The following is a 144,179-nucleotide window of genomic DNA, read 5'->3' on the forward strand; positions in this document are numbered from 1 at the left end:
TCAAACCCTGTGCCTTTTTGTAGCCACACATAGTGAGATTGTTACCTTAGCTTCCAGCTTGCGCCCTTTCCCTCATATTCCCTCCTCTTTAGATCACAGACACAAACACACATACCACTGCCCCCCCCCCCCCTTTACATGCCTAAAGGAGTGTTTTATGTTGCATCATAACTACGTAGCTTTGTGAAAGTGGAGTTGGATTCCCTAAACACTACAGGTGTCATTCCTAACTCCTCATGAATTCTCATAACCGTCTTTCCTTGACCCTGTGGCTTTTTCCACAGAGGTCAAGGAATAGTGGTCAGGATAGACGTTAGGGGGTCATATTTTGACAATTCAAATCCAGCCCCTGCCTGGTTTGATGGGTCTGGTGGGATTCCGTTTACCTGAACATGGCCATCACCCAAGTGTTTCACCACCAGCGCAGTGCCACTAGGTGGCAGTCTTAAATCATCTATATGCTTTTGGTCTCAAAAGTGATAATTATAACTTGATGATTTGTGATGAGATATTATTGCAACGTACAATTAAGGACGTTGAGTTTAACAGTTTCTGGTCTGCCTATGGCATGAAATGTGTTTGTCTTGACAACCCCCTATGTTTGTTAATCCCATACATATCTTCTTTGGCACATGAATTGAGTGCTGAAATCATCTTTTTTGATAACCTCTGAACACTTCTGGAAGATGACGTCATTGTCCACCCTACTACTTTTTCACAAAGTGTAATTTTCAAATTTTCCCCCTCGAAAATGTAAGTTTTTTTTATTGAATTCTATTCATTATAGGCCAAGTAAATGCTGGAAAAAGTTCTCACATATGTCTTTGTCTTTTTTATATGTAGGAAATATATATCTATATATATATATATATAAATATATATAAATAAATATATATATATCCTCATCATAACTAATACCAGCCATCAGCCGCAGTAAGCCATGTGTGTCTGAGAATGGCAGCCTCTGGACTGAATCCACTGTCACTGATGCTGGTCACTGTTTCCTAACACCCCATAATCCATAATCCATGGAGGGATGACCCCACCGCCCCCTCTCACACACTGAAAGAATCAAGCAGAAGATAGATGCATGCTCACACATACTGTAAAAAACTGACAGACAATGTCAACCGGGCCAACGGACAAATGGACACTAATATACACAAAGACACACTTTTTCTAGACAAGATGACCAACATATCCAACGGCTGGATTTAGTAGTCAGTGCTACTAAAACACACACACACACACACACACATACACACCCCCTCACCAAGAATGCTGCAACCAGCCTCGTTCCGAGCACTCGAAAGGAAAATGTGTTTTGTTGCTTAGGAACAGTTTGCCTTGCATCTCAGCAGGGGGTCTCCTTTTGAATATCATTATGTCCCTCGATTGGGGAGGACGACACATTTTTCTTTTCTGCCAATATTTATCTTGGGATGCACTCTGTCTCCCGAGGCCCACAGAAACGTTTCTGTTGATTAAAGGCAGTGGAAAGTAGATTTTGCCACCACACGCCTCACCTCTTTTAATGTAAATGTATCGAAAGGGCTGCACGGCGCCGTGGCAGGTGTCAAGGTTGCTTTGTTTAGGGTGGATGGCTGAGGACAAGAAAAGGATGGTTATTAGGATAAAATAAATGTTCGGTTTGCATGAGGGTCTTCACGTATAAATATGGAGCTGGAGGGGTTAAAAAAACTAAAATCATATATTCAAACTCATTCTACCATTATATAAGAGGCCAATACTTAATTGGAAAAATCCCCGTCATTTACATTTCATATTATTTCCTAAAAGTTATGTATTAATATAAGAAAACACAAGTAAAGAACATATTTAAAAAATGGTAAAGTTAACCTGGCCAGGTGCATTAAACTGAAAAGGCCTCACGTTGGGTGCACATCCTCAAGCCTCATTTCCACAAAAATCCCAACCGTCATCATTATAATCAAACAGAAAGAAAATCAAGGATTCATTCACAGCCTTCTGTTGAAACTAAAAGTGATTAAAATCCAAGACAATTGCTACATGGCTCAAATTTAAATAAAAGTAATAATGACTTCTTAGTAAAACTATTATCCACAATCCCAATCTTACAGGATGCAGCAACGGTACCGTTGCAAAATGGATTCCTTTGTGAAAGGGAGGAGTCAAACATGGCCAATGGAAGATCTCATCTACATCCATTGCGTCCGACTACCTGGCTCTTTGCTCACACTCACTCACTCAGCCAAGACTGTTACATCTTCACCTCACGTTCTTCCCCTTTAGATATCAGTTTATCTGTGCGAAAAGCATTTATGCATCTGGACCCTGAAGTCGCATTGGGGGCGCTGGCATTTCCTCACAGCTCCACATCCAGCGGCAGTTCCACAGCCTTTGTGACCCAGCCAAGTTAGGATTCACTGGGAGAATACATGGCGTCTCCACTCCTGTTGTCTGTTGGCACAACCACAAGAGCTCCGCAGAAGCCTCCTCCTCCTCCTCCTCTTCCTCACTTTATATTTGCTCACTAATGAATGGGCATGTGTCATTCCTAGAAGCAGGCAAACTTGAGAGAGGAATTGGAGCAGTCTGTTTCCTCCTCTCCAATAGTGAGTACCAGCAGCTTCTTGGCTTTCATCAAGGGGAAATGTCTTCAGCTCACTTGTGCATTGCTGTCTATTCAGCATGATGTTGGTACAGTATGCCCTTGAGACATAAGAGCTATACACTCTTATGTTTATGGGTCCCAGAGGAATACAAATTAATTTGTCAACAAGGAGTGGAACTGGACACACGGGTTTCACAATGTGTGTCAATGGGAACCAGTCTTAATGTGCCAATGACATGTGACCCGATGCCACACCCAAACGTGGCCACTGTGCTGTGTCACTTCAGTGCTCCGCCTGGTCTGGATCACGGGAGTTTATGATTTCAGTGATAATCAATGCATCCATCTGCTGATTGTAATATGTGTAAAAAAAGAAAATGTGTGGGTTGTCCTATGTGTAGTTTTTTTTGGTTCTGGGTGAAAAACTTAAAAGAAGCCGACATTCGCCGTGCATCTCATGCTGGCGAGGGGAGTAGCTTTCCTACCACCAGCACCTTCAGGACCAACATATAGGGCTCCACTCCCGTCAAAGCTGAAGCACCCCGTGAAGGCAACAAAGTCAAAGAAAGACCGGAAGCATCCGCAGTTCATCATCAAGTGTAAAGTTCGACGGAAACACCTCTGGTTGCAACGTTCATCACTTGCTTGATGCGTCACATGTTACTAAATCACTAACTCTGACCAAATAAAAAGAATTCAACGTAGGGGGGAGGCGGGGGTTAAAAAGAATTTAGGTGTTAAATGAAAAGATCTCACTGGTGTCCAACGCCAAAAGTGTGTGTGTATGTCTGTGTGTGTGCAGTTGGAGAGGGACCAGAGGAGTAGCAGAAAGCACCCGGAGGACACTGCGAGGGGTGGATTGGCCCCCGCCGGGCCCAGGCCTCAGGACGGATAGATGGAGGGATTGTGTTGACAAGGGGGAAAGACGAAGAGGAGGAGGAGGAGAGGCAGCCACACGTTCAGCAGGGAGGCTTAGAGCATCAGCCAGAAACTCATCAAAACGGTGGAAACACCTCCAACAACCCAACAACAGCAGGACCGGTGTGTGTGTGTGTGTGTATGTGTGTGTATACGTGGATGCTCATGCTTTTAGGCAGCCAGCAGTGTGTGTGTTTGGGTTTGGGAGAGTCGGGGATGTTTTGGGGTGATGGATGGGAGGGTTGAGGGAGGCTTGGTTCCACCATTGTTCATTAGTAAACTACACAGTTGTCCTTCCTAATTGCTCAGCCTTCATGTCAGACTGCGATGAATGATTACCACCAGCGCTGACCTATTCCTTCCATCATCCAAGCCTCACCTCATCATCTCCCAGAGGGACCACTATGCATACTTCAACAGACTACTTTGTGTCTTTATGAGAAGAACTGGAAACACATTCTCCTTCAAAAAATGTGAATGACGATGTTTTCATTTGTGGCTACACAGGATGTCATATATCATCTGATGTATGAATGACAAGAAGGAGATTTGCTGTCCAGCAAACAGCTTCCAGGCAGCTGAGCATGGTCCTTGGTATGGACATTCATGGTTTTGGTGTCCATCAGGCCAAGCATTCTCTCTCCAAACACCAGACCATGATGCTCTGGGTTCCCCTCTCAGGTGTGAGACTTCACCCTGTCAGGGCCAACACTCGTGTTCACAGTTCATGCTTCTTATATATATTTAGTGTCTTAAAAATAAATCTCGACAGAGGTTGATCTGATTGGGTTAGCCTTTCTCTATCTGGCCTCTTGGACAATGGTCTAAGTCCTTTCGATCCTACGGGTTCAATCCAGCGGATCATCAATGAACGTTGTCGCTGTCTAATGTAGATCCAAGCACGCTTTGTGTACTTTCTGATATACAGTCGTATCAACTTATTCATTATAAAAAATATATATTGTAACAGCAACACATAGAAGCAGAGGCCGTTCATATTGTTTCATTGTCTTTAATTAAATCAACACAATACAACACAAAGCCAAGCTCATTCCTCTCACAAAACTATAAAATGGTGGTTGAACTGGGCCAGTTCAGTGGGGCAGAGAGTTTCTGACCATCATTTCTTATTGCCTCTTTACTTCCATCAGAAAGGGAAGTGGGTACAAATGAGTCTCATTTTCTGCTCAAACGAGCCATGATCGGGGAGGTCACCAGACAGGTGTGTGTCATTATTAATACCCTCATTGATCAATTTGTAGGACAAGAGATCAGAAACACCTGTATGAATGAAGCTACATAGTTAACAGCACAGTAAAATGAATCAGAAACCCTCTGCCCAGGGGTAAAGTGTGGTACACGTATCCTACAGAGTACTAGAGCATACACTTTAGCTTCATCTGTCTCCTGCCAGTGGAAACATGTACAGTAAGATGACATGTTATGAGACCTCACAGGACACTTTGACTGCATTGCTGACTGTGCTATGACCTCCGTCTCATCTTCTCTTATTTGCATTCTCTTAGTAGAAACTATTCAACATTAGTTCCTTAAACGGAGGATTGATCGTCACTGTCACTCACTGAATACTAGTTTTGGGGGTTAGAAAGAAAAACAAAGGCTGCAGCATATCTGAGGATGCAGCTTACTTTGTACTGCACATTGCATCTGTGTGTATGTGTGTGTGTGTGTGTGTTTGCTGATATTCATGCCTTGCCCTCACTCCTTCCTAACAATGATAAAGTAGGCCCGGTCCCGTCATGGGCACTGCCCTACCCCCACAGCCCAGGCATCTGCCTCCCCTGCCTCTGCCATCAAGACTGGATCAGGTTCAGATCTCCCAGGCTTCAGGGGGGGGGTTTGGGGGCGGAAGGGTCCAATGAGTGGGTTTGGGTTTAGGCTTGAAACCAGTATCGGGGCCACGTTGGCTAGAGGGAAGTGAGGTTGGGAGGCAGCCATGCCCACATGGGTCATGATGGAGGAGGTGGAGAAGGAGGTGGATGAAGGCGAGGAGGTGAGACATAAGGTGACGTTGGGGTTGAGTCACGTTGGCGGCCACATGCTGCCGTCAGTCTGCTTCCACACAGAACACATGAAAATCACATCCACAGCTGGAGTGTGTGTTGGGGGGTGGTTGGTGGGTGGGGGGGGGGGTCTCACATCCCACATGGGGAAGGCAGCTATCTCCCCTGCTAAATCTCCCCTTCTGATCTCATCTGTCAATCACTGGATCTTTCACAAGTGAAGACGTCCATATCCACGGGGGCTGCAGTAACATCCCAGCCCACTGCATGTCTGTCACTGTTATTACCAGTGACACCGAGTCGCATTGCATCATAATGCATGGAAATGAAAGAATAACTTTTGTTTCAATCTAGACCTAAAGTCAAATTATCCAGTATAAAAAACATACAGCAAACCCAAGAAAACCGTACCATCCTACCACGGGAAGCTCTTTAGCACTACATGACATCATTCACCCATTCACACCCTGAGGACAGGAGCTACCCTACACAGTGACACCTGCCCATCAGTAACTAACATTCACACTGAGTGTGAGGACACTGCGCCATAGTTTCCCACTATCTGGTTCAGCATGAGGTGGAATAAGTCATCGTTCTTTGTCCTATCCTGTGTCACCTTAAGACGACTTACATGTGGCAGATGTTTCTTGGTTACAAGTGTTCACCATGCCACTGGCTCCCACAACTGTTACAAATATCATTCCATTATGATGGTTAGGACTGGACTGTTCAACTCTAATAGACATTTGACTTGTTGTTAGACCTCCAAACCATCCAAGGGGAAGAGCTCCATCCATTCAGCTGAATTATTTAATAAATACTTAAAGACGTTTCATAGTTTTCACTTCATTCTCATTTCTCACAGGATTTCCCAGCACAAACACTTGTGTTGATCTCTACTCTCTCCTCCCTCTGATTTGTGTTGAGAAAAAGGCCCATACTGTCATCAAATGGACAACAATGTATAGCAGGCCCCTGATGATAAGCGAAGATAGCCCATAATGCTCCACACCTCTGTGTTTACTGTGCACCGGGCTCACTGCTTTCACTTTGTGTTGCTGCTGAACGTCTTCCTGCCACCGCTTCTCAGCTCATTAATTCAGATGGAACTTGGCTGAGTTCATGGCTGCTACCTCTGTCAGGGTAATGACGCTACATCCCGACACACACACACACACACACCTCCGAGGAATGTCCCACCATGCATCACTTTGAACATTAAGTGATGATGGAACACAGGCAAACAGGGATTTGCAACGCAGATGCACAGGCACACACACACACACACACACACACAGGAGTCCAGTGTGAGTCTTGTAGGGAGAGGAGGGGGTTATGGTGGGGGGGGGGTTCAGGGGGTTGGGGGGCACTTCTCTTCATTTCTAGGTGATTCACGATTGAAGTGGGCTTGCAAAATTGCTTTATGGAAAGTGGCGAGCGGCTCGGCGGGAACATTAGGCGGGAAGCAGCGGGGAGGCCGGCGTTTCATTAGGGAGCTCCACTCTGCCTTTATTACCCGGATTTGGAGTTTTATGGTTATCATTATTTGGGATAGAATTATTATTCGCATATATCTGCTCGTCAGCTGTTTGGGTTAGGGACTCTGGGACTTTGCGTCTGTGTGACTGAATCCATGAGTGCCTTCTGAGCTGATCTGTACAAGCTTAGCCATTATCCCTCCTGTGTGTGTGTGTGTGTGAGCGCTCAGGTTGTTGTCGCGCTATCCGCTCAGAGAAGGCCCAGAGATGTCCGTGGCGAAAAGGGAGTGGGCTGCGTTGGCGAGGCAGTGCTGGGTGATCTCTGACTGGAACATCGTCTGAGTCTCCAGCAGAAATCCGTCCTGTTGATCACACACAAGCGTCACCATCGGCCACCATGCCAAAATAACAACTATACATATGAAATATAACCTGCTTCTCACTTTGTTTTGATAATAATACTTTCACAATGTTCACTCTCGGTCTCCTTGAAATGTGGTACGTGTCATGCAACACGTCGTGGAAGTCAAACTCAGGGGGAGACGGCCCAAAACGACGGGAGAACGTTGGAAGGGTTCTTTGTCCAAGAAAAGTGCAATAGTTAAAAGTGATGTAGCGTGTGCAAACTGGGATGGATGTTTAAGTGTCATAAATAGAGAACTCTACTATTCAATACACCTAATTAAATAAAACATCAAAATGATCCCAATCGGTTTTGTATACATGTTCTTTAGTTTGGAAAAATGTAGTGAGATATCAAACTAGGTATTGGCAGAGTAAACAGTCTCACAGTTGAAAACCACACGGATTGTTGGACTGTTTCTGGATCAGGTCACTGTTTATCCCCAAAAGGCTGTTCACCTTTAAGGGGATATTCACATGTTGTGTCTGATACCTTTGGGAAAATCCATCCGTACCACAATCCTTTCATCCTAGCTACTTTGTTTGAGTTGTCACTGTTACTAAGCAACCCGAAACTGCAACCTACGATAACAATGAAACAAACTGCCTTCTGAACTTCAACAATCTCAACTGCCCACTGGGAGCCAGCATTGACAACGATGGCAAAAAATCATGTGAATGGCCCCAGAGCACATCGGCTTCCTTTTGGGTACAAAAAACCTATAGGAGGACCTAATATCAGAATGTTAGATGTTGTTCAACACAATAAAGAAATGGAATACAAAAAAGCTGACCAAAAGTCAATTTGAAGGGGATTGGCTGCCAACCTTGAAGGTCAGCCCACCTTACGAGGTTGTTCTTGGCTGCGGCGCTGACCTCCTTCACTTTAATCATCAACTAGCTGGGAACTTGGCTTGAGTTGTGAAGAGTTTGAATAAAATAAATTCTCCTCATTCTTCATTGCTACGTTCGCAGCTTGAAACGCTAATTCTGACATCACACACCAGTTGACTGGCTGCTGTTTACATTAAATGATGGATTTGACCTGTTTGTGCAACTGACAAGAGGTCGACTCAACCCAACCCTAACCCTAACCCTAACCCTGCTATGAGTGGTTTAGGTGCAGTCTCATTGAATTGGAGTACAAGAACCGGAGCACAGGTAGTACTAGTATTGATATTGATTATATTAACACAAGGAAGCTTGGTCAGACAGAAACTGTCCCTTTACAGATGAATTAAGTCATGAACTGTTGTCTGTAGCTACTTGGTCGTGTTTGGTTATTTCTGTTTTCTTTAGGATGTTAGTTTGTAATAAAAACTGGGAGAGGGGTGGTCGCTTTTCACCGAACAATTGCTTGGGTGAAGCTTGGGAAATGTGTCCAGATGGAGAACGCAGGAAATTGGGAGAGAATCCAGTAATTTTTCAAAATAAAAAAATATGTATAATAATATATTTATTATTTAAAAAAACAAAAAGACACTTGGTGATGCCAGCGCTGAAGTGAAGATTTTTCAAATCATATGAACTAATCTTCTGGGAGTATAAATGTACTAAAACTCTGCCCTGAGATCTCATTAATCTGCAATGCCCATTTGAATCCAACAGTTCCGTGACTTTATGTTGTAATATACTTTATAGTTTATTGTTGCCTCAACCGGCTTTATCTGCTCATCTTTAGTTACTGATTTATACAGGTCCCTCGGGGTAAACTTACAATCGAGTTCACTCACTGACAAGAAGAAAATAACTAAATGACTTAGAAAGGCCGCTGAATAATTAAAAAACTAAATACTTTTGGGAGGACGAGAGGGTCAGTGCACGCAGTACAAGAAAAGAGGAGAAGTGACAGAAGGCACAACTGAAAGGGTGGGGAATGAAAGGAAGGAGAAGAGGACAGACAGTGCTCTGACTCCTGGCTCGCTGCTGGTCGCCAGATTCACTGATGCACTTTCTCGCCTCATAAATTATCACTACGGTAACGGGTGTGATGCTGTCAGGAAAGCCCAGCATCCCAAAAAGCAACAGCCAGCCAGCCTCTGTTACTGCTGTCATCACTCTCTGCTTTGTCTTTGTAAACACATGGAAATAGATTGCTACACCAAAAGCCAAAAGAAATGGAAAGTCCATTCATGACAATCAAAATTGCTTTTGGCGAAAGGAAAGAACCCTCTGTGGGACCAAAGAGTGAAAAACAAGTTCATCCATCATTGAAACAATCAATAAAGAAAGCCCCCTGAAACCTCTTTTCTCCATATTCTCATTAATAGAATATTTTTTATGTTTCCAAGATTATATTTAGAAAATAACTAAAGAATGTGAGAGGAGTCATACGTGGTCCACTGGAACATCCACAACTCCAACCTGTTTCCCAATAATGCCTGTTGACTTTTGGCAAACTACTTGGTGGGGTTAAGTTATTACATAACATACTTAAGCCTGCTGGGGGATGGTCCTGTGTTTGTTTGAACCGTCCATCAACCAATCCTCCTCCATGGACACACTCTATCACTATCACAAATAATACAAGTGACTGTGTCTGTTGATGGGATCAATGCAGCTGTCGGTTGACTTCAAGAAACCACAAATTGTACGTTTTACAATTTGTGGTTTCTTGAAGTTCCTTTTAATGTTGAGAAGGTTGCTCATCTCTCCACGATAGCGTTGCTCAAGTCATGTCCACAATGAACCAGAAGAATCTTCAGATTTAACCAAACTAACAGTCAACATCAACCAGTGACAGCGATACATTGTAAAAGCTTATTTAAGGAGGAGGTGATGTTGCTAATGACAATTAAACAAACAAACATTGACACCACATTCTAGTTGCTGGGGGCCTATTGGGCTGTTCTAACCACCACCTTGCGACGCATCGCATTTGTTGTGCGACCTCGGTGGGGGTCCCAACCCACATGTTGAAGAACACTGTCACATTTGCCTTTGTTTCATTAATGATGATTTACTGTTAATAGCTAGAATGAAACAAACCAACTTTGAAGCTGCCGCAAGAGCTTCTCTTTTCTCCCCCGTCCCTCCTCCCCGTTCTCCTCCCCCTCCCTCCTCCCCTCTGCAGCAGAGCAGTTAATAAAGAGATTGATTATCAGCCTGTCAGGAAGTGACAGTTGGACAGGGCTGCTCTGCGTGAATGACAGAGGGCACGCTCACCACGCAGCAGCCCGCCTCACACACGCACACACACGCACACACACACACACCTTTGCCAACACCGGGGGTAGATGAGGTGGAGGAGGAGGAGGAGGAGGTCGGGGGCTGGATGGGTGCGAGGCAGGCATGTGGAGAACAGCAATGCAACCTTCTGCTGGTGTACGTGTGTGTGTAGGAGTGTTTGTGGTGGTGCAGGGGGGAGGTCAGAGTTCATAGCCAATGCCTTCTGGAGAGACAGGAAGAGGGTTGCCAATGACGCCACACACAGGAGCCAAAGATGTCAAAAGAGAGTCAGGAACACACAGTCCCCCTTTGTCTCTTTCTCTCTCTCACACACACACACACACACACACACACACTCTTTGTGAGGACACTTTACAAATACAAGACAAACCCACGGCAGACTTGCATTCTGTGCCAGCACATAGCCAGTTAGGTTGGTAAATGACAGTGGCTTCAAACCCAAGCTAGAGTTAAGTGTGACTTTTTAAGATGGTCCTAAATGTTACAATAACTTTCATGAAAAAAAAATACATTTGGGGGGGTGGATGACTGTTGCCTGAAAATGTCGACAGGCTTGTCTGTTTGAGTAGCTGCTGAAAGCAAAGAAGAAATAGTAACTTACCTTTTATTGGTAACCTGTTACGGTTCATTGTTTCTGAAATAAAAGGCCTCACTGCTTTGTTCACAGGAAACGTGAAAAAAAGAAATTATTAAGCCATAGTTTAACTGCACTAAAGAATGAGTCCTTGTTCACCTGAAATGTGCACTTTATCATTTTATTTTGTACCACACTATTTGGCAATGTTGTTTTTCAGTCAAATAAAACATTTGCATAAAGCAAGCCAATCCACGTTTCCATGTTGATAAGAGCATTCAAATTAAATGAAAATAATGGAAAAAAATAAATGAAGGGACATTTAGAATCGATTTTCCATTAATAATTGATTAATTTGGAGTTAACTACGACATACAGTACATGCGATTAATGATATTGATTGAAATTATATTGAATGAATGATATTTTAATCTTTACTGTTGAAGTATGAAAGGAGGCCCTCCACCTCCTCCTTAAGCATTAAATGCTCCACTGTGTGAACAATATTTCCAAATACTTTATAAAAAAAGATTTTGTAAAATTGTAATTTAATGTGAATATTTTCTGGTCCTTCTAATCATTTTGAGAGTGCTCGTAGGTAATGCTCCTTGTTTCAAAATGCTGGTGTTGGGAAAGCTGGTGTCAGGTTCATGTGATAATACTAAAAAATATATAGCTTAGAAAATGGTTCAAATGAGAAAAATCTATATGATCATTTTATATATATTTTTTAGGACCAATTAAAAAAGTTATACATATAAATATTAATATATATGTATATCTAGCGATCGGCGATGGTGGCGCATGGAGTAGTGTGATGTGCTGGGGGCCGCCAGGTTGGCGGTTGGAATCCCAGCTGCCCCATGTGCCATGTCGAAGTGTCCCTGAGCAAGACAACCCCTAATTGCTCCCCAGGCAAAATGTAAGGCATGGGTTATGATGTAATGTAAGTTGCTTTGAATAGAAGCGTCAGCTAAATGACATGTAATATATATATATATATATATATTTTATATTGGACATATGATCAAATACGGCCATTGTGTATGTTTTCTAGCTATTAATGGTTCCTTGTTGTGCGTTTTGATGATTAGAATTGCTCCACATCTCATGGGAATGTCTTACTAAGAAAGAGGTGCTCCCACAAACACACACACACACACGCACACACACACACTGCGCTGTCTAATCCACACTACTGCTCTCTGTAGCACTTGATCGGCGGGTGGAACAATCAATACCTCGGGACTGAGGAGGTGGACTGCTGAGCCTCGTATCAAGATGTTTTTTCCCTCCCCATCTTTCACACCCAGCGAGAGGAAATACGAGTCTGGGGGGGAGGAGACGCAGATGGACAAGTGCTTTTACAGCTGAGTCTTCCTCTGGCTCGGTGCCACAGACACAGACTCTCTTTGTTTGCCCGGCTACTAAACTAATAGAGATAAAGGCAGGTTCCTGCTGGCCCCAAATTACAAAATCATTAAGGAATATAATCACACACACACACACACACACACACACACACACTGGCTGTCCATGCTGAAACTCCTAACAAACTCCCTTTTCCGAACAATAACTTCTCTATCCACGTTCTTTTCTGCATGTCAAAATGCTCATGTGTGTGGGACTGGCTGCTGTAACAGTGTGTGTGTGTGTGTGTGTGTGTGAGAGTTTTCTTTTATTGTATTACTATGTATTACTTTACTATACATGATAACTCATTTTCACTTCCAAGTTGCCAGGAGCAGTCGCTTGGTGTCATAGAACATATGTTTTAAAGCAACAATAATACTTTCAAAGTGATCCAACGGTGTAAACATAAACAATATTGCACTAATGTTAATATCATTGTTATCACTACAAAGAATATTATAATTATTACTTGATTTCGATTACTCATGCATTGTGATTAATGCATTCATTTATTAATGTAACTGGTTGTGCTGGAGCCAACCATTTTATACATAATTAATAACACATAATATTTATACATTTTATCATCTATTTGTATATTTATGTACATTTTTATTTATTTATTCTCAAATAAAGTAGCTAAAAGCTGTACTTGATTAAATGTCCTGCTTAACAGCTGATAGTGAACCACGATGCACAGTGAGCGAGGAGAAGGAGAAGAAAAGAAAATCCTCCTGACACACAACGAGATGGCAGCAGAAGACAGCGAGTGTCCTCATGTCCACATGTGTCCCAACTCGCCTGATGTCTCTGCCCTGTCACCCCCCCCCCCGCCCCCTGTCCCCGAGGTCACAGAGAGGTCACAGAGAGGTCACAGCGAGGTCACAGCGAGGTCACAACGAGGTCACAGTGAGGTCAAAGGGGGCGGGCCCTAGTCTGGACATCGGCGTGCCGATTACGCGATAGAGAGAGACAAGAAGGCGGTGTTTATCAAACATGTGGAGGTCCAGAGGAGGATCAGCACCTGAGGCCGACTCGCCGAGCATTCCAACGCGTACATGCAGAAAAAAATAGAGGAAAACAGCGAACGGAAGTCCCAGCAGAGGCATTCTTGTTTCTATCCATGGAGATTCATTACGTATTCAATGAGTGTGTGTGAGAAGTGTCCGTTTGTTCTCGGCTAAACAAAGGCACATGTGCTCATTTTCAGAGCGGGACCGTTTCAAAGGCACAACTTGAAAGACGACAGACAGCTATTTACAATATTTATACATTTAGGATGCTGATACTATGCATATTATATGTCTGTCTCCCAATGGCTGTGCCTGTGTGTGTGTGTGTGTGAGAGAGAGAGACAACAGTGGAGAAAAAGGTTACTTTGGATATTCTCTGATAATTGGTGCCTTAAAAGGAGCTTGTTTTTAACTATGTCACCACGACTGCTCGATGACAATTAATCTGTTTGCGGCTGCTTCCTTGGCATCTGTGCCAATTACTTTATATGCTAATATATGTAAATAGCGTCTCAGATGCCAGTTTCAAGTGTTATGCGAGTGGCGTATTATGTCTTTCCTTTTTTTTTAAGTCGTATTATTGAGGCGAGTGCTTTATTTTGGAGGTGTAAGTTATTGATTTCCTCCCCAACACATAAACATTTACCGACTCACATACGATACATTTCAAATGAATCTCATGGTTTGTTTTTTCTTCCTCTAAATTTGTCACTTGTCAGGGTGGAAAAGTCTTTCAATGAACTATTCATTTACACAATGGATAATTGCACAGTTTGCATTTATTAAATGTGTTTTGTAGAGCAGTTTTCGGCCTTTATCTTCTTAAGAAACGAGAAAACCTTTCGTTTTCCCAATGCACGCATGGTGTACAAAATAAGTCCTCCTGATATGATCCCACACATCAACACATCATGTGTTATAAAGCATTTATTAAAATATTAAATGAAATTAATAAATAATACTATATTAAAGTATGACGCAAAACATTTAAGTGTTTCATGAATGTTAAAAGAAGTCAGAAGTCACGTTTCAATTCCCTCACAACTCAAAGACCTTTTTCTGTGACCTTTAAGGAGAACACAATTATTGTGAAACACATGAGACTCTGTCAAAGGGAAACACTGCACGTCGGGCTTGTGTGTGATCTTCAGGAAGAACATTTAGCCGCTTGACCATTCATTCAACATCAGATATGTGCGTTGTTCCAAAGAGCAGCGTGTTTGAGTGCATGAGGCGTTCAAAGACCCTCCCAGCGTCGAGTCGGCCCCTCTCTGTCCCGAGAGCCCAGGGTTCACTTCATCCTTTGGCGCTGAGTAAATGTTAATGAAAGCACCCTGAGCGTTTGTTCTCTTTCTATAAATGGCAATAATTAACCGCTGACTGCTCTATTGTTCCTCCTCTTCCTCCTCGCGGCAGCCTTCTGTCACTCCGACTGAAGATGTCACTGTTGTATACCGAATGTCTACTGGCTTGAGTTGCGTGTGTGTGTGTGTGTGTGTGTGTGTGCAGCGGGGAGAAACAAAGCTATGGCGTATTTAAGGCGTTTGTCTGTGAAGTTTTGACAACGCCGGCAACAACAGACAAAGAAACAAACCCAGCACAAAGAAGCCGGCTGGCTGATCCTTAAATGAGACATAAACGCATCCGTGTAAACACTAATGCATTGAGATTACATTTCTGACTTGGATTGGTGGTTAAAAGTGCACGGCTAGGTTATGATGCTGTTGCCTTGTCGTGGTTGTGGTGTTCTTCGGCTCCGTAGGACGACTTGGACACACAGCGACCAGAAGACGGAACAGTGACTCCAGGAATAGTCCAGTGCTCAAGTGTTCATTAGAATAGTGATGAGAATGACACTGGGGGGGTTAAGGAGTGGAAGGTGGTGCCACGCTCTCCGGCTTTACTTTCTCTCTCTGGTGATTAAGGCATCAATGTGTTCTGTAAAGTTAGGATTTGAGAACTAGATTGAGCTTCAGCAGGAGGGAGAGACCATTCAAAAAAGAGTGGAATTAGAAATGGCAGGAATGAAAACAAGAGGCTGACGTGAATAAATGTAAAGTGTTCCTCTGACCCCGTGGTCCTGGACACACACACACACACACACTGAATTACTCTCAGCCCTGGCAGTGGATTTTCTATTTGAGGAAGCGATCTAACAGGCTTTTTATCACCTTCAGAGATGCGCTCTATTGTTGAACTGTTTGTGTTCTGCTGCATAAACTGTGAATGTTCAGGTGCTCGACTCCATCCACAGCCTCTTCGTCTTGTGGCGGGGTCCATATTGAGACAAATCTAAAAATACATTTAACAGGACAATTCTCAAAAGCTCACTGATGACCAAAACAATAATAATATCTGGAGGACACCATCATTGTTTTGGTTTGGAGTGATACGAAATTTGAATTTTCAAAAATGAAACATTCTTCCTGAACCCAATTTTATTTCAAATGATTTCATTTGGCTGCTGGGAAAAATAATCCGCTACATGTTTGTTTGATTAAATTACAGTGAGCAACCACATGTCTATAAATGTTGCAAAGAAGGGAGGGATTTGTTGATTTAAAATATATATAATAACAATAGTTGTATCCATTTGAACAAATTAAATGATTTCTATGAGAATAAACCAAATACATGATTATTTGATAGGGTAATTATGGAAAGTCCCTTTTCAGTTAATATTATAATTTAGTAGTGTGTATTCACAAACAACTTTTGCACTTAAATAACTCTTAAATAAGAGCCATCAACACATACTACCTGGCACTTTGGGTTCAATTTACATTTCTTCATTTGGACCAAATTTAAAAATTAATTCTGGAAAAACTTGCGGTGCGCATTAGTAATGATGTTTTAAAAACTGTGAACCAAAAACAACCGCACCCAGTACACACTGGACAACAAAAGGATTGAAAAAAAAATGCCTTTACGGCCCATCGGCCTACCAAAGATGAAACATGCGTTCATATGATGCTGATCCGGATGGACGACTCCATGTTACTTGATGCAGGTGTGTGAGGTTGTGGTAAAAGGAGCAATGAGGAGTCAGTAGCCTGAACCCAGCGGCCAGCATTGCTGGGGGGTAATCCAGGCTCGGTCCCACTTGCAGATCTTACTGAACAGGCAATTCATTGATACTAAATTTTCGATCTCTTTCAAGGGGACTTGACACATCCTGCCTTGCTATCGTTTAGCACAGCACGGGAATGCCCATTCCAGCTCCTGGAATCAAAGCGTTGCATACTACCTGTATTTTCAAAAGAGACCAGTGGTCCAGCAGCCCGCGGCTGACCTCAAAGAACACACAGCTCCCAGCTGCCTCCTGCCCGCGCTCCCGTCTCCTTGCTACCCTGTGTTTATCAGGCAGTGTGGCTTTCTAATCCCTCTCTTTAGCGGCGGTGTGTGAAAGCTAACACTCCTCCGTGTGATTACGCAGGGCCCTGGGCAGCTGATTATCGGGAGAGACCACCGCAGAGACCCCCGGCCATGTTCTTCCAAGCCAGCACCACTTTAATTCTGCCTAATTGATCTTTACACCGTTAACTTTTCCCTCCCTAACTCCTCACAAGTACAACTCTGTTTGATCATTGTGGCTGCAGGAGATTCTGATGTTCTTTTTTCCCTTCAACAGGATGTTGTTGATGCTTTCTCCCCCTTCCATCATTTAAATGTAGCTCTTAAAATGTGGACGAATATTTCTATGAAATTACCATTTGTCCATTACTTTGTTTTATGACCAAAAAACACCAAAACTAATTACAGCGTCGTCAGGCAACGAACCATAGTGTCTGTTTAGGGCTAATTAGCACATATTGTGTCCACAGGACACATTTCAGAGGTGGTGTGATTGGCAGAGCTAAGCGAAGACGTCTCCAGTTGAAATGTTTCATCATGATTGAAGGCTTTGTGAATCTGACTGAGAAATGTATTGTGATGTGTAGGCGAATCTGGAGGGACAAGACACAAAGAAGTGGAGTCCCTGAACACACACACACACACACACACACACACACACACACACACACACACACACACTGCGTCTGAGCCTTGTTAGCTTTCAGCTACTGTCTGTACACCTTCTCCATTGGCCTAAACATAAATTACACATCAGATGTGCAATAATGACGAAAGGGCGACTTTCAGTTGAAATTGGTACTAAACATCAGTCTTCGGGTCAAAGCACAGATGTTTGAGATGTTCTTCCAGTACTTGCGTTAAAAAAACAGTAAGACAAGATGAAGTGCACTGGTTTTCTTGCTAATTGAAGCATGCCAGAGGCTCGTCCATACGATCCTCCCCTTCAACTGTTTAGGCGTTAATCTGCTCTTCAGCGCTTCCCTCCGTGACACCGGTGTGAGGCACTTAATGACTTTGACTGCGGTTGGGTCTTTCTAAACATTTCCCAAACGGACTCCCTGAGAGCAAAAGCCTGCCGACCACCTCTCCATGACTTTATTCATACTTCTCACGCCAAACAGATCTCACACATTCGTACCTCCCATCTTGAATTGGAATACGGGAGGTCGAAACAAAAGGATGTCTTTTGTTCTTTTTGGATGGAGCCACGGGAGATGACATGTGAGGAATGTGCATCATCAGCTGATGGCAGCTGCTGTTCGACAGCACGCAGCATTTATGTGATGAAGTCATTAGTAAATAAATGCAAACAGTTTCTGAACATGTCTATGAGCAGTTTATGTGCATGTTGGTGCTACCGTATATAGAATATAAGAGTGTGTATGTATATTCGACCTGAGCTAAGCAGCCATATGTATGGAAATGTTTCAGGTGACAGCAGTGGCCCCCAACATGTTCTCTGAGGTCCCCCTGTTGGTGGATATAGGGCTCTTACACCTTAGCCATGCCAGGTCATCTGTCAGAGAGCAGCTTAATCACCGTGAATAACCACCAAGCCATCTGCTGTGATCTGTTTCCGTACCAACAGGCAGAACAAGCCTAGCACTAGCAAGGGCCACGCACACTCTAACTCAACTGTTTAACAATTTTATTTGTGAGACATGAGCGAGGATTTGTAAGTTGATACGTCTGGCGGTAGGATGGGTTGTGGGGAGCTAGGTCGGAGGATCCGCCGTTGCATCGGGGCATGGCGAACACCTTCGGGACCCTATGAAGAAAGGTAGAAAGAGAGGAGGCGGAAAAAAGAGAAAAAACAAAGAAAAAGGGTTCGGAGGGTGGTGTTTGGAATGCGTTAACGGGATACAAAGACGGTTGGGGAGGTATTTACGGAAACCGGAAGAGGCGTGATGGAGACCCGGTCCTGCTCCCGAAATTACACCAATTAGCTTCACTTAAAAAGACACTTGTGTTGTTTTTTCATGATTATATGGTTTATTCCACTTTCTAATTAATCCTTTTTAGGGCAGTTTTTCTTAACTGATGTGATGGTCTAACAACAGAAGACTTGCAACTTGCAAAGACCTCTGAGTAAAATGTGTGGTATTAGACAATGAGTAAATCCATGGAATGAGCTATGGTCATGTGGTACCTCAAGTCGAATGTCCTCCTTGACCACAGACTCCATGCAGATGACCTTTGACCTTCAGGGATTCTGTCTGGTGTTAACTGCCAGTAGATTCAATTCAATTCAATTAATTTTATTTTGTATAGCCCAAAATCGCAAACTACAAATTTGCCCCCAAGGGCTTTATAGTCTGTACACATGCAACCTCCTCTGTCCCAAAACCCTCACATCGGCACAGGAAAAACTCCCCAAAAAATGATAAAAATCTTCAATGGGGAAAAAAGGGATGAAACCTTAGTGAGAACGTCAGAGGAGGGATCCCTCTCCCATGTGTACAGAATCAATAATGTAAAAGATGTACAATGCATTCAATTCCTCTAACAGAAATGATACAAATAATTGCAAGTAGCAGAACAAGTGTACAGCAGGACCAATGTTGGCACTTGTCCAGTTTCCTTTCCACAAGGAAGAGTTCCCCGTAACTGTTGCATGTGAAGTTGTACACTACTCCATTTGAAAGCTCATTCAGAAACTGGATGGACATTTTCAAAACTTCCATTGCTGACGCTGCGAGTTGTGGCCTCAAGGTCTTGCATCAAAGAGCGATTATCGTCAAATCAGGGAAACTGTCCAGGATATAGTATCCAGTGGCAGTGTATCGACAAAAGAGCAGTAGCCTCTGCCATGATGGAGGCGAAGCAGCGAGTGTAGGAGGAGTTCAGGGTAGCTATGGAGAAGGACTTTCACGCTGCATCAAAGTGCTTCTGGAGGACCATCCAGCACCTCAGGAGGGGGAAACGGAGAACCATCCAAGCTTTGTACAGTAAGGATGGGACCTTGTTGACCGAAACTGAGGACGTTTCTTCACCTTCTTCAGTAGAGATCATCGTTAATTTGCCTGGTGGAGGTCACTGAGGTAGTCAAACAACTCAGCAGTGGCAAAGCACAGGGATTGATGAGATCTGTCCAGAGATGCTGAAAGCTGATGTTGGAAGACACGCCTTTTCTACAATGCATGGAAGTCTGGGACAGTGCCAAAAGAGTGGCAGACCAGGGTGGTGGTACCTCTCTTCAAAACGGGGGACCAGAGAGTGTGTGCCAATTAAAGGGGTATCACAATACTCTGAGGTGCTGGAAAGGAGGGTTCGGCTGATAGTCGAACCAAGGATTGAAGAGGAACAATGCTGTTTTCGACCTGGTTTCGTCCTCTTTACCCTTTCAAGGATCATGGATCCTTCTCACCAATCCTGATTGTGGTTTGCATGTACAGGATATCAAGGCGTAGTCGGGAGGGAGGAGGGTCTACAGTTGGGGGGTTGCATATCCATAACCCTATAATGTGATAATTGTCAATTCAAACTGCTATGCATAAACAATGACATGCATGTTGACATTTTGTACCTTAAATTCTTCATGATTCTTCCAAGATTATTTGTTTCCATTGTGACTTATTTTGTCAAGCTTCAAAAGTGAAAACAGTTACTGTCTATATTAGAGCCAATCAAACTCTCCAAACTGTCCTGTATCTCTAAGATAAACATAATCTTTAATTAGCACACTGTTTAAAGGCAACAGATTTTGCAGGACACGGAGGAAATAACTCAATGATCCCTGATGGGGTGAACCAGGGGACAACTGCACTGAAGCCTAAGCTACAGACCTTGACTTTGGCTGGCCTCCTGTCAGTGGTTTAATAAGATGTCTAGTGACACAGTACGTCACAGGGAATGCCAGGATACCGGGGCCATGTGCCAGCATTTCCTGCTAACACAGAGGAGTGTTTCTCTGACCTCTGGGGGGACTGGCATCTGCTTTAATAAGGCTGCCCACTCTTCATTCACCATGCCCCCTAAGCCATTGAATGGGCCTGGCCACTGGAGGAGAGGGGGCAGAGGTAACAGCTGGCTGCAGCCGTGGCCGTGGCATGACCACAGCTTTATTACTAGCGTCCAAAACACCAGCTGATCCTCTCCCAGGGTCCCTGTCACACTGATGTCTTCATCACTAAGCTGAGTAGACAGGCCAAGCCTGCCAGGCAGTGGAGGTGACAACAAATCCAATTACCTCCCCTCCATGGTACCCGGACCAGATTTGGTGGGGGGGGGGGCAATGGGACAGGGGAGGATAGAGAAAGAGGGAAAAGTGGTCGCTTGGACCCTGAATCGGGCTCACTCAATTTTTGATTCTGCAACACGGCATTTAGGAAAATGAAATGTCTAAGTTGACTAAGCGAGGGCCACAATGCTAAAAGAAGAATGACATCAACCGTCCAAACAGTTTTTCCTCTGAGCAGCATGAGTATGGTCAGCAATTAATGGCAATTGTGAAATGCTGACCCAATCATGCAGATTAAACAACAGTAGGGTTCATTTTCTAATAATGAAAATCCAGTCAGATTATATTGTTTACAAAGTTAATTTGGGTAAAACAAGACCACCTGGCCTTGAGCATGTAATTGCTTAATAAATTATATGACAATCCATCAAAACAAATCTAGTAATAGACTAATGTGTGTGAAGCCTGTAGAAGTTATAAACTGAGATCCGAACCTGGTGTGTTCCTACTTCTTAAAGATCTGATTTGACTGGATCTGATTTGGCCTGCCTAATATGATTACAACAAAACCCTAAACCTAAACCGAGCCCAAGCATTACCCAACTCAAACTTGACTGAAACTCTGTGAAAAAACTTCCATGTACGGGTCAGGTAGCAGAACTTGATGTCTGATAGACACATAAGAGTCTGATGCTTGGGCCTATTATTTCATACAGAAGTCCCTTCCTCATGGCTGCAGAAAAGTTTTAACATTTAAAAGAATAGAAATAGAAAAACAAATGAAAGGTCTTATTCAAACAAAATGTACTTACTCTGAGTCTGATTGACAAAGCTAGATTCTGGTAATAAAACTAATGAAGTACGATTTGAATATCCTGAAAGTCACTCAGAAAAGCATCCATTAGGTCAGGATGTTTCCCTGGAGCACAGACAGCGCAGCCTTGAACGTGCACAAACCTGTTTTATTTAGGTCCTCCTTATATTTCCATACCAAGCAGAGGGGATGTGGAGATTGACCCTTATGAGCAGACACGCAGAACACACTTTTGGACATTAACTCAATTAAATCTCCATAAACAAATTGGTTCCCGATGACGGTCTTGGATAGTACATGATAAGTGCTGATCATTGCGGGCCGGTATTGATCCGCGATTGGCACAGCTCTCCCCTTCATGAATTGAGGTGAAGGAGAGGGGAAACTTGTTAGGCAGGAATCAAAATTCCATTTCGAAATTCCAAAAAGCCATTATGTTTTCCTTAACTCCGTCAGTTGGCTCTTTCCACCAGAGGCCTCACCTTATCATCCACCGAGCTTTGGTGCCTGGAGTTTTGGTTTCAATCCGTGACTTTGGATCCCAACCGGGGAAGATCATTCACCACATCCTCTACTGACACCCCTCCAAACAGGGACGGGATGAACGGTCCACAAGTGCAAAAAAAGAGGTGTACTGGGAGGGTGAGCTTATGCTGAGAGGGTTGGAGGGGCTCTCACTCTTGAAGGTGGTTGAAGTCTTGCCAAGATATTTCATATTCATAGTTAAATATTCAGCGCGCATGGTGGACAGGGGCAATTTCTGCAGTCAGCCCGCCATTCAAAAGTGAAAGGGATATGGCTTGTGGATGAAGGGAGCGAGAGAGGTAGACACGCATGGGGCTTCATGGAAGTCAGATGAGAGGCTGCCAGCTGCTGGTGGGTGACTGTTTGAGCGTGGCGCTTCAGGACATGCCCGCTGAAAGGCGATTCGATCCGATACCCCCACTTATGCGGGGCTTATATACATATGCCCCCTTATGCAGAGGACGCCCATATCAATTGCAGAACTTTCACTGTTTTGGTCATTATGCCAAGTTGTTTGAGCGAGCATCTTGCATGTCTGAATAGGGAATGTGGACTTAGTGGGCTATGACCAGTGAGAAAAAATCTCCTCTGCATAAAACCACCTTGTAGCTCTAAAATATGTTTGTGTCGCAAAGCTTAAGTTTTGATAAAGGGAAGTAGTTTGCGGCCTGAATCTGTAAACTTCTCTACGGTGTCCAGGTTTAAAGATTTCTATGACATTTTTGGCTCAACTCCAATACCATGGAGGTGGGTGAAATTTACTGGCTCCTACTATGGGAACCGTTACTTCCGCTGATAATGGTTGCTGCGATACTGTTCAGAGCAAGATCTGTGGATGACTATAGCGGGGCGTTGTTTCTGAACAGAGTTGTTTCTGTTAACTTCTTGTCTTCTTCTTGATTTCATTCTTCATTGTGATTGGTTAATGCTGTGAGCATCACATATGACATTTTGTTGACCTTCATTGTATTGCGTTCAAGCAATACTGTAAAACGCAACTATCAGCATGGCTCGATACCATTCGTGTAATTTTTGTTTTTAGAAAAATGTCTTAATAAGGTGTTCACTTTGAACAGGCTACCTGTTTCCAACTACTTCCAGTCGTAATGCCAAGCTGGGCTTTTCACTTACTGACTATATCAATATTTGTATTACTCCTTGCTGCGATCCAAACAACAACACCATATTTAGATTCAGATCACAAGACATTTTGAGTATGTTATTTGATGTAAGGGTGCAGTTTTAGGTTCATAATGAATTCATCAGCAGGTAGTGCGGTTCATATTTAGTGAATGGCTGGAACGGCTATGAAATGTATCCGTGAGGTGTTTGAACAGTATCTCTCCGAAGAGGCACGCCAATGTTTCAGGAGATTTCCAATCAACACTTGTTAACACTGTGTGCTAAAAGTTGTGTTACAGTTTGCCAATGAGCCCTTAAAACAGAGTGTTGTGTTTCCTTGTTCCCACCTGCTCTCCTGGCTGCCAGTTCTCCATCACCTCCACTCACTGAGAGGATGAAAAACACATCCCTTCTCCTCGCGACAGTGCAGGTCACACCTCTCGGTTTGGAAGAGTGCGAGTGATTAAAAATGACAAGGAGACATGTTGAGTGTCGTTCTTCAAAGAGCTCCACCTTGCTGCACTTCAGCAGAACCAGCCGGTCCGCAGGGGGAACCGGGGCGGGAAGTGAATCCGCTCCCCTCCGGCCCAAATCCAGACCCCGAAATTTCGCTTCCCCTGACTACACGTCCAAGTGATTACATTACATCCCCCCACGCGCACACACCCCTCGCTCACACAGAAACACACACGGGCGCATGCACATGCACACACGCTCAGAGGGGCTAATTAAGGCTTTAATATGCAAATGAGAGCAGCAGTAAATTACACAGCTGGCAAATATGCCTGTTTTTGCCTGAAAATACATCAGGAGTGCAGCGAGGAGTGTGTTGCTGCTGTTGTTGTTGTGTTTGCAGAGAGACAGGGGATTGCCCCCCCCCACCGCCACCGCCACCGCCACACACACACAGCAAAAAACCCCTGAGCAGCCCATGCCCCCCTCATTTCATCTGCTGGAGTAACCCATCCAGCTACACCCCTGTTAGGGGTACCAGAAGGAAAAGTCAACTCTCTGCACAAGTAATGTAGCATTTGAGAGCGGGACACAAAAAGAAACACAACTTTCTGTTTTCTGACGGTATGACATCACATCAACTACCTGACGTCACTTTTTTCTTTACATTTCATTTACAAACATTCAACTGTTTTCAAAAATCGAGTTTGCTACTCTGGCTAGATAGATGGGTCACAGTATCGTTAATTCAAACAATTCAAACAAAAGGGTCAGGACCATGGGTGAAGCCTCATGCTTTAAACATTCAGGGGTGTTAAGGGCATCCTCCTAAGGAGAATTATTTCTCCATTGACGGCACCTACGTGGACTATTTTGATGACATTTATACATTTATCACAGCATTTTTAACTTCAAAGCTATTTTTAATAGTTCATAGAATGAAGGTTGAGCTAATACATTTTCTACATCTAAATCCAAAATGGCAAAATAATCTGGATTAGAAATCAAAGAGCATGGAGATTTCATTTTAAGTACAATATTGATTGTAATGTAGACTGAAAACTTAACATTTACATTTAACATTTACATTTACATCTAACATTCATATTATTTAACAACTTTGTGTTACTGACAAACATTATCCTTGGAAAAGTTATTTCATATATTTACATGAATTTCTCTCTAAATGTTTGAAAATGTGACAAATGAACATTGTCGTGCTTTTTTAAATATGCTAATACTAAATGTACTAAAACTGCGCAGAACTTTAGAACGTGCAACATTTTACAAAAGACGCCCCATAAATACCAACTACTATGGCTACCGTGTTTGAATGGAGTTTTAATAGCTCACTCAGTTTGGTTGATTTTATTTGATCACAACGTGCATTTTCCATCATAACGTTTTGGTGCAGATCGTGTAAGATTTGTATCTTTAACTATATGTCCACCTGTCATACAAACCAGAATTATGTTTCGGTCAGTGTTGAGGAGGGTCTGAAACAATGTTTTAATATTTTTTATGAGTTTCAATTATCAATTTAAATGTAAAAATTATTTGGAACAATGTCCAAATTGGCTGGGCAAGGTGGGACTGAAGAGGTCATGAGATATATGACCGCAATAGTTTTAATCCTTACTGGAGCCCTCAGTGTAATCCCTATAAGGGACTGTTGACAGTCAATTTAATGGATTACCCCAATTACAGGGAACATTTCTGGAAACTGTTGACACTTTTTAAAATATTAAAATGATTTTTCTCTCCCCTCAAACTAAATTTCATTCACCTTCATTCTTTTGGCTTGGTGGCCTCTCTGCACTGTGGTTCTGGTATTGATACTGCACACATCATGTCATACATTTTGCCTGCTGTTTGTCCAAAGTAGGGACCGTGCTGGGACATCATAGCATAATCAAATTTTCTCTTTCACCGATACTGCTCTCTAATGGTTCATTTGGTTAAATGGTCTTTCCTCTATGTTCTCTGAACATCATGGGCTGTATTGCATGCTGTGGTTCCAGCAGGTCACCCCTGCGCACCCCCTCTCGGAGCCGTTCCCCGCTGCCCTCTGAGGCGTTGCTGGGAGGATTGTTCTGCCTGGTTGCTGTTGTCTGCCTACCTACTCTGTTCCCCAGAGCACTGGTGTCATCATGATGCAACGGAAACCTGAGTGCCGACTACATGCATGGTCAGGCCGTCCTGTCACCCAGCCACCCTACTGGGACTGACCGTGACAGGAAGGGTGCCCAAAAACATACCCAGAGACCTCTTAGTTTCATGCTGTTTCCAAAATAAGACTCCTCACTCCTTCTAACGGTGCCTTCTGTGTCCTGCTTTTCCCCACAGCAGCCTCTCCACAGACTCATAGGAACACATGTAACTGTTCTCGCGTGTCACTGCCGAACCTCTCACATTCACAGTGATGGGATCTAAAGCTAGCAGACTACCCTTAGGCATCTGTCTCAGTCAAGGTTGTTGAATGAAATAAAGAATACCCACAGCAGATCGTTTTAATGGATATCAAAAAATGCCTGACATCTGATTTCTAAGGCCATGTTTCAGTGTGGCTTCAAATTCAACACTCACAACCCTTAAGTGGAAGGTCTATTATAGGAAATACATTAATGTAGAAAAGTCTAAAGGTGGTTGAATACTTAATAAAAGTAGTAAAGTTAGACACTTTTTTTGTTCCTCTGTCTTCCTTTAAAAACACAACTGCTCCTGTCTCCTTCTCCCCCCCCCCCTCCTGGACCACTGAAACAAGCTACTGAGCCTCCTTCCTGTCGCCTTTACTTACTACACACACACACAGACACACACACACACACACACTCATGCACACCCATGCTGCCATGCTGCTGTAATTATCAGTCAGCGAGACAGTGTCTCCACCTTACCGTAATGCGACTTTCAGGAGAGGACGCTCTCCAGTGTTATCGCTGAACCCCTCTGCCGGAGGACGCCTGACAGGGGGCTCACGATGGCTAAATCCAAAGCCAAATATTTAAGCATCAAGCAGGTAAACAGACTGCCGAGGCTGCTTCGTCCGACCTGCGACTAATAGAGCGCCGGGCGGGGGAAGTTCAGCGCATTAGCCGGGTTGACGGAGGGCCCTGATAAGGATGTACAAACAGCTCCACCTTGCAGGGGCTACAGAGAGAACTTGCCTGTCGGAAAAACTGCTTTCCACTAGGGCCAGGGTGCATGAATATTTTAGACGGGTAAATAATTAATAATTAATAGCAAACAGGCCAGTGATCAAATGGAGGAGCGTGGCAACAGACATGAAAAATCAGACTCATGTAAACAAAGACAAGAGGACCCAGATTTGCCTCTCGCCACCTTCTTTTTTACCTTTTAAATATGCGCATCTTCAATCGCCCCCCCCCCCCACATGGGCACACATCTGAACACACAAGCTCCACATCAGCGACTCTGTCAAACACACATAAAGTCCTGCCATAACCCCTCCATCACTCACTCACATTCATACCCACACTTATTTTCCTTCAGACGAATGAAATTTTCACGTATTCCTTGGCGACCCGGGGAATGTGACTGAGCGAGAACACTTGATCTGGCCACCCGCTGTTTTCTGATGGAAAGATTTGCTTTTTAATACAATCGTCACTCCTCCCACCTGGATATGCCACGCCAAGACAAATCCCAGCTGTGTGACTCCAAAACCTGACAGAGCTTAAAAATTCCCTTATTACCGTTCCCTTAAAATATCCAGCCACACTAACTCCCAACAATGGTTGAAATGCTAATCACGTCTCTCGGCGGCTTAGAGGAGCCTGGAAACAGAGCCGCCAATATGGAGGCTTTGGTGCGTGCGTAAAAGAGAGGAAGAAGAAGAAGAAGGAGGAGAAGAAAATGACAAAGACGACGGCCACAAAGTCCCAGTTTTAATGACACACATTCACATAAGCGCCATGGCTCTTAAAAACTGCTTCTCCAAAATCTGTCGCATCTTGCCACTTTACTTTAGCCAGAAGAGACATTTCATGAAATCGGACTCACTTGTGTAAACAACACCAGACAAACAGAAAACCACTGCAAATAAAAAAAACAACTTTAGAAGCTGTGCACGGATCGCCTTCAGAGTTAATTTTAAAGTAAGCATTCAGTTCCGTGGAGATTTTAATTAATGCTTTAATATGCAAATAAGTTAGCAGAGATAAAATCATGACAAACAGATGGCAAGTGTGGGTAATTATTTTGTGAATCCAGCAGGGGTATGTATTAAAGTTATGGCATCGTTTTCCTCAGGCCTCCACATCCATGGATCATGGAGAGGAAAAAAAGACACAAGCATCACAAATGACTTACTCGTGTCTCCAAAAGACAAATGAGACCACAATGAGTGTGAAAACATCACAAAAGACAAGACATTAAGGATAAAGAATCCTCAGTCAAGTCCCCCTTAATTCTAAATTAGCAAGGGAGTTTTAAATGAAAGCACCAAGAGTCGTTCAATTGCCTGCAGAGCTGAAAAGGACAGTGTTTTACGATGAGAGCACCATCAGTAGTCTGTTGTTCAACGTGCTCATACTATTACTTTATTATCTTTCTACATGTTAATGTGGGTGTCAGGCGTGTCTACCAACACTGGAGTTCTTGTAGGATTCCTGTAATAAAATAATAAAAACAACTTGTTTGGATGTTCTGGGGTTTCAGACCAAGCAGGAGTCTCCCTTACATGGCCCTGGTCCTCCCCCAATCACCCCCCACCAACGAAGCACTAAACTCTCAAAATGGGCTGTAGTCGGCTGAACAGTTCCGCACAATTCTCTACATGGCGTCCCAGGCTTCGAGGGCACGAGAACCCAATGGATTCATTTCAGATACGAAGACTATGTCCCGGGCAAGAATTGGGAAAAAGCTGTGAGTTTGTGCAAATCATTTTGAAATCGACTGTTTTCTCAACCTGGGCCAATGATGCGTTGGATATCGCGCTAGGATTGGTCTGGTTTGGAGGGAGTAGGGGATTAAAGAGACAGGCACTAAAACAAAGTGTTTCAGAAAGATGAAGATAAAGATGAATGCAGGGATATTACGACAATAGGAGAAAAACTGTGCTTTTTTAACATCAAGGCATGTGAACGGGTTAAGGTGGAACGCGTGGATATGAGTATGAGTCTTAAAATGATGACATGCATGACATGTCGCCTTTAAAGCAGAAAGGTGGAGGTCCATTCGCATGAGGCAAATCACTATTCATGACACCAGGTCATGTTTTTTATGCCTTTAATAATCCTGTTGACAAAACTATTTCCCCACAAGGTCTAATTAGTAGACACTCTCTAGTTGTATCACATGCAGCAGATGGCGTTGTTATGGATATCATAGATGGTAAATATATTTTATTTTTCTGAGAATTTCAAGGACTTCACCTCCAAGCTGGTTCAAAAGTTGAAATTAGAAGTTCATTACTTTTCACGACAGCTGCATTCTTGCAATACAACATAATATCATTTGATCAAGCATCAAGTAAAAGCCTTTACATTCCAGGGAAGTGACGAATGAATAACTCATAAACTACTGACTATAAGTATCCTTTTAGAAAAATGCTCTGAATGCACAGAGCACAGTGCATTTATATGTCATGGGCTTTTTCTGTGAAAGGGAAAAAGTAAAAAGATTAATAAAGTTTACTTGGCTTACTTGCCTTGGCTTAGACTACATATGAATGGGGGGTGGGAGAGGGTCACTACCACTTCTCATCGGCACAATGTGATTTGTTAACGTCTTAATTTGCTTAGCGGTAGTTTAGAGAAATCAACCTCAAAATACTGGGAAAAAAAATGACATGGCTGTTTGACTGTGTATTATTTCCATCCACTGGACCGGTTAAATTTAGACGTGATAGACGCAAGAACACAAGAGGTCAGCGTACAATCGGGTAAATGCCCCAATAGCATTAGGTACAGCTGTTTTTGCTCTTATTCTGAAGGGCTTCGGCAAGTGTTAGATTGACAGATGACTCATTCAACCATTTACAAAAGGTACAGAACAGCAGTAGCCCAAAGGTCATGTTCTCCTTAGTAGTGGCATATTTTCCACTGCCCTTGCCAAAAAGCTGCCCAAGGCATTCCCAAGTCCCGGACCATGGCGCTGATTGAAAGCTAACCCTAAAACAATGAAACAGCTCTATCGACACCACTGCAGAGGCTTCAGATGTGTAACTAGAATGATATCTGCACCTACCTCCTCCTGTGGGGGTATGTGGTCCACATTCAGGCAAGCAAGAGACCGGTTGATCCTCAGGGCCAGACACAAAGCCATCAGGCCGCCAAGCTTTACTTCATTCTGACGGAGGTCCAGCCGCAGAATCTGACGACTCTCTGCAAGAAACTCCGCCAATGCCACAGCACCTTTCACAGAGGAAACACAGGTCTTGTCAGAGGGGTTGACTTTGCTTGCAGAGGTGGTTGCAGGTTTAGATATGACCCTCGCCCAACAACATTTTCACTGTGCTCGCTTTAGTAGAAATGTTATGGCTTGTCTTCAGACATTGGCTTGAGTTCTGTATCCTTAGCTGCACTTCCTCTAGACACTTTTAGTAGTTGTTGGAAAATGATTAGCAGTTTTATTGATAATAGGTAACATAGATAGATAGATAGATAGATAGATAACATAAATTCAAAGTAATTGGGAAATCTCAAATCTGCTTACTCTTACACTCAATATGAGTTGTGTACTGTTGGTGGGACAAAACAAGCTTTTTAATTCATTTATTAATTTATTTTAGTGGTCACTTTCTTAGTAGGTTTTCTGCATTTACATCAATATTCAAAACAAATTCCAAAGATGTCCAAATCTGTACTTGTTATCTCCTTCAGTTGTAAATTCACATCCAATCACAAAAGTGTTGCTGCATGGAAAAGGCTTACTGCACATGTATTGTTGTACCTTCACACGTGACATTGGCCCGAGCCAGGCTGAGCTCCAGCAACGAGCAGTTCACCATCAGCGGTTCCCTGATTACCTGCATCCCCTCGTTCCCCAGGAGGTTTTCCCCCAAATCCAGGACTTGCAGGACCTTCAGCACGGGCTGAAAAACAGCATTTATCTCCAGGTTTACCTCGGACTAAACACTTTTCAGCACTTCTTTACTTCTTCTTTACTCACTTTACCACAACAATGAAGCTTGGCTTCAGACTCTATGTAGCAGATACTTTCATCCTTAATATTATTCAATGATTACTAATTCTTTTCAAACTGTTTCCTCTCATGTTAAATGCTCAGAACTTCTGTTTCCACTCTCCAGAGTCACATTAGCATTGAAGGTTGATTAGCTGGCGCACAAGCCGGGGGTGTCTGGGGCACAAGAGGCCCGCGTTGCCCAACAGCTTGACGAGGAAGGCGCCACCCACTCCTTCGGTTGCCCCCTCGCCTCGCCACCCTTGTTAAACTCCTCTGGTCAGCGTTCTGAAGAAAGAGGGAGCGCGGGGGCGGAAAGGGAGCCAAGAAAGCAACAGACAGACCCAGAGAGCCTCTTCTTTTTGGAGTTAATTTGCACCACGGTGACAACAAACACACTTGAGAGGGTCCCCCCCTTTATTTCCTCGGCACACAGAGGGGCACCGCCACATCCAACGCGTGGCGAAAAGCTTCTCCGGTGAAGGGGAGAGGAGGAAGAGCATCTCGGATGGATATGCACAAGGGATAATAGCAGACAATTAAAGAGGCGACTGCGTGGTTGAGGGTGTGTGAGAGTCGAGCATGGTTGAAGCCTGTCAAACGTAAACCACAGGAGGGTTTGGAGTGAGAAGTTTGAGGGGGGTACGAGTGTGAAACCACCAAAAACACAGTATGCTTTCACACATGACATGCTGGCTTCAAACAAAAAAACAACGGAACTCACAAAGTAGAAAAAAACACTAGCCCTGTGTGACATACTCACCTCAGAGTTGTTTCGTGTTTTTATAGAGTAAATTTTGAAATCATGATCCAAATTCTAGACCTGCAAGTGGATTTGGGCCCATTTCTGTACCCTTTTAAAACACCAGTCACAAGGACAAGGAGAAAAGGCACATAGACCAAGCAGAAAGGTTAATAACAGCTCTCCTCGTCATCATATTCAACACGACCATTCTACCACGTCTAATTATCATCATTACGGCCTGCAAGGACATCTACTTATCCCCGTGACTGGCAGTCCACACGAGCAGCCCTCCTCAACATGCATCTATTATTTAATCAAACGGCTCCTTCTTTTGGTAGCGATGGAGGAGACAGGGGAGTGTGTGTGTGTGTGTGTGTGTACGTGGCAGGCCTTTAAATTCTAGCCTTTTGACTTCCACAGTCGCCACTCATATGACAGTTAGGTAAAGTTTATGCTGCCAATCAGGCTAAAGGAATCCATCCCATTAGGAGTGTACAGTGAAACGTGTGGATGCGGGACATTTACTAGCAAGCCCCGCCCCCCCGTTCTTTGCTCCCTTATCAACAAAGAAATACTGTCCAGCTCGGATGGAACTGACGCTACTGCAGCAACCTTTACAGGAGCCTCCACAGTTGTTGGGAACACTTTCCTCTCTGTGTCATGTCAATGTTGTTTACGCCATTCCCCTTCCTGTCTGGAGCTCCTCGCACTCCTTAGTCTGTGTTCTGGAGTAGTTTTGCCTCCACTTATTTCAACTCATCAGGACTTTTCGCTGTGCATGGATTCTCAGTTCACCATGGAGGCATGAGAGGAAACAACGTTCTCCTCAAGAATTCAAGGTAACACACACAGAGTAATGTAGTACAAACGGGCCGTTTGTGGGAGAAGCAATCCTTTGAAGCTCCCTTGTGAAGAAGACTACAGTGGCTACAGATGAACTGCAATAACGTTTCAGATGTGCATGGAGAAAAGAAACTGTTCGTACTCTGCCCTTGGAATATACAGTATATACAGTATGTAACACTGACAGTTGGCATTCATGGGTTTTCTTCCAAACTATGAGCTTGTATTATCATCCTCACCAGAGCGCTGGCCAGATGGATCATTCCATTTGCAGTGATCTGGTTGTTCCTCAGCAGTAGAACCCTGAGACCTGCCGTTTGCAACCTCAGACCATCACACAACTCTTCCAAACCTGCACGATGAAGAACACAACCAAAGAACATTACATTGTGCTAGTTAGATAAACAGGACCAGCACTGACAGATGTTTAGTGGGAATGATGGCTAAACACTTTTCACATGTGAGATCGTCTTAAAGCCGGACTGTACATGTCTGCAAACAGTGTGTTGGCCTATCCTGCTACGAGTAATCTAACACGTTACTACGACCTAAGTTACTTGTCCAAGTCACTGCGTTACTATTTTGTCATTAATAGTAAAATATATATTTGATTTCTTGCATCCCATACACCCATCTGACTTCCTCTTTAGTTTTTAGTTGATATCATAATTGACAGCTGCTGTAAATGACGTAGCTGTGGACTCTGAGGCTCAATGAGCGAGAATATATCTAAGCATCCATAACCGTCCCAGCCCTGTGTATTAGCCTGGCTCAAACACCTCTTTTAATCTTTAAAAGCTGTTCTTTGTGACGATGTGTCCTTGTTTCATTGTTTGTTCGTCTATGAGCACTTACCAAACGAAACATGTCCTCCATCAAATGGATTTCAACAAAAGTATGAATCATCGGATTCTCAATTACACAAAAACGAATGCTGCAGAGTCGATCTTCTGCTCACGCACCGTGAGCAATTTTGACTACATATACTGAACACGTTTTTTTTCTGTAACAAAGATGGACATCCTACCAGCATCTGCTACAACATTACTGCTTAGGTCCAACGTGTGTAAAGTGGTGTTGTAGCGCAGCAGGTCTCCCAAATGCAGGGCATCGTTGTGGCCGTTCAGCCGGTTGTTGGTAAGATGGAGTTCTTTCAAAGCCTCGTTTGACTTCAGTGCACCAACTACAAGCAGCAGCAACAGAGAAGATCAACGAAAGGTAAGAAACAGCGTTCAGAATAGACATTATTGCCTTATATCACAGTTACGCTTCTGAAGGCTTTAGAATTGGTTTTACAGAAAGACACAAACTCTGACTGTCCACCCTGATGCTGAGATGTGCCATCGCGCTCTCACTCCAAACTTATCAAGTATAAACAGTATAAAACGGACATTGGAACCCTGCACGTGTCGGTCTCTTCACTTTCAGAGTGAATCCATCCACTTGACCTCTGCAAGGAGACTTCCTTCCTCCTAATGCATCAAAAACAGATGGATCAGTTGAAAGTCCAATGCGTCATGTTGGAGCCTTGGTCTTCTGGTATCAGCTGCGGAGGGTAACTGACCCAGCTTTGCTCACTTGACTCTTGGGCTACCAGTATATACTGCTAAGCACCATGTGTTTTGTTATTCCGAGCCGAGTGAGTTTCCTGAGTTGTTAGCTAAGCAGCAGCAGTGGTTGGAGATGAGAAGCCATTTGGGGACCAGGTCCTATCCAATGGGATAATGTAAAGCTGCCACATGTCACACACAGCTGTTAAAGCTCCTGTCTTGAAGGTAAAATGATCAGATGCATATGTCTATCTATAAACCCACAACAACCCAATAGTCAGTGGCGATAAGGACTGGCATCTAAGAATGTTTACTCCTCTAATTTTGAATAAAAACGGCTCCCCCCCACCCCTTAATTAAGATATGTCTTTTTAAACTGCTATTAGATATAATTCTTCATAGTGTGTCTTCTGGGAAGCCAAACACGGGGCTTTTCGGTTGTAACTATGATGGAGTGATTGATAGCGAGTGAATTTGAGCATGAAAACGAAGCACAGCAGGACTCACCGCCTGCTGCAATTACTGCGGTAAAGATCAAATGGCACTCTGACGCTTTCTAACAGAACATTGTTGGAGCCAGAGTTGTGACTCCTCAGCACAGTTCCCCCAAATCTCAGGGTGTATGTCAGTCATAAGGATCTTGTCACTTTGGTCACATACAATGGTGTTTTGGAGATTTATCTTTTATTTATATGTATTTGTGTAATGTGTACTGTACACATGTGTCCATGTTACTAGGCCTCCGCTGGCCCTGGCATCCAGATCGATGCACCAGATTTGATCAAGCCTGTTGGGCTGCATGTGGAATGCCAACATTGTCATCAGGCACAGTGGGACCCAAATGGTGGAATCGGTGGGATTGATCTTGTCGAGTCCGCCGCGAGCGCCCAATCCCGCAATCAGAGGCCCCACCGATCGAAGGCAATGATCCTCAGCCGGGCCCCCTGCTGGGAGGGAAAGAGTGGTAGGGGAGGTTGGGGGGGAGGGGGTGGAGCTCGGCTGAGGAAGCCTGGATGCAGTGGGATGAGGGATGAGCAGGGGGGGTTGTTGTGAGACCCTAAAAAATCAAAGGGATCCAGGAAATGGCAGAAAATGTTGGAGGAGCAAGTTGCTGTCGGGAAGAGTGGGCCGCATACTGCGTCCATTTGCTTCTCTGCCTGCTCCCAGCTGGGAGGAGATGACCGGCTGTGGTCACAGATTGTTTAGTCCCAGCAAAGACTCAAAAACAGGGATTGTATATTACCATGACGTCTGGTCGTAAGCGCAACATGTATTGTGATTTGATTTGATTATTTGAAAACCCCAAATGCATGTGACTGTCTGTGTATGTGTGTGTCCATCCATGTGCAGCCTCCCCTCTCTCAGTGATGTGTTCCCCACAGCTAGGGTACTTATATGCGTGTGTATGCATCCAGGAATTGGGCGTATGAACCTTCCAATATTCCACTCACTTTTCAAAATACAGAGCAGCAGCCAATCAATGACCGTCAGCGATGGATGAGTGTTGTTCATGTCAAATGATCCCCAACATTGATTGAGGTTTTGTAGGAAACAACAGTAAATGGTATTTCTTTCTACCACCTAAAGCTCTTCAACACTTCAGGTCATCATTCACCCATTCACACCCATTCATACTCATGAGAAGAGCTAACCACACACCTGCGCATCAGTGACTAACGTACACACCGTTCACACATCTACAGGAGCGATGCTGGGGGGAGTGTCTTTGCAAGGACACACGGACATGGACACTACAGGATTGACCCGTTGATCGTCTTAAAGGACGACCCGGCTCTCCCACCCTGCCGACCCACAGCCGCCCTACAATCTATGTATAAGGCTGTGGTAGAGTGAAGAATGTCTAGCGGTGTGTAGAAATCAGATACAATGAAAGATGAATCAAAGCATCCATCTATCTATTTCTGTCTTCTTTCGCAAAATTGTACATGGTTCCAAAAGTATACAGTGAGTATCTGTGACTGCGAGAGCCTTTATAAATGTGTGCAGTGGTGTGTAAAGTGACAGATAAGAGATTAAAACTGTAATCCGGGTCCGGACCTGTGGAGAGGCTAACAGGTCAAAATCTGGTCCTGCTGGCCACAGGACAAATACACACACACACACACACGCATAAACACACACAGTCCAGATTTTCATATGAAAAAATGAGACAACAGACAAAAGGTCAGGAATGTGCAGCGAGGGTGAGCTGTGTTTGTGTGTATGTGTGTGTGTGTTTGTGTACGTCATACCCAGTGTGTATAGGGGCAGGCCGCTGAGCTGGGCGTTGTGGAGGTGCAGCACTGTGAGGCTGCTGGTCAGCAAAGCTTTGGCGAGGGACCGTGCTGGGTAGTCGACCACGGGCACGTTACACACGTCCAGTCTGGACAGACGCACACTCTGGGACAGACAGCATTTAGCTCTCATTGTTACTGGTCAACTTGGTTTACAAGCTGATCACTAAATATCTGTAGGCTGCATCCAAAATACAACAGTCATGAGTTTACAGACTCTCACAGAAAGCGATGCTGTATGATTCAACTCTCATTTATCGGGTAGTATGCTCCCTACTTGTCAGGGTTTGGGTTCTTGTCCTGTTTTATTTTGTAGTTTCATGTGTCTTGTGTTCCTGGGTAACTTCACTTCCCGTATGCCGACCGTCGTGTCGTTGGCTGGACAGCTACATGCCGCCCTCGACCGAGTAGCAGGGTCGCAAAGGCCCACACCGGCTCCAAGACCCATGCCCCCAGTCCTGATCGTGACCCCGCCCTCTTGGGACCGCCTGGAATTCAGTCCTTGAAGGGGGGGTGGGGTCAGGGTTTGGGCCGGGGGACCAGGGGTGCTCCGTGGGTCTACCGGAGCCGCAGGCTCCCACGCCTGGCCGCCGCCCCGGCAGACCCACGGAGCACCCCTGGTAGTCGGTCCTTGAGGGGGGGGGGGGGGGGGGTTCTGTCACGGTTTGGGGTATTAAAGTCCTTTTATTTTTGCAACTCCGCGTCTGAGTCCTCCCTCCTTGCCCACGACCCGCCCCTGTTGACACTACTTCCTTATCACATGCACACCAATACCTGATAAGTCCAAACACTATGCACACGCTTGGATGATTGACAGGCCTGAGGGAGCATGAGGCATCAGAGACATTAAAGGACACATATCATGCTCATTTTAAGACTCCTACATGTATTTAGGTTTTCCACTTCTCATAAAAATTGTAGCGTGCAAAATGTTGATGATGATGATTTTGTTGAGAAATCTCCAATTGCTCCACCTTGTAAGGGGATCTTCATCCTACACCGAGTGTGTTTCCCTCCGAACGTCAGATTGAGCTCGCCAATTTGGACGAAGCCAATATCACATCTACACATAGCGCCCAAAACAGTGGAGAGAAAACTGTTTAAAAGTAAGTTGATTGCAGGAGTGAGAGAGCGAAAGCGAGTCCTCGCGTTTGTGAGGAAAATAATCTTAACCTGGGGGTCACGCTCAAAGTCCCGCATTGTGTTCGCTCATCCTGTCCCGCTTTGATCTTAACGTTGTTTCCCCCCCCACAGCTCATCAGTTATGCTGCTAAAGCTATCTGTGATGCCGCAGCGATGTTTTCATGTGTTTATGCTGTTGTTCGCAGTAGGAGAACTTCTCACGCTGTTTGCTCTGCCCTGTATCTTCAAACCATGTAATGTGCAACAAACTCACTTTCTAGGATGTACATTATCCCCCAGAGAAAGCCCACCAGAGAAGATTACTATTCCACTGTGTCAGCCAACCTGCTTTATCAAATGAGCAAGGGCCCTCCAACACCATGTTCCCATACAGCTGTTGTCAGAAATGTCAAGATGGGTTGTAGATTCATAGTACAGAATCATCTCCAGCAAGGACGATGCTCCCTGCAAGAGAAAAAAGAATGAAAAAAGCAAAGCGCCAAATTTGACAGGAATGTTATGAAGTTCTTTTGGAGGGAAAAAAAATAGCTTCTAATCTGATATATGGAAGGCCTGAATATGAAACTGTATTGGAAGAGTGAAGATGAGGAAAATAAGTTTTACTCATAAAACTCACATTTTCTTCCAGTTGGGCTGCCTGCAGATTGATGAAATCAAAGTGCAGCGATTTGAGAACGACTTCCAGAGCTTCACAGGAGCGCAGGTCTAATCGCTCACCTTGATGGAGGCAGGCAATCAAACGCAACATAATTGGGAGGCTGTTTGCTAACAGGCAAAATTGCACGGGTCTAAATGCGCTTTATCCTTTTTTTCTGAAAAGAACATTTGAACCGAAATCACGACAAAACAACTTCCTTTATGGGAAAAGTTGATCCGCGTGCGTGCGTGTGTGTGTTTTCTTTGAATAATGATCTGAGACTTTATGAGGAACAGAGAAAGAGAAATAATGACAGCTGCAAGAATACGACGCTGCTCGCCATGATTGGACTTGTACAATGCGAGCGCTCCAGTGCCTATTGATTACTGACTACTGGCAGCACATTGAAATCAATGAAGTACCTGGATACACAACTTTTAAAACATCCAAATGTATGCTGATTACTTTACGTACAATGATACATATATAAATATATAACATTGAACTGAGGTACATTTTTTATACTCAAAACATTTGATGCTCTTGCAAGATGTGAAGATTTATTATAGACTAAACAAGCCAGCAGGAGTTTTCATATATACAGTTGTAATAGAACATTGGGCAGAAGTGTATTATATTTCATTTCTATGGTTGGTGTGATTTGAATTTATATACAAAATAATGTTAAATGAAGGACATTAACCTTTACGGAATATAGTACTTTTTACTTTTTGATATGCTGGATCTTAAAAAGGTCCTAATACTTGTTGCTGGTTTCATCCAGGTACCGGAATGCGTCTTTGTGCACAGAATCGTGCACACAGAACTTTGGGTTGTTTGTGAACAGTTTACATTTACACCTTTCCATCATTGAAGCCTTTTGGTCCCTCCTTATTCTCTTCCACATTGTTGTTGCTACCTCCACGCCATTTCATTTTCTTAATCCTAGCACTAATCCTGTTGTTCTCCAGTTATTGTCGTGTCTTTAGGAGTACTCATCACGGATGCCATTACCACTCTGTAATCTGATTATCTAGTATCTGAATACTGCAGGTGCTCTTGCCACGCCTCTTTTTAAAGTCATCTCATGCGTGAGGTGTGTTTGTTAAAGCGTTGAAGGAAGAGCGGGGAAGATCTGGTAAACTGATTGCTCTTGCTCCCCGACCCTGATCAGGAGTCACACTCCAAATCTAACTGTGACTGATCAAACAAATCCCCCAGAAGTCTCTCTCTCTCTCTCTCTCCTGGCTTCATTCTTATCTCCCGAGCCAAGAAGGGGGAAATGATAATTACTATCATAATTATTTCCAAAATGATTTTTTAACAATAATCACTTAGCTGAGCGATGGCAGAGGGTGTGTGGGGTGGAAGGGAGAGCCATCAGAAATCCCATTTTTCTAATCCGCCCTGCGTCGGCAAGATAATAAGGCAGCGACACCCGCAGTCAGATATCATCAGTGCGTGACGACAGTGACGCCCATCACAAGTTTACCCGCTGCTGTGAGCGTGCACGTGTCTGCGGCTGCTCTTGTGTACGCGGGAAACCTTCAGAGCCGCGTTCTGTCCACTCCTCACTCCTCCGGATCCCAGCTGGGATCAGGGTCACTTTGATTCGAGGACTACAATCTAGATACAGATGTGAAGATTAGGTTGAGTTTGAGTTTAGGATGCACATTTAGATTTAGTTTGGGATTAGGGTTTAGGTTTAAGGGTAAAATGGTAGTCTACATTGACGTTAGGAGTAGAATTAAATTCAGTTTGATCGGAAAGAAATGTAGCATTTGAACAAGGTTTGAGTTTTAGTTCAATTTAGGGTTACATTAATGTTGAGTTTAGGATTAGAATTTCGATTTTAAAAATATGAGGCGCGTCAGGAAAGCGGAGAAACCTTCTCCCCACTGATGGGGACTTTTAAAATAACCCAGTAACTGCGGCTTTTGGGACACACCTGTGTGTTTTCGAAAGTAAATAAATAACAATTCATCTCATTTCAAATGAAACATCACAGGCTTTGTGTGTGAATTCACTACAAATACTGATTTAAATATGACAATGATAGCCTGTCAATTTGATCCTAATCTTTTGTGCGGAAATGGTCTCGTGTATTTTCTACATATCCTCTATAATTCCTTGTTGATTGAATATGTAAAAGATTACAAAATCAATCGGCGTATCCCAAACGTCCCGTAAAGTCCTCGATCATGTTTAATAATGACGGAGCGAGGCGCTGGGCTTACCTTGGAGATCCAGACATTTCACACCGCCACCTACACACACACCCTGCTGAGAGAGAGAGAGAGAGGGAGGGAGGGGGGTACAAGCAGGAGGTGTGAGGGAAAGGCGCGAACACACACACAGATATTTGGCAGGAACCATCCACCCCCCCAGTCTCTTTCCGCTCGGCCCCTCCATCCATGCCACGCTGTAGCGGTTTGATCAGGGAGGCTTATTGGACGCCAGTGCATGAATTATGAATTTCACACAGTTTACCGCCGCTGTTGATGGTGACACGGCGTCCTAATTAACCAGTGTATAATAATTAGAAACAGCTGGTCATCAGTTGATGTGTTCATTTGCCAGAGCCAGTGTTCCACATACATCTAATTTGACTGCATCCATCACTGGAGGTGGCAGATTTGTGCGCATGGTGGAAAACACAGAGCCCTCTTTTTCTACTGACGAGCAAAACAAGAGAAAGGGAAGAGGATTTATTCTTTTTTTAAGGCCTCGTACACATGGTAAGGTGAGATCCTGGGACGTACATGGAGGTGTGTGTAAGGATGTTAAACCTCTGACCTGATGGAGCTTTCTCTCTCACATCAGCTAAGATGTTATTCATGTGTGTTATTTATGTGGAGTTTTAGCATGTCAACTAGCATACTTGGGAAAAAAAACAACTTCATATTTATTTCAAATATCAAGTGTTAGCAGCATTAATTAGAGGCCGCCAACAACCACCAGGGGGCCCCAAAAGGGAACAAATTAAAAATACGAAGTCATACTTCACATAATGATGCTTTGTTCATTTGTTTTGATTTGAGTTTCATACATGAAGTCGATAGTTGTTTTTCACATTAACACACATTAACTATAGAGATGTAAAGTGAAATTCCAAGCATTTGATTGGGCAGCCTGACAAGTGGGCGGGCTCAGATGTATTTGCCTTTTGGACTCCAGGTGACTGTGGCTGCTGTTGCTAAAGGTTGCAGCTGGATGAATGAATGTATGTATTATGAACACATAGGAAATCATTTTATTTGTTCACAATTCTTTGTTGTACAAAGGAGATGATGGAAAGGGTTTGTGAGACATTTTATATATATTTGATTAATTTGACCTACAGAAGAAAAAGAGAGTCAAAAGAATTCTGTGCAAAATGAGGAATTAGGGACATTTAAATTAAAAAGCAGCTTGGAATCCAATCCCAGGAGGAGGAAGACAAGTGATGGTTTAGCTCCTAATACTAAAAAATGACATTATTAGAAAAATTAGAAAAAAGTTTTAAAGGCCTTAAATTGATTATCTCGTTTGAGGGTTTGTTGCTTTTTTCTCTCAGTATCACCTGACGATATGAAATGAGACTGATACACAGTCATTTGGTTTCCCTTTTATTGGGCCCACAGAGAGCGAGCCGGCTGTGGGACGCCCCGCCTTACCCCGTCCGGCTGGCTCAGCCTCCTCTGTGTTCCCCACCTCGACTGATCAGCCACCTTGTTGTTCGCGCGCGGCGCCTTGTTCCCTCCCTCCGTTCTAAGTACGGCGCCTTGTTCAAAGGGACACGGGGGGGCACAAAAGGACTCGGAAGGCTTCCCTCTCTCATGCCGCCGAGAGGAGAGCGAGGCGGGAGACAAAAAGACGGCGGCCATAATGTGCTCCAGTTGAAGGAATTAGACAGATCAATGGGACATAAACGGCACTGTTTATGTATACAAGAGGCTGGTGTGTAATTGGTAGAGGTGGCAAAATTCCCTGCGTAATCATCTTAACACACACACACACATGCTCATGCTTTAATGTGTCTACATGCACATTTACACAACTGTGCTACTGTGTGTAAGTAGAAATAGAGCCGGGTGTCTGTCACTGAGGGCTCAGATGGAAACGAGTGCTGATGGAATTTCACCTCATCGCTTAAATTTGTATTCTTTTGACAAATTACAATAATCTGTTTGACATTTTACTCTTATATTTTTATTTAATCTGTCTAAAGTAGTCTCCATTAATTTGAAGATGTATTAACCCAGAACACAGGAGTTATTATGCAACTTATGTAAAGGATGTTGTTACAGCCTGCAGAAAATATTAAAGTATTCCAGAAATGTATCAAAGAAAATTGAATCAAACAACAAATAGGATTTTTTTTAAAAAGCAACACCTGCATTAGGAAAATTGCTATCCTGTATGTAGTAGCATTCGTAAACAGTGAGTAATTCAAATCTAGAGATCAAGATGTTTTCCTACACTCTGCCTTTGCATTATTGTACTCATGTATAAACTGTACCCCTGATTGGTGGATCTCAAAGTGAGTTCAGGAGAATAAAGCGGTATCCTTAGAGACTGTTGCAGATGCTCGTATCAGTCACCCTGATTCAAGCTGCCCAGCACTCAAAAACGTACCGCAGGTCTTCTGCTCGTGTGCCACTTATTGGAGGCATCACAAACATCGGCAGATATTCCAGAACATGACTGATTTGAACACGACCGCACGGGAAAACCACACGCACCACCGCCGGGCTCCGTGGGACCCTGTAAAGCCCCCAGCATCACCTGTCTCGCTCTCTGTAGAACCAGGGGGCGGAGCCTCCCGGAACTACCCCGGGCAGGTTGGCTCCTGAGCAACAAGGCTGGAGTGGAGGCCTCGAGGAGTCCAGCCTCACCTCCTTCACTGATTTGCATACGCGAGACCGGTCGGCTTGTGGCACCGGGCCAATTAAGGACGCTCAGCAAGAATGTGCATGCACACACACACACACACACTCTGCACTGCCTCACTGCAAGAAATACAGTGATGGCAGTTTATCATCTTAATGAATTTGAGAAGTTGTTGGTTCCCTCCGCTCGCCGCGGCCTCGTGGAGGACGAGGGAAACCGGAGGCGGCGTCTGCCAAATCGACTGATGTGTCAGCAGGGACAGAGGACAAAATGGAGTGATGGAAAGAAAAGCGTCCCTCTCCTCGCACACACACGCAGGCAGCAGCAGAAGACGGAGGAGGTGGGGTGGAGATGGGGGGGGGGGTCTGGCTCCCAAACTTCTGTGGTGCAGCCATTCAGAGCTGCCGTGCCTCTCAAGGTGGCTTTGTATCAAAAACTGCACCATTTTTATCCTCTGCCCGTTTAATAAACTGACAAAATAAATACATCTATAAATAAATATATATACTGTATGTATTTTTAAAGTGCATTGCCAGAGCTCTCAGACGTTAAAAATCCCCCCACACATTTTCCTTTCAGCATCTTTTCTGCAATAAAGGATAAATTATTTAAAATAACACGACCTTTTATCTCACACCCTTTGAAGGCGGCAAATTAAAAATGTAAATTGGGAGCTAATTAATATGCAAATGTATTCGTTCACTGTTAACAATTAGCAATTAAAGCTGCAGTGTCTAGAAAGAGCACAGACGAAATTAGTAACTTCATTTATCATTTAAAAAAAAAGGGAGATCTAAAAACGTACATAAAATTGTAATTGACTTCCAGTATTTCCCACTGTTGCTGCCTTTGTTGTCTCCACTGCTTTTGAAATACATGATCGCCTTCCTTTAGCGACTTAATTAATGCCACTTTGTGTAAAATATACCGTCCTCTTAAATGCCTGGTGTCAAAAATAATGTACACATTCAAGGCTGAGTGTCGAGTGCTGGGTCGGAGCGATGAGTGTGTGTGTGTGTGTGTGTGTGTGTGTGTGTAGCCTTAAATGTGAGGCGTAGTTTCTCACTCGGTGATTCTACCAGCGCTAACACTGTCGGGAGGAGAGAGAAGAACACGCAGCACAGGATTTGAAAAGGACATTTGATTTATATTTAGGACTTGGCACAGGTTGCTCGTGGGAGATGTATCCAAAAGATCATTCTTAAAAAGAAGGAGTCCAAATAATAACTGAATGTAGGAAGCCTGTGCATGGGGCCCTGCTCTCGTTTGTTTTAATGGGATTTATGGTTTGTTTGTTTTTTCAGATCAAATGAATTAGGATGCCACTTAAAAAGACATGACCGCAGTGATGCAAACTGTGTAATGCCCTTTTCTCTCCCCACGCAGTGAGCAGCTCTGGACCTGCTGTGCCCACGTGTGTGTGGACGGACTGAACAGGGAACGGGCATTTCCACCTCTATATTCACATTTCCAGTGAAAAACAATTAGGACTTTTGCAGAGATCTGCTCAAATAAATTTAATCCAAAATGATACTTTGACACACATCACCCGCAACAAATATTGTGTCTCCTGTGATTGAAGAAAAATGCAGCAGGCCACTGGGATTTTGATAAATCTGTGATTATTCGCACAGTGCTATACAGAGGTCTTGATATAGTATCTATCATCGTATTAAGCCTTCCAAAAAACATGTATGTGAAACACGGCACGTAATATATATATATATATATAGATTTATAAATGCAAAAAAGCAGTCACAATTATTTCCCATGCAGTTTGCCATTTGATGCAGTAGAATAGAATAAGGAAAACCGCTCTTCCTTTTCTGTCTCCTGTACCTCAGTGGACAATATTCAGCACTGTGAATCTGAATACTGATCATTGAGACAGGTACATATTCCTATATGCTTTCTTTATGTGGTCACATTAAAAGATGTCACCTTGGACGATGAGGACAAAGAGGACAAAGAGGTCGTAGCCATGTGATCAACATTGGGACCAAACCATGGTAATATTTTTTTTATCTGTTATTCAATTCAATTGAATTCTTTCTGTTATTGCAGTACAGCTACAATCTTATTCTCCTCTGGTCCAATATTGGCTACGAATACAAATGTTTACAAAAACCAACACAATAACACTCTTCTAACACTTAACACAGACGCTGCATGGTTTTGTCCTGTGAAACATCCTGCTCTGCTGTACTGGGACTGGGGTTCGATCGCTCTGGGTGAGTTTCCACTGATGAATGGGAAGAGGCCCTTTAAACCCCTGATGACGCTACTCTGGATGAATGCAGTCGTTTGGGGGGGGGGGGGGGGGTTATGAAGTAAAGAGTGGCAATCTACAGCGACAACTAGTAATTCTAATGTGAGCAAAGATGCCATGATTGGCATATTGTGTCAGACACGTGTATTGTCGGTGACAGAGAGCCACCCCCCCCCCCCCCCCCTCGAGTGAACCCCCCCACCCCCCCGCCGAGTGTGGCCCCGCAATATTTCCCCTACTTACAAAAGCACTCATATTACTTGTGCAACCAGCCGACCATGCAAATTCAATTCAGCCTAATAGGGCACCACCAATAGTGCACATCACACGTGCCGTTCAGTTTAACGGCAACCGCTCCGGATTCAATTAGCGGCAAAGAATGTAAAATAGAGTCTTCCACACGAAGACCAGCTTTTATCCCCTTTCCCCCTCCCGCATGCTGTTTCCCAGACGGCTTTAAAGCAGAGCAGTGTAACAGCACAATGGAGAGGCTGCGGAGTCAGAGCCTTTTAAATAAAGCATGTTGTGTGTGTGTGTGTGTGTGTGTGTGCGCGCGCGTAGGCCCTCTGAATGACAGACTGGAGTGCGTCCCGTGGCGATCCTCAGCCCGACTCTGCTCCTCTTTTCTCCCCCCCCCCCCGTGTGAACGCCACCATGCCGCTGCACGCCGCTGCCCGCCCCGTTATTGCTGCTCTCGGGCCTGTAATGCGAGGAGCGACATATGTCCGGTGCCCCTGCTGTTCCCCGATAAGCACTCGCAGGAACACGCCTCCACCTCCTCTGTTCCCTTCCCCGGGATGGTTTGCATGCAAAAGCCTGCTAACCATCGACGGAAAAAAAAAAGCGTGGCACTTAGTGACATTTACCTAGCTGCAGACTTTTCCACGCGGGGAGGGGAGGGGGCAATAACAATCAGCATGCATTTAATTTAAAAGAAAAAAGTGTCCCTTTAGAATTGCCCAGGCAGGGGGAGATGTAGCTCTATCTCCGTGTGTGTGTGTGTGTGTGTGGAAGGAGCTGTGCCAGCGATGCCGGCAGACTTCCGCAGTGCAACATTAATGCTAATCAAAAGAGCTGAGAAAGCAGCGGTGGCCTGTAAAAACACATTTTCTCTTGTCTTTTCCTTTCAGAAGGGGCTGCCCCCCTCCCTGCCCGCCCCCAACCTCCAGGGATTCATCCCAGAAAGAAGAAACATTTCTGGGATTTGAATGTGGCCCTATGAATTTAGAAGCACATTGTCGTGTGAGGCCGTTTTTTTCCCACAGCTGTGGGATAAATAATGGAAGTTAAGTTGCAGTAATTGATTTCTCTTCAGTCCACTCAACTGAATAATCTGCAAGCGAAACAAGCACTAAGCCATTCATTAGAAGATTTGCCAACATGCAACTAATACCGAGCTTATTCTCCAAACATCACAGAGCCAATGCAAACTCCGAGGCAGAGCTGGCTTCATTTACAATGCTTTTGTGTAAGGAAAAGGCCCTTTTCTCTACCCGTGTAAACGTAATGAATCCATCAATAAATCACCCTGAGGACAATGGAAGTGATCGTTCTATGGATGGCTGTGAGTACACTGGGATATAAAACATATAATATGTCCGAGCAAAATTTCTCATGTTTATAAAATATAACTTTTGTTGGGATTTGAATGAAAATAAGAATGAGATTAAATATGCATATTTGAACCGTATTGTCCTTGATTCTAGAAAAATCTGGTTTGCTTTTTGTTTGTGGATTTTGGTCAATCCACTTTTCTTGGACTGTGCTCACTTCACGGCGAGAAAAGATGAAACCGTTCACATGGTTTTGAGCATCCCAAGCGGAGCGCTGAGTTGGGTAGTTGGGTTGGTCTGTTTGTATTGTGTTTTTTGTTTGTATCTCTTTGTAGTTTGTTAGTCTCTTGTAGTTGTTTTGAATCTCTTTGTGGCCGTGTTTGTGTCTTTGTATCTTGTTGTTGCCGAGTTTGTCTCTTTGTATCTCTTTGTAGTTGTTTTGATTGTCTTAGTAATTGTGTTAGTCTCTTTGTATCTCTTTGTAGTTGTTTTGATTGTCTTAGTAATTATGTTAGTCTCTTTGTATCTCTTTGTAGTTGTTTTGATTGTCTTAGTAATTATGTTAGTCTCTTTGTAGTTGTTTTGATTGTCTTAGTAATTGTGTTTGTCTCTTTGTATCTCTTTGTAGTTGTTTTGATTGTCTTAGTAATTGTGTTAGTCTCTTTGTATCTCTTTGTAGTTGTTTTGATTGTCTTAGTAATTATGTTAGTCTCTTTGTAGTTGTTTTGATTGTCTTAGTAATTGTGTTAGTCTCTTTGTAGTTGTTTTGATTGTCTTAGTAATTGTGTTAGTCTCTTTGTATCTCTTTGTAGATGTTTTGCTGTTTCTTGTAGCCCACGACTCTTTTCTCTTTTCATCTCTTTGTGGTTGTTTTGAGTAGTTTTGTGATTGACATGCGTTTCTTGCATGCGAAACATTTTATGGTGAGGGCCAGGGAGCCCCCCAACACTTTGGGCCGCTGAGCCGGGGCTTAGTAGGGCCGTTCAGTAATCGATCCATGACCTGATCTTCTCAGTTACCTTTGTGACCGCAGAGCGAAGCAAACCAAGGCGCAGAGTGCAGGGACACGCGGTGAAACCAGAGAGTCAAAGCATGGCGGCCTTGGCCCCCGCTGGCTCCAACCTATTATTGTTTACCACTTCTATGAAGATGTCACCGACAGCAATCCTGGTTTATCCACTTACACTATTTCAAAGGAGTGCAAAGGGGCCCAGGGGTGCAATGAAAAAAAGCTTTAAATAGTGTTCATCGCCGGTCCTCGGGGGAATCGCCCGTTGCCTAAAAAGACCTAATTTAATGAATTTGCTCTTTAGGCGTTCCTCTTCTCGTTTCGCATCATCTTATTATGGATTCATTTGCATGAGGCTCTTTTGGTCTAAATATTGCTCCTCTTAGCTAATACTTAACCATACATATTTTACTCTTTCAGTAAGACCTCCTACAACAGTTTCCAACGCATCTGGGTCCATTAGCACTTTAGAGATAATACAGCGGCTGTATGCTTAATGTAAGCACTGCTAAGTCTCTAATTTTCCACAAATAATTCCCCTTGATCTCAAGTCCAATTATGCAGTATGTGTGTGTGCGGGGGGGGGATGTAAAAAGCAGCATGCTTTTAACACGGCTGGTCCATATAATGCGATAAGAATGAAATGAATTATGAACGGCAGACTGTGTGTTTTGTTTATTTGTTGGAGAGTGTATGAGAGGAAGAGGTTTTGAGTACGCTTGGCAGTGTATGGACGTTTGATTATGATATATGTACATTTTTAGACCTTTTTACAGTTTGCATCCAACGATGACGCATTGACAGCTTGCTAGTGATGTACAAGCTACGTAAGGACAGTAACCACCAAAGATCCCAAAAACCACATAATCTACGTTCTATCAGTAAGTGGGTACAACAGTATTTGGGGCCAGATAGAAAGATGTAATGGGTGGAGAAACCAGTAGATGCTTCCAACGATGTTATCTGTGGTCATGAAGCATCCAACAAAATAGCAGCTGGAAACATGAAGGCTTCCTCTTTAATCAATTTAAAATATAGACTCATATGTCTTTAACAACAAACATGTTACTACAAGTGACCACGGACTGATGTAGCTGGTGATGCTTTTGATGGTGCTAACAGTTTAAAGCCAGTACTTAAAGCTTGATAACTCTTCTGGATGGCTGGAGCAAAACAACACTTCTATCGACAACATGCACACGCAGTTGTCTGTAAAAGTGGTGTATTGGTATCCACATATGGTGCGGTTTCTGATATTAATAACACTGTATAATTAACACTGTGAGAGCAACACCTTTGCTAGCACCGTAACGTGAAATCATAGCTTCTTCAAATTCATGCTACTTAATAACAATAATGAACACATTATGAAGCATTTTATTACAACTAAGGATTGTCAAGTCTCACAATAGTTCACAATTTATGGTCACTTACTTAACATCTAAAAGGTTTTTAAGCAGTGTGATATAATTTACGTAGTCTTATATCATAATCACTGGTAATATACAGTATATCATATTTGGAATATAAGTTATTCAAAGTGGTCAATGTAGGATTCAGTAATTTAAAAAATAAAGGCAAGAACAACAAACAAAATGTTGAATAACTAAAAACATCTCTTGTATAGACTGTCCATATATAAACCGAGACAGTTTAGGTAACGAGTAGAAACTGTCATGCCGTTGCTGACCCGTCCAGAAGGGACACAAGAGGGGGACACAGAGTGTCCTGTCCACTGTCCCGACTTCGGTATCTACTGAGAATGTGTTACATAAATACACACAGTAAATGTGTGGAAGTCAAAAATGAAAAAACCAAAAGGAGAGAAGTAAAATATCGGACTCATAGAGAGAAATGAAGTGAAATATTATCACTGAAACCAATCAATTATGGCCTCTAACTCAATATTAATTTGCGTGTGGTGCAGCATCCTGCTTGTGTTGTTTACAGCTGTGAGGTATTTACATTCCCACTAACTTTACACCGCTGCAGTTAACCTGCTCTTAGCCTCTTGTTCCGAGTGGAGATGTTGTAAGCGCTCTGCAGCATGAAGCCTGATTGAGACTGATGGAAGTAAAAACTATTTGAATTATCCAAGGGATTTTAATAAGGGTGTATGCATAGCATACGAATGCTCACTGTGAGTGTGTGTCTGTAAGTCTGAGCTCTTGCGTGTGTCGACCCATTTTTCTAGACTAGACTTCGCGAGCTCAATTGGTCGCGTGATTGGTCTGCTAACTACATTCTTTCAAGAGTCTCACATTTCCGGTTTCATAGCATAATTCCACCATTATTAAAACGAAGATTGTTCAAGAGAATGTTTGAAGAGTTTTTGTAGGATAAAATCTGTAAATATGACCACTGATACAACCTGTCATTGACGGACTATAAGGACGCGCGGATGGCGTCCTTATAGTGGACGCAGATCTCCGCAAACGTTGGTTTGCAGGTCGAGGGGTGAACAAAGTTGTGGAGGAAAATACGGGAGAAATATTTCCGCGCAAGAAGCAAGCTTTTTTGAACCATGAATTGAAACGAGTCCGTCGACATAAGACGCAGAAGCATGTTCCAGCCTTTACTCTAAAAGCATTCACAGGCGGCCCACTGCTCACGCAGCAGTCCCTCTCAGCTACAGTTGGAGCAGACAAACCCCTCCTTCCAGGCTGTAAATGAATCACGTAGGCCGAGACCCGCGACGCAGAGCCGCAACCAACCAAGAACAGTTCCGCGACCCACTTGTTGAGAACCACTGCTCTATATGACCTACATAAGCAAATGGGACCATCACAAATAGGGAGTCTTTTTCTTTAGTGTGACAAACCGCACAAAATTAGATGATTCCGTGCCGATTAACCCAAATCCACCTTTGGGCTGCAGTCAGACCTCTGGAGCTCCTGCCGGACTTGATACCACTGCTGCGCCGGTCCCCGGTGGTAGCCAACAGCGCCACGCTGCTGGAGGGCCAGGCTTTACTACCTGGCCTGCTGGAGGGAGGAAGGCAACGACAGAACCAGAGCCCGGGCCGCGTGGAGCGGACATCCAGAGCCTGCTGCATTCAACTTCTTTTCTAAGGGGATCCCTTTCGTCCGCAGCACTGAAATGAGTTTTCTCTAATAAGCTTAATTGGACCAGTTTGGTTTATTACTAATATGGTTGTGTTTTTGCCGATCGACCAGAAACATACCTACACTACGATCTGAACTGCCCCTCCCGGCTCGAGGTCTGTCAACCAATTAGGCCAAATAGATTGTTCAAATTGAAGGATTTTTATTCTTTAAAAAAAACGAGTGAAGTCACAAATTCTTTTCACATAAAATCATATTATAATAGAGTGCTATATTGTTTCACCCAACAGTCTGGTGTTCCCCAGTGGTCACACAAAAACCCGGTTTCCTGTTTTCTAACCGTCAGTACCTTACATGTAGGTTTTAGCGGCTGCCTGATGATTTCCACTTAAGCGCAACACCTGCTGAAAGGCAGTTTACGGCTAAGAGGAATGCTTTTAGGGTAACAATTTCTTCACGGACCTTTTGAAGCAGCAACCTCATTGAAAATGGGTCCAACAACACAACAAACAAGAATGGTCAGAGGATCAGAAAATAACAAGGCCCCTTCATTGTTCACCTTTGACGCTGTGGCCCTAATTGATTCCATTCATGAGGATCGTAAGCAACATTATGGATGTACAATAAAAGGTTCATGCTCATGGAATATCTCCAACCTTTTTGTGACCTATTATTCAGAATCTCCTAGAGCAACTACATGACAAGAAGTGGAACACTATAAATTGTAAGTGGTTCAATTGAAGCGTATTTTTCATTTTAATAATTTATTTTAGGTATGAACTGTCATCTCTGAGTGAATGTGCACCGTCTCGTTGAAGCCACGGTTCGAAGAAGTACTGTAAAGACTTGGAGAGGGTGGGAGGGCGAGAAGCAGCTGACACACACACCTTCTCTGGGATGAGTTATGTAAGTTCTGCACCCCCGTCATCGTGATAACAGTGTGAAATGTATTTTCATATGTGTAATATAGGTTCTATATGTCTCCTGGTCATTGCAGCCTCTTCATGTCAGATTATTAAAACATCCTCTGCCATCACTGTACTGCTTCAGATATACAAAGTTTACTGGGTAAGTTAAAAGACAAAAAATTAGTCAAAATTCTGAAAACTTGACGGTACTGTTTTCTTAATGTACCGCATAGAATTGTGAATAATAAATCTGTATTTGTTGGGAAATCTTAAATAATATTTTGCCTAGACGACAAAGTCTGCCTTCTCTTTTTAGCGAAATCCATGTGTTTTGGGTCAACTCATAGTCAAGAGGATTGTGCGTCAATGTCTTATTGAACTTGTGGTGCTTGAGGTGTAGAAGATGATCGTCTACATCCAAGCAGCACTTGTTTTTTCCCGAGAGCCCTTCCTGTTTCAGTATGTTTATCTTCAAACTATCCATCACAGCACCGGAGAAGAAAACCTCTGAGTAGCTTGGATGCATGATTTGTATGTGTGTCTATTTTGTCTCTTACTTGCAAGTGTTATTCAATAATTGCCCCGTTTAATGATTTTACACCGCCGTTGAGTACGAATCTTCCCAACAGTGTCTAACTGGAGGAGAGGTGGTCGACGGGAGCTGTTGGTGGGCAGCACAGACCTGCAGGCCTTACACCATTAACGGAGTTTGTGTTCCAGCTCTATTTGGTAAGAGGGAGTATCAGGCAATAGGCCATATCATAGATGTGTAGATAATCATTGTGACGTCACCCACTAGTTTGTTGACCGCCATTTCAAGCGGTCGCCATCGCAGCCGCCGCCACCAATGTGTTCATAGGTAAAAGATGAAAGGTACCATATCTGGAATGCAGAGGAGTGACATGGAGGCCGAAACCCTTATCAACCTCATGTCACAGAAGCCTCACTAGAAAGCACCGTGCTTTATGGTCTATTTTACTCTAAATGGAGCGTTGTGTTGTATTGAAGACATGAAGCTCAAGATTGAGGCTGTTAACTCATGTTTACAATGTTTACTGAGGGAATAAATCAAGAGGGAAGTAGAGTCAGTTACTCATAGACTATAGCAGCGGTCCCCAACATATTTTGCATAGTGGTTTCATGTTAGACAATATTTCGTGGACCGGTTGGAAAGACACGTCAAAATAACCTGCCGAGGGTGGGGTAGTTGTTGCGGATGGGCCATCTATAGGACCAGAGGAGTCGCCCCCTGCTGGTCAGTAGGTAGAATGCAGCATTTAGGACAATTTAGCTTTGGCTTAACTCAGCAGAACATGAGCAGGCCGCCTATTTAATATTATCCTGCTGTGTTCAAATCCAGACGTGTAAAATAGATGTTGTGTGTATACAGAAATATGAAATAGACATTAAAGAAAGTGTTATGACCGGTTGCTTTTCCCGACACTTGTCTCTAAGTGTGGTTTCGAACGGGCGAATGATGGAACTACGCTGGTATTGTCATTGTGACATTAATACAGTTTGACATAAATATACAATAACTTAGCATAGCAGTAAGAGTCACTGAAGACTTGCTTCATGGTGCTTGACTGACGTTGGTACAAAGGCCAACGGTGAGATTTGTAGCTGTGTACCTGGAGCTGCTGAAGGATGTGAGCTCTGGGTTGGACCTGGTGTCTGGTGCAACTCTGCTGGTAAGCCACCATTACCTCCGTCAAGGTGAGGCAGCTGTCAACTAAAACAAAAGAATACACACATTCACTGCTTTGATGCCTCTGCATCCCAGGGAGACACCAGCAGCCATTCAGACGCGCTTAAGGGGCTAAGAAATGCCATACGGCAGTGTGTGTGTGTGTGTGCGCGGCTATGCTACGAGGAAGATGGCAGTCGACGAGAAGTGAGAAGGACATGAATGTCTGTCTGAGCAATAAATCAACCAATCGGGCATCCCAGTTTATCATCCACAGCCTTATGGGATAGGAAGTTCCAGATGTGAGAGACTACAGAGGGTTTTATGATGGAAACACAAACATCCGTGTGTACCCTTCAAAAAGTGGATGCAATTTGAAAGGATTTTTACCCAAATACATAAGTAAAGACTTAGACTGTGTATCGAGGTAAGAAAAAACTAGATATGGACATTAAAGTTGAAAGGATTAAATGACCACTAGATCAGTATTTATTTATGTGAAAATTGAAAAAAGAATCTGTTGAATCAATGAAGCTGGAGTAATTTAAGAAGTGCTAAGCTTAGCTACGCGTAGCTTAGCATACAGGGTGGAATGGGAAACAGCTAGCTTGGCCAAGGGTGAACTACAGAAACAACTCTGATGAGCACATTGGTTTTCGGCTTTGGAGGGAGCCATGTTGTGTAACTTTTCTTTGAAACGTTTTTGTTGCCTCGCAATGAATCTAAACGATGTCAGCTTTCAATTATGCAAAAAGTGACTTTGGATAACAACCTCAGTTTTTATCTATGTTTAAGAAAAGATGGACAAATCTCATTTCTGATCTTCAGACCTTTCAAAGCTCTGCATGTCATCATTCACCCATTAACACCCATTCATTCACTGAACTGAACATTTAACTTAAACTGCATAGATGGTTGAACTTTAGGTTATATGGTAATAGGGCTGTACTCACTAGCTATTCACACCCGTGGATACACTGTAGATGACCTGACTCCAGATGAGCGGAGGAGAATGAGGACGGATGGATTCTTTCATTTTGTGTTTAGTTAGGATACTAATATCACATTGAATTGAGACATTGATCTTGAACAAGCTACATCTTGGTGAGTGAGCTGGGTGTCCTGTGTGAAATTCACTGAATGCTTAATTTTCATTTTAATTCAATATAATTAGATACCATTTATTTTGAAAAGCCGAAGACAAAAAATACTAACTTGCCTCAGAGGGCTTTACAGTCTGTACTCATGCACACAGGAAAAACTCCCCCAAAAAAACACTTCAACAGGAAGAAAGACGAAGAAAATATCAAGGAGAAGGACGCAGTAAGACCTCTACCGGGCTGGACAGAAGATCATGTCATGTGACTGCAAACGTTTTTAAAATGAATGGTGGCTTTGATGCAGACAACCAAAGGTCACCAAATGGACGTTGTGATATCACAGTGATATTAAAGCAGACTTGCATTCAACTTGACACAAAGTTAAACTGCAGCTTACCCTTTCTGCTGGTGTCCTTGGGCTCTGCAAAGCCAGAGACTATCTGCTCATCGGGGGGAAAAGACACGTGCTTTTCACCTTTACTCCTCTTTTTGAGGCCCTCGTTGGGTCTTTCTGCTCCGTCAGCACTCTGCTCATCTTTGTGACTGCAGTGGGTCATGCCTCCTCTTCAGGGCTCCACCATGGAGCTTCCAATGCGGATTAGAGAGCAGTTCTCAACGAGTCCACCACCACCGCATCTCCTTCAGCAACCACATAACACGGATGTACAGAAAATGTTGCCTTGTACCATCTGCTGCTCTCTCCACTCTGTGATCACCTGGAAAACCAGATACCAATGAGCTAATATCTTATTCATGAGCTGAGCACAGGCTGGCAAGAGAAACACAATATGTTTGAATCAAGTGACACGTTAACAATATGTAGGGTTGTGTACATTGACATATACAAATGGTTTGGTCAAACTTCAAAAGGGGCTTTTCCTGTTTCAACCTGAGGCTGCTCCCTATGGCCAAGAAAAGTAAATTACATTTAGTGATGAACGTGATGATTTCATACTTAAAGATGCACTCATTTTATTTCATATCAACAATAGTTCAAATGGTGACGAATTCAGAGATAATAATGAGATTTAACCTATTCGGTAATGTTTCTCATCCCTACTGAGCTTTTTATCCTATTTTTGCTCATTGTTTTGGTATTCTGGACCTCTCACCACGTTTGGAGACTGGTCACTGAATGTATTTCTGCATTTAGCAGTAGAAAAGACCTAAGTGACCGTCAGGAGTTGGTAAAGGCCAAAAAGTTAAAAGGAGAGTGAATGATGAAACTATTTCATCTAGTTGACAAATAACATTCATTTATTTTTTACATTTCAATTCATGTTTTTTCTTTAGCTAATGTTTTTATCTAAAGTTTTATAACTTTACATTTGTATATTTATCACACACATTTAAAATAATAGGATGGGCAGCACTTCTATTTAGTGCATGTTATTGAATGTTTCAAAATGCATTACAACAACAACCGTATTTATAAATTAAAGTATCAGGGGAGTAATGTAAAAAAAGAATGATTACCTAGGGTCCAGGATTTGTATTAGAACGATTCAGTCCTCTTGTTTTTGATTCCATATTTTACCATGTTAGTAACATAGTGTTTACCACAATACCATGTGTTAGAATCAAGAGGGATGAAGTCATACATGAGGCTATAGCTGCACCCAGAGTGACTGATTAAGATCAGCTGTTGACAACCAAACAAAAGAACCTGGGGCTTCAATCACTTGTCCAACTCTTGAAGCACAGTCCAAGTCAACAGCAAAAAGCAGTTTGAACAAAACACCCAAAGCAACTGTTTATCACATGGGCATGTATATTAGCAGTAATCAAAACAAATGCAGTTTCATCATTTGAGCGTACTGGCTCCACCACTGACTTTGAAATGTATTGTGTATTATGTAATGTAACCGAGGAATTAGACCAAAAACCTGTGAACCCGAGCGACTGTCAAGAAGATAACCCCGTCGCTTCTCTTCTGCCCGCCACATTATCAGACAGCCAATCAGCCGTGAGACCCGCAGCGTGCTCTCAACCAATCGGAGAGCAGAGGGTTGTGACGCCATTTCCTGACCGGTAGTTTTGAGGGAAGTTTGGAGCTCATACGACACAGGACTTAACGCACAATAAATAGCGAGTCAAGGTGCGTATTCCTTTTATCATCTAATAAAATATGTAAGGATTACTTAGCTCAACCAACAACATCGCGCATATGAATGAGCTTTTATCCTCACGTAGCAATTCACGTGAGATTGTGATGCTAACTAGACAGCGCGGTTAGCATTACAGCTAACTGTAAACGACATTCATAAAGACGTCACGTTACTCTGTCCTCCACCCGGCTACGCTTTTTAGAAACCGAGGCTACCAAAGTTGTACGAACTGGCAAATGGTGTTAAAACCGTGTCAATGGTAGGGGAAATGACAGATAACGATACTACTCGGTAACGTGCGGAGCTAGTTATAGTTAACGTCAGCAAAGTTAGCGCTAGTAAGTTCACTGTTAGTAAACAGAAGAACAACAATGTGACATTAGCCCTGAAGGTTGCTTACAGTTAACCGTAGCATGCATCTTTGCAGATGCCTCCTAAAGCCAAGGCGCCAGGCAAAGGCAGAGCTCCAGCTAAGAGGAAGCTGGCCGAGGAGTTCCCCCCCGGTGAGATCCTGACAGACACCGGGAAGAAGACCTGGAAGCTCGGGGCTCCAATCGGCCAGGGCGGCTTCGGTCTCATATATTTGGGTAATAATAAAGATGAATCCGTTCAAAATGTCCGACAACAAACAACAGTTGCCAATGAGTTGTTGACATTAATAATGTTGAATAATGCAATGTAAATAAATGCGACTTTGTGCTGTGCAAAGCCTGTCATTGCATCAATGTATTTAACCCTCCTCTAACTTGTACAATTATTACTTTCCGGTCACCAGCTGATGAGAATTCTGCCAAACCCGTTGGTGCTGATGCTCCTTATGTCATCAAAGTGGTAAGATGCTAAACCACCCTCAAAATGTGTTGTGTGTATGTTTTTATTCCATCTAAGTCACATGTGCACTCTGCTAAAGAAGAATACACTATAGGGCTCTCAAAATTGCTCAAAAATGACTTTCAAATATTTGCTTTAAAAAACACATATATTCAAACAAATTCCAATATGTGGTTGTGCATCAGGCACGTCAATAACAGGACACATGAATATGAGACATAACTACTTGTATAGGTCATTTCAAGTTCAAACATATTTAACAACTTATTACCTACACAAAAAGAAGTAAATGAACTAATTGCTAAGACTGCGGACCTTGGCTATTACTTCTCTCTCTCTCTCTCTGTGCATAGCAATTTAAGGTTGCGATTCTTCTCCCAAATATGGCAGGCTTCATTCAGTGAATGAAACAAATATGAATTCATTCATTATTAGTTCATAAAATATAGAACCCAGATTTAACGCTCCGCGCGAGCTGTGGTAAAAAAACTTTTCCTTGGCATGAAACGGCAAATAATCAAACCAGTGCATGAAGTCTATCTATTCGATTTTATTTATGCAATATAAAGTCAGTACAGCAGCGCGCCACCCGCAAAGCAGACAGTCCCGCTGCTGCTGCCGCTGTTGTTTCTTTTTTTTAATATTCATTTTTACATTCCAATATTTACAACTATTCAAATATATTCGAATATAGAATATTCGTTGACAGTCCTAATACACTACATACTTGATATGATTACAGCCAACTACAACTCAATTTCGGAATTAGTTTGTCTCTTTAGAACAACTCTGTTCAATTCCTTTTGTATGGTCCATAGTTACAAATTAGATGGTTTTACAGGTAAGGTGGGGGAAGGGAGGAGGGGGCATCTTTCTGCTGGTGGCAGCGGGCTCACGGTTCTGTTTTTGCCCATCGGGACGGAACTCGCCTGTGTGCAGAGATCAGTGGATACTTGTAAATGTAAAAGACCTACGCTATTGAACGGTAGGGTAAACACTGGAGGTGATGGTGTACTTTTGTGTGCACATACACACATCCTACACTCACTGCTGTAAAACGTTAGCCTACTGTATAAAAATAAACTTGGTATTAAAATGAACATGGCTTCAGAAACAACACAACATTTCCTGTTTATGTTTCTGACGTTTCTCAACTACATTCAAGTTCCCTGTTATATGCTATTGCAAAAAAACTTTAGCAACAAAAAAATTCAAAATTCCAGAACTTAACTTCCCTCAGTTTCAGGAAATTGACCTAAAGCCTTCCGCCTCTTTTCAACCCCAGACGGAAAGGACTCAAATAGAGAGCTGTAAGCCAGGTGTAAAGCAGGACCACTGCAGAGACAACCAGCATCAGACCATCTGTCTCCACACACACACACACACACACACACACACACACAGAAGGTGGACACCAACAGGTGACTTGAACCCACTGTGTTATGAGGTGTTATTTTTGTTGACATCTAAAGCCAGTTAGGATGAACAAGTCCAAATGGACAATCTTCAGCTCTGGTGTGGGAACATTTTGGCTTTAAGCCAAAGAGAACAAATCTCGCTTTGTTCAACAGAACTAATCTGAAAGCTCACCTAAAACACAAGCATCCACCCAGTCTTTTAACGTGAACCACTGTCTCCTGACTGCTCGCCTGCCTCCGACCCCGATGCTTTGCCCCGCTCCGTCTCTTGAAGTTATTATTTCTTGTTTAATTTATTTAATTAGGTTATCTTCACATTTCGATTCTAATGTCTACATGTTCTGAAGAATTAGACGTTCTTTGTTCTCTGAAAGAGCATACTTTATTTTCATATTTTCGTCGCGATGAATGTTGGTGTGATGATAGCACAACAGAATGTAGTTATCGTGACAGCCTGCTCTGAACCAGGTCTGGGACGACTTGCAGAGGTCTGTAACTGTCGCGAGTCAGACACAGGATTTATTGAATAATATTTCATCACTGTAACATCTGGTATTGCAGCAGTGTCCTGTCATTGTGTCCACAGGAGCCCAGTGACAATGGGCCGCTGTTCTCTGAGCTCAAGTTTTACATGAGAGCTGCTAAGCCTGACCTGAGTAAGTCCACTGCTCATTCCTTCCTTAACGCACACCGACACCTAGCAGTGTGACACAAAGCTAAAGGCAGCCATGTGATCATAACACAAAACGTGGTCTCTCACCACCGGGGCAAACAAATAAAAGAAACTTTCTTAATTAAAAAAGACAATCTTGTAGCTAAGGCACGGAGGGGCTCTGCAGAGGAAGGGAAGCTTTTGGTGGCAGCTCCATTGGCCCCCAGGCCACAGCTTTGCATTTTATATAATAACAATCCAAATGTCAATCTCCCCTGACAATTAACTATTATATTACTAAGGAACCAAAGGCTCATATTTTATTCATGCAGGAATCTCACGTTGTTGGTAAATATTTGTCCCAGCAGCAGATTAGCTTGCGGCTGTGCTGCCCCCCCCCCCCTCCAAACAGAATTCTACTCTTATTACTCCGAGCAGCACGGCCGGCACCCACGTACACCCGCCGCAGTGCGCCGTGTCTTGTATAGGAAGCAAGCTACATTTCAGAAATGTCCATCTTTGAACATTTGGAGAGAAAAGTACCTCAAACAGTTCTGATAAGTGTCTCCTTGTCCTGCAGTTCAGAGCTGGATGAAGTCTCACAAGTTGAAAGCGCTGGGCGTTCCCAGGTACTGGGGCTCGGGCCTGCATGAGCGCGGAGGGAAAAGGTAAGGCTTTGGGAGGGACCATGTATCATCTGTTCCTTCTAGCACTTAATTCAAAAAAAGACTGATATCACAGCATGTGGAAGTGGCATTACAATGCTTTCTATTGAACTCCCCCTAAGATGCAGGAGCCCTGTTGTACCTGTGCACGGTCCTGTCTGGTGATGTTACTGCATATAACACGGTGCCAGCGACCTTGTGTTCTAAAGGAGGCTTGTTTGTATGGTCCAGGTACAGGTTCATGGTCATCGACCGGCTTGGCACCGACCTGCAGAAGAAGTTTGAGGAATGTGGAAGGAGGTTCCCCCGGAAACTGGTCCTGCAGCTCGGTCTCCGACTGGTTGGTCATTTCCTCATCACATCGTTTCCTGCAAACGGGGGAGAACGGGGAGAAAGCAAACAAACTATTGGTCACTATTTCTAGTACCTAAAGTAAAAAAGTTGTTATAATGTTATGACGGGAACAAACTAGATCAAATGTTAATGCCCCATCAGTGGTATATATTACATTCATATTTACAATGAACATTTGAACTGCAAACCAAATGCTATTGCATTTTTGTTCACATAGCAGTACTTTTAAAATAAAATAGTTAAATTATGTGCAAAACAATTAATCACAAAGATAAATGCTATTTAAACACTAGTTCTGCAATCCATGCTCAAGTGTGGCTCTTCTTTCATGATAACTGCAGTTATCAGCCGCTTCCTGTGTGTGAGTACTTTTGGGTTCCCTCCTCTTGTTTAGCTGGGTATTCTGGAGTACATCCACGATCACGAGTACGTGCATGCTGACATCAAGGCATCCAACCTCATGTTGAGCCACAGCGATCCCAACCAGGTGAGTTGAAGTCTTCACATCCTCTGTGGTGATGTTGGTAATCTCCAGTGCTCCTCTGACCCAAGGACTGCTGCCTGAACGCAGGGCGGGGATTGTGTTCCTAGATCGGGGCACGCTTGAGCTGCTTCATTAGATTCAATTAAGTGTGTGTGTGTGTGGTTGGGAGGGGGGATTAGATGGCAGCAGCTAAGCTTTTTCTAACAAACAATGCAGGGACAAATATTTAATTTGAAGATTAATAATGTATCATTGGTGGTGTTATTAAAGAGCTATTTATAAATGACAATTTAAAAAGCAGCCCCTCAGGATTTTAATTATTAGGTACAGCTGCTTCTTCAGCTTCCCCTGGAGTTACTGAGGTGTGCGTTTGGTCTCATTCCTTTATTAAATCTAATAACCAACCTTGGGTGCAGAAAACCAACTTGATAAAAACGATGGCGTTTATGTTCGTCGTCTACAATCTAAATTGCAAAAGGGCATTTTGATCTGCTTTGGGTTTGCTTACTGGAGAGCGTCCATATGTTTTTACATAGATGTTGAATAGGACCACGTCCCTGTGCATGTCTGAATCAGTGTGTTTTTCTAGGTTTACTTGGTCGATTATGGGTTGGCCTACAGGTACGCACCAGAAAGCGTCCTAAAAGAGTACAAAGAGGATCCCAAAAGATGTCATGATGGTACCATCGAGTTCACAAGCATCGATGCACACAAAGGAGCAGGTAGGTACAAGTACAGACATGAGACGTGGAGTACTCAGGACAGATAAATGCACAGGTCCTATTTCATGTATCGATAAAAGCCTGCCCAGGCCGCATGTGATGGACATGCTTCCCCTGTGTGTACTGTGGAACTGGTCCTTGTGCTTGTTGTGATGCCCGTGTTGGCCCCAGCTGCGTGCAGGCGCAGCGACCTGGAGATCCTGGTCTACTGCATGGTCCAGTGGCTGTGTGGACGACTGCCCTGGGAGGACAAGCTGCAGGACCCCCTCTACGTCAGAGATGCCAAAATCAGGTGGGACTTTCCACCTCCCAAGTAGAGCGTGGTGTTCAAACCTTAAGGGGCAATCAAATCACGGCGCTTTCTTTTTTCTTTCCTTTCAGGAGCCAAGAGAATATCTCAGAATTTATAACCGAGTGTTTCTCCTCTCAAGACAAGCCAGGTAAGAAGAAACCTGTAAACAGCTGACTAGTATTTCCCGTGAGAAAGACTCACTGACGTCTTTGACTCTCATGGAATCTGTGCGAGACCACTTGGATTCCCACTAGGCTAGAAGTCATTTTGACTAAGCGGTGACTTGTCTCACTGGTCAGGCTTACCATTTTATTGTTAGCACTTTGACCTGCAGGCAGCAGCTGGAGGGGAGCGCGTCCCCCCCACCCTCCTGCTGCTTCGCTGCACACAACCAGGGTCATTCATGTAGTATAAGGGGTGGATGAAAGCGTGTCGTGGGCACGCGCCAGGCACAGGGGTGCTTACCCGGGCCCACCGACTGTGGCTCGGGGGGGGGCTCTGGTTTGTGCCCACTATTTAGTTGCTGTGTTGCGTTGCAGCTGAGATCCAGAGGTTCATGGAGGAGGTGACTTCTCTGGGTTACCAAGACAAGCCGCCGTACGACAAGCTGCGCTCCATCCTGCAGGCCGGACTGGAAGCCATCCAGGCTAAAGACGACGGCAAGTTGCAGTTCAGTCCTGTCAGTGGAGGCGTCCCACCCCCCACCAAGGTGAGCACAACACATCCCAGATTAACTAGAGACAATATTTCGCCAAAGTGGCAAATGATTTGCTCCGCTCGTTTGCGTTGCTTTTGGTGTGAACGCAGCGTTAAACTCGCTGTAACTTCACTGTTGAGCTTCTCTGTAGCAGCAACAGATCACTGACCACATGTCACTTAGAGTGGGTTTGTTTCAAAGGTTTAGGAAATAAAAAAACACGTGGTGCCATCTGATGCAGTGCTTCTCCTCTGGGTCAATCATATCAATCTAAACCTGGATAATTCAAATGTCTTAAAAAGTATCTTTGCATCTTAAATAGGAATACCACTTGACTAATCACTTGTTTCTATGGCAACAATGACATGTGCAATTTAAAGTTGTCACTCATGGTGATAAACCCAAGAAGCGTGACCATTGTGTGTGTGTGTGTGTGTGTCTTGGTGCATGTGGGAGATGCACCTGAAAGGTTAGCCTTTGCCTGTTCTTGAGTAAAACTTGTGACCTCAGCGACGCTCTGTCACGAGTAGCTGGGGGCAAAGTGTGAGTGATGGTCGAGGCTGACAGTGTAGTTCATTACAGAGGGCCAGGAGAGGGTTCGGGGGGGGGGGCTTCAGCAGACCCCAGGCTCACGTCCTAGTTCCTGTTGACCCGTCTGGGTCTGAGGTCACATGGTGTGATCTCCGGGGGTCAGTGTGGGGGCCGAGGTCACAGAGGGGTAGTTGCAGTCGCTCAGGCTTCACTAACAGAAGGGTCAGTGTTTGTCTCCATCAGAGACGTCTTCAAGTCCCAGTGTCTCCATTTGAGGTCTAAACCAAAATGTCCACATTAAAGCGACTGCATGAGCAGTTGTTAGTGGACACTGTGACGTCTGCTCAGCTTCAGTAGTGAACATTTGAAGCTCAGACCCTCTCACAGGGGTCCTGTGTGTTCTGACCAATGGGTATCCAGCTGGGGAACACATTTAGGTAACGTCCACGTGGCCGTCTGCATGGCTTTGTATTAAATGCATTTTAATCAGGAACTACTGTTTGAATAGTGACCCATTTGCTGCTTCATTCTGAATTCCATGGTAGTTTTTTGGTTTATTAGTTACTAATACACCTGTGTCTGTATATTTGTTTTGCTTTGTCTTACAAATGTCACTGGATCCTGAGTAATGGCCTAGTCCCATCCACCCAGGCAGCTACACGGGTTATTCATGAATAAGTGACATCCCTCTTGTCACTAACAAGCTGAATTCTCCTGTCTACTGCTCCTTCTAGAAGGCCACCAAGAGGAGGAAGGTGGCCGATGAAGCCGAGGCCAGTGAGCCTGATGGAGGACTCATCAAGAAAAAGAAAAAAGGTCAATGTTCTCTTTTTTTTTTCTCTACTCTAAATTCTCAAAGGTCATTTGTTTCCGTTCGCAATTTCCTCCTACAGCCTTCTACACATGAGTGGCTGAGGAACGGTGGGTATCTATGTGGAGGTAAGGCCTCACCCTCTCATCTCCAGAGCGTCTAGCACTATTAATGCAAACGCACACCAGTGATCCCGCTGCCTTTGTAGCTCCATGTTCCTCTCCCACACCGCTTCTATGTTAGACAATGTTCACAAACCTGTCTTTTTCAGGTGTGGTGAATAAACACAACAAAATAAAAAGAGAGCATTCATCCATATAAGGCAGAGCGGGCTTGGCACGTGAGAGTTACCAAACTCTGTAAACCGGTATATTAAGAAACTCCTGATGCTGCGTGTTAGATGAAGCTTTCTTTGGTTTGGAAGGTGTAGGCTATCTTCCTCTTTCCAAAGATGTTGTTTTTTTGCTCATTTTCACTAACTTGTGCTGTAATTATCACGGGACTGGGACAAGCATCTTGGAAAGTGTCATGAAGGACAAGCACATGTAAATGGGAGGGAATCTGCTCATTTTTCAGAATGAAACACCTTTCAGAAAAAAAAGTTTCTAAAAAGTTATTTCTTCTTCTTGTGCCACCTGGTACCATATGGGGGCTGGTGGTTTAGTGTAAATGGACCTGTAATCCAACATGAGCAGCTGGTCAACACGTCGCCATGGCTGACTGACTGAGTTTAGACGTCAGTCATAGCCAGTGTTGTCAAATGACTGTTTGAAGAGGACTCTGTGTTCGGCTTAAGTGCTTCAACATGATTCATCTCCCTCTGCAGAAGTGAACGCAGGGAAGAAAAGTCCCAAAAAAACGGCTAGACCAAAGAAGGTACTGGAAAACTGTGACCCCAAATCTGAAGTGGTAGAGATGGGCCCGCAGACCTCCCCCAGGAGGGCCCTTAGAACCCGAGGCAGACCCAAGAAAAGCAGCGCCTGAGCATCTGCCTCATCAGTCGTGTTGTGGACCCGTTCCTTTATGTGACATACTGCTACGTGTTGATCTGATTGTATCCGGTGTGGAGGGAGCCGCATCTATTGTAATAAAGAGAAAATGAACTTCTCCATCTTCTGGTCTTTATTAAAGGTTTCCACGTCGACGGCCCACACAAAGTCCTAATGTTTCCCTGTGTCCGTCATTATAAACTTGTGTGAGAAACAAGCCCCAATGGCTGCTGGGTAAAACTCTGTGCGTGTGACTCACTGCACATTAGAGAGGGCGGATGCATTTACTTGAAACACTGGAGCAGCATAATGGTGACTTCTGCCCACCTTTGAGGGAACGGATGCACCACTGCTGAGCTAATGCATATGTTTAAGAGCAGGCGCCACATTTCCTGGATGGGGCGGGGGGTGCATTTGAAAATAAGTGGCACTCTTTGTCCTCCCGCCCGTCTCTGTCCTGCTGTTGAAATGTCACGCGTCTGAGCGTCCAGCGACGGTCGTTGTCGCTGAGTCGTCCCATGTGTGAGTGTACATGAGCGCTGCTGACGAGCTGTCCCTGATGGTGCCCCCCACCTCCCTCATTAACTTCTAACAGCCCTCCATCCCCATGGAGGAAGACATCTCCACTAATGTCAGTGTTGTGAGGCCCCCCCCCCTCCTCGACGGCTTGTGGCTCGCCATCGATTGTTCCAGCCTCTTCAGGGGTAAAGAGCCCCCCTGCGTGGCTTTCCTCTCCACAGACACTGACCTCGGGGGCACAGCAGCCACGGGCCTGCAGTAGGGGGCAGTAGTACATAATGATGGCAAATGGATGTAGGTGTAGGAGGGGGGGCGAGGGGGGGTCCGGGTACACGACAGCACTTAAACACAACACTAGCGTCTTTAGTGCTTGCAGAGCGAGGCCCCCCCCCCCCCCCCCCCCCCCCCTCAGCAGGGAGGTGCAATCCACTGGCCGAGTGCTGGCTTAGCCCCCTCAGCAATGGCCTAAAATCCAGCTCCCCTGGGCCCCCCTCCTGTGACAGTTGTCCGTATTTGGATCAGGTCGGGGACCTAAAAGTCCAGAGGACGGCAGATCTTTGGTCCTGTAGTTGAGACAAACACGTCATTCTTCTAGTGGATGGGTGTGAATGATGAGCCAACACTTCCATGTCACGTGTCCTTCTGATTCTTACTGGAGACGTACAGAACCAAGGTGGCGACTCTGCTTATGTGACTAAATTAAAAGCAACGACTTGAACTTTAAAACTGACTTTTAAATTATGGTAAATATTAAATGTGTGCCCTGAACCTGGATTCTTGACTTAAATCTGGTCTGCTTCTCTCTGAAATGGCTTTTTTGTCCTTCCTAAAGTTTGTATAAATGCTGTTAGTGACAGTATAGGCTCCATGGCAACACAGTTCTGACAGCAGCAGGAGGCGGGGCTTAGCGAAGGGTAACTCGGACACTGCAAGGTTTTCCTCTGTTTCTTTGTTTTGCCCTGACTTCAACCAATTTATTTTAATTGCGTGGCCTGAATGATGCTCCTTGTGATGATGTTATCGCGGCCAACAGTATTACTTTCCCAACGTGAAGCCGGCCTCCACTTGAGCGCAGAGCAGATATTTCCACTGGGACTGGGAGTATTTCCTCCATTTTTTTAAATCCTGTTTCTGTCCCCCTCACTTTAGCACTTTGAGGCTGATTTACTGTACACTGTCCAGAGAGAAGATGAAGGGCGGGTCTAAGGAGCCATTGACCTCACTGCCCTGGTTTCAGACCCAAGGCTCTGATTGGTTAAGCAGGTTGGGGGGCATACTTCTACCAAGGAAAACTAGTCAGGGTAAAGCTGACTTCTTTCAGGAAGCAATACATTATATCGTTTTCTCCTAATCAACCATATGTATTAGTGATGGTGCATTAATAATACATCCATTTACAGCATTTCTAATTCGCCATGATTCCATGAAATTGTGCTCTTTGCATTTCCCAATTCTCCTTCTCGGTGGTTCTCAGTGGCCCAAAACTGTTTGACTCCTCCTGAAAGCTGAAGTCTCTAAAGCAGGAAGTCTCGTGTGGAACTTTGAGTTTGCGACTGTTGGGGAGGCGTCTGGAGGAGATGCTGCAGGGTGTGGAGGCTGCATCCGTCGCCGTGTGAGCTCTGATGCAGCCTGAACATCTGCCGAGGTGTGTTCCGCCTCGCTGCTCTCCCCCTCTCCTCCTCTTTGTTCTCTGCTTGTTTTTGTGTTTGTGTGAATGCTCGTGGGTGTTCAGAGGCACAAGTTGCCGTTCTTATACCTGCTGTAGATCCCGCCGAGGGTTTAGGTCAAATTCACCGAAAGTAAAATCTGGGCACATTTTCCCTGCCGGCGTTGGTGATGCTTTATGAATGGCTGAAAGTCACAAGGTGTTTTTTAATGGGGCTCCGCCTCCATAACGGTGAGTTGGTGACCTGCTTTGGTTTTTATGCTGAGCTTTCTTGCTGTTATTAAAATGATCCCTTTTTTCATTTAATTATTTAACCGTATTGTTTCCAGGAATATTTCACAAAAAGGATTCTGAGTTGAGAGTCTCAAAAAAAGCGTAGATTCTTTACACACCTCGTTGGTTTGTTCGAGCATAACAACTCATTAAGATATTTCCAGCTTGTTCTGCTGCCCCATGTGGCCAAAAAAAAACTGGAGCAGCTTTAAGTTTCTTATTTCTGAAAAATAAATATCAGTCATCTTCAAAGCCGCTGATCAGGGTTCTGTTAAAAAACATTCCAGGAAGAAAGAATGAGTACTTTGGCATTCCGTTGCCTTTTACAGGAGCACGCAGAATTAACTGTAAGAAGAAGTGTTCTTTCTTTACATTGTGTTTTATTCTCAATAACAGGGTGTGAGTAACATGCTGTGTCAGTGGCCTGTGGCTTCCTGGCTTTTCAATTGTCACAGGTGAGACAGCAAATCTGCATTTCACCCTCGTGTTGAAAAACAGAACCGCCAGACTTCCAAAATAAAAACTCTGTTTCCATCATCCACACCGACCTCCTCCTGGAACTCCTGGATGAAAAGATGCAGTGGAAATTTGACTCAGTTTGTGCAGTAATTTAGCCTTCGCGCTCCTTTTCCTTCCAAAATAACCCAGACCTTGTCTCCCAAAAGACCAAAACACACACCAGAATGCACACTGGTTCCAGGTGTGGGAGGAGTGTGTGGGCGAAGTTACGGTACATTTGCCGTCGTAGTTGTGTGTAAATATTAGAAAGCAGCAGGCTCCTGGCGCGAGGAGAAGCCAGCCAAAGCGGCGGCACTAAGACAGGCGTCCTTATCGGTTTTGTGTTCAGACTCCGGCGTGCTCCTGCTGTTTGTAATCTGCAGCTGCCGCTGTGAGCAAAACTGGACAGGCATTTATTGTCCCAGCAGGAGGACGCCTGACAAGAGAATGTTAAACACTCGCCTACCTGCAATTTTCAAAAGGCGATACCAGACATGATCGAATGTACACACATTTAATTTTTTTTCCTCTTTTAACGGACGGGGAAGCAGCTGAGGATTGGGAACTTGGAGATTTCAAGTTTTTACTCTTGGATCTCCTAAGTCCGTAAGGCTGCATGTGTTCAGGGAGGAAGAACGGAACATATGTCCAAACACACACTACATGTATTCCAAAGACCAGATACTTAACAAGAGAACCAAACACAGCTCTGGGCTGAGCAACCAAGACCAAACTAAATGGCCAGTCCTGGAATTGTTCAATATTTTCAGAACGCGTATAATTGCTCAACTCAACACACTAGCCTCTGCCTTAAGTCAGTAATATTCAATGAAAAAAAAAGTGGGATTAAAAAAATTCAAATTAAAAGTTTTTAATAAAGGAAAATTATTTGTGCTAAAAAGAACATCTCAGCTGAGGAGCTGCTGGTTTCTGCATCAACAGGCCTCAGGGCAGCTTGTTGACTACCCATCGTACCGGTCTCTTGCTTCCCCAACGAATCTAGAACAATGGGTATCCTGAGCATGTGACCCCTGGTGCATTCAAGTTTAGGAGTTTTTACAGAATCTAGTGGTGCAATGAGGTATTACACTGGATGGGGCCTTCCTTGTAACTCAGGTTTTGGATATCTCTGGTTCAATATAAGTGGTGCCAAGGGGGTAACCATGGTTTAGACATCCAAATGAATACCCTTCCCCATCATTTTTTAAAGCGGGTATTTGACCACTTATAGAACCATTTATTGGTGGACTATAAGGACACAGATCTCCGCAAAACGTCGGTTTTTGCAGGTCGAGGGGTTTACAAAGTTGTGGAGGAAAATACGGGACAAATATGTCTGCGAAAAAAAATGCGATGAAAAGCAGCAGTGGCGATGCACGGGGCAAAAAAGTCTCTGATAAATAAATAAACAAACCAACGACCTATACACACAAAGACGTCACTCACTAGGTCGTCTTCAACAAAAAAAAAAAACTACTCCACCTAGCGTTTTGGCGGTGAATTGCTGAACATTCGCAAGCCTTTTTGAACCATGGATTGAAAAGAGTCCGTCGACACAAGATGCAGATGCTCACCCAGATGCTGAAGCATGTTCCAGCCTTTAGGAAGTTCATGGCTGGGGTTTTCTTTGTTAAAGTCCCCGAGGACAATAACTAAGGAGTCAGGGTTGGTCTGCTCCACATGGCGTACCTGGTCGGCAAGTGTTCGCTGTCCCTCCTGCACGTTGCCCGCCGGCAGCAATGAATGAAGCGAACTCAGGAGGGAGTAAAAGGGTTTACAGTCAATGACAAACGAGGAGAACAGTGTTGTAGGATCACTGTTACGTCGTAACTGTTACGTTGCACCAGCTGATGTTGAAGTAGAAGCAGATTCCCCCCCCCCCTCGTCTTGCCGGAGAGCTCCGTGTCGCAGTCCGCTCTGAGCAGCTTGATGCCGGCGAACTGGAGCGCGGAGTCCGGTATCGATCCACAGAGCCAGGTCTCCGTGAAGCACAACACGGATGATGTAGAAGTCTCTCCTCCCCAGCAGCTAAAGTTGGTCCAGTTTCTTACTCAGTGAGCGCACGTTGGAGGAAGATGCCCGTCAGCGATGTGCGAGAACCACGCTGCGGAGTCCATTGACAGGGTTCATAAAAGGAGAACATATATTTTAATTTTTTTCTGCTGTATAATGGGGGGGGGGGGGGGGGGGCTGATTGGTATTTTCTCAATACTGGGAGGGACACGACCGCCCCAATGGATGCGTGTGTAACCGGGGCGGCTGTTCGCCTGATCACAAGGGTGACAACGCCACTTTGGGACTCTCACCCAAAGAATATTAGTTATAATAAAAAGGAGCAGAGAGGTGAAGTTCTGCCTCCACTTCTTCTCCACAGCTGAGTTAGCAGCTCACAGCTAACAGTAGCAACAGTGCTAACACAGCTAACCGTGTTGAATGCTAATCTCTAGTTTTCTGACCACTTAAAGCTCATTCAGCACTACGTTTCATCCTTCACACCCATTCAAATGCTGATGGTAGGAGCTACCATACACAGTGACATTAGCTGTGTCAGCATGAGCTAACCAGAGAGGCACGAATATAGACGTTGCCGATGTGTCTTTAGCAAGAGATGAGTGCCTCCAGTGTTTGTCAGACAGTAATGCACCAATACCAATATGGTTACAGCTTTAATGCATGGATGGACCTGTCCTCTGCAGTCCAACCACATGTTGGTATGTGAGCACATATTGGGTGGCAGCTCATTAGAGACTTGCCTCTCTGATTTGGCTGTGTGAGCAATGGCTCTGAAATTGGGTAACAGCGACTAATGGATGCCATGGTGGGAGTGCCATTAAGAGGAGATAATTCTATGTGGTCATAGTTATTAATTCATTTGTATAAAAACGTTTATTAGAGGCTAATCTGGCGAGCTTGTGAGCTGCACTGGATTGTTCTAACATCATCATAGAGGTGCCGGTATGTTGTCTTTACAGCGTGTTATATATTCATATTTATAAATATCCTGTTCTAGAGTAGGGCCAATATACAGTGGGTGAAATAAGTACTGAACACGCCACCATTTTTCTCAGTAAATATATTTCCAAAAGAGCTATTGACATGAAAAAACAAAGAAGTTCTGAAATAAAGTTATGTGTAATAATGTGAAATGACACAGGGAAAAAGTATTGAACACGCTTACTGATATTTATTTAATACTTTGTACAAAAGCCTTTGTTGGTAATGACAGCTTCAAGACGCCTCCTGGATTGCTCTGGTGTGATTTTGGCCCATTCTTCCACAAAAAATAGTCTTCAAATCTTAAAGGTTCCATGGGCCTCTTCTATGAATCTTGATCTTCAGTTTTTTCCATAGATTTTCAATGGGATTTAAGTCAGGTGATTGGCTGGGCCATTCGAGTAGATTTATTTTCTTTCTTTGAAACCAGTTGAGAGTTTCCTTGGCTGTGTGTTTGGGATCATTGTCTTGCTGAAATGTCCATCCTCGTTTCATCTTCATCATCCTGGGAGATGGCAGCAGATTTCTGTCAAGAACGTCTCTGTAAATTTGCCCATTCATCCTTCCTTCAATTATGTGAAGTTTGCCAGTACCATTTGCTAAAAAGCAGCCCCACAGCCCCGCAGTTCCCACCTCCAAACTTCACTGTTGGTATGGTGTTTTTAGGGTAATGTGCAGTGCCATTTCTCCTCCAAACATGGTGCGTATTGTGGCATCCAAACAGTTGAATTTTGCCCTCATCTGACCACACTACATTCTCCCAGTATTTCAATGGCTTTTCCAAATGTTGTGCAGACAACTTTAAACGAGCTTTAACATGCTTTTTTTTCAGCAATTGAGTCCTGCGTGGTGAGCGTGTATACAGGCCATGGCGGTGGAGTGCATTACTTACGGTTTTCTTTTAGACAACAGTAACTGCTAATTGCAGGTCTTTTGAAGCTCTCCACAAGTGGTCCTTGGCTCTTGGACAACTCTTATTATTTTATTTCGCTCCTCTGTCAGAAATCTTGCGAGGAGCACCTGGTCGAAAAACAAATTCATGGTGAAATGATTGTCTTTCCACTTCCGTATTATGGCCCCATAAGCGCTCACTGGAACATTCAGAAGCTTAGAAATGCGCCTATAACCAATGCCAAGGTCTTGAGACAGCTCTTTGCTTTTACTAATCATGGGATGTGTCTTGTGTGACAAGGGTCTGGATTTCTTTTTAAGTACTGATATTTTTCAGCTGTTGTCATGGCTTTCCATACATTTTTGCACCTCGCTTTCTTCATGTGTCCAATACTTTTTCCCTGGCCATACAGATTGTCCTGTAATCTTTGATGCCTTTAAATACACTGGCTGTATTAAGGTGCTCTTCCAGCTCACAGTCAAGGAGGGCTAAACATCCAACAATTCCCTTTAGACGCCAGGGTGTTCCCATAAGTAAATTTCTTCATGCCCACGCATTAAAGCCCCACAAAACTTTACACTATCAGTTGCCTTGGATAAAATGTGCCGTTTATTATACCCCTTGTTGTGATTTCTCACTGCAGACTGTGTCGTCCAGCTAGGGGCGATTAACTACCTGATACAGCTAGCTTGAGGCGTCCAACATACTCAGTTCCCGTGTTTTCAGTGCAACACCATATTATGTATATTATAATCATTTCTGTCACAGCAATTGAAGGTATTGTAATTCTTTTGCGCTGTTCATTCTGTACACATGAAATCCATTCCATTCTGTCTCCTCCTCCTTCGTCCTTTTTGTACAGACTGTAAAGCCTTCTGAGCCAAATTTTTGATTTTGGACTATAGAAAATAAAATCAATTGAAACGAATAATCATGGCAAAATCACCGCCACCGCTAAAAGGGCTAGAGAAGAAGCGAGGCAAGGTATCGCAGGCAAATTAAATGCGTAAGCGTTTTATTTGTATAGGCCAAGTGCCTTATCAGCCAATCAGATTATATTGCTTTAAATGTGCCTGTTGGCAGTAGGCTTAATGCATTGTCTCAACTCTTTCAGAATAAGTACATGGAAGAGTATGAACTTGATCCAAATGAATAAATAGCAGTATACATATATGTGTGTGTATACATGTATGGGTGGATTACCATATAGAACCAGGAGTTGTATTATGTTTGAGTGCCACCCATATGTTATTATTGAGCAAACTACTAGCAGTGTCATTAAAGAATACAATTATTCTACACTTTGATGTACTATATTCAGTGCAGTGATGGGATGTTTTAAAAAAGGCACACATGGTTGTTTCCCTTCAGTTAAAAGTGCAATGTCTTAGGTACAAAGATGTATTGTACATTGTAGATATTCTTGGGCTCGTGCAATTTGGGGATTAAAAAAAGTGCTCTCTAGCGCCCCTGTAAGTGCTCCCACTGGGGAGATTTTTGACCATTTTTACCGATTTATAGGAAAAGGTGCTCTTGGATGTGCTCGACAAAAAAGCCAATCATGGTATGCAAATGCCGCCTACCGAATTATTCGGCCATTTTGAATTTTGCCCAGACCCTTGGTCAGATTTTTACGAAATCTTAAAGAAAATGATCATTGGCTTAATGCCATTAAAAGGGTTGTTGATATCTCGATTTTCATTAAAGTTATGGACCAATGACGTTTGGAAGAGGTGTGTCCTAATAGTTAAAGGCCTATAACTTTAAAAGTATTTAGCCTGTCCTCACCAGATCTCTAGTATATGTTTACATTGGGTTTTTACATTTTTACAGAATATATAAACATTAGGGGACGCTATAGTCATTCTCTGTATTTTTTTATGTATGTTTTTTGCAACTTCCATCGTATTTTGGATTTACAAACAAACGAACTCCTCAGAGTTTTAATCCGATTGTTTTCAAAATCAGGCAAGTTGATACTGACACCCGCAGGGTGAAAAGATAAAATCAAGAGTTTTTGTAAAACTACCTGGGCGTGATCTTGCGTCCAGTTTGGTCAATTTTTGACGATTTCCTGGAAAATGAAAAATGTTGTAACTCCAAGGAACATTGATATTTCTGGCTAGAAATGTTTATTCATGATGCTAGTGTAGGCCTAAGTATTACCAGCAGTGATTTTTGAAAAAGTATAGCGCCACCTATTGGCTTAGGTCAATGCAAAATCTCTACAGTTAGATGTCTGTCTCCTAGCCCTTTAATCTGATTGACTTCAAATCTGTGAAATCTGTCACTGAGCCCCAGCAACTGCTTTGATCCAGGTGCACTCATTTGATACCACAGCTTTGAGACAGCTGTCTCTCTTCATCATGCATATCAGCAGAATAGGCATTAAAATAATGAAACAAGTTGGTCAAATGTTCCACTGTGACTGACATGAGTGGACCTCTGTTCAGATCTTTATAGGAGAGAAATGATCCACTTGATCACAGCTCTGCTCTCTTTAGGAAGCAATCCATGTTGTCATCCAGCGTGTGTAGTTCACAAATTTGTATTTCTTGATGGAGCAGAAGATGTGTGATTAGCTGCTGTCCTTTGCCTGACTGAACGGAGGTGATCCTACATATTTTATGGATTTTTTGAGCATCTTTGAACAGCAATGCAAGTAGCCCAGCGGTAAGGTGTTCTGTTACAAAGTCAGCAACTGTGGCTCAATTCTTTTTTTCTTTTATGTGAGTATCTTCGTCATTCTTTCTGGCAGGAGGCTAATGGTTTGAGCAAACTCTAGGCACAGTGTTCTTTTGCTTTGTTTTTGATCACAGTATTTGCCGAGAGGGAGCCCTCACTTAAATATGTAATCAGAAAGGTGTGTACACGAGTTAATACATCTCTGTTTAGCAAAAGTTGTGTAATTATTTCCTGTAGTGGCCATAACCAATGAATTGTTACGTCAAAGGGCCACTGATGCACCTACTGTTTAGTTTCTTTTACGCAGCAAGATAGCTTATTGTCCAGGCAGTTCTTTCCTTTTGTTTCACATTGATTTCAACAAAAACTATAATAAAAAAAAAATGGTTAAACTAAATTGACTACGAAAAAAGGAAAACCTTTGAGGTGATCCAACATATTTTAGTGATGTTTTGACTTTAATTTTTCATTTTTAACCACCTCCTTGTTATAAGTAACTTACGCAGTTTGCATAACCTCAGGTTTGATTCCTGAGTGAGGCACTTAGTGTTTCTTTTTCTTTTTTTTCCCACGTCCGGCTGACCGCTGCCCCCCCCCCGTGATGGAATGGCGATGGCCCGTTCAACGCTGCTAGCAGATTTAATTGTTATTACTTTATGATTTCTGTGGCTCAAGGAGGGACGCTCAGGGTTGGGCCAAGCCCCATGCCCCTCTGGCCACACGCCACTGCCTGGTTCTTATACTCACAAGCTGACGTTAACGTTAACGATTTTGTTAATTGCCTAACGGTAAGGCGAGGGGAATTAATTTGAATTGCAAATTGAACAACATCGAAATTAACAGCGCTTCAGATAAAATGCAGGAAATTAAAAACAAACGTAAAAGCAAAAGTTTTTAAAAAAGAGGTTCAGAACAAGAATAAAAGTTGCAGTTCAGCTTAAGAGATAAACAGTTAAAAGCATCCACTTCATCCTTGAATCCGGTTCAATTAAAGGCAGCAGCAAACAGAAAAGTCTTCCTCCTTCATTTGAATCAGCTGCAGAGTCTCTTTCTGGGAGTTTGTTCTAGATGTGTGGAGCAGAAGAACTGAAGCTGCTTCTCAAATGTTTGGTTCTGACTCTGGGAACAGAAAGGAGACCCGTCCCAGAGGACCTGAGGGGTCGGGATGGTCCACAAGGTGGCAGCAGGTCAGACATGTTTTTTGGCCCTAAACCATTCAGTGCTTCAGAAACCAACAGGACAAATAGAAAGTAAGTTCTTTGGTGGACGGGCAGAACTGGAGTTCCTTGGTCTAAGTGAGGTCTCGAGCTGCAGGGTTCTGACTGAATGTATACATAGACCTGTGAGCACACCGCTACAATAGTCCAGTCTACTGAAGATGAATGCATGGACAAGATTTTACAAATCCTGTTGAGATAAAAGTCTTTCAATCCTTGGTTTATTCTACAGGTGATGATAGGCTAACTCTAAAATAGTTTGGATATGGCTGTTTGTCTAAAATCATAACTACACATATCATTCTGGCTTGGTTTGTGGTTTTTACCATCAGCAATTGAAGCTCAGCGCTGACTTTCAATTGTTGGTCCTTGAATTAAAAAATAATTACTTCTGTTTTATCTATTAAACTTTGTTTAATGGATGAAAATGGTGTCACTTTCCAGTTTGTTTAATGCATTTACCAAACCCTTGTATGGTATTATAGTCCCTTATAGTAATGTGGGCTTTCATTTCATTACTCTTTACCTCATAATTCTATCCATCACAAAATGCCTTCATATTGTCACAGGCAATATGTGTGTCATGAGGGTGGGGCCCTTGGTTCTCGGGGAGTATGTTTTGTTGCCCTGGTTGTCTGGAAGGGGGGGGGGGGGGGGGGGGGGAGACAGGGTCTGGGTCCTCTCTATGACCATGGCCACTGTAGCTGGGAGGTGGAGGAGCTTGTCAGCGGTCCGCGGGGAAGTGATGCTCATTCAGCGAACACTGAGTGGCTGGTGGGGAGCCCCGGGCAACGGCCCACACCGGGGCCACACAACCATGTTGTGGTGGAACAGCAGGGTTGTGGTCAGCTGGAGAACAGATCCTGTATGACTTCCCATTGTCCTGTCTCTTTTTTTAAAAGCTTTTTTTAAGGTAGTTTATTATTCATTTAATTCATTCTTATTCTTGTTCTTATTCAATTTGTCAAATGTGCAGAAAATACAGAATATAGAGGAATATTCTAATTCAATCCAGGTTGGATGAGGAAACTGGTAAATAGTTCAAAAGACAAGAAATGTCCACCCCAAATTACGCTTAACACAACAGGTTTATTTAGAACACAATTAGACAATCAATACTGCAACAAATGGAAGATTTCACACATCAAAAGTGTTCTCTAAGCGTTAGCTGCAGGGGGGGTTACAACTACATATTTCACATCTGCGGGGAGGTCCATAAAATGAACATCCGCAACAAGAGAGAAAAGTCTCAAATCCAGGCAGGACACTGTTGCAGCAGCTCCACTGGCCTGGATGCCGCCGCGTGCTTCCTCACCCTTTCCTTTTAAACTGGTAGCTGCACACTGTGACGCCACTGATAGGCGGTAATTAAATGAGCGAGGCTGGTTCTTTGCCCTGTAAAGCAGCTCTCCTGGGCCCGATACGACATGGAAATTCAGCTCGGAGGATCCACTTTCAGATGTCTGCCTGGAAAACATGCCTGCACACAGCAATCACTGTGTGCATGTGTGTGTGTGTGTGTGTGAGCATGCACTTGTACATGGAAGAGCTGCAAAAGGGGGAATACACTTAATGAATCTTTTAACCTCAATATTTTCTCCCACAAATGTATGCATATCATGATGTGTGTTTGAGATGCTGGTCTGATATATTCATTATTTATTCATCTGAAAACCCCACAAAAACATCGTGGGCAATCACCAGGGACAAACCGAGAAATGTTGTGCGGCTTTTGGATCATTTCAGGAGACGTACTTACAACATATTCATAGACTTTTAAAGAGTTTCATTAGAAGTACTTTAATAAATTAAGGTTTTGCAATCAAGTTAAGTGGATGCCCACAAACACTGGAGAACCTGTGATGTTAACACACATATAGAGAGAGGGACTTCTCATCTTTATTCTTGTATTTACATGCTAGTTATCTGACACTCCCTCAATAAGTAACAACAGATAACAGCCCGAAAGAAGGTCAACTGCTGGCTTTACTAATGAAAGAACCGTGCACGTAAATAGTTGAAGGGACAGACAACAAGTTTTTGTTCCTCCCTGTTTGAGCATGGACGCCTGGCCAGTCTTAGAAGAACAGCAGTGGATTCAGAACACGGAAGCTGACATAGCTCAGCATGATGGCTGGAACCGGGGGAGGACTGGAGAGAAGAGAGCTGTGTCAGAGGAAGGAACGTCACCTGAAAGTTTGAGTGTGTGTCTGCGTCATGAAGTTGGTCTGAGCACGAGGAAGTGAAGTCATAATGATCTAGTGAAATCTGCCAGTTTTGTATGTTTACAAATGAATGTGTTATTATTGCATCAGCCCACTGGGTTTGGTCCGGACGTGTTGAGAGATAATAAGTGATGAAGGAGTCGATGTTCATCAATGCATACAGGATGGTTATATTCCTGCCCCCGCACCACCTCCATGTATCCTCTGGGGATTAAAACCAGGTTTATTAGAATTTAATATAACTCTTCTTTTGTCTCCCCCACTGCCTGATGAAGCTAAATGCTCCTCACCAGCTAGTCTCTGACTGTGTCTCTGTTGTACGGAACAGCTGCTGCTGAGCGCCAGGTTGACGACAGTTGAGAGTGTCCAAAGTCTTCAAAAGCACAAGGACGAACGCAACGAGGCTAAATCTCTGCGTAGAGCCGAAGGGAACTGCAGAGTCACTACAAGCTTCTCCTTTCACATCGCACACTTGTCATTTGATCCCCTGTGAAGATGGAGATGTTTAGTTCAACTCAAAGATTATTTCAGGAGATATAGTTTACAAAAGATCCTAATCAGGTAAAGAAACTGAATCCGCCCCACTCACCAGCTGTCTCTCCCCTCCTCCTCCTCCTCCTCCTCCTCCTCCTCCTCCTCCTCCTCCTCCTCCTCTCACTGCGGGCTGCGTCTCCTTCAAACGCTCCCTCTCCCATTGACATGGATGGATATATGTAGGATGGAGGAGGAGGAGGAGAAGGACAGACCTTCCAGGCTCAGGTTTCCCCCCTCCGTCTCCTTTTTTCTTCCCCGGCCCTGCAACCTCACCTCACCCTGTGCCCTTTCTCACCCTCCCCTTGCCCCTCATCGCCCTCTCTCACCATTATGTCCCCCGTCCTCACTCGCCCTGCCCTCCAGATTGGCTTAGCACAGGAATGGCAGCACAGAGAGAGATAGGAAGTGAATGGCCCCCGTCCATCTGTCGTGACTCCAGGATCAAATAATAGGATCCTGTCTGAGAATAGAAGATAATTGCAGTCTGTATTCTGCTCCTTAAGTGTATGATATTAACCCCACGCTCCCCGGCAGCCCTGCAGTGAGAAGCAGATGGTTCTGTGTGTTGATACCCGAGCCAGGGAGAGGGAAGTCAGAGGTCAAGTTGAAGTTCAAACCCAAAGGAGTGCTGTTTTTCTCCCTCCTTTAACCCCCCTCCCTGATCCCTGTGTCCCCTCCCCTTCCCGGTTTTCTCCCATGCTGGTTGGAATATGGATGTCATTCAAAAAAGGACATTCCCTGGGACCTCTGATGCCGCTGACCTCTCACAGCCGGATGGAAGTGAGAGGCAGGGAGGCTAAGCCCAGCACTAACCCACTTACAAACACTGCGAGCCGCATGCAAAGGTGTCGGGGGTTTAGGGCAAAGGTGGAAGTAAGGCCCAGAGAACGCAGTCTGGATTAGGTAATAGATTCAATCGTCAGGCTGCACAGTGCGGCAAAGGTTACCAGCAGCTTGCAACAGTTAGGGAGAAAGTCATTCAAATACATATCTTCATTTTAGAATCTATGTTTGACTTTCGGAGAACACAGGGTGAGGGTATGGTGATGTAGTGAAAGAGCCCAGGACAGAGTGAAAGTCACAGGAAGACAGAGTGAGCACAGAGGCAGGTGGACAGTGGTCCATTAGCTCAGTGGTAGACCGGCGTTAACTCTCGATCTGAGGATTGGCGGGTCCCAGCTCTGCTGTTCCATGTAGAACTCTACGTAGATATGTGATATACTGCATATTTCATAGGTTTTACATTCTTTTTATTATTATATTGCAATGTTGGGGAGGGCGGGATGTAAGCATTTCATTGCATAACTTGTTATTGTAATGACAAATAAACTTGAACCCTTGAAACTTGAAGCTGTTTAACAGTCTAAGGGCTGCTGCACTGGTCCTCACAGTCAGACCTACACTGATCACAACTGTATGCACACAATGCAAGTTACTCTACATCCGTCTTCAGCTCATGCATGGATTGGAGAGTGCCAATATGCTCATCAGTGTTTGAAGGTTGAAACTGGTTATTTGGCCAATGTTTTACCGCAACCAGTCTGACTAATCAATAGTAACAATGTGTATATGTACTCCAACTCATTTCAATAAGCCGTCACAATGTTGATGCGCTCCCCCCACATACTGTCAAAAAGAAAACCAGATACCAGAAGATTTCGAGCAACTTTTACCCGCTTGGCATTGATTTGCCTTCATACACGTGTATGTCGAAAAATATTTGGTATGGGAAGTATTTTCAGTGAAATGTGCTACAAGTGTGTGTTCATCTCTGGATTATCACTCATCAGTCCGTTAAACAAGTGCTCCTCTTCACCCCCTCACTGTCTGTCTCTGGCTCTCAGAGGATAGGAAGCAGCAGGCCTCTCCCTCTAACCTCCACTCCTCTGCTGCTCCAGACAGCAGACAAGGAAGAAGATGGATTGGAATCATGGCTCGTGTAAAAAATCCAGCCGTCTCATCAGCCAAAGTCTCAGCATGGGGCCGCAACAGAGACGACGGAGCCTTCCTCACTAATTAGACTCAAACTACGGCTCCAAATTTAGTTTCAGTTTTGGGTATGGTTGCTGGCAAGTATTGTTTTTACATTGTCACAGCGCCGTCATTCCATGATCTAATGCTTGTCCTCCAATGTTTACCATGAAATCATTAAAAAACAATCCATCAGAGTCATCTCATTTAACCTCTCTGTTGGCCTCAGTTTCAAAGCTGAATGAATTGTTCTCATTGAGGGGCTCTCAGCATCTCTTTCACTTTGCCCACAGGCCTTCTATACATTTCCTGCACAGATGTTTCACAATAAAACTTAGACCCACAATCTCTCTTTTCAGATCCCAGCCCCTCCATATTTGGACTAAAGAGAAGTATATCAGAAAACTAGATTCTGGTCAAATGTTCATTCATGGGGTTTTTATACTGTCCATTTATGGCTTAAACACAGGCCTGGTTCCCCCTAAAGTTCATAGTAAAAATGGCCTTTCATGTTTTATGCTTTGATTTGAAAAAAATGAACAGAGGAAAGAATGCATCTGGATTAGTCCCATTACTGTGCTTGCAGCTTTGTGCAGAAAAGGTAGAACAATCTGTGCTAGAACTGGTACAATAATCTGCTTTTGAGGTGGCAACTTCACTTGAATGTTCTATTTTAGAATGAATGCAACAGTCATTTTTTTCCTCTTGGACACTTTCACTGGACTCGATGCCAACACACAAGCCTTTCCTGGACATCACAGGCAGAACTCCCCAGTGGCTGATGGTTGCAGGGGAGTTTGTAGAAGCACAAATACCACAAATAAAAAAACCTTCCTGAAATCTTGCGCCCCTCTTCTCTCCCTCTCCCCGCTCTTCTCTCCCAGGCACGATGTTATTAATGGAGTTCAGGGATGATTCTTCATTGTCGCTTCCCTTATGGTTCCCATTTTGTCTGGAGCCAGAGAAAGAGGGGTGGGGTTAGGGGGGTAGGCATGAGGTTGCCTGTCACACCCAATCATCCATTAATAGGGGTTAAATCTGGTTAATAGTAATGCACTCGTAACAAGCACAATGATGGATCACTTCCCTGTCACACACATTGTTACTCTGCAAAAAGTAGCAAAGCAAACTAGCTGTCTTGGTTTCTGGAAGCTATCGGGACAAACTAGCAACGTCAACTAAAAACAGAATAATAGCAAGACAAGCCTTTGACTTGAGTCAGACTCTGATCTTCAGTTCTCAACTTGACAAAAGCAAAAAAAGACCTGGGCCTGAGTGACTTGATCCCAATAAGGAAGTGCGCCGCAGAATCAATATCTGATTATGGGACCTTGTCTTGTAGGACTTATAGGTCATCTTGTGTTCACTCTACTCTGTGAATTGTCCTATTTTGTAGCAGTTAGATTGCTTAAAATAAACTAAAAAGACTGTTGCAGGAGTTTTTCAGACTAATGGTTAGTTTTGGACAGTTGGATGACATCATCATGATATCGTCACTTGACATTATGTTGGTGAATCAGTTTACTCACCTTGACAAGAGGAAACATCAACTCTCTGTGAAGATAACACACAGTATCCAATGGGAGAGCATCAATGTTTAAGGACCAGAAGAAAGATCATCGACCTGATAAGGAAAAACCAAAGCATCTTAAAAGCTACATTCTCACTGCTGTCCACAATACGTCCCATAGACGTCTATGAGAAAATTACTTTACTTCTTTATTGATTTATTCCCCCAGTAAACGTAGTCATGACTTACTTTTATTTGAAAAAATATTGTATTATTAATGACCTAGATCCATGAGAAAAAAAACGTGTTTTTCTTGTTATGCCATGATGCAAACCAAATTTACCGATGGGAACAGTGTGGAACAGAGGAAGTCACGGCACCCGCTCCTCAGTTCAGATGCTGTCCCCCTCTACGCCAAGGGCTTTAAGTCAGGGAAACAGTCAAAACTGTCCCTCCCCAGTCCGTCTGTCTGTCTGTGTGGACAGAGACTCTGGGGTTATATGATCCTGTGTGAGGACCACTGCTCAAACGCAGGAAATCCCCTTACTTCTACTCCGGCGCTCTGTTGTGGCCGCATGTCTGTGTGTACATTTCTGCGGCACGGACCCTGTGTGCATCTGCCAGCATTGCACGGATTTTTCAGGATGGGCGGGGGGGGGGGGGGGGGGGGGGCTACAGTACCGCCGGACCAACGAACCCGTCAACCCGCCGCGGTCCCCGAGGGACACGCACAAGAAAAGTTAAACAAACATGACCACAGCCTTTTTCTCAGGACGCTTCCAGACACTCCTAAAGGCATGTGGCACCCCTTTTTTTTACATTGGTCCCCATGCCCCCCCCATCTCTCCTATTTGGAGATTTGGCCTCAGAATTCTGAACCTTTTGGGGAAGCAGAAAAAAGGACCTAAAAGGACCTGGCAAGAGGCAAGGCTGGAATATCCTCATTTGGGTCACTTTTCCTTCTCCACTCGTGTGCTCTCTGACCGGTTTACAGGCCTTTCAGTCCCTCTAGTGACTGATATTTTATCTCTGTGGGCGCCACAAATAAAATCCCTTTCACCTCTGTTTTTTTCAACCTGAAAAAAGGGGAACATTTCCAAACTATTTAAAAAGGTGAGGAAAGATGCGTTCTTTTAACTGGCCTTTCTAAGAATAAGAGTAAGAAGCGATTCGACTCTGCAGTGAGATGACCTATTGGTCGGCGGGCATCGCTGGCACCACAGATGGCCACATCTTTATCATTTCTCCACCATAACAGCCTTCTTGACCCTCACCAGTCAGGCTTCAAGAAAGGCTACTCAACGAAGACTGCCCTCCTTTCTGTCTCCACACTTCTTCCTTCTTTACCTTTCTGCTACATCTGACACAGTGACCCATTAGATCCTTGTTTCGTTTGACTAATATCTCTCTGTGGATGGCTATACATCACCAGAACAAGAATTGACCTTGACAAGATTGAACATCTTTACCTTTCAGGGAAAGGCTTTCCCACCAATAACCTGACCGTTACCTTTGACAACTCTGTCCTAACTTCAGCTGTGTCTGGTAGGAAACTCGGTGTGACACCAGACAGTCAACATCCCCTGTTGTGCCAACAGTACACCAACAACACGTTCCTGTAGGTACATTCTGCACAATATCAGGAGAATTCTGCTCTTTCTCATTCAGTTGGTGGCCGAGGTTCTGGTCCAGGCTCTGGTCACTATCACACCGTGACTATTGTAACATCCTCCTGGCAGGCCTTCCTGCCAGCACCATCGGACCTCTGGAGCTCATCCAGAATGCATCAGCTCGGCTGTTTCTTAACCTACTCAAATTCCCCTTCACTACTCCGTTCCCTTCCCCAATCCGTTTCAAAATATTGGTATTTGTGTACCCCACAGCCCACATATCAGGTCCAGTCTAGAACATGGCCAAACCACTCAATCCGCTGTGCATCTGCCAATCTGCTTGTTGCTCCATCACATGGAACTAAGTACTCAACAACATCCTGACTGTTTGCTGTCCTGGCTCCTAAATGGTGGAATGAACTCCCCAACGACATCACGACAACAGAAAGCCAATGCAGCTTCTGGCGCTACCTGGACTAGTTAGCGCTTTATTACCACTTACACCTAAGGATGGCACTTACTTATGGTACATAGTAGTTTGGCTGTTAAATCTTAACTTCATATCATCATCATCATATCGGATGTTATCTTAACTTATCCTATATTATCTTATCTGGTTATCTCATCTTATTCAACCCTATCCTTTTCCTGTGCTTTCCTTTCTGATCTCATTGTATCTTATCTTATACTATGTTATGCTATGCTATGTCATCTTGTCTTATCCTTATTACTCAACAAATGCTAGTGTGACTCAACACCACAATATGTATATAGTATATCTTTGTATACTGAAATTCATACACCAGTACCCAAGGTATTTTCCACCTAAATGCAGAATGAAAAGCAGCAGAACTCATCGCTCAGACTAGATTCGTGATTTAGTGAGGATTTAAGTTGCAAGTTCATCCACCTCTCTCAAAAACAATGCTGCAAAAAATACCAACAGCCGCTCCACACCCCTTAAGTCATATCAGCAATCTTAAATTTCACTTACATTGCAATTGAATACAGGCTATCATCACAGGCCGTCTTTATCTGTGATGGTATATGCTCAGGCTGCAAGAGGGAGGACCACGGCGAACCTATTTGTGCGTATGGCTTTGCAGGAAAAGAGATAAATGACCTCCTGTTTTTATTTGGTTTTAATGAAGTAGGGACCGAGGGACTCCCCAGCATACCCTTCACTCTCCCCCCCTGTCCTCCACCTTCACCATACTCCCCCTGCTATCATCCCTCTCCGTTCACTCACTGCTCTGCCTTGTTTGTGACCCAAATGCAGGACAGTTGACAAAGGACACAGGTTGTATAGCAAACCTGCTCCTCTCAAGATGCGAAGTGTGAAGTGGAGTGGACGAGGCGCCAGGCGGAAACCTCTTAACCTGCGCGGTCCCGCAAGCTAAGAGAGGGTCCCCTGGGTGGGGGGTTGAGGAGCTCACTGGAGGGGGCCGGGTCCGGGACAAAAACATTATATTTGGCCACAGCATGTTCGCCGTACCAAACTGTTCCGGCTCAGCGCTAATTGGACGCTTGGGCTCCCAATTAAGGCCACGGCTCAAAAGGCGACTGGGAATAAATAATAGGGGACCTCACAGACGCATGCACAAACATACACCCCCCTCCTCCATTCTTTCCATTGCACTTCATTAGTGTGGCGAAGGGCGTCCAGCGGGAGACATGGTCTTGTACACGTGCAGTATACAGTACGCTCTAACACACAGGTGTTTCCCCTTGCCGACTGGCCAACGTGGGGAGTAGTAGTCGAGTAGTAGATTTGAGTTTAATTCCAGACTTTCTTAGGGAGGTGGGAGTGGCACTCGAGGGGCCAGGGTGCAGATTTGACTGCTTTACTAAATTAATAAGGATAATATATGTAAAATAACAATCATTATCTGTCACTATATAAAGATTTGTGTCTGTAGTAACAATTTAACAATTCCTTTTGTCATTTTAAGGTTAATCATTAGTTTCATATTAATTGTGCTGTCAAATACTTTAATTCTGGAGCTCAGAAAGTAGAATCAAGAATTCGTTTTAAGGTCTATGTTGTGGGGTTTGATCCCCAGCTGTGTCGTAGTGTCCCTCTACAAGACACCTAACCTCAAACCACCCATAAGTATCATTGATTAAATTCATCAGATAGATGGAATGTAAAGTAAAATCCCGGAAAATTACAACCTCAAGAGAGCAGTTCAGCATAATGCTGTTATATATAATAATACAGGAAAAGCTGTAAAACAAATGTTTTTGGTATTTGGTTGCTATAATACAGGAGAAATCTGTAAAATAACATTGTTTCCATGCATAACCTTCAATGAAAATTTCCTTGAATGTATGTATTTTTTCAATTCAACAGAGATATTTAGTATAAATTTGACTGTTTTTGTTTGGCAGCCGTTGATGACTGTATTGTGACGCTTTTTTTTACACTGTGGAATTAAATGGGTTTAATCCCAGGCTTTATGTCAATTTGACTAATTCAGTCAACACATACAGCCTATAACTTCTTCTGCAAATAATTTTCCATTGTTGAGCGTCTGAGCTAGTGGCCGGCTAAGTAATGAAATACTAGGTAGTGCAAAAATGGCCGTGTTAATATCAGACAAAAGCATTAAATGAGAAGTTGCGGTGACAAGACGAACAGTGATGTATTCGTAAAAGAAAAGACTCTGAACTGGTGTCAATGTTGACTTGGTGTCACATTGGACAGACAGCAGTTTCCTGCGTGATAGACAACGGGTTGGAACTGTGGTCTGATGAAGTGTCCCAGTGAGACTCCACTGGGACACTGTTAATGGCTCTGAAGTGAATACTGGACAGACATCTGCTTTTTTAGTGCATTCCATTTCATGAATTTTATCTAGTTTTATTTCAATTTTGGGTGCGTTTTAGAATATTTGCTTTAGTTTGGACTTTCACAGTTGTTATTAAGGCATTCTTAATATGTCTACTATTTAGAGGATACTAATAAATGCTATGTTAATGGGGTTCCAATTAAATCGTCAATTAAACAAACAATCACAAAACCATTATCAAGATAAGGTTTCGATTCAATGCTATATACTCTGTAATATCAAGCTGTGTTATACAAAATGAGGAAAGTGGCAGTGCACAACTTTGCACTTGGAATTGTATTAAAACAATTGCAGACAGGTAGTGCAAACAGAACAACAGACTTGTAAAATATGCTTATTTTATCCCATCTTTGAAATTCATACTCATATTACAAGCCAAACATCTGTATTAAACCTTTTTGTGCAATCGGTAGTGAACTACCTGCATCATCTCAAATCTATCGTTCATTTATTTAGCAGAAACAAAAAACAAAAAGAGTTTCCACTCCCACCGTGTGACGAGAGCTCGGAGAAGGGAAGCCAACAAAAGGAGGACATGTTTAAATAGGTCAAGTGTCTCCAGGAGGGTTACATGTCTTGGAGGGATGGTCCTCAGGGACAACAGAGCCATCAATCTGTTGCCTTTTTGACTGTATGGAAATGAACAAAATACTCTGGTGGTTCATGGAAAAAAACCACTGGGTTTGTCATCTGGAAATTATTTGTTCGGCATTGCCTTTAAACGGTGGGTTTTGTGCTTCTGCATCTATGCGCTGCTCCTCTGACTGGCTGACTGTGTCAGAGACAACCGTTCACCGACTTCTGTCCAGCAATATTGCTGCGCTCCTCGATCATAGCAGGGTCACAAGTTGTGGTTAACTAGACTAATTTGTACACAACAACATCTACAAAAGAGCGGATAGCACAGCGTTTGACCAGAGGATTTCATTTCAATGGACAAGAAAATCTCGCTGTGCTTTATCGAGTTCATTTTGGTTGGGTGTAAAGAGCTTTATTGTTTGTTAGGGGGAAAAGCTTCACTCTGACGTCTCTCTGGATGTTTTCATGAGTTGTTGGCTCGTCCACTGTTGGAATGTATGTAAATGACAATGGACAGTGACTTGAAGGATCATGGTCAACAGCACGCCATGGCTATATAGCACCAGTTGGTCTCTCTCTCTCTTCAAATGCCAAATAAGAACACAACAAAAAGTAGTAAAGGACCCTTTTTTTGTCTGGTTTTGTTCTTCTCTGTCATTGTGAAGCGTCTTTGGGTACCAAGAAAAACGCTATCAAAGACAAAAGAATGATCATTTTTATTTTTAATAACTACCAGGAGGACACCTGGCCTCACACCACGCTTCCCCGTCCTCGATTAAAAGCAGTGGTCAGACATCCTGGCTGCGCCAGCGCTTCCTCCAGGCGTGGCTGCAGGCGTCTCCCCGTGGGGACGTGTCTGCTGGCTAAGAACAAGGGACACCGCGTGTCGTGGTTGGCTGTATCGATCCCACTGTTTTCCGTCATCCTGGGGACATACTGGAAGGCTTTCTGGATGCAGCACCCGGCGCTTTTGTTGCTGGAGATGTAAGAAATAGCTACATGTTTGGAATTTTCAAGGAAAATAAAACAAACCAAACAGGGAGAATAACAGATTTTTAAAAAAGGAAAATAAAGAAATTCCATCAGTTTTCTGACTGTTTCCCAACGCTAGTTCAAAATTCATTTATATGTGGTTGCGTCATTAAACATTCACTTTTGGTGTTTACAGGTAAGCCCATCCTCACCCCCCCCCCCCAAGCGCCCCAATCATCACTGCTGTCGTGATGTAGCCCCGTTCCTTCCTTTCGACACCACTCCTGCTGATGCAATCTCGACGGCGGCGGAACGTGTTGCTGTTAAAAGTGTTGGGGTGCGGGGGGAGTGGTGCACGTGTTCGCCTGTACACTCACGGTCTGCACATTTGCGTGAGAGATTTTTTTGATTTTTATATAAGGTATATAATATAAAATGTATGTGTAATGTAATGTATAGTGTAATCAATTTGGCGATCTGGGCTCCACCAGATCTCCTCCAGCATCTCTTTCTCTGTCAGTGGGCCGCCCCCCCTCAGGATCCTCTTCAGCCGGCCGGACGCCTTACTTGGTCCCGGTAGTGCTCTCCCCTTCCCGGTTGAGCCTGAGGAGGAGCTTCCTTAGTGCTGCCATGTCGGGCGGAGCGAGCAAACTTCTCCATGTCGGAGAAGTAGTCCTCCAGCATCACTCCCCTCTCCTTCACCTGCCCCACCCCATACCTGCTGGTGACCTGAGGAGACGCTGATGGCCCCCCGAAGAGGACTTGGACTCCCCACCTCCCGCCTCCCCTCTGCTCGACGCTCCCCCCCACACCTCTTTCCCTGAGAGCCTCCTCTACAGCCCCTCGTTTTCCTCTTCAGGTGGGGTACCTTAAATCCCACCTCCCCCCTCCTCCATATCCTCCTCGCTGTCGGAGATGCCCATCCCACCAATGAGCGCCCCCCGAACGATCCCCACCTTGATCGCCAGGTTGAGAGCCTGGGCTTTGGTGAGGACCACGTGGAGCTGTCTCCTGTGAGACACCACATGTCGCAGCAGAGGAGGCCTGCACCCTGAGGACACCTTCTGTATCGCCTTCTCCACGCTGTCCACGAAGATGACCACCGCGTGGTTCATCTGTGCAGCGGAAGCACGGCGCGAGCTTCGAACCATGCTTCGGCGTTAGCCCCGTGAGGTCCATGAATGCGTGCAGCACGCCGATCAAACACGTACAAACTCACACAGAAAGAAACAAAGGTCACACATACACACCACCACACAAAGTCACACCGGAAATAAAATAAATAACAGATATAAAACACTACCAAACAATTCACCTTACGCCACGCTCCGTTCACTCCGCACTCCTTCCACTCAGGGAGAGAGAGAGAGAGAGAGAGACCAGTGGTTTTTATGAGGCGTGGAAAGGGAGTGCTGAGCAGTGGGGTATTTAGTTGGTTGCAATCTGGACCCTCACCACTAGATCTCCCTACATCCGGCACACTGATAATCTATTAGTTTTTTTTACATTGTGAATATGTCAGCATGAAAGCCACCACCATCTTTACATATACTTCTCCACAAATGCAAACATAGAAGAAGAAAAAATCCCCTCAGTTAAGTGATCAGTAGACTGAGCAAAATTAAGTTACTGAATTCGGTCAGTGGTTGATTAGGATTAGCATTCTATTCATCTATTTCCCAAACTGAACTCATCTTTTGGGAGGCTCAGCCAGCAGCATTAACCAGCCACTCAGAGCCAATGAAAATACTCGCCAGGGCTGGGGGACCAGGACAGTGGTCTCTGTCTCTCTCTCTCTCTGTCTCTCACACACTTTAAAATGAACAAAGCTCTACTGGATAATGGATCACTTTAGAAAACACTTCTCTCCATGCGAAGTTATCTGTTCTCACACTCGTAGCTCTGCTGGTGGCTGAAGTCTCCGTTGAACAGGAGAGTATCAATGTTTGCATCTTTTACAGCTTGTGTGTGGACTTGAAATAAGCACTAATAAAAATAAAATAATAAAAATGATTGGGCTGCTTGCTAATGACTCCAAAAAGAGCTGCTTCCTCTGCTTAACACTGACTTGAACTGCACACCAGCTGCAAGTGAAGATAGGAAGCAACTAGGAGCTAAGAGATGGTAAAGCACTCCTTCATCTGAGCATTGCACATGTCATGTGACTAATTGTTGATGAATTGATTGGCTTTAAAAAAATAGCAAACACACACTAAATTCATCAAAAAAAATATATAAAATGTATAATGCAGCCCAATGGCAATAATTATTATTATTATTAAAATTTTAACACACACACACAATGCCAGTTGTGGCGGCTTCTCATACAGCAGATATTTGAATTCTCTTTAACAGTAGAAAGCACAAAAAATGCAGCCTTTGTTTCTGACATTTGTGGAGGTGAGTGTTTTTTTCCCCATATGTTATTTTCAATCACAATACGTGACATGACTCTGCTCACTTAAAGCTTCCATTTCATGTTGACAAAGGCCTTCCTGTCTCTCTCTCTCTTTCTCTCTCTCTCTCTCCAGACACATGAGCTAAAGTGGGACAAGCGAGAGGGAGCGATGGGCGGCATCAAAGCAGGCCTGTCAGCTCATAGGTACGGGCCTCATCAGCAGACAGATAGTCTTCCTCCCTTTCTTCCATCCTTTCTTTTGTTTTTCAAACAGACATCTTGAGCCGATGGCAGGGTGTTGTCTAATTAATGACTGAATGTGTGTGTGTGTGTGTGTGTGTGTATGTGGCGTTGACCTAAAAAGTTATCGTCACTCATCTCTGAATGTCACTCCCATTGTACTTTAATATGAAGGTTGTCAGACTCTCTCCTCTTCACATCCTCGGTTTTGCTTAACAAAGATGATGATATGTTGTAGTCGGTCCTGCGGCGGTTGAAACCGGCCCTGAGCGTGGAAACGAATGCTGCGACTCCCGCGTACTGCCCTGCGTAGCAGTAGTCACGTCAGCTGGCTGCTGTTCCCATTCATAGTCACGTGGAAGCACTTTAGCATTTTAGATTGGAGCTGTTAACTCTCGGATTTTCTGATGCAGCACTAACTGGAGACAGACGGGAGGCAACCTTTGTTTCCTTCTTCTCTACATTTCACCACATGTCACAGTGTACACATGTGGCCTGAGGCTTCCAATCTGTCCTCAGCACAAATAGAAAGAAAGGCCCAAAGCCTCACAAGGCTTCGTAGACGCTAGACTCTATCGGCCTCTCTAATGATCCACATATGTGTTTGTAGTTGCAAGAGTTGCATAAACTGAGCATTCAACAAAATTGCTCAATAATGCCCACAACATGAACAAAAACGTGGCCTTCAAAGGTATCAGGTTGCTTTTTAGTCCGCCTGCTTGCTGGAAATGTCCTTTCTCCTGATCACTTACGTATGCCTGGAAAGCGTCGATGACTGTATAAAAGAGTACGTCAATTAATTGTTTTAAAATGTTTGTTTCACCGCAACCTTTACAGGTCCTTGAGCATGAACAAGAACAAAAAAGAACAAAAAGTCCTTGACACAATTATTGGAGTTTGGGGAATGAAGAAATCGGTTTTGCTAAAAGTCATGTGTGTCTTATTTTCATTTCCTCCTTAGATGGCTTGTGCCACTCAGCAATTTGATGATAGTTGGGACCCTACTATTACAGCGTCCGTCCAATAAAAGATGTCACTCCATCACTTGTCCCTTAGCAGCCCCACTTTGGATATTTCATACGTCCATCTGTATTTGGAAGACTTGACTGAACTCCACTGACCGACGTCTCACGTGACGAACAGCAATAACGCCTCACGTTAGATATTAGTCCACCTCCCGTACTAAATAACCCTGGATATTTCACACTTTGTTCTACATGCTGCATCAATTAAACTGTTGGGAGTGAAAATAAGTGAAAGTTGAAACTTGGATGATGTAAAGAGAAGGATCCAGTGTTTTTAGAGCTTGACACACACTCACGAGATAAAGTCAGGACATCTCTGCCAATGTGGATGGTTTTTAGCCATACCTTTTAAGAGTATTTCTCTCGTACTGCTTTAAGCGATTCATAAAGAATGACATTCTTTGCTCTCCGGTCTTTGATGAGAGAAGGATGAATGTGTGGATCGTCAGAGCACAGCCAGCGGGGAGGAGATGGCAGCTCTGGTACATGGTCGGAGCGTATAGAGAAATATATTTCACACAATTATGTTTTAAAGAAATTCGGGCAGGAGGCATGTGACTACAGTGACTCAAAAAGCCCACAGAGACAATTGAATATATCATATTGTTCTCAAAATGAAATATTGACAAGATGCAGTGCATCAGCTACACCCGCACAGCTCCTAACTCTGTGAATGAGGAAAATAACGCAGGCCCTGGCTGGGGCGTGATTTACTTACTGGTTCATTTTCCATGTGGTGTGTGGACACTTCATGGTACACTGGCAAGTCAGCAGCTCATGATGCCGTGTTTATATTTGAGCTCTATATCTCTTGTAAAATTGATTTCAGGGTCATGGTTAAGGGAGGAATGAAAATTAGTGTTGCACACATGCTGTGTCTTTGTTGTGGAAAGGCTTAGGGCAGCGGTCCCCAACCTTTTTGCCTCATGGACCGCTTGGTCTTGTGTTAGAAAATATTTTGTACACCAGTCTTCAATATACGGGGGATAAACACTGTGAAAAGAACAGCTCGCGAGTGAAAAAATAAGAGGCCCAGTTTGGTACCAGTGTTTGGGGACCCCTGACTATCTGCATCTACAATCTCAATTGTGACTGATACATCGCCTGGGAAAGTGTATAAGATGTCCAACTGTCAGTGGGGACCATGAATACTGTAACTAAACCCAACTCAATCCAATTCATTTTATTTTGTATAGCACAAAATCGCAAATTACAACTTTTTCCCAGAGAGCTTTACAGTCTGTTGACATGCGACATCCTCTGTCCCAAAAACCCTCACATCGACACAGGGAAAGGGGAGAACGTCAGAGGAGGGATCCCTCTCCCGGGATGGACGGACTGCAACGGATGTCATGTGTACAGAATGAACAACGTAAAAGATGTAGAAGTTCGTTCAGGGGGAAATCCTCCTCTCCCCATTGATTACTATCGGGTCAATGGCAGAAGTGTCACCGTAAAAGTTCACAGCTTCTACAGAGGTAGAAATTGTAGCGGTAAAGAGCGAACAGAAGGGGCGAACACACAGCCCTGGGGGGCTCCGGGGCTCAACTTGAGAACGCACAAATTGTCGCTCCTAATCCAAACGGCCTGGGGTCTGTTTGGTGACAAAGTCTAATAACCAATTGCAGACTGAGGATCTCGAGTAGAAAAATGTACCAATGGATTTCCTCGTGGGGCCTGGAGAGTGTAGTGAAGGCTGAGCTGAAGTTACCACAACGTGCGTCGGTGCAGACGTCCTCCAGCTTGGCTCGGATGGGATTGTGATGTGATAGAGAACTAGTGCCTCAAAGCGCACCTGATCAGGGCGGGGGTGAAGGGCACAGGATGGTGGACTGTAAACGGGACACTGCAGACCTTTTACGCAAAGGAACAACGGAGGGAACGCCTTCCCGGGACACTGATAAGTTATGATGTCATCTGTCGTCAGTACACAAACACAGATGTTATCAGGTCCAGCAGCTCCACCAATATTCACCCTCACATCCTCCGAGGACACCGACAGTGGATGGTTTCACAGCTGTTAAAACAAGGTAATCACACTTCCACTCCAGTGGAAGAGTAAGAATGAAACATGAATTAAGGTGGGGGCGGTCGTTCAAGAACTCATAAGTTTGTTCTATCCAGACCGCAATGTAAATCTAATCTTTCCGTACAAATATCAATCCACTGGTGGAAAGTATTCTTACGAAGGACTGATGCTTAACATTTCTGTAGTACCTCTCTTTTTGGAGCCGAATGTGATACTTTTGATTCTTCTACATCTTCCTGATGGCCTCATTTTGTGATTAAACAACATAATGACCTGGTTAAGCCAGTGTCCCTGATGGGGAGAAGAACTCATTGAACGGTGTGGTGGTTGAAATGAAAAATTATAATTCTTAGTTTGAATAAGATATTTTTTGATACTTTATCATTAAACAATTTTTATTGAGGTAAAAATATTTTTTTTAAATTGACCATATTATTATGATGTTATAACATGCATCAAAATGTGAACATGAAAAAACATGAGCACCCTATTTTATATGTTTCATTTTCAAGATCTGAATATGTTTTCCTCCTCTTTAAATAAAACTGGCCCTTTTAGGAATTGGATAGCAGCCAACATGCCCTTACTTTGAAGGTCTCTGCCTTAAACTCCCTTTAAAAAGATTGAGACACACTTTCACACACACACACACACACACACACACACACACACACACACACACACACACACACACACACACACACAGAGTGGTAGGCTGCCCCTGAGTGCCCTCCTGCCCCCTGTAGAGGGCAGAACTCAGCCAAAACACCTCAGGCTTCATGTCCGTATCAGAGGAGAGCAAACAGCGAGGGAGGGGGGGGGGGGATGTAGAGGCTATGGCATTTCCAGAGTGCTTCAACAGATCCCCCCTCACATCCCCCCTCCCTCCCCAGCCCTCGTAGAATTGGACTTATGGCTGGGTTGCCAGCATAAATAAGTCCCTTTGATAGTTAGTGGAAGAAGTTATGACCCCCCTGGGTACGGCGAGGGACGGTGGCAGAGCGGCGTCTGGCGGGGGCCCGCCCGGCGCCCCGTGGCTCTGATCCTCGCGCCGATTCAGGGCACGCGCTCTTCATTACAGGCGGCCACTGGGGACTTGTTTTTTCTGCAAGATTAATGAGTGCCGCGGAAATTCTCCAGCGCAACTCGATAATTAAGTCTTTGTTTATCAAAAAACAAGTTATATTAGGGGCAGGAAATTCGCAGTAATTATTCATAATCCTAACAATTCAAGTGTAGCTACCTCATTTGCCTGTGTAATTCTGCTTTTTAATTTCTTGCATATATTTGCATATTAATTCTGCCCATCGGCTGATGCTAAGGCTGTGACATTTTTTTCCCTTTTTTCCCTCCCCTCGCGCGGTGTGATGTTTTTTCGTGGGGGTGAGGCTTAGTTGGGTGGCATTTCGGTTTGGGTGTAATGATAAATTATGAATTTTTCTAATTTGATGCATAATGAAGTAACCCCTTCCCATCCGCTTCCTCTCTGTCTCGCTGTTCCTCCCTCTCCGGCCCCCCCTCCCCCCACAACACACACACCTCACCCCGCCACCACCACCTTCAGCCATGTGGTCATTAGGGACAGAGAAGCCACATCTCATTGGTGTCAAAGGCTGTCTGGTGGGCGAGGGAGAGGAGATCAGCAGCCATGGGCCAACATGGCACCGTGTCCAAGCCCTCTGTGACTGACTCTGTGCCCTCACATCCTCTCCCGTTTACTCCGCTCTTCATCTTTCCTCGCTTCCGTCTTCCTCTTCATCTCTTCTTTTCCCTTTCCTCTTATCCCATTGCTCCCCTTCTCCTTTCTTTAAACATTCATTCATTTCATCAATTTTTTTGTTATCCTCATCTTCTCTCCACTCCTCTCTCCTCCTCTCATCTATCTCTATTAATTTCCTCTTTCCTAACAACCCCTTTTCCCCTTAGGTTCTCTCCCTCACTCCCTGTTTCTCCTTTATTTCCCTATGTACTCTTAATTTCATGTCCTCTCCCTTTTAGCCCTCTCTGCTGAAATCTCTTTTTGAATTATTTTTCCCGCCTCTCTCTCTTCATAATTTGGTCTCTTCTCCTATCCTCCTTATCCTCTTCTCTTGACCGTGTATCCTCTCTCCTCCCCTCACATTTTGTCTCTTATTTCCTCCTGTCATTCGTACTCCTCTGCCATCATTTATATCCTCTTACTTCTTCTTTTTTTCTGTTTTCTTTCCCAATTCTTCCTTATATCATCTCCTCTCCATGTCCTCTCCTCTTCACATCCTCCTCTCTTGCCACCCCTCTTTCCCCTTTATTCATGCTGCCGTCCTCTCTATAGATTCATGTTCCACTCCTCTCCGTCTCTCTAACGTCATTGTCTCTTCATCACCCTTCCTCTCCTGGTTCCTCTCCTCGTCTCCTTTTCCTCTCAGCCTTCTGCATCTTTTTTCTTTTCCCCTCTCTCCCTTGCTCCTCTCATTTCTCTCCTCTCCTGTATCTCTCTCCTCCTCTTCCTCCCAATAGCCTGTACAGAGTCTTAATTCCCTGTGTGTGCCCAGAGGTTGTGTGTAGTGTGTGTGTGTGTTTTTTGGCCTGTGTTTATGGCATATTTGTGTGTGTGAGGACGAGCACAAATCCCTTCGTCCTTGATTTAAACATCTTTGTGGTACGCTGACATATGTTTAAGTGGTGAGAGTGCAGCGTTTGTTAAGTGCTAAGCGTTACACAACGCTGACTGCCGCTGTCATGAGGAAATGAATATTGATGATCTCGGCCCCCACGATGCACACTGGGTGACGTGCTTAAAAATACAGCCTTGCAGCCATTTAGACTGCATGCACTCTCACACCCACAAACACACAAGCTGCTGCCAATATTACAAATGGAGTAACCTTTGACCTGCTCTGGTGATAAATAGCCTGTGAATTCATGTGACGTCACAAGTTCCACTTGTAAATAATCCATCTAAGAGGTCCGAGGAAAATCTGCTGGACGGTTGCATTTTTGTTGAGTTTGATTTTAAGACGAGGACATGTTAAGTGTTGAGATAGCACAGGAAACCCGATGTGGAATGTATGCAACACTGAGAGAAGGATGACGTACAGGGAGATGTTTAATGTTTGATGGTGCTGGTGTAGATGAAGAGCAGTGCCGGACACACGTAGTAGTGAACCTGACAACCATATATTTCTTTCACAGAGCATGAGGGAATGTCAACTTTTAATATAACATTTTAATATATTAGGTAGTATTATATATTTATTTACAGCCTTAATATCAATGAATTATTAACATTATTAAGCATTAAACATTATCCTCTTCTATACCACTCAATCCTTAAAAACTGTTAATACGTCTCACCCATCTTAACGGGTTAGGGTTAGTGGAAGGATTTTATCATCCAGCATTCGTACAAAAAATGTAGCAAGTTTTAGGTATTTTAACCCACAGACTTACAGTCATGATTCTACCAGGTATCGTGATTTCATAAAATAAACAAAAGCACTTCTAATGTAATTGAATAAATAAATAGTCAGTAAACGCGTGGAATGAAATGGACACTTCTACATTCTTCTGCATTTGGGTCTCAGTTTACTCGACATGCACTCTGACATGATTTGAATCAGTATGAAGTTGCTTTTGCGTTGCCTCTGGAGTCTGTCGATAGTCGATTGTCCTCTATAAGAGGACGTGTGTACAATCGACAGATAGGGATGTCTCTCTCTGCGAATCCAGGTGCACAAGAACGCTCGTGAACACCGCCGAGAACCCATTCTCAGGTGTTCATGACTCAGGCGATCTTTTCTGACGTTGGTCTCCCGAAGCCCATAAGTAAACATTTTAGGAGGCACTTCAGAAAAAGTTTGAGAATGAGGCCCAACGTGTTTCTGAATATTTTGCATTTTATTTTGGAGATCGACAGGTAAAGTCTCTGTCTAGACCAGGGGTGGCCACACACTTACAGCTAGCAGAAGGATCGCTAATTAGCATTAGTTTCCGTTAGCTCCCGAGGTGGACCAATGTGGAACCCGTATATTCGGATATATTGTAAAAGTGTGGGTAAATTTGAGTTGTAAAAAAGACCTACACGTGACAAAATCCAAATGGCACTGTTTGGCACAAAATGGTCACCAAAACAAAATTCCAGAGAACTCGCCTAAGCTGTCTGTACTAAGATAATATCATCCTGAAAGTGCTTTTTATTTTATTTCTTGTGCAGTGTGCCGTCTTCATTTTGTCTTAATGCAACATATACTGATACTGATATTTACAAAGCTGGATACAACCTCACAAGTGTTCATTTTATTATGATACCCATATTGTTCAAATATAACTTATTATTGCAGAGATATGACAATTTAAATTTTAAGTATGAAATTTCCGAGAAGTGGCCTAAATAATTCCTTGGTTCTTGAGTGCATCGCTGTGCACAGTTTCAGGTCCAAACCTTGAGCGGAGAACGAGTTGTTGAGATCCGGCTCAAAGCACCAATTAATTCTTACTCAACACCGGTGTAAAATCATTAAACAGGACATTTATTGAACACTTGTAAGAAGGAGACAGAATTGACACACAAAAGTCATGCGTCACGGCTAATCAAAGGTTTTCTTCTTCAAAGAGGAAATATATATAGTTGGATGGAGGGTTGAATAATTAGAGTCCATTTGGAAAGGGAATTTGTTTCTTTTTCCTTGAGTCTTTTTTAAGTAGCAGTCAGGGCAAACCGGGCAAATGTTGCACCTCCTTTTCATACAAAACCGTTTCCCCTATTTGATCGGTTTTCTTATGATACTACTTTTATTAAAGTCTCTGAAGATAATGGTTTCCATTCAAAGCAAAGACTTGACGTCCTTCTATCTCTTCTGCAGCTGCTGCCGTGCTCTGTGGTATCAAAGCCCACGTAAATGTCATGGATTAAACTGAGGCATATTGTCGGATCAGATGCGCTGTGGTAAAACCACTGTCGTTTAGCTGTATACAGGCAGACACATATTTCCACCCCTATTAAGAAAACCTGTGTTGATGCAAGCAATCTCTGCAACCCCTGACCTCTGTGAATACCGGCCTTGTTCTTAGATTAGATGTCATTGCTTGTGCATGTTCTCCATCTATTTGCAGGGTGTCAAAGTTCAGCTATTGCAAACAATTTATGCATAACGCTGTCCATCGCAGCCAGCCTGACTAATGTGCAAACCTCTGAATAATCATGGAGGAGAGGGTGGAGAAAGGAGAGGCACAGATAGAAACACAGTGAGAATCATTAAGGAAAAGGAAGGGAGAGTGGCGGCGACTCATCGGGCACACTGGTGACTGGTAATGTGTGATCGGATGGCGGGGACACAACCCTGGTAATTGTGAGGTGTCAAAGCATCCTGCTGCCACCACAGAGGGCTGGCTCCAAATCTGGATGACACTGGGTGTCACTGGGAGCGAGTGGGGGTTCAGGTCAAACCGAACGACACCTCATAGTCAAAGGAGGTGACATCTGAATTCAACACAAGACCAGCTGTGCGAGATTTACTGCAGAGAGCCAGCACCCACATTCCTGCCTTTGCAGCAATTTACCCCAATGTATCCTCTAAACCCTGTGCCTTTAAGTGGCAGGTGGACTGGACTTGTTTGTCTCTTTTCTAGTCTTCTGACCACTCAAATCATTCACCCTTTCACACCCATTCATTCACTGATGACAGGAGCTACCACCTGCCCATCAGTAACTAGTCCCGGCTATGGGCCCTATTTGGGGTGCAGTGTCATGCCGGACGACAGATCGACATGGATCAAACCCCCGACCCTTTAATTGATGGTGACCTCATGCAGCGAAAGGAACAACAACAATGCCCTTGTGTTTGTGCCACCCCAGACCTCCTACCGGATCAAACATCATCCCTCCTGAAGGAGCAGTACACAAGATTGGGAGCATTTCTGTTGCATTTAAAAAGGCTCTCAACATTACCACAAAGCAAAGTTTAATTTGAAGTTCTATCAGAGGAAGGAAATTTTAGACAAAAATGTCACGTGACTACCAGACACCAACTGGAGTCTGTTTCCCAGAAGCTTTGTGTTAGAACTGTTAGTATTCCTCAACAAAATGAGAAGCCATACAAGCAAGGAGCGTTGACTTTATTCACAACTTAATGTTTTCCAGTTTGAATAATAATAAACGCTGGATAATTGTCTTTTAAATTAACTTTGTGATAATTGCAAGCAAAAAATATATTTCTTATTTTTTAAATACCACCATTTGGCCATCTAGGCTCTGTGTTAAGGTGTCAATCAGACTCCCTGACAAGACAAAAAAGACTCCCCGAGACCCCCCATAGATTGACCACTGCTCTTAATTATTCCAGATTGCTGATGGGTTAGTGACCCTCAGCAATGTCTAAGTGAGTTTGTGGGGTTGAATGCCGGCATGTAGCAGGCCTGATAACGTATGTGTGATCTCGACCACAGGAATGGTATGGCATGTGTCCTTGTTGCCTTGTCACACAGGCTAGCTTGAGAGTCCAGCTTGCAAACCATTTACACATCCAGCACAAAACACAGCGTTTTCGGCTGCTTTGAAAACATCAGGAGTGTTGGCCTGTCATCAAGCTGCCGCTGTGGCACCAAACTTTCCCTCTGTGCTCCGCCAGGACAAACTGCACCTACAGCAGCCCCGCCTGCCTGACACCGTCAGGATGAAAGGCTGTCGGGTGGAGACGCAGAGTGAGAGCTAGAGAGAGGTAGGTGGTGGAGGGGGAGGGAGGGGGGGGGGGTTGAAGTTGAAGCCTGTTCTTTTGTGGCGCCCTGCCTTCTGATCATTTACATCAAGTTGACATTCGGAGAGTTTACTCTGGGGTCTGTAATTGTATTCTTTCGCCAGTTCTGCATTACCAACCGTGAAAATGGAATCTTATCAACCCTGACCAATTTTTAATGTACAAAATGAATTGGCAGGCGTTCAAAAAAAGGGGGAGCTACAATTCAAATCAGGTGAATGATACAGAGCAGTTCTTTTTCAGTGAATGATTGAGCTGCTCCCCCCCCCTCTTGCATTCAACTATCAAATTACACCGGATTTATTTTTCTTTCACAGCAAGGGCGAGCATGGGAGGGGGCAGCTCAAGGTAAAAATACATGTGTGTACGGGCTTCTGTGTGTGTATTCCTGCATGTTTGTGGATAGTCGGTCGACACAAGGGTTGATTTTATATGTGGGCATGTTTTTCTGTGTGCAGCACAGGGAGTAAGGTAAAGGGGGGTTAATCCCCCACCTACTCATAGGCACCTCTAAGGTGGGCGAGCTAACGGGAATTCCAAACCTACAGCAGAAAAGTGCAGCCACCAGGAGAAGTTAGGAAGTCATCCACAACGTTGCATGTTGTGAGATTCCAAATTATGGTTTGCTTTTCCTTTTAAATGTGACTTTGGAAATGCGAGGAAATGAGTGTCCATAGGACACTATGACCGTACTTCATGATGCAATGTCTCTAGGGTTTTCATGGAAAATATAGATATAGGTCCTGTAGTCCTTCCTTATCCTTAGTTCTCACAGTTCTATGGATCTGGATCTCAACCAGTCTTTTTGCAGTTTGTTTTCCAACTAAGATTATGTTTGATCACAGCAGAAAGGACAGATGGGAGTAGAGAGATGACGGAAGACAACAAAGTTCCTTGCGTTTACTTCACTTCCAATCCTGTTTTGGAGGTTTTACAGACATCCAGAACTCTTTATTCTTGTCTTTTAGGTGAGTGGTCGGCAACCTCTAACATCCACCACAGTATTTTTCCAATCTTGAACTCCAAACTGGACAAGTGAGATAAATCAAAAAATATCGTTAGAAAAAAGCCAAAGCCATACATATGTTAAAATTGCAGCAGTAATAAAGATTAAGCAGAAGTTAATGGCATCTTCAGTCATGCTCGTGGAGGTAATCTCTCTTTTTTAAATCAAAATTAGATTGGGAGGGGAGGAACAAACAGGGGGTGAGACTTTGGCGTAATATTTTAATCAAATTGTCATGAGTGAGTGGATACAATTAGAGAGCCTGTCAGTCACTAAGGCAGAGACCCTGTTGTTGTTCAGCTGGCGAGGAGGCTGAGGGGGGGGGGGGGCAGTGGGGAGTGGAGGGATGAGCCTTGAAAGGGAATAGTAAGATAGTAAGGCATCTTGTGCTGGCCAATCTGAAAATGCCACCAAGCACCTTACTAGAGGATGTTTCTTTCGGTCGGTGTTTGCAAACACAGTGATGATGGAGCTGAATGGAGGTGAGAGCTGATGACTTGGAGAGTATAATGTTTAGAGGCATTTGGCTAGGGTCAATTCAAAATGAACAATGAGACAGGCATGGCCACTTATTGCATGAATTAAAAAAAAAAGAAAATATTTAGAAACTGCTAGTAGAAGTAGAAATGGAATGGAATAATGCAACACTATTCCGCATGAAGAAAACCAAGAGAATAGAGAGGCTTACGTGTTCACATGGTGAAAAGAGCCTTAGAAGTGAAGTGAAATGACCAATTCACAATGTTTCCCCTTCTCACCCTGACGCCTCTCCTTGCCTCCTTTCCCTCGCATGTACGCTTTTGCATGAGCACTCGAAAGCCTAAACAAGTGTGAAAACGGTTGCTTATTAGCCCAGTTTGGGCCAGGGCAGATGTGTGCACAAACTGCATCTCTGTTATCTGGGAGCACAGTTTGCTCATGGTGAGATAATCAATTTGTGACATACCTACAAAGGACCAGGGTTAGTTTCCTTTAATTGGGCCATTACTGGAGCAAGAGGCATTGACTAACGAGGAAGGGGCTGTGTTATTATGAGCTAGACGGTGCATTATTTCTCCCTCCACTGGCTTCATTGGCTGGTTTTTCATCCATCAGTTAAAGAGCACAACAAATCCATTTTCAGATGAGAAAAATCCACATCAAAGTGGTATTGCATGCATTAATGATTTGTTTTTTTCTTAAAAGATAAAATCATCACAATTTCTGATGACAAGCGAGGTCTCCACACACCAGATCAGGGCATCGTCACGCAACCGTGTAGAAGACGGTTCAAACGTTGATGCTTTATTTGTAGAAGGCGTTACGTAGAAAAGAACGTATCCGCCCCAACAAAGAAACCCCTCCAATCTATGTTGGATATACAGTAATTAGGATTCATCTAATGAATTTGTCGGAGCCAATTCATCAGTCCGTATGACACGTTAAAGAGTAAATGGACACACAGAGGATAGGTATCTCATCCAACGTTTGGTACAACTAATTAAACACAATGCATGTTGGGTGGAGTGATGGATGCCAGGCGTGATGGTGCACACGGTGGGGAAAAAAAAGAACTCAAGCAAAACCAGAGGCGAAGCAGCGTGAGAAAATAAGGGAGTCGCTTGAGCCGGCCAGACACTTCACTCACTTTTCCGATTCATTTAGCTGCCACTGAAATTGTGAAATATCCCGGAACTTTGGCTCATTTGCCGTTGAGGCTTTGACAGTATTTTGACTTCATTAGTGGACTAACCACGAGGAAAGGGATAAGCAAACATTTTCGTCTTAACCACAGAAGTCATTTATATGGCATCATGAGACATTTTTACCTTCATAGTACAAATAAACATTTTGTAAAACACAATATAGCACCCACTGTAACACGTATCCAAACATAGTTGATTGTACATTTTAGTCCATGATGCAATATCGCCATAATCTGGTCTCAAATCGAGCACATCCCAATTTGGTCTCCTTTCCATTCACTCCAGTCCTCCAGGACATACCATATACGTTTACTGCCCTGTCTCAGGTGTTTACTGCTCTTTTCTCTGTTGCTGAGATATGATGTGTGACACATGGAACTATAGCTGCTTTGTGTGGACGCGGGGGGGCCGCAATGCCAGATTTAGAGTGACTTTTTCCTAAACCCAAAACAAACAAAAAAACATACTATGCCAAGTTATTTTATAACTATGAACTTTTCCTATTCAAAGGTATGCAATGGTATTGCAGAAGGAGAACCGTTTTACAGATCATTGAGACTTTGAATACACAATCATCTGTCTTCAACAATGTAATCCCACTTTCTATGCTTTGAAAAAACAGGGATCTAAATCAATCCCCATAAACATTAAAACACTTTTGTACAGCATCACCAAGTTCCTCTCTTATCCATGCTGACATTTTACCTTACGGACAGTGTTATCAATACTCATCACCAGAGTAAATCTCTCTTTATTAATGTGTTGTGCCTGAGGCCTGAGCTGGGGGGGGGGGGGAGGGGAGGGGGGCAGCCTGACTGAGAGCCCTGTTCATGCCAATGTGATTTCTAGTCGTTTGTCTACATCATGAGCCCATGCATCAGGCTGGGATTGAGCTCCAGCCAAGCTCTACCACTTAATCAGTAGGTTAATGCCAACCTCTGAGGGAAAGGGGGGGAAGAGAGGTGCCGGCCATATTGGATCAGCCCATTTACAAAGTGTGCATAGGAAATTACATTGAGCCCATGTGTCGCCCCTCTGTACCCTGTAAAAGCTGGCAGGGCATGATGGGGGAAAAGGGGAAGGATGACGAGGGACAGAGAGAGATGCTATTATGTCCAGAAGAATTATGCTTCTCTCACTCCTCCCTTCCTTACTCTTAATCCCTCTCTAGCCCCTCTGACATTTCCTCTCTCTCCGTATCCTGCTACCTTTCCCCGTCCTTCCCGCCTCTGGTCTGTATCTATCTGTCTTGTCATTCTCCTTCACTCCCTCCACATCCACTCTCTCTCACCTTCTGTCCCACTCCCGCTCGGTTGTCCTCTCCTTTATCCTTTCCCTGCCGACTCCTTTCTGGGGGAACAGGGCATCCCAGAGCCCCTGTGAAATATAACTGCCGGTATGTGGATGTGTGTGTCTATGCCCGTGCACACATGCCCGCTTGCCTGCTTGTGCTCTGGCAATATGCTCTCACTCAATCAGATTTGCATAAGTAACCTCTCAGCAGGCCTGCTCCACTGGCCAGGTGCGTTGCTCTATTTGCATATAGAACTGTGAGGCTCCCCAGAGTCACTTTAGACTCCAGTGACTGCTGAGTGAGCCCACAAGAAATCTGAATTAAAAACCCTCCGCCTGCCCGCCTGACACCCTCCTCCCTCACTGCCCATCTGCATGCCTGCTTTAGCTCCCTCTATCTCTTTCCTCCTACTTACATATCAGCATATCTACCTGGATGGCTACTTCCATCTCTACTGGTGCATACCTTTTGAGTTACCCAAAGGCCCCTAACCTGCACAGTTGCTCTATATTGAAACATGTCCTCTACCTACTAAGCTGGCATGCTGTCCCCAACCTTCACTAGATGGGTCCAAATGCCAGCTTTGGTCATTCATAAACGACCTTGTTAATTGGTGGTGTGTTTGTGTTTGACCCTTTGAAAGCGGTTAAATGAGCTAATCTTAAGTCAATGGCCGCTAAGTGGAATCCAGAAGAATGCTCAAGCTTTTCAATGTAAATAGGGCATTGGAGTTTGCTCACATGGCAGGACCCGTAAGTCAATGACAGCGTTCTGAACAGTGTATGTGTTTCCTAACTCCTGACAAGGCAACTAACCTTGAATCACTTTCGGGCCATTCAGGGTTGTCTTTACCTACATCGTCATTCCCTTGCCTCCTATCCAACCCGTTAACCTTCTTTTTTTTCTGGTATGTGTTCAACAGAGACGTGGAGGGCAGACAGCGCTGATGGAGCACCTATGCTTTGTTTAGATACAACACATACACACATACCCAACATTAATCCACCCACCCACCCCCCAAGAAACAGTCGGGCCAACTTGCAACGTGCATTCCCTCCGAAATCCTTCAGGAATCTTTAATCAGTTGGTCACAAAGTTTCAAGCAACTAACTGCTGTGGACGTCTTAAATGCTGTCAATCATTCTTGTCAGATTGACTGTACTATTGTCATTTTTTTATGGATTATTCAAGTGCAAGACCTGTTAGATGACTAGATTGTTTCACAGCTAGAGAAACCTCCAGGTAAGATGATCATATTGGTGAAAGGGTATTTCTGTCAAGGTTATGGCTTGAAGAGACACACTTTTATTCAACAGAGGATGAGCTTAAATGCAACAAGGTCTGTTTTCAGTCATTACCGATATTATAATTTCTTAAATAACGTAAAGACAAAAAGTTGCATCCCAGCATGAATTTCTCATCTGTTCTTCAATGTAAATGAAGAAGAAGATATTGAAATTGATGCCGTGCACTTTTCACATGCCATGACAGCGCCGCATGAATTCTCACAGGATCCCAGCAGTCTACCATTTCTAGGGGGTGAAACTGGTAAACGAGATCATTTTAATACATGGATAACCCAGAGTTAGCTTCAGAAAAGGCGAGTGTGCATAATTGCCCTGTCTCTGAGCTTGACCTGGACTTAAGGGTGTCCTTAACGAACGGCTATTGGTGAAAAAACATTGGCTATACTCTAGGTCATTTTTACTGTGTTATATGTTAATGCATTCAGGAATTTATTCTAAGACCCATCAGGAGAAAAGAAAAGTAGACGCTACGAGGGAATACCGATGGCTGAGCAATATCCTTTTTCCATGAACAAAGGAAATTGTTCAGTGACCCTTTGAGGTCTATCCTATTTGAATATGTGTGTTGTCCCTGTGTCTGTCCTAATCAGAACAGATTGAGTCATGGCCAAAACACAACAGGGGTGGTTCAATAGAATGAAATGCATTCGCTCTGGTCTCCTTGATTGAAAAACACATTCAATCAACTAGTTTGGATCTGAGAATCTTCCAAGAAGAAATAAAAAACAAAATGGGTGTGATTTGGAAATGTTGTGTAATTGAAAACAGAAAGACACACATACAAAAGAAAGGGACGGGATATCTAGGCTCTGGTTTGGAAATACTTTATATGTTTTGGAGTTAACTGCTTTCTTTTGTCATCTTCATTTACATCTATTGTTCATTCTTCGCCGCTCTTCTTCTTTCAATTTCGGTCAATCTCCTATTACGACAAAGCCTTTCGGGGAAGTTCAGCTTTTTACTGGCGGCCACAGGTCAGCCAGCCTGCTGCATGCAAGGAAAAGTACACTTGTGATATACAGAAGAGGGCCGTGTTAAAGGCCAGGCAAAAATATAATAACATAAAAAGGTGAAGGCGGGGAGAAGCACAAGGTCTTCATCTCTCATGTATAGAAATTGGAAACGTCTGACCAGTCGGCGGTTGCTTATCTCCGAGCGCAGATAGCATCACGAAACAGGCCTGTAATGGCCACATGCTCCACTTGATAATCCCCTCCGTCCCCTCCCTGCTGGCGTCCGTTCGGAGATACGAGGCCCCTGTTCGCGGGGCTTAGGGGCTTGGAGAGCAGGGGAGCATTACGGACACAAAAGAAATGCATTTGGGCTCTTCCAGTGCTACAGCGCACTGGGTTAACATAATAGCTTCCCCTCCCCGGCCCTTGCCTTGTTTTTGATTGATACTTTTCAATTATAGTTCACTCCCGTCCGAGCCGGCCCCGCCGCGGCCCCCACTCCTCCCCATCCCCGACATTCAAAATGCTATTTTTCCCACTGTGTGATAGCTTCAAACATTTAGGGAGTACAAGAGCACTGGTAACCCTGTTTAGCCGGCGCAGTAAATTGGTTCCATGTTCAACATAATAGCACTGACAGGCTTTTGCTAGGGAAATCAGTCCGGCAAAGGGACATGCCAACGATAAGACATCCAGCTTTGAAATTCTATTTCTCCGTATCAGAATTAAATCTGGACTTTATATTTCTTTCTGCCGGGGCGCAGGCTCTCTGCGGTCGCTTCTCGGCCTGTGCTATTGGATCAGGGGTGAAAACTAATACTTACCCCTGAGATCCTTTGCTCTCTCCATTTTCTGGGACTTTGGACTGTATTTTTCTTTTGCCTCGTTATTTTTCCTCTTCTTTTTTTCTTGAATTGCTTGTCAAAATCTCAGATGATTTGTCCGTCCTCGGGTGTAAAGCCTCGCCGCAAACCTTGCAGCGCTTTGACAACACGACTACACCTGAGAGCTTTCTGCACACTGCATTCACATGGCCAGTGTGATGTAGACTGTAAAGGGGTTAAATGTGTATCGTGGCAATCAGCACCTTTAGGATGAAAGTACACAAAATGAATGCGAGATCCAACAAGATGTAGGACTTGGGCGCAGTGCTTTTCTTGAGTATATCAGATAGATGCCGTACCAGTCAAAGTTTATGTTGTTTGGTTGTGAATCCATCGAATGAGAGTGCGTCCAAACTATTGACTGGCACTGTGCACATGAGCCGCTTCTTGGCCAGGAATCTGTGGGTGGCGCTGTAATCATTAGCAGAAGGAATGGTTTCCATGCAGCGGTATCTGGGCTGATCTGATATCCACGTGGCTACCAGTGACAGCACCAGGCCCCGCAGATAATTAATCTATTTAGCTGAAGAGGTGGAAAGCCACCCATCGCTAGGTCAGATAAGTTTGTGGATTTACACATTTTAAAGTCATCCAGTCCCTCAATGGCACCAAACTGTGCGATATTCTAATGCCATTAATTACTATTTCCGACTGGATGGTCTCGGCGGTGTCTGGACCAGCTGTTTCATCAAGCGTGTGTGTGGGTGTGCCAAAAGAGAGCGTCTGTGTGTGTAAGAGAAACACCCACTCCCAGAGCACCTTGCAAGCAGCCTTTCGTCATGAGGTGACATTCTGAAAGAGTCCTGATGTAATTCAGCCATTCGCTAACCAGCATATGAAAGTATTCATTCATTGTTTGTTCGTTTGTGCTCATACTTTTTACGACTTTTTCTGTTTCATGAAACAAAAAGTCATAAAAGTTCCTAAATATTTGAGCTGTAATGATACTTTGATTAATGTATGTAAAAACTATGAGTAAAAAAATGAGTAAAAGAAGAATCCATATCCATAATAATCTGTATCAGTGCATCCACACATAGTAAAACCTTTTCTGTAAGCCTAAAACCTTATTTAAATATGCGGATGTTTGCCACCTTCGAGTCAGTGGCTTGTGACAATCACTGCATTGAAAATCACTTCATCTACACTGAATGATACCTTTTGAATGGCAGTGTATGAACTATGCAGAGCAGTGTGAATCCATGTGTAACATATGAAAATAATACCTGATACACACTGATATTTCCTATGTTTGTGTGTTTGACATGAAGGATCAAGTTAAGTGAAATGTAGTTATCATATATATTGGATTCTAGCCTGTATACATTTAACATATGGGAATCAGTATTAAATATGAATAAATATAAGTCAAGCTATTAATCATCATCATCAATTATCATTAACACAAATCAATATTTTGATACAAACAATAGCTTCATGCATATTTGTAATATGAAAGGGATCTGCCTGAAACAAGTTCCATTCTGGCCATTGACTTAAAAAAGACAACTTTCGTCAACTGCAATTAAATTAATAAGACAATATAAAAAGACATTTTTAGAAAAGACGTTTTCTTCCGCCCCGAAGAAGCCCCTGTTATTTGCTTTATTTGACTATAATTAAGTCTGAGACCACACACATGTTTCCTGAGAGAATAAATCAAGTAATTTTTTCACAAGACTGAAAAAAACTTGACCTGACACGACAAACATATGTAACAGAAATGGAAATCAGATGCCTTTTATGTCTCTAGATGCTGTTTACAGAGTGTACCTCCATCTGAGGAGAATGTTCAGGAGCCACACGTTTGAATACAAGCCACCTTCATTTTAATCCTGGCAATCAATCAATTTCAAAATGCTAAGGAATGATGGTCAGACCCGAGTAAAGGTTTTACAGCAGCAATCCGGACATTGAAGCAGTGGACGGATATATGGTTAACACATGAGGGATTATCTTCACATTATCAGGCAGAAACACTCCGCTTGCTGGTCAAGAGGTGCATTTGACAATTAAAGCTTTTGACTCATTTGAAGGTAGAGTTCATTTAAAGCAATGAGAAATCATCTAATATAATAGTATTGTACTAAATAACTCCATAACAAGTAGCACAGGGTAGAACAGTGCTTGTTTGCTTTGGTTCTATGTGGTGCCATCAGTGTTGTTGCCTTTTATAGGTGTCAGAGGGACATCAGCATCTGAGATTTACACATTCCAAGCATGCATTAGGAAGAGAGGGGGAGGGGGGGGGTCATAAAGAGACATCGATGCGCAGAGAGTGACAGAGAGGGAGGGAGGGGGGCGAGGTGCTCCCGGGTTCCCTGCTCTGACATTGTGAGTGTCAGACTCCGATCACTTTAATCAGAGCGGGGATATGCATGATAAAACGGATAAGGGACTTTAATCAAAAAAATTCGCTGGTCTGGAAACGTGACACACTCCGACAAGCACGCCTCGTCCCCCTCCCCACCGCCCCCCCCACCACCACCTCAGCCTCCCGACATCTCTCCCCAACCCCCAGTGTCACCGCCGCCCCGGTCTGGGCTCACCATGAATATGCATGGGCCGCCACGAGAGTCAGGGACCACATTAAAACGGGCCGCTGTGTCTTCAGTGGAGGACGAAATAAAGAAACACAACATGGTGTACTCCTGACCCCCTCCCTCCACATACCATGCACAGGCTACACACCCCATTCCCCAACGGAGGCTGCAAGAACAGAATTCCAGGCATGTAAAATATGAAAAGAAAACCCACGGGCTCCCACTCCTTCCACAGGATTGATTTGAGCAGCAGCTGCAGCTCGTCTCCACGTTCCCTCTTTATCGCGTGTTAATGGGATTCATGTTCACAGTCATAGGTCCATGTTAGTAGACGCCGCAACTGTACGCTTCACTGCTGGTTAATGATAAATTACACATGCTGTAAATGACATGCGAACATGTGCCCTGACATGAAATATAAATACCCTCATTTGGATGAGTTCATATATTCAAATAAAACCACAACTGACACTGTGGAACCTCTGTATACAAAGGCAATAAGACAGAAGCGCATACACATGACATGAGTGAAGCAAGAGCACGGACACTGCAACCACACACTTGGGACTTTGGGAATAGAGTGGCAAAGACAGCATTGATTACAAATAATTGACTGGCTGGTGATTTCTTTCAAATTCAACAGGAAAATTCACACCTGAATGATTTCATGTGTCAAAAGACATCAGCGATTGGGATGAAGTATTCATCCTGCTGTTGGATTTCTTCGGATATAAGCACAAAGTGGCTTATAATCTTTCAAAGGCTAGTGTTTTTCAGTGTCCCTCCATATCTCTAAACATTACGGCATCCTGTCCGTTCCCAACTCATCGTCTCCTAAAATGGTTCATTAAAAAAACAACACACAATCATGACTAAAAAGTGCATTTATTCGGGACCATTTTCAGCAGCAGATCCATCCACCTTTAGCGCTGTAGTGAGTATTTTTGGGCCGTAAGACGGTGTGTGTGTAGCATAGAGTTTAAATGAACTATAGTGTTCCTGCTAATGAAGATACATGTCACCCAGTGAGACAGTGTGGCATACTCATGTGTTGGACAACGGACCTCTCTAGAACAGAGAAGGATGATGTATCAGACTTTAATAAACGCACTGTCTTTGTTTGTTTCAATATTAATTGCTTTTAAAGGGTTTCACTGACATCAAGCGCATTACAGTACGTTCCTTGTGAAGAGCATAAATGATCCATTTCTGCAGAGTTTTAAAGCTAAGTTTGATTAATCTTGTATTCGTTGTGAGCTACAAGGGGATCCACCTCTGGAAAGCAGAGAAAAGACCAACAGAGGCAGCAGACGGGTGGGAGGTCCTTGCAGTCTCTGCAGTCATTTGGTCTTGAGGCTACGCTGCGTGCGAGGAGACATGCTACTGTGGTGACTAAAGACAGCTAAAATAAAAAATCTATCATCTACATTATTTAAGCTCAAGTTTGTACTACGTTTGTTCATTTGAGTTATGGCCAACGTCACATTATCAGCCACATGTGCAGTCCTGTAGAATGTGGATATGCAATGGACCCTGCAGAGCCTTCAAACACTCAGTGGACCTGCAAGGACCTGCATAATAGTCCAACGGAATTGTGTTTGTTCGTAGTTAATTGAAATGCAAAGTCATACAGTAAAAAAAACTCTCATTGGGTGATCAGTGTTTGGAGTTTGTCTCCAGATGTTTTCCGATGGTAACCCCTTTGGCCCGTCCAGCTTCAGCCGGAGGACAGATGCTGGGAGACACCAACTCGGACCGCTGCTCACTCTTCCACACATCAACGCTAATGAAGTGTGTTCAAGGGCCATGAAAAGACTTCGTAGGACTGAGGATAAGTGGGTTTGTGTGTGTAGAGAGGGTGGGGTTGGTGTCGGGGGGGACCACATGACACTATAATTGCTTCCAGAGCTATGCTAATTAATTAGCACATACATGCATTTGTGAGCAGGTCATACATACTGATCCAGATGGTGTAAAAGAAAACATGCATGTGCGTTGAGTGCTATCAGGGAGCGATTAAATAGTACATAGCAGGCGTAGCCGCTTACATTAGCATAATGTATTAGTAGGAGCACTGCAGACAATAAAGACAATTAACTATGTGATAGCAGGGACACTTCCTGAGAACCACCACTACACAGCGGAATGGAAACTCTGGCACAATTTACATTTTCAACACTGATGGGCTGGTGTTCACCATTAGCAACTTTCATTGTCCACCAACTGTGTGTGTGTTTTTCACCTTTTTGTCTGGTCTTCACTTCTTCTCCAGGTGTTAGTTTGGGATTACGATTCAGATTTCAGATTCAGACTAGTCTCAGCGACGGTTCAGTGCTGACTTATTGTGGGATTTCGGATGCGTCCGCACTCACATGAAAATGGCTGAAGATCATGGTGAATTAGAAGTTCTGGTGGAGGACCGCCAAACTGCAAGAATGCACAGAACTTTGCCCATGGTGTATGTAAAGCATCAAAGTCATCACTAACACAGATGTTGTGGGGGCGAGTGGGGGATCCATTAGACTGAACAGAACTCATGTACAACCCAGTAAGGCGCATATCCTCCTTGCTCATTGATGGTATTGATGCTCTGCAGCACTGTGCGAATGTATTATGAATATTTCACACAGAAAGGTCTTCTACACGTTAATGTGGCTATTTGGCATGTCTACCAACCCCCAAACGCTTGAGAAAAACAAATTGCACAATTTGTTTTTATCCCTGTAATGAAATAAAACTAATTAATACAACCCCTTTGGAAGTTCCGGTGTTTGCCGACATCATCAGACCAAGGGGGAGTCCCTTACATGGACGAGGTCTTCCCCTGTCTTTGGAGCATCCATCCCTCAAAATGCGCTGCAGTCGGCTTCACACACTTCACACGCTGCACAATTCTCTACATGGCCTCTCAGGCTTAGAAGGTACAAAACAAAATGGATTTATTTGACATATGAAGGCCTTGGGAGAAAGCTATGGGTTTGCGCTAATCATTTTGAAACGGACTGTTTACTGAACCTGGGCCATATTTATCACATAATATATCACCATTTTGGTTTTTATCTGTCACCATCTTGGGTTTTTTGGAACCAGAAGTGACACAAGAAGACAGATGCATACTTTACAATCCAATAACAATTCCTAGTAATTGACAGTGGCAGGGGATTTTACAAGATGAGAACAGTCACTTGATTTATGAGTGACTTCAAAATCCGTTCATTACTCAGAAAACCCAGTTCTCAAATTCCATTCATAAGTATACAATAATGTAACGTGACAAATATAGTTAAAGTTTATACATTTCTGCCTTTATTTGCAGGTGTAATTTATGTTTAACTGCTGTCAACCTCAGGGTGATTCATTGTTGCAATGTTTCTGTTAATTCAGGGTTCTCTCTTCTTTCAGTGTCTTGGCACTGGCTCACCTTCCGGAACAAATCCCTCTAATTCTGCGGATGATCATTTGGAGGGCAAGGAGCTTGTTAGCCTGATGATTAAGTTTAACCAGCCTTTTAAGAATATATGGGCACGCTTCAGCTGAGCAGAACAGTGTAATAGTTTGAAAATGAGACAGAGGGTGGGGAGGTGCATGAGGTAGAGAGGTAAAAGATGACGGGTGAAAATAAAAAAAAGTGGACACAAAAGTCAATGGAGGGGAAGTTCCTCCTTAACGCTAGCACTTGCCTTCCAAAGCGAGTTGTTCCTCTCGGCATATTTCAACAAAATATCCAGAGACTGGATCAAATTGGGAAAATTTTCAGTTGAAAATTTGTACATCCAATGTACAATTCATCGTCTCAAGCACTGAAACTGCAGATCATTTGTCCCTTTTAAAAAAAAATCTATGATGCGGATCACAACGAACGCCAATTCAATGGGCTGGAAACAGGTGCTTGCCTAGTAGGTGGTGTTGGAAGCTAATGTCAATTTTAGCTCCTACTTGCACAAATCATCAAGAAAAATCCACTTGGCTCTTGTTTAATCTGAGGTTTGAAAAGTGGAGTTGAAACTGGGACCGGAGGATACCAAAGTTCTCAAACGTGTCAGTAGTGTTGTGACCTGTGCCTTTTATGAATCGGGATTGGCACAGTTTCAGGAGCACGCCAACTTTGTCCAACTTCCCCCGCTGCACAATGATTCTGGTCTGTTGTTTTGTCTCAAACAATCCTCACACTGCTGCATTTTTCATCTCCTTTTGGACCAAGCTCTCTATCTCTCTCTCTCTCTCTCTCTCTGACTGCTGCTCCCCACCTGCTACAAGCTGAGCTCTAAGCATGTGTTTGATTTGAGATCTGTGGTGTTTGTTTTATTCAATATGGTAAGATAATGAAATTGATGTTTGGCAAAGGTCTTTGCAATATCGTTTCACCTCAGTCTTATCTCTGGAGATTCATAAAGAGAAGATATGGGATGATCCCTTTTCCCCTCTCCATTAGACACCCCATTAAAATTAATGAGGAAAAGTAAGGGGGTTTGGTGGGGGTTCTGGGAGTGGGGGCCTTGTTTTGACAAATAAATTTATTGAGCAGGACAGACTATAAACTACACTATTGATGTTATCAGAGTATTTAGCCACTGGTTACACAGACTCCCTTTATTTGTTTTTTAATGAGTTTTTTTTTTAACTTTAAATGGGTCTTTGATAGAATAGCAGATAAGAGACAATGCAACATTATCAATTAATGGGCTGTGATGTGATTTGATGTTACATAAATACTAACAACGGTGAGCCATATGATATTTTTTTGTGAATGTCGGAACAATGAAGCCTCAATTTCTTTCATTGTTAATGAGTGGGCTCAATTTGACGGAAAGGAGCTGCATTGAACTGCAATGAACTGCATTGACTTTCAGCTGAAGAATCTTGGCCGGTGCCCCTATACGCTTCAGACTACGCCACAGGTAGCAGTACAGTATCTTGTTGTTTGGACATGCCAGGGACGGCATTTACGCTATCTGCATACATGTAGATTTTCAAAATGAGCTTTGGTTTTCACAAGGCGGTAGGTTAGGCAACAAAGCCACTAGTTATGGATAAGTGAAAGAGTTGGTTTGAGTTTAACATGACTGACTGTACATTCACATGGACAGCAGTTTTGGATAGGACACAATTAGCAAGACGACCATCGCGACAAGCTCCCACTGTGTGTAGACGGAATTTCATTTATACCAGATTATTTTCTCTGATCATTTCAAAAGGTGTGTAAGCATTGCTCTCCTTCTTCCCCTGGACCATATCTGGATTTAATGGATTCACAACTCTGTAGTGACAAAGGCAGGTGCAAGCCTGGGATTCACAACAAATGGGTGATTTCGCTGACAAGTGGACCCTATCCCTAAACCTTGTTAAATAATGCATTAAAGCAGGCATGATCAGTATGCATATAATGGTGCGTTTCCACCAAGCGGTGCGGTACGGGTCGGTACCCTTTTATTTGTGTCTCCATTGAGAAAAGTACCAAAAATCCGAACCGTACCGTACCACTTTTTGGGTACCCTTCCGTTGGGGTACCTGGCACAGTGTTGTCATTTGCACGTGCTGCAAGGGGAAAGACAATACACGTGGTGACATTTTTAAACTACAACACCGTCGCAACAATGTCGCCGCGCAGCATTACTTTACCGTGCCACATATCGAGAAGCAAGAACAGGATCGGCTGTATGTCCTCCATTGTTGTTTACGGTTAGCTTTCAGTTGTCGCGCGATCGAATGACGTCAATCTACTTTCCGTCCAATACCACGCCTATCAAGTGACGTTACCACTACTTTCTGGAATACACCACGCCTATCAAGTAAGGGTACTGTTGGCGGTCGAAACGCTCGCCAAATCATGGTTAACAGACCCAACCCGTACCGACCCGACCCGTACCGTACCGCTCGGTGGAAACGCGCCATAAGACTACATGCTGTAGTGTGAAGGACATAACCCTTCACCCCTTATTGCTCCTTTTTTAGGATTTAGAAGTTAACAGTTTGGTACAATCTCACCACTTTTTTTAACCAACAAGAGAACTCTCATAACCTCACTGTGAACTGTGAAGTACCTGGCAGTGAACAAAGTGGAGCAGTTGACATCTAAAGCCTAATTTATGGTTCTGCGTTTGCGTCTGTCGACCAATTGGAGGGAGATCTCTGCAAACATTGGTATGCCCGCCGAGGTGTGTACAGAGTTGTGGAGGAAAATACGGGACAAATATGAAATGAGTCCGTCGACACACCTGCGCGTAAAGACGCAGACGCTGTTGCACCAGTGAGAGTGTGTGAGTGCTGGGAGTTTATTTATCTGAAGAAGACGGATCTGATTCAGCAGATATCTTTAAAAAGCTCTTCTATCCTATGATAATGGAACTTAATTGCATGGTCAGCGGTGTGAAATTGAATGCCCAAATAAAAATCTCCATGCACATGTTCAAGTATGTATGCTCATGTTCAGGAAAGTACACATACTGCACAATTCGACTTGTGTATGTTTTCCTGTGTACGATGTGTGTGTTGGTTCTGTCTATCCCTCCAAAACAGATTTAGACTTACGTTGTCTTGACGAAGACCATCAAGAAGGCTTACTATTTCGAACAACACATGTGCTGTTCATTTACCTCAACCCTCAGAACATGATGTCAACTTTGCACTGTTATTGCAGAAATAAAATGGTGTTTTTTGTCTGGTATAATTAAGCTTTTTTTCAGGAATATTTAGGGGAAAAAGTACTTGAAGTATAGACCATATCTATTCTTCTTCTTCAGTTAAACCATTTAATCATTACTACTACTGAGTTAAAAAAACTGACATTTGGAGTTCATGGATCCAAACATGAGATTTTCTAAAAATAAACAAGCTCTCTACAATATTTTATTTTTTTCAGTCAGAATTAGGGTACATAATAGTATTGTTGGAAAACTTTAACATTGGCAATCTGGTGCTTAAAATGTTGAGATTTCAATTGCCAAGATATCCAAGTAGTCAATAGGCCAGCATATGTCAGTGCAAATAGTCAGAAAACGGCATACTGTATTTCATCCCTGCATATATAAACATGGCTCCTACTCATTGACAGTTAATTGATACACTTTTCTGTTTCACAGTCTTCTAAAGGGCAAGATGGGGGCCGTGGCAAACAGTTGGCCACAAACAAAGACTCGTTGAAGTTCTTTATGTCATGCATTGTCAAACCTGTTAAAGAAAACTTTACTCGTGCCGCCCCCGGCTTCTTCTACGCATGTTAATCTGACTATCTATTGTTCTTCATCTTCTTCGTCTTCTTCTTCCGCCAATTATGGGAACAGGAGCAGTGAGTATTCTATCACCAGCTGGCAGACAACTTATAGAACACTGCGCCGATGGCCGGGGACACGGCATACAAATTACAATTAACCACTAATCCAAGATGGCAAATTAATTTGCCTTCAACTGTTTCTCTTCCTTTCCTTAAAATCTTGTTCAATTTCCCTGCCTGTAATCCCAGCTGCCACACCAACTTTGAAGGAGTGAAGATATCAATAGTTTATTGGCAGAGAGCATTAATTTAATGGGGACAATAATCTTTTTTTAGAATTCAAGCTTTTATCCACTCCAGAGATTAGTTTAAAAACTAATGAATTCAAGAGCAAGAAGTGGGAGAGGAGGCATTAACAAGAACTTTAGGAAGACGATTTGAAAAGCAGACCTTTGAGAATGCCGACTTTTATGTGTCATTATTTGGAGGGAGAGCACCTGGCATTGAAACAGAAAGCAACTTCTTTTTTTAAGTCTTCCTGCATACTCAAAAGAGGAATATGAATGACAAGACATGCACATTGTACCACTTTTAATATAGCATTAATATTAGCACTATTTTGTTGTAGAAAGCTCCAGCCCTGTTGCAGCCTGTTGGGCAATAATTTTCCAAAAGAGATTATCTTAGGGAGGAGTTTTAGATAGAACTGACAAAGCGTGTGAAAAAAAGCAACTCTTTGTCACCAGTCAACGTTGTCATTTTACATCCAAAAATAGCTCATTTAAACCCAAACCATTCCCTTCCAGGATATCAATGCCTATATTCGATATCTAGTAGATATCTGATGTAAGGAATGTATGCATGGATTGCTAATGCAATAGAGCAAGTTCCTGGCCAGCGGCAAAACAGTAGATGTTGACCTTCATGGCCATCACTTCAACCTAGGCAACCAGGACCTCCCCTGACCCAAACAATGCACATTCTCAACCCTACCCAAGACAGTGACATTTTTGGAACCCACTGAAACCGTTTTTGATGGGCACACAGGGACAGAAATAAAATAAATGTACATGTAGGTTTCTTGTATAGGACTAGCTGTAGACATCCCTAGATGTACACAAAAAAGGGAGTGAGGTGGCTGGCAACTTCACAAGGTTGAAACGTGATATTGGAGATACAATATTTAATGCACTTTTAATAAAATATTGTCTTGGAGCGACAACCATGCGGTCCCAGAGATATGTGTAAACAGTATCTCAGACCCCCACAAGGCGCTTACCCTGTCCTTGTACCCAGCTTACCACAAGGCACCTGTGGACTCACTAACATAGGTTCATGAAAGCCTGGGAGCCCATCCACTGACCCAATCTAATGTCACCCCTTGGACTGAGCCTTGGCGCTGGAGGAGGTGGTGGTTAGCAATGGTGGGGGCAAGGGGTTGGATGGGTGCTGGTGGTTGCAGAGCTAGAAGGCCTGGCACTTGCTGGATTTCCCATGCATGCTGAGGCTTAGGCAGGCAGGCGTGGGTGAACACGTCAGGTTGATTAATGTGATGCCTTGCCCTGTAGCCGACCCCGGGCTGGACTCCACCTGTCGTCCATCCAAACAGCCCCCAGAACCCTCTATCCCCTTCCTCATGGGCTGTTAACGCTAAGAAAGCGGAGGACTATGAGGAGGAAGGATGAAGGGGCGAGAGTTGAGGTCAGCTGCTCCAGGTCATTGATCACTATCGGCTGTGGGGTCGTAAGAAGAGGGTTGAGGACCGGGTTAGCGTGAAAGGGAGACGGAGGGGACGCAGAAGGGGAGCGGGGGATCTGCCCAGGCGTGACTTGGTGGCCATCAGCCTCTGTGACAGGGGGTGTTTAATGAATCACGAATCAGAAGCTGGCCAGAGGTGTTTTCACTTTACAGGAACTTATTTTGGTCGTTGTTTCCACCCTATTCTCTCAATAGTAACAACATGATAATGTTAAATAATGTAATATAATCTTCTTGCTATTGACTAAAGTGGACGAATGTTGAGACAACAACGGTAAAAAAAGAAAATAATGCTGAATGTTTAATTCATTTTACGTACCACAAAATAATCAGACATTCAAGTTTTAATCACCTTGTCACCATGTCTGCTTTATATTAATTTATCGCTTCCAATTCAAACGCCAGATTTGTTTCTAGGTAAGAAAGTAGAGCCACAAATGCCAGTGTCGATTTGTCTTCCATCATCTGTCTGGTCCACCAAATGTTCATTGTTCTCCAAATATGATAGAAGTAGAACCAGGACTTACGTGTTAGCTCCTGGAAGATCATTTTTGATCAACTGTTATTTACAAACATTGTGGTCATCTGAATGCTTATGTTATGAGTGCAGTGTCCTTATAACCGGTGCAAATAATAGCCAAAACTTTAGGCAACAAAGCCTAAAGTTTTAATAAAACAATATATTATAGAATATTCATGTTTCTGATTGTTACTCAAACTCTTCCTCTTTCTCTTCTTCCAGTGTTCTTTTGTTCCCTGCGAAGTTTATCCAACTAAATGAGTATGGGAAGAGGCAGTCCATTTTAGATCTCTCCGCGGCGCGAGGACTCCGCCTTCCCAGTGGGGGTTGTGATTGGTTTGTGTACGCGTTCCAGCGGCGTGCCCATGTGGAAAGATGCGAAATGGATGATCGTTGGCCATCGATACCCAATTATATGAATAGAAAAGGGGACACTAGCTTTCAGTGATGGCTCAGCCCAGAATATGAGGGCCCCCTACACTATGTTTGATGATAAATTGTTTTGCTGGAGGATTATGGTCATTGCAATTATGTCCATTGATAGTAAGCCACAAAATGATTCTCAGAGTCAAGCTGTGAAGTTGTTATTGAAGAACTGGATTCAATTTATAGGCCTTGATTGCCCCACATTCATATGGTAATTTCACTAAAAGCCTCTGCGCCACTACACTAGAATCTTAAGATGTAGATGCGTAATCTAGATCTAAAGCTTCTCGTAACATTATGTAAACTAACTAGTACTACATGTATTGTGTAATTTTATTAAAGTATCTCAGGCATTAAAGTAATACAGTTGGATGCACATTTCTGTTGGAGTACAACAAGGTCAACAAAACAAAGATCTCCCATTTTTATTTTGAGGAATTTATGAACTACAACTTTTCAACAGAAAGCATCTATCAAAACTTTTTGGAGGTAGATCAACAATAGATATTATTCTTTGTTCTACAGCATATGTTGGAGGATTACCTTATATCGCTGCATATTCATTTTAAAGATTTGTGGGAAATAACAGAGGAAGTTACTGATATTGGCAGCTTTATTAAAAGCTGGTGAATTTTTTAGTTATGTTTACTACTTTACTAGGCAAACTGAGGGAAATTTTTGACTGATTAATGTAAGTCATATCAATGAATTACAGAGAAAAGTGTATTATTTATGGAGTTGGTGTTGAACACAAAACCGACTGTTAGCATTAGACTCCAGGATTGCAAGCTGGTAAAGGTAAACTTCATTAAAAGTGAGTGAGACATGTACAGCCTACGGGCTTCCAGTGCAATAATTAAGCCACCGTCTCTCTGATCCACCTCGGTACTGACAACATTGCTACCACCCTGGCCCCTCCTTCATCTGCCATATAGAGGGCACAGAGGGCGGGCTGGCACCCTGAGGTGCACTGTAAATGTGCCTGTGGAGGGACGGGCGGGGGTCCCTCGATGCCACACTCATTTGCACATCAAGAAGGCAGAGAAGGAAGCTTGACCCAATTAACGCTGAGGAAAACAGATGCCTTATTCTTGGACATTCTTTGCGACAGGGTGTATGTTTGATTAACGGTGTTGCTGGATGATGAGGTTGAGCGAAGGACCCCAAAAGGAAGCAACGCACCTCTTCAGCCAATAACAGAGGTCAGTGAATGCAGAGGGAGCTGCCCGCCTTAGAAGCAGTGTCACATGGTGACTGTCACGGTTTGGTTCTTCTTCCTGTTTTATTTTGTAGTTTCGTGTCTCTTGTGTCCCTGGGTTAGCTTCACTTCCTGCCTTGTCCTGTGATTGCCTGTTTCCACCTGTGTCCAATCACCTGCACCTCCCTAGTGTATTTAAGTCCTGTGTGCCTGTTGTCCCCTGTCGCGTCATTGTCTGTGTTACTGACGGTGTTTTTTTTGCACGGCCTGGATCGATTACAGAACACTTTTGAGAGCCCTGCGTTTGAGTCCTGCCTCCCTCAGCCTACACCAGCAGCACTCTCCCTGACAGTGACGCTCTGACTGTGGGCAACTTCCGAAATGCTTTTGTCGATACAACCTTCCCAAATTTGGCATAGGACTGTGTGTGTCCGTCAACCGAAGGAGGAATTGTCCATGGACAAAAAGTGGAGCAAAAGATGTGCGTAGAATAACCAACAACATCACAATGACAAACATATACATTTATTTCAAACATATATGAGTTGATTTATCTTGGTGGAGAGATGCCTCCTCAGGACGACAATAAGACAATATGCTCTCACCGGCTCAAGGACAACATACACACAGGTACCGTCAGTGTCCTCCATGAAGCTGATAGAGTTCTACACAGCTCTGAAAATGAGACCTTAAACCTTCCTGTATTGTTTAGAAGAGCCAACTGAAAGAAAAATATCCACTCTAAGCAGAGCTATGACCAACCGAAGTAAACCTACTTCAGAAGACAAAAAGCGAGGTCCAGACATAACTTGGTTCATAGTTTGAATAGTCAACTGACCCATGCCTGTTTTTCACAGGTTTGGATTGATAATGGCCAAGTCTGAAAGCTCTGAGAGAGAGAGAGAGAGAGAGAGAGAGAGAGAGAGAGAAGGAAGCACAAAGAGTAAATTGGTTGGAAAGAGCAGGAGGAAGGGGAGAATGATCGAGAACAGAGGGCTTGGGAAAAGAAGAAAGAAGTAGACCCGGCTTAAGGAGGAAGGGAGGAAAAGAGGTGGAGTGATTTCTCTGGGCTCCATGCCTTGTTAGATCTATCATCCCTTTAATTAATAGTGTTTTTAGGAAGACGTCTGAACTGTGTCATTTCCATTATTGGAAAACCCAACGCGATTAATGAATAATTTTCATTTTTGATCCATTATATCATGCTAGTTGATCTCCTCTTTTCCGCGCTGGTGAGTGATAGCATCGTTTTTTGCCCCTCGATCAAATTTAATTTGGCCCCCTATTATATTACACTGTTGCGACTGAAGTGTCAATTTTTGTCAGGCAATTAGAAGCCATAAACTGTGAAGCAACGTTTGATAGGCATTGTAATTGGATTGTTTCAGCAATAGCTTGAAACGCTTTTAGCTTTTCCTTTTTCTCTACCTGCCCACCTTCCTTTGCGCCCCCCCCCCCACTCTACAATATAGTTCTCATCTGGTTGTGATTTTGATAGGGCCTATACGGGTCTATACGTCGAACTTCAGAGCAAACAAAAGATAAGATTCAAACAAAGGGAGGGGCAGAACGACTGAGGCTGCAGAGCGGAGAAGCGCTTGCTTGTGCAAAAGTAAACTGTAGTGTGGCAGGCATTTGTCTGTTTTGACCCTGTCCTTACTTCACCTTTCAAGCCATCACATTAAAAAGCTTTTCTACATTTGAGCTGACGGAAGAAGTGAAGAGGCTCGGGAATGTGAAACGTAATCTGGATGTAGTGGAAAATAAGAGTCTGCTGATCCAATGCTGACATTTTCCAGGGTACTAGTAATGCTCACTTTTCCTTTTTTTTAAGACTCAGGTCCACAGCTACACCAGTCTGTTACAACTCATTCAAGAAAATATAGAGTATAAAGACCAGGACCTCTTCTTGGGGGTTTACAATCTACATCATATGGGGCCTTACATGACATAAGTCTTATTCTTATTTTAATTTAAATCAGAATCTGATGACAATATGTGGGCTGTTTTCTTACCGATCAATTTGATCACAAAAACAAAATAAATATAGTTAGTCCTTGATTTAAATGGATAAAGACCTTCCTGAGGCTGGAGTCAAGCTTTGATCAGCCTATCTTAACTTTGCCCAGACTCAATGCCCCCACTTAATTTCCACCAAAAACTATTTTCGGCTATCTTGTACACCGATTAATTAAACTATATATATATATATATCGTTTAAAATACAATTTGATTTGTTGGAAGTTGTATTGTTAAACTTTAGACAGACCCAAGTTAGCTGTCTCCCCCCGATTTCAGTCTTTATGCTAAGCTAAGCTAATCATGTCCTGAGCTCAGCTCTGTACTTACTTACACACAGACAACGGAAAAATATTGATCTAGCTATCCTTCTCTTAGAAAGAAGGCTTACTGTATGCTGTAAGCATATTTACAAAAAACTATTCCTTCCATTTTTCCAGGCAGCAGTACACTATATCCACAGTTCTCTAGAGTCTACCCGCTCAGCTACATGGTCACACCTGGCTAGTAAAAAGTGGGAAAAGGAAACAACAATAAGTCCCACTACATATCATGGCTGAAATTCTGGAATTCACCTCAGCAGATGTGTAGAGTCAGTCCCTGCTTTTACCCACAGCATCGCCGAGATGATCCGTCGTATGGGACCACCCGTCTAAAGAGTAATTCAGTGTGGGCGTCAGGAAGCGTTTACTAACCCTGTTGCATCTGTAATAACGACACCTGCATCTCCTGACGAAAAAAGTGCGGCTCAAAGCGTTTGTCACTTTGAATGTGTTGCTCCAGCTGGGAGAGACAGGTATCTGCAAAACACAGGGAAGATGGCGTGTCTGTTGGGAAACAGCTGGTCAGCCCACTCAGTCTGCCGTCTTTGTGTTTCAGCTGTCGACTGGGCTGACTGTTGTTACTGTGTGTATTAACGTTAAGAGATTAGAAAAAAGTGTAAAATGTTAGAAATAAATACGTTAAACTTTGTAACACTTACAAAGGCCTCGTTGTATCAGGGATTTAATTGTTTTAGTTTACATACTTTGGGTCAGAGCAGACAATTATTTCAGAAATAATACCAGCGGATTTGATGATCTTGTTGCTTTTTAATGTAACAAGATCATCAAATCCACCAATGTAGCAACACGAGGTATAACATGCACGATCACCTATGGTTTTACGAAAGGTGCAAATTATTTACATGCAACACCTAAATGAAGTAATTTTAGTTAAAGACTTGTGCGTTCCAATAATAAACACCACCATAACACATTTTGGACTAGAAACTAAAATACTATTTAATTCAATTGTTCCGTTTTCCTTTCTGTTTTTTTCTGTTTCCGTTTCAACATATGAACACTAGAGCTGTCAATAGAAAATGTGACCAATTAATCACACATTTTGAAATTCATTAGTTTAAGTTTGTTCTTCTTCTAAAGACATTTTCCAAGTAAAGTTACCGTATTTTCGCGACTACAAGGCGCACTGGATTATAAGGCGCACCTTCAATGAATCGCCTATTTTAGAACTATTTTCCTATATAGAGCGCACCGGATTATAAGGCGCAAAGAATAGAAGATACTGGAGTAAAACGTTTGACTGGGGTTGCGTTATGCATCCACTAGATCGGGCTGTGCTAAATCAAACTTTATTAAGCGTTCACTCCCATTTTAGACACTAAACTACACACATTTGATCATCTTGAAGGCAGAATTCCACCAGGTGGAACATGTTGAACCAGCTGTGCTTGTTTACTTTGCTGTGCTCTCAACTTTCCATCATTTGACGTCTGTGTTTGAAGTGCCAACAATCACCCGACATTTAGCCAGGACGTTTTCCTAACCACTGGACACAGTGGAAGGTGATGATATGGAAGTAGCCTAGCAGCTCGCTAGCTTAGCTCTTAGCTTAGCCCACCAATGCTAACGTTGTCCGTTCGCCACTCATCCCCCTTCTGTTTGACACGTGGAGGGATTCTCCGGTGTAAATCGCAACTCTTTGTTTTTCTTACAAGACTCAAAATATAGAAAGTCAATGCAGCGTTGAGGTATGTGTACTGAAGACTGTGGAAACCCACAAGCCCCCAGCGTCCTACCATAAACTAATCCAAAAAGAATATAGTGATGTTGCATATCAAATTAATCAGCAGAACCCGGGCTATATACATGCCATATTTACATGCTCAAACACAACTCAAAAACACACAACTAAATAACCAAATATTATAACTCATATGACGCGAATTGAACAACGTAGCGAAACATCAGCCAGTAACAGCTTTTGTCCTTTGGTGTAAAGTTCAAAGGTTACACGTCAGCCTATCATTCGCCAGTGGGATCCCTCCCCAAGAAACCGCTGTGCCGATCCTGGTTGGCTTAAAGTACTGTTAATCTCATCTAATTGGCTCAATTCTATAGGCTCTAACGACTTCAATAAGGTGTCAATAACGCTATTTTGCTGATTCTTTGCTGAGGAATGCGTAATGACACTTTGTCCTTACTGCATAGTCAGTCAGTCAATATCCTTCATACCTGTGAGGCACATACATTGGCCCCTTCATAGACAAACAATTCCCATTATTGTGTTATTTGAAAAGCTTCTGGAAGGCCTGAAAGGTTAATGGATATTATCTTTTATATATCTTTTAACTATTTTCAAGTTCCAACAGGTTTTTGATTGCTGTAATTGCTCCTCATCTTCATACTGGCCAGAAACACTTCCCTTTCAGTCTGCTTTCAAAGGAAGTGATGGGGAACTGTGGACAGACCTCCACGAGAAACCGGGCCTCATGCTTTTCTGGTGAGAAATATAAAAAAAGTGTGACTGTTTATTATTAGCATAGGTAACAACCACTATACACTAAACAAGAGCCGGCATTGGTAGATGCCCAAGAATTATTAAACTGCTGCTAAAAAAGGGCGATTAGAAGAAGAACAGCAGTATTAAAGGCAGAACATGCTGGATCCACTCCATCCCCACTCATCTAATAAAAGCCCATGACATAAAATATTCAATGGCAAATATTTCCTATTTTCATGTTGTTCATCCGTCACAACCTTCTAACAACTTTAAAATAAACCAACCACTATTATTTCCTTATTCCACAAGTTTAATAGTCCATCATTTTAATTTTGCTTAAATAGGCATAAAATTATCCTAATTTAATCTAAAGAATTCTCTAAATAATTGATTTAAATTGAAAACTTGTATTTGTGGGAACAAGATTTCTTTTTCTCTTGAAATTTTATTTTCATTAAGAGTATAGCGTAATATTTAGAAAGCATTTGTAAATCAACAAAAATAACAGCTAGGACTTCAATCCATTTAGAGCACATTAGGAATGGTTCATTTCATGGTCAGTATGAACACGGGAAATTATGGTTCAAAGTTCATTTGCAAATCTGAATATTGTTTTGAGACAGACTTGAACAATACCTGGTTAAGTTACAACGAGGAACTGACACCACACTGCTGGACACCAACACCATATTGAAGGACCCACTGGAGGGAAGGGAGGCCAGAACCATGGCAGCGTGGGGCAGTCTAAATGATATTATTATAAAGGAAATTTAAAAATATATATATATATATTAATGCCCAAGTCAGGCGCTCTGTTTAGGGGTAAAATTTTGCACCACGGAAAAAGACTTTACTGTCCCAAACCATGAATGCAGACTCAAGTATGTGTGAGTGCGTGTGAGAGATGCTGCGTTGCTCTTTCCCAAACCTCAGAGGAACGTTGACAACCCCCCGCCTCCCCCCCCCCCACTTCCTCCCACCCTCCTGCCCCACCCATCCCTGCGCGCCCCTGTCGCTGCTGGCATCACCCGGGGTGACTGAGGCTCAATTGGCACCCCAGGGTGATGGTGGGTGGTTTAGCTGGGGGTGGATAGTGAGAGGAGGGTGTTGCCTCTGTGTGTGTGTCGGCAGGCAAACACACGCGCGCTCTGAAATGAATAGTTGGATGGGAGAGGGTTAGACCTGCAGACCAAGACACACGCATAAATATATATATATATATATAAGTATATATAAAAAGAGAGACAATGCACTAACTAATCATACTCTCCTCACATGCCATCAATATATCACATGCTTAAAAATATACAGAAAAGAAAACTACTAGTGAGGCTTCATTACAATGATAATCTTTCCTCTTACGTTATCATTTGGCCTCCATCTTCAGCCTCCAGAATTACTTTCAGCCTGTAACAGTAAAGTGCAGTATTAGCTGTTATTGCTCAACATGCAAAATATTCATTGACTCCATTTAATTTGAGTGCAACATAAATGCTTATTATGCCGCTGAATCACAACTAAATTAAAGCAAGCTAATTATACTTAACAGGGAAACAAAGTCAGCTGTATAATTATAATTTTAGGTAGACCCATATTACAAACGACCTGCTTCTGTAACTTGTTTTCCCTTAAACACTCACTTTGTCTCACACACACTCCAATCACACACACTTTATTTATAAATGGTTTCTTCTAGTAGTGAGAGGAAAATGAACTCCTGACTGAGTGTGTGTGTGTGCACACCTTCTTCATACCAGTGGAGGGCAGAATTACATTTCATAAATTAGAAGAGTGTTGATTATAATGCAGGAGGAAAGAGGTGAAGGAAACAGGGAAGGGGAGGGTACATTTGTTTCATATAATCTAACAGAGAAGTGCAACTTCCCTTTGTAAAGATAATGCCTTGAATAGAGTTGATGCATCCTTTGGCATATTTTTTATTTCCATAAATCTGAATGAGGAAATATGTTATTATTATTATTATATAGTATTCCAAAAATACCGTCAGTATTAAGTGACAAACATTGTGTTTTTTTAACCACTTATTTTGGGTACGCTTTCTAAAACTTCATTAAAAAAATGTATCATACATGTTTTGGAAAAAAATAAGAATAACCAAAAAATGACAACTTATACACAAATTTCCTTTCATGGGGTTCGAAAAACGGATACGAGACTACTGATGAAATAAACAATATTTTCAATACTTATTTACTGGACTAAAATGAAATAAAATGTAAAAAAAAACAATTATATTTTAATTGTAATATATATATATATATATAGACTCAAAACATAATGTGATGAAATATTTAATATACTCAATCTTTAGCAACTTTCGTATTATGGGCATATTCTCTTCATTTGCCATGAACAGTGCCAAATAGTCCATCAATTGTATATGTACTTTAATTTATTTTTAAATGTATCATAATTCATAAATCATATTTCAACTGTTCGATTGGACTTGAATTTATGCACGCAAAATAATATTGTTACAAATCATTTAAATGAAGAATGTACAATATCAAAAACATGATGCAATTTAATTTTGAATCTTACGTGAGCACAGGTATTTGTTAACATGCACCAATTTGAGTTGCATTATTGTAGTGAAAAAATAAATAAAGAATTGTAGCCTCTTGAATGCTCATAAAAGGATGTTTGCGTGTCAAGGAAGGACGTGTCAAACGCAGCATGCGGCGACAAACTTGAATAACGTGCAGCCCCAATAAGTAAATCTGAGCATTAGCATTAGCTTTGAGATGCTAGCTATAGAAAGCCATCTGAAATAAGGTCATGGCTCACGCAGGATCTCCTGTGTGTGCAGCCTCCTGGGTGAATGTGTGATTAGCCTAATCCCAGTAGTCACAGCTCTGCTCCCCTGATGTGGGGGGAGAGATTTAGATGGTGATACGCTGCCACCGAGAGAAGCCATTTTAGAGCTGTTCTCCCCCAGACCCCCCCCCCCCCCCCCCACATGGCACAGACAGCTGCAGGAAGGCTCTTACTCCAAAGAGATACAAATGAATTCGGAGGGAGAAAAGGTTGCTGTGATTCATCATTCAACCCCAAAGAGAGGTTTTGATTGAAATGTTTTAAAATGACATATCTGAAAATGTCACCCGATGATTTATGTCATTAAAAATAATCAGCACTCAAAAGTACACCTAACTGGCCTTCAAAACCGAAGTTGGCTTTTAGTATTTTTTTTGTGACTGGATTTCTAAGTCTAGTTTCTCCCGATGAGAGGCCGGTTTGAGCAACGCTCCTCTTTCCACCAAACAATGAGGATAAACAGAGGCAAACATCCACTTTAACATGAAGCACTTTGGGTATTCACTCTGCACTGGTGACATCACCACTACCACAGGACAGCCTCTCTTCCCTCCCCGTATAGGCTAATCTGGAAGCAAATAGCAGATCAACTCCCAGTTGCATTGGTAGTAAATAGAACATGCCAATCAAATTAAGAGGGGCGCGTGAGGTTGGACGGTGAGGAAAGTGATCTGTTGATGGTGCCGAGACATTCCTCCTTCGATAGGTCAGTGGGAGGCCGGTTTAAGAGGCCTGTGAAAGAAACGGCGAAAATTCAACAACAAAGGAATGCATACATTTTCCTGGGTGTTACAATTTTTGTCTTTTAATTATTCCCTTTAAAAAATCAAATGAATGTGTTTACTTGGAGAAATCATGACTGACAGGAATGCACTCCAGTTAGTTAGACGGGGAACTTATAACATTTGAAATAATTGTACTAGTATTGTTATGGAAAGACTTTGATTTAGCAGAAAGTAACAACTAATAAAATGATGTAAATTAAAATTTAGGTAATTTTCCCACTGTTAAATGAAGATATATTAACAATAATTTTTCCAGAATTGTTGTTGTGATTTAATAGTGTTTGTCTTGGACTTTTGCTGACAGTAATTTTGATTCTCATTTGAATTATTTTGTCATTATTATGATTTATTTCATTTATTTCTTTTGATACTTTTAACTTGTAATTCCTAATGTTTGTGTCCAGCTTCTGTAACCTGCCTTTGACGAGGGCCTGTGATAGCCAATGGCATGCTAGCAATGCTCTGAGTCCGAAGATTGCTGACAATAACAATGGACAATTCCTTTCCTTTAATTAGTTTTCCAAAACATTTATTCTTAAATGTGGAAATGAGCAATAGAGCTACAAAGATTTATAATAAACAGCTAAATTTGTTTGGTCTTAAAAAAGGTTACACTTTGCAGTTGCAAAAGAGGATTGTTTGGGCCTTAAATAACCAAAAAGAGAAAGGATATAAGTTGGAATATTGTTGGTAGAGAGGAAGCTGGTTACCTGCTCAGCGAGTGAGAAGTGCAGGTGGAGACAGCTAGAGAAGAGTTGCCTTTCCTCAGCAATAAAGACGTGCTGTACTTTCTCACTCAACCCCTTCCACGGCAGCAGCAAGCCGGCTATGAGTCCGTGGGTCAAGTGGAAAGCGGTGGGCCCTCCTTGGACTGGTGAGACGGCTGTGTTGCCTTAGAAAGGCCTCTTAGCACCTAGCAGGCCCTCGGCGGTCGGCTCTCGCCTGTCACTGGTCGACGCCACCGAGGCTTATTTATATGAATACGACAGCATATCTGAAGACAATGCCATCTGTCAAACACTAATTGAAGAAGTGCCTACACAAACAAGAAGAGATCCCTTCCTAAATCCTTTGAACCGCTTCTTTATGAACCCAGCAGCCGAACAAACACTGACTCTAGATTTCTATGACATCGGCAAAACAAAGTTCATTATTCGCAATGGAGGCGCTTTTTCATTTCGCGGTGCTTCTGCCGAGACGTTGATGGCGCCGACGAGATGATGAACGACGCTCCTCGGCGAACGTGATCCACGTTGGCGGCGTGTGATGACTAATCTCCAGACTTCATCCGGCGTTGGCTCATTAGAAATGCGTTAAACTCACCGGTTGGGTTTACTCCTTCAAAGGCAGGGGGAGGAGGATGTGTTGTTGCTCTGAGGCACGTGAAAAATAGCAGGATTGACAGATGAGTTGGGGGACGCGGATGGGAGGAGACAGGCAGCAAAATGGAAAGGGAGGATCTGTAGTCCGGCTTTTTTAATGAAGAACAGAGAAATGATTCTTCAGACTGACACTCCAAGTTGGTTTGTTAAGCACAGATGAAAAGAAACATCCAGGAGACACTGGAGTCGGAGAGGAGCAGCCGCACCTCCATTTGGACTGCCGAGGAGGTGCAAACGAACACCAGCTACCTGTAAAAGTAAAGAAAGGCAGACTGGAATGAACCCATATCTGTAAACCCTCTTTTTTGGTTTCACAAAAGACTGAATCCTCAAATTTGCACTGTAAAATATATGTGCATGTACCAGGGTTAGAGTTAACATCCTATCGCTGGTTAACGGTCACAGCGACTCTTCTTTTGTTCGACAAGCCACCGATGCGTCAGCCTGAGTGTTATTTGCAGTGTTGTGCAAGTTCTTCAATGAACAGGGTTCACATTCACGGATCAAATCTTGAAATCTCAATTCAGTCCCAAAAAACTTCAGTTTCATTTTCTAGCTATTCCCACGCTATGGCGTAGAATTAAAACCAGGCGTGTGCACGTGATACAGGCACATCGGGTTGACTTTCGAATTGCTTGATTATTTTGACTGTCAAGGCCAATAAGATGTGTTGAAATCACACTCTCAGTACAAATGACAAGGATCCACTTATTTCAACTTCGCCAGGATTTTGACAATTTAATCAGGACTAATTCATATCATTAGGGGCAACAACTATTAATTGCATTATTCTTTTGCAAGTATTCAAGATTAATTGTAAAATCAGATCATTAATTTAAATGTAAGTAGTATTTCTATTTTTTTATTAATTCAATCAATTCAAATAAGATATTCATATAGCAGTATTCACTTTACAGTTTACATTCTTTTTGTAAATCTCAACCTAAAAGTACATTTTTATCAGATCAAATATAAAACCAAAGCTATCGCCCACTGCCAAAGCATTAACGTTTTATTAAGTCTGTTAAAGAGAAACGAGTGACATCATAGCAGCTTGTTCTCACGTCTTGTGTTTTTTGTTAAACACAAATGTAATGGTTACAAATAACTTCCGTTCCATCAACTCCAGAGAAAAGGAGAAAGGAAGTGGACCCTTTCTCCATTTCTCTGTCGCACCAGTTGATTCATGTGAGCTTGAAAAGCGGCGTTAGGCCCGCCCCAATGCTCTCATTGGTTAAGAAGCTTTCGCAAGCCAATATTCGTCAACATCACACCCTCATTGTGACCCATGGTTTGTCTTTAATTCTATTCAAAGACAATACCTAATGGGTTTAATAATAATAATTCAACTCTATTTAACCATGTGACAAAAGACTACAGTGTGTGTGTTCTCCACTTTGTCCTTCCTCAGTTCCTCAAGCTGCTGCTGCTCCAACCAAAACCTACATCAGTAAGGGAAATTAAAATGATTTGACTAAAAAAAAGAATGAGTTCCATGTCTTGAGATGGACCTCATGTAGCTCCAGAGTGTGGCGTACTGCGGTGCGCTGCACATACTTTTGCACTTTCGGGAACACGTGTGAGCGCGGCGAGGCCGCGCGGCAGCACAGACCTTGATGGCTCCGCCAGCCGCCGGCTTCAAACCAACAAGAAGACAAGAGAAACTTCTGCCGACCTTTCATCCACGCGAGCGTATTCGACGGGGGACGCTGCCTTTCATTGGTGACACCTCGTGCTGTAATAGCGGGGGCTGCGGCACTTCTGAACGCCTCTTATCTGGCAGCCGAAAAGGGAGAGAGGAAGCTCTCGCTGGGCTCCCACTGGTGGAGGTGGCGGTGGAGATGTGAGGGTGGTGGGGAGGTGAGGAAGGAGGGAGCGTGAGCGCTGCGGCAAAAACTTCCTCCTTTGTTTACGGGGAGCTAATTGGGACGCTAAGCCCGCCAGGCGAAGCCACGCAAAGCTTCCCGCGCTCTCTCCTGTCATTCTCTCAGAGCAACTGTGGCAGCTGTGACACGTCACGGACGCCGCTGCCGCCTCTCACCCCTATGGCTTCCTCTATTTGTCTTTCGCGCGATTTCCTGTTTCCTGTGCGGCTCCCCGCCTCGCCCGCCCACCGGCGCCCGTGGCCTGGCAGCGTCGGAGGCGTGGCAACCAGAGGGGAGAGTTGTTGAAGCAAGCAGGAAGATGCTGACAGGAAGGATGGCAGGCTGCCCCCCCCCCCCCACCCCATCCCCATCCTACATTCGTTTTTTCACGTCTTCCACCGTGACTTTTTGCGAGTGTGTTTCTACACTGATGCAGTTAGAAACTAAATGAAAAGGAGAGAAAAAAAGTTTCCATTTAACAAGAAGGGTTCAGACTACAACCAAAAACTTCTCTTCAAGATAAGTATTGATTTTCATTAGAATTGATTAATAATGCATATAAAAGACATTAAATATGCACAATAAAAATCAAAGGAAGCAGATGTTGGTTGTTTGGGTGTACATTCATCATACTGTAGCTACCTAGCAAAGAATGCTTTTTTTCCACAATGTAATTATTGTTCATACATCTGAACCCTCAATTGATCTAATTCACTTAAAAAGAAAAAGGCGATAATGAACTGCAGCTGCATGGCGCCGCTGTGCGTGTGGGGAACTCCGGAGGGAAACATGAGGACACGATGGCAAGTCAAATCCCAAACACAAATATGAAAACACAGAGAAGCGTCCACTGACTGGTGTGTGTCTGGGTTGGGGGGTATCGACCCCCCCCCAATTAACATTGCTGTAAACAAGGCCAACAAAGGCCAGATTAGAATAACAGTGCGTCTGCGTGGAGGAAGTCAACAATTATTTGGGCATGGAGCATTTGTAGCAAGCGTCTCCTTATTTAACATCAGATGAGTTGAATGCAACTCCTGCCTGCAGCAAACACACACACACACACACACACACACACACACGGATCACAACTCACTAATAATCCCCGCAGCCTTAAATAATTTATCAAGTGTGGATTTTCCTTAAAATAAATTACTTTGTTTTCAAAGGGTGCTTTCACTTATCATATGTGAATAATGAGAGGAATAAATAAACTGAAAAGAACTTTGAAAACAAACAAAAAATGAATGAAGGAAAAACAATAGAACTATTTTTTACAATCTTCAAAAACAACGATTGTTTTATGCTTTGCTGTCTATGATCTGAAAATGTGTTTCAAGGTCGTAGGGTTAATAATTTGATCACAAAATACACTATGTCTCTCTTACATTCTCACACACACACACACACACACACACATACACGTACTCCGTTTATGGATTTCTTCTTCAGTTATGTCTGCAGTTGATTGATTTAATTAGTTTAACATACATGTGCATAATTAAAGCCAAATATTACCAGTTCTAAATATATCCCAACACATCTTCAGCGCACAATTATTTTCCAGACACCCTGAAAACATACACTACTATCAGCATTTAAGAAAAACAAAGCACGTTTTTCCTTTCTATTCTTCATTAAATATTAATAATTTACTGAAAAACATCTGAGAAAAATACAATATTTACATGCATGTGTTTGAGGCTGTTTTAAGAAAATATATTCATATGTGAGGCAAAATGTCCAAATCAACAGAACAGTCAGAAAACCTGTCAGTCAAATTTTCTTGTGGGTTTTTTATTGTCAAAGTAAAACAAAAATAAGAGAAGGTGCACTTAGGAACTTAACCTCCTTTCCTGACTCCCCTCTATCTCGCCCCCAAAATCGTAGAGAATTCACCTGGGCGCGTTTTGTGGCGAGGATAAGCACCGTGTTTAAGGTTCTGCTGATTTTCATGTAATGACTGGCAGCCGTAACACCTGGCACTGTGAAATCCAGAAATTAGCACACTCCGGGGAAACAAATTGCTTTGTTGATGCAGAACGTTATAGAGAACTTGGGGGGGGGGGGGAGAATGATTCTGACGGGGGTTGTGGATGCACGTTTTATTTTTAAAACTTTTGTAGTTGCAGTGAAGTAAAACACTTAACTTGATGAAGTTTTTAAAACTGCTGTTTTTTGTTCCACAAAGTATCATGTATCCCAGGCTAATGTCGATGAATCCACTCACTGAGGTCATTTATAATTATCCGCATTCAGCCTCTGACCTGTTTGATGGGCTCACTTCCTCCAACCCTTCTGTCAGAATAGTGGGATAAGTGTCACTTCCATATTTCAGTGGATGGAGATCAGCCTTCACTGCTGGCTTTTGGAGGAAGGATCGTTGAGTTGGCAAACACATTCAAAGGTTCCAGCATAATGACCCTTGACAAACATGTACCTCCAATTTATTTTGAATTCATTTGAGATATTTCACAAATGTATTGGACTGCAGTACAAATATGTATAGGTTGAAGAGGTGACCAATATATTATTGGACGTATTCATTTTGTAAGTGTCCTAAAAGCAGTCCATTTCAAATTCTGGAATCATTTCGTATAGAATGTGAGATCTACCCAGATTGCTGAAAAACTTCCTAAATTCCCAGATGATGTATTTGTAAAACATTCAATGTAATAAATTAAAAAAGCTGACAGGTTTATACCACACCTATTATGCTAATACATACAGCCAAACATTGCCTGTATCAAAACTTCACACCTACACATTAAGCATTTTAATTTTTCTGGGATTTTATTTTGTCACTAAAACATGATTTATCTTTTAAAATGTTGCTTCAAAACTTTTACTTGTAAATTCGTATTTTGGTTAGAAAAATGTGAAAAACCTTGAGGAGAATGAAATCATTTATAATGGTGTGCTGGCTACACAGAAGTCAGTAAATCTAAGTGTGTATTTGACCCTCAGTGACGACCCACACAGACAACCGAGCCCCCCCTCCCAGAAGTCCCTTGCAAGCCGAGCAGTGCACATTTTAGCAGAGGATAGAGATCTCTGCCTTTCTCCGCTGAGGCATCTTCTTATCTTGTCAATCAGCAGCACGCCTCCACCCCGGCTCGGCGCGGGGCTGAGCAGCTTGGCGGAGACGCATGGTGATGATGAGAACTCTTCGCGGCCTAGCAGGGTTTCCTCCTCATCAAGCTCAGAACAAAGGGGGGCCAGGTCCGCTCTGTTGCTCTAAATACAGCCTGCAACGTGCCCAAAGCCAACTGCTGACACCCTCCGCTTTTTTATGTGGGAAAAATGAATCTGCTGGAATGGGTGAAATCAGAGGGGCGCAGGCCAAACGTTGGACTTCAACATGCTGTGGCGTAGGATGGAGGTGATTTGACAAGAGTAAAGTGGAAGTTTTTTAAACATAAGGGAGACGAATTTAACATTCAGAGCATTGATACAGCAGCAAGCAATTTACCTCCCTCAATTCCTGCAAACCCCCCACCACCTTCAGCTCACTTCTCTGGTCCCCCCCGGCTCCATTGTCTTTTTATTAGCACACAAATAGCACAGTTAGCTGCTCGGCGCAGGCTCTGCTTCCCCCTATCTTGGATCTTGGAACAGCATGGTGTCCTGGTGATGTTGCTACTGTCACACTTCATTATCTGTGGCCTTGATTGCTGTGTATAAATTCTTGACCTTGATGGAAACCACACAGTCATCTGTACTAAAAATTCCATGAATCACTGAGGAAAGAACGTGGCTTGAATTTCCGAAGTAAAAATAGCACCAAAGGGTCGCAGTGCTGTTTAGAAAATGCAAAGCCTGGTATAGTTACTCACAGTGGACACAGCGGGGGTTAAGGTGAAACCAGTTGGGTCTTTGGAAAAAACATTATAGGTAAAAATCGTTTGGTACCAACCCGTCAAAGGTCCCTTTGTGAGACAGGAGGAAAATCAAAATAAGAGAATACTTATCACCCAATTATGTTAACTAGCATGCTACATATCAGGATTTTAAACTGCTCATAATTAATTTCCGAAATGTATTAATATTACCGTGAAAACATCTCCTTCAAACAAATGGATTTATTCAAGTTTCTCAACAGAACAACTTCATACAAGGTTACTTGTGAACAGATCGAGACAATGTCTGAATTAACATTTGTCCAATACTAATTTTACTGACCAGTCTGAATGCATCACAATGTAACAGGGAACAGCCGCATGTTTGCCCTTAGCAATGCTTCTAATGTTACGAGCTGTTGATTTCAGCATACCTTTAGTAAATATTTTCAGTTAAGCTTTATCCAACATCTCTCATCTCATCTCATCTTCAAGCACTTATCCAGGATCGGGTTGGGGGGCAACCAGCAGCCCAGACCAGACCAGTGTTTCAGTTCCAGTGTTACGGTGTGGGTTTGTTTTCTGTTTTATTTTGTAGTTTCCTGCCTCTTGTGTCCCTGAGTTAGTGGGTTATATTTAAGCCCTGTGGGTGGTTTGTCCCTAGTGGCGTCATTGAATGTTGGTCATCATGTAGGTATGTTCTCTATTAATGTTGTTCCTGAATAGTGTTCCTGTGTCTCGTAAGTTCCTGGTCCCTGTCTGCGTTTTTTCCCCCCTTGGTTCCGGGCGCCACGCTCCGATCGCCACTTTGCTTTTGGAGGTGGAGGCCAGCTCCCAGTTTCCAGTCGCTGGATCCCGCTGGAGTTGGCTGCCCACCTCTAGGCCACCTACTCCCTCCAAGCTGGGCCACAGCGACGCCTGACCCTGTCCCCGACTCCAGCACCGGCTCCACGACTCGTGCCCCCGACTCCGTCAGTCCGGGCTCCACGACTCACGCCCCCTTCCTCCCTGCCTTTGGTCTCTCTGCCTGTCCCGCCCGCCCTTTTGGGGTTCAGGGCTGTCTGGATGTCGTCCCTTGAGGGGGGGGGGTTATGTCTCGGTCTGTTTTATTTTGTAGTGTCCTATTAGTCTTTTTTTGTTTGAAACTCCTTCACCCAACATCCAGACCCCAAAACCTCCCTTTCCTTGGCCATATCTACCAGCTCTGGAGGGCCTGTGTGGAGAGTTAGTTGTACTTCAACCAGAGGGCTGTCGTTCTATCAGGCGATTGGCACTTAGATCCTTGGCTTTAGGACATAAAGTATGTACACATCGTGTCCATGCTGATGTGTCCTTGGCCAAGACACATAACCATGAAATTGATTCTCTAGCTGTGAATGGTATGAATGTTATTTACTGATAGGCAGGTGCCACTGTGTATGGGAGTTCCTGTCATCAGTGTATGAATAGGGTTGAATCCTTGAATGATGACATGTGGTGTTAAAGTGAATTGAGTCATCTGAAGACTGGAAAAGCATTATAGTGCAATCCATTTTATAATTAATGTTTAGGAGCAAGATAGACAAAATACATTTGGATATTCCAAAGGTTCTGCCAAGCAAGCAGCCGAACAAGAACACAACAAGACTGTTGATGCACTCCTCTCTGCCCTGTATGCATTAGCAGAACAAATATGGGATGTAGCGGTCCCCGAAGCATGCAGGTCAGCCTGGCACATGTCAAGATAGATGAGATTGTGCATAGTGAAAATTGTATGTACCCTCGTAAAGCATGACCTTGTATTTCACAAAGCAGCATAGCGTGTGATTTTCAAATTCATTCAATATATTACAAATGAATAGTAGCTCCAGAGAAATTAGCATGAGGCTTTTAAAGAAAACATTTTTAATCCAGCATTTGAATCTGTTTTCCTTTCACCCCACCCCATCATCAGAGAGGCGACATAGCAACAACAATGTGTTAAAGTCCATCACTTCATACTGCCTGTCCTGCTGCTAATGCAGGGGGGCGTTGCTAAACGGCCTGGCCCAATGTCGGACATCACATCTGTTAAACTGTCAAAAAACATTCACTACTAACACACACACCTCCCTCTCCCCTTCAGCAGCCTAATTGCTGCCTCTCCCTTTTCCAGGCCTGTCTCTTCTGCTCTGGGCTGGCGGTCTGGGACAGACTTCACCTCTTCTTGCTTCTCTCTCTCCAGCTCTGTATCTTCTATGTTTTTCACTGCGGGGCAGCGTGTCGCCTTTGCTTATGTCTGTTCCACTAGCACTAGAGAGAGAGATCAAGTGTTGCACGCTAAACGGACATCCATGCTAATCTGGATACAAATGTAAGTCTGAAGCAAGCCGAGGCACCAGAGTAACGCACACATGTCACATTTGCTGTGATGATTGTCTCCATTATGGCCCGCACGCTGCAGGGCTTGTTTCCATCTACATCACATTGATTTTTATGAAACACATAAACAGGTCACTTGAAGATGCCACTTTTTGGTTTTCCGCTGTTAGTCCAGGAAGACAAGGTTTTGAAACATAATTAGATTAAATCTGTGCAATTAGAAACAAATCTAGTCACCGACTGCCACAAACACTTAATAGTACATTTTTTAATTTAATGTTTTTTTTTCTTGCCATCCTTCTTTAAATTACTTTTAAAATTAATACGGAGTTTTGAACAAAAAAACAACTTACCCTTTTCTTTTGGAAATGCAGACTTTATATGTAATACAACGATGACTCTATTTTCCCCTGCAGATATTGGACTTACCACTGTAGGAAAAGCACAGATGTCATTAATAGCATTAACGCTGGCCTTGTTCTGATGTGTTAAGTGTCCCAGTAAGAGTGTTACATGAAATACGGGCAGGCAGTGAGTGTAATAAAACACATATTTACATTGTTTTTTACACTTATTTCACACAATAAACTGAAAATCCAAATGTCATGCAACAGAAGACTGGAAATCTTCAAGGGCAAACAATAATAAATGAATTCTATATAATCCATAATATGATTGTTTTTGGCATCAACATAAGTCTAACGGCTAAAAGGAACAAACTTATCTACACAAGTTTGAAGTTAGGCAAAGGTGAATGGCAAAGCATAGGATAGGGTTTTCTCTCTAAACATTTAAGAGCTAAACAAAGGTACCATCTACCTTTATACAGCATGACCTTGAGCACACTTGTAGAAAGCTTTGTTCTCATGGTGACATAGTTTGTAGCCATACCTAGGTAATTTCCAGAACTTCCAAAACTCTGCGTCCAGGTTACCCTAAAACCCACTGTTGCTTCTACCATATGGCATTCGGCCGTAGTTTCACCAAAGGCCATAAGAATTAGGTGTTTTTTATCGATCTAGCACTTGTTCTCTTCACACCTACACACCAAAGTGCTGGTATCAACGTAGCAGCCAGGTGCACTGGTATTGTGTTCACTTGAAAGACATATACATGAAATGTCCTTGGTAAGGACATGGATGTGCAAATAGACATCTTAACCAACTGCTTCAACGAACGGCCTTCCAAAACATGTGGGATTTTCCTAAATCAGCCTATTGGCCATATTGCCCGTGTGGTTCTATGTAAGAAAACAATTGACAATTTTGTAGATTTTGGTCCATACATCATTAAAAAGAACTGCTTGGATATTGTGTCAATTGAATTTCCAGTTAAAGGATAAATCTTACTTCTATCTTTATCCATCTGCCAGTTTCAAGATTTGGCTAATTATTCCCTTTTCTTGTGGGCTGACTAAATGTTCTTTCATTGGATGAAACAACAGGTATATTTTTTGCACAGATGGAAATTAAAATACGCCTCTATATCCATCGGCGAGGGTCATGCAAACAACTCTTTTATACAAAGGAAAACAACACCCTCAACTAAGTTGGTATTGGAAAAAAAGTATTGTTCCAAAAAAAGAAAGAAAAAACACTGGAATGGAGTAGTTGGACAGCGAGACGTGTAGCAAGAGCAGGTCTTATTTATATCTCATGGTTGGAGCTCTTTCCAGGTACTGGCAGATTGGAGAATGTTGTGGGCGGCAGAGTCACATGGCCGGAGTGTCATCTGCATATAACTACTTAACAACATGGCATTAGATCCTACTCATATTTCTAGAATACCTCATTATCATCCTCTACATGGGGTAATTTAGAAACATGAGTACGATCTAATGTATGCTTGGCATGATTTCCTTAAATGGACAGATGCTGAATTCAGAAAAAGCGAGCGTTTATTTAAACATTGAAGGAAGAAAGTATAATTACATTTTAAAATTAGACTCTTTGTAACTTTTAATTTTACTATGTAAACTGTACCTCATGTTAAATGTTACGAAGAATAAAATATCAAAGATATGGAGTTTTCACTCTTTGCAAACATTGCAATGATGCTGATGTAAACCTCCCGCTCTCGTATCAAAGTTGTGCTTCTTCTTTTGTCACCTGGCAATATGACGCTCTACTGCTAACAATCATGTCTATATATTGTCCTGAAGCCATCCTCTGCATTCCCTAGTGAAGAACTACCTTGGTGAGCGAAAACAGATTTCCACAATCTTAATCAATCGTCCTTCTATCCATCTCGGCCATATCCCCCTTACAGTCTGCAGCCCTCCCATCTCACTAAGAAACACATTACTCTCAGCTCGCGGTAACCCTGCGCGCTGGATGTACAATTAAAACCTTATTTCTGCTGAAGGAAATTAGATTTAATGAACGGCGGGCTGGGCAACAACAGATGGTTCGTCTTATTGGAGGCACAAAGATAGACTGGCTGTTTGAACGCCTTCAGATCAAATGCCAGTGGTTATCAATTAGGAGTGGAGGTAAGCTCCCGACTAGATGAAACAGAGCGGAGGCCTCGCCGCTGTGGCCCTCACCTTCAATGCTGGGAAGGAGATGTTACGCTCACAGTGTCACACGGCGAAGATGGAGCCTTTCCATATGCCAGTGTCAAACATGCTGCAACATCCCAGATGTTGCAGCATGTCAAATGAGAAATAAACAAAATCGTTTTTTTTTTTTTATGAACCCAGTAGTTGATTCCAACATTTTCAGCCAGCTACATCAGGGTGGAGTAGTCTTTCTATCATCACAGAGGAGACCGTTTCAGTCAAATGAAGCTGTGTAGTTGAAGCTTTCCCTCATTTAGTTAATATCCTGAATGTATTCTTAATCATAGAAAAATTAAGAAAATAAGAATAATTAAAAAATGCTAAATTTGGAGTACTTTTGGGAATGGCTACTTCCATGCCGTCATTCTGCTTCAAAGAAAAAAGATAAATGATGATGCCATTAAAAGTGAACTAATTAAGGAAGGCTTCTTTTAAGAACTCATTAACAGCAACCTCATTTACATAATGATGCATATTAATTAAGTTTTAATGAATCTGCATTTCCAGCAAGCTGCATTTCTTTGGCTGTGGTACAAATTGAACAAATTATTTAAAAGTGTTCTTGAATCTACTTTTCACACCAAAAGGGAGAGAGAATGCAATCATTTGTAGGAAATCATATTTATTTCCCCCCTCTCCCCAGCCTGTGCCCATCTGTTAATTATTTTTAAATGTAACCATTTACCCTTTTGTCTCACTGGCTTCCCAACCCAATTGGAAGGTAAGGGACTAGCGCAAAATATTTAGGCTGTGTAAAAGTCTGAAATGTGTGATCTTGAGGCAGATGAAAGATTGTTTTTACTTGTTGTCATGTGGGATGTGGAGTGCTCATCTGTTAGTGCTAATGTGTTGCGTGTGTACCGTCTTTATGCTTCCTGTCGGTACACACATTGATATTGCAGAAGTACACAGCTATTCAGTATTTCAAAGATTTCATCAAATGTAAAGATGGAAATTTAACAGCCGGAAGGAGATAGTTGTAAAGAAGGACCTCAAGCTTTGAGCTTTTTCCATGCTGGATTTTTAAAAGGCTACCTGCCTTCTACATGATTTGCTCAATTATTTATTTTATCTAATTTGACTGATTTGTCAGCGTAAAATACTGTCTAATTGTTGTGTGACATTGTGCTTCCCTTCCATTCTCTGCTACCCCTGCATGGCACTTACTTATGTCCACTGGAGTCCATCCATCCATCCATCTTCAACCGCTTATCTGGGGTCGGGTCGCAGGGGCAACAGCTCCAGCAGGGGACCCCAAACTCCCCTTTCCTGGGCCACATCTACCAGCTCTGACTGGGGATCCCAGGGCTCCACCTTGTCCTGGGTCGTCATCTGGCCTCTTCCCAGCTGGACGTGCCTGGAAGACCTCCCTAGGGATCTCTAAGGACAATTGCAAAAACATTCAAATGTTCCATTATAGAGCATGAAGTGTTAATGGGACTCCAGCCAATACAGTTTCTCATTGGACATGAATCCGGTTTCCATCCGAATTTCTCATGTTTTATCTCATGACATACATATATAATATTTCAAAATGAACAAATAGAAAAATAAATAATCCATTTGCACATTTCATCTATATTTCCAATTAATACCTTTTTTTTGTTCAATTTGCCCATTTCATTCGAAGTCATCGCTCGCCACTGCAGTCTTCAACCAGCTGTTGACAGCCAAATGGTAAATGTTTCGTACTAAGGGGCCATCAAGACTGACTAACATAATACAACATTCACACACACAGTTTGGGGTGAAGGGTCTTAACCAAGGACAGAAATAATAGCTGGGGGTTATATTGCACTGAACAACAGCTATGTTTCTTGTTTACTTTCTTAATAAGGATTCTGGGAGTATCTTCAACGGGAGGACTAAAGGACGAGTTGTCAGTGTACTCAGCATTCATATTCTCTGTATGTAGCAAGGTCAAGAAATACTACTATTCTTTTGTTTTGTTTCTCAAGATTACTAACCCAGCCTTTATGTAATGCCACTTAGATGATTTATATAAACAAGGCACAATCTTTCTCCTACCCAGCCAAGTACTTTTGCCCCAGTTTGCATTTTGTTCACCTTGCATACTTTTCTCTGGAGTGGTGTCAGATAACAGTTCATTGCACCATTGTTAATCCATTT

General features: G+C 43.3%; 2 protein-coding genes across 3 annotated transcripts; one reads left to right on the forward strand and one right to left on the reverse strand.

The window, feature by feature from the left end:
• Positions 1-7,258: 7,258 nt before the first annotated feature.
• Positions 7,259-55,436, reverse strand: si:dkey-288a3.2 (protein phosphatase 1 regulatory subunit 37). Its single transcript, XM_037487114.2, has 11 exons — positions 55,277-55,436; positions 53,724-53,824; positions 40,654-40,699; positions 38,396-38,496; positions 38,104-38,223; positions 36,595-36,742; positions 33,820-33,975; positions 33,032-33,144; positions 30,974-31,115; positions 30,269-30,435; positions 7,259-7,378 (listed from the first exon to the last, which is right to left on the reverse strand). Exons 1-11 carry the CDS (start codon positions 55,434-55,436, stop codon positions 7,259-7,261), a joined length of 1,374 nt encoding a protein of 457 aa, XP_037343011.2.
• Positions 55,437-56,827: 1,391 nt separating this feature from the next.
• On the forward strand, positions 56,828-65,602 carry vrk1 (VRK serine/threonine kinase 1). 2 transcript variants are annotated; one of them, XM_037487426.2, is made up of 14 exons: positions 56,828-56,977; positions 57,415-57,574; positions 57,763-57,818; positions 59,823-59,892; positions 60,469-60,556; positions 60,785-60,893; positions 61,302-61,394; positions 61,981-62,113; positions 62,285-62,405; positions 62,495-62,553; positions 62,945-63,114; positions 64,368-64,449; positions 64,527-64,572; positions 65,271-65,408. In XM_037487426.2, exons 2-13 carry the CDS (start codon positions 57,415-57,417, stop codon positions 64,538-64,540), a joined length of 1,155 nt encoding a protein of 384 aa, XP_037343323.1. In that variant the 5' UTR covers positions 56,828-56,977; the 3' UTR covers positions 64,541-64,572; positions 65,271-65,408. The 2 variants fall into 2 exon arrangements, with proteins under 2 accessions (XP_037343323.1, XP_037343321.1); XM_037487424.2 differs by lacking the exon at positions 64,527-64,572 and having other exon boundaries at positions 56,829-56,977; positions 65,271-65,602.
• The last annotated feature ends 78,577 nt before the right edge of the window (positions 65,603-144,179 follow it).

Source organism: Pungitius pungitius, chromosome 14 (genome assembly GCF_949316345.1).
Source record: "Pungitius pungitius chromosome 14, fPunPun2.1, whole genome shotgun sequence".
Lineage (NCBI taxonomy): Eukaryota > Metazoa > Chordata > Actinopteri > Perciformes > Gasterosteidae > Pungitius > Pungitius pungitius.

What these genes read in the sequence shown, in the direction of transcription:
- si:dkey-288a3.2 (XM_037487114.2), bottom strand. Translation starts at nt 55,436, where the DNA reads ATGACCCACTGCAGTCACAAAGATGAGCAGAGTGCTGACGGAGCAGAA. An exon ending in TTGCTCATTTGATAAAGCAG is followed by an intron (nt 36,743 to 38,103) that starts GTTGGCTGACAC and finishes TGTCTGTCCCAG; the next exon opens with AGTGTGCGTCTGTCCAGACT. An exon ending in TCCATCTGGCCAGCGCTCTG is followed by an intron (nt 31,116 to 33,031) that starts GTGAGGATGATA and finishes GCTGTTTTTCAG; the next exon opens with CCCGTGCTGAAGGTCCTGCA.
- vrk1 (XM_037487424.2), top strand. Translation starts at nt 57,415, where the DNA reads ATGCCTCCTAAAGCCAAGGCGCCAGGCAAAGGCAGAGCTCCAGCTAAG. An exon ending in AGCTGCTAAGCCTGACCTGA is followed by an intron (nt 59,893 to 60,468) that starts GTAAGTCCACTG and finishes CTTGTCCTGCAG; the next exon opens with TTCAGAGCTGGATGAAGTCT. An exon ending in CATCAAGAAAAAGAAAAAAG is followed by an intron (nt 64,450 to 65,270) that starts GTCAATGTTCTC and finishes CTCCCTCTGCAG; the next exon opens with AAGTGAACGCAGGGAAGAAA.